At 45.7% G+C, this 122,565-nt stretch overlaps 1 protein-coding gene and 1 pseudogene across 1 annotated transcript; one reads left to right on the plus strand and one right to left on the minus strand.

Moving 5' to 3' along the window:
• Window positions 1–33,850: 33,850 nt before the first annotated feature.
• On the minus strand, window positions 33,851–36,803 carry LOC125388728 (smad nuclear-interacting protein 1-like; annotated as a pseudogene).
• Window positions 36,804–57,556: 20,753 nt separating this feature from the next.
• On the plus strand, window positions 57,557–121,511 carry Drd2 (dopamine receptor D2). The gene is made up of 8 exons (XM_085688717.2): window positions 57,557–57,623; window positions 108,683–108,998; window positions 113,155–113,264; window positions 114,175–114,311; window positions 115,456–115,646; window positions 116,585–116,671; window positions 118,142–118,472; window positions 120,232–121,511. The coding sequence occupies exons 2-8, from the start codon at window positions 108,714–108,716 to the stop codon at window positions 120,423–120,425; spliced, it is 1,335 nt and encodes a 444-aa protein (XP_085544843.2). The 5' UTR covers window positions 57,557–57,623; window positions 108,683–108,713; the 3' UTR covers window positions 120,426–121,511.
• Window positions 121,512–122,565: the final 1,054 nt, after the last annotated feature.

The raw sequence follows: 122,565 nt of genomic DNA on the forward strand, positions 1-122,565 counted from the left end.
GGGTCTTACTAACCTGCCAGGTGCTGTCCCATCCAGGCAAACTGATGACCGAGAGCAACCGTCACACAGAAAGAGAGAGCCTGGGTAGTTGGGAGGATGCTGCAGTGTTTTCTGAAATGACAAAAATGTTCTACACTGATGTCCTATGTGGCAGCCATAGCCATGTGTCACAATTGAAGTACAATATGGAAAGGGCCTTGAATTTCCCATTTTATCGTCTCTCAATGACTTTAAATGTGAAAAGCCACACTCTCTAGTAATGGCTATCATGGGGTTGGTGTCAATCTCTGTCTTATGGGGTGGGTGGGAGGTCATGAGCTTGGGGCAGGATGGGAAAGGGGTAACTGAGGTAACACCTTCAGGTCTCAGTTATCTGGAAAGGACACTTTATACATTTTTTTTTCCTCATAGCGAGACCCTGGAGTGCCCCCGAGTTGTGGTCTCTTGGAGTCTTGGTCTGTTTTACTCACTGTTGTATTTCTGTGAAGGGACACCATGATCACAAAACTCTTGTAAAGGAAAGCATTTAATTGGGGCTGGCCAACAGGTTTAGAGGTTTAGTTCCTTGTCATCACAGAGGGAAGCATGGTGGCCTGCAGACAGACGTGGTGCTGGAGAAGGCAGCAGGAAAAGCAAGAGACTGGGCCTGGCTTGAGCATTTGAAACCTCAAAGCCCATCCCCAGTGTCACACTTCCTTCAACAAAGCCACTCTTCTTAATCCCTGTCAATTAGCACCATCCCCTAGTGACCAAGCATTTAAATGGCCCATGGGGGCCATTCCCAACTCAACCCCCCCCACAGGGACTAACACAAAAGGTTCTTTATCTGTGCACCCATCCCCAGCACCAAGGACAGGAGGCTACAGCTGAACCCCATTTCACATAGAGAAAAGCAATTTTGACCAAGGCTGATATTAAAAAGAGAGATAGCCATTATTTTCACTGCCACATTCTGCTTAATTCTTAATCCCACAGGAAATTCTCCAGGAGTCAGACCCACTGCAGGAACAGAGGGAAAAGCTGGGATTGGAACTCAGAGCTGCTGGTGACAAAGCTCCCAACTCTCAGCTCTGAAAAGTCACCTCTCTGACCAGGAATGGAGTGTCCCCTGAGTCAGAATCTGTTATGAACTTTCTAAGTGTATTGAGAAAATAATTTAATTTCTCAAAGCCTTCCCTTGTCAAAGGAAGGCATTGAGCAGCCTCTGAGATGTCCATGTTTCCCCTGACTTTCGAAAAGCATGTGGTTAAGGCATTTAAAATCCTCCCTAGACACCAGTGAAAGCCACGTAGGAAGTGGGGTGCTCTCTCTGCAGCCAGCTTTTCTTTGACTTAATAACCCTTGCCTTTAGTCTGTTTTATTTATTAATATTATCATTACTACCCTAACGACTTTTGTTTTCTGCTGTGTTGCCCAGGGTCACCCTCCAGGGAAAGCACTATCAGTGACAGCCCATTCTGAGGAAGCGCAGAGAGACAGTCATACAGCCCAGCCTGAAACAGCGAGCTCTTGAGGCTCACCTCCCCACCTTCTTTCCCCACCCATCCCGCCCTCACTTTATCATTCCCAGACTCCTCCCCTTCTCCCATTTCTGTATTAGTTGCTTTGCTCCTTGCAGTGGTAACATACCCAACAAAATCAACCTAAAGAAGGAAGGGTTTGCTTGGCTTCGGGACCAAAGATACAGTCCCTTGTGATGGAGAACAGACACCATGGTGGCAGGAGCAGGAGGTCACATAACACCCATAGCTGGGAAGCAGAGAGAAATGAATGCTGGTGCTCAGCTCACTTTCTCCTTTCATTTGTTCCAGGACCCTAGCCCATGGAATGGGCTCCCCACCATAATCCACTCTAGACATGCCTGGAGGCTTGTCTCCTAGAAGATTCTAGATGCTGTCTGTGGGGGCCAGCCATGATAAGCTAAGTATAGACAGGTCACCCAAAGGAAGCTCTTTACTTCCAACCATTATTACCTGCCAGAGTAGAACTCGGCCCTCGATAAATTTAATCAGGGCCCAAGTCTCAGTAGTTTACCCTGAAGCAATACCTGGTAGCAGGAAAGAACCACAAACTGAGATTATCCAACCACTGCCCAAGAGCAGACCATCCAAAGGAAATGCCTAACATTCCAACCACTGTAGATAGAATCACCTGACAGCACACCTCACCAGGACCCTAGACAAATGTCAGCCAATCAGGGGTCCTGAACCTCAGAGACCCCTCACCCCTACCTTTACTATTATAAAAACCCGATTCTAATTGAGCACAGGGCTCTCTGGTTATTCCAATACGTTGGACATGCGGAGAGACCGAGTTTGCAAACTTGATTATAATAAAGGCTCTTTGCTTTTACATACGGGACTCAGTTTCCTTGTTGGCTTGCAGGGATTGCACGGATTTGGCCATAACACTATCAAGTTGACAATCAGTACTGATCATCATATCCTCTTTCCTTCCCTTTTTTTCTCTAACACCTCTTCCACCCCTCCCCCACCTAGTACTTTCCCCTTACTCAAATCCTGGAATCCCTGGTGACCAGGTTTTATGTTCTTGCCAAGACACAGAATGGGTAACCCTGGGGTTAGGGGTAGGGCAGAGGTGTGAACAAGGACAAGAGGTTCTGCTTCTGTAAATTTCTCCAACTACATGGAGTCCCCCACAGAGGAATTGACCTCTGAGCACCAAAGGGAAGATAAATCCCTTCCAGCCTAACGAGCAAACTTCCTACTCAAAGCGGTCCACAAAAGCATATGCAGTGGCAGTTGGGAGCTGGCTTCCAAGTGAGGGAAGTGACTCCCATTCCTCAAGCTCTGGGTAATGCACCTACTGTCAAGCAAGCTTAGGGAGAGACCCGTCTGTCAGCCAGAAGCAGATGAGGGGGATCCAAGTCTGTGGGCAGCTTGTAGCTTTAGTAGGGGATCCTGGAATCTTCCACCCACAATTCCCTGCTTCCTTTGTCTGGTACCTTTCTGTTAGATCTCAGTGGGCTAGTTGCTCTTTGGGCTGGAGACATGCGTGTTTGTATCTTATGAGTGCTTCTGCTTTAATTATTCATGCCAAGATATTAAGAGTGCACGGCATCTTTAGGGGTTGCCCCCTGCATGTCAATCATGTTTGCAGGTTCTTTCCAAGCTCTGTTCTACAAAGAACCCCCTTTTAGAGTTCAGACTTGAATTCAGTTACCTTTGGGAGGGATGGTCCCCTTCCTACCCTCTTTGAACTTGGTCAGAAGTAATTGAGAGGCAGAAGAGGACAATGACCCAGAAATATTTTCTTTAAGTTTGCAAGGCCATTGCTGAAACCAAGCCTCCATCTGTGTTCCTGGTTGTCTCTCCATCAAAGCTCATATTTTCCTCTGTGACGTGAGAATGGAATACCTCCCTCACTGCGGCTCTCATGGCTAAATAAAATGAGACTCTCCTTGGTCTCAGAGTTCGGTGAGCCTGGAAACCAGAGGATGGATCTAATGACCTTGTCAAGTTTGTGTGTTTCTTGGGCATCTGTAACACTAGGGAAACCTGAGTCCAGCAGCAACCACATGCTCGGAGAGGGTCGGTGAGCTTTAATAGCTTATTACTTGTGCACTGACAAGTGACAAGGCCCCCAAGCAATTCTGAGGCCATCAAGTTAAGATGCCAGTCATGGGTATCTCTTTAGCACCCGAAGCCCTGTATCAGGCATCACATAGCAGTTTTCAGCTGCTCCCTGCTGACTCGGTTGTCACAGGGGTATGGTGTGGACAGGCTGAGGCTGGGAGCTGGGAGGAGGAGAGCAAAGGCAAAGAAAGCATTGTTGCATTTGAGTGATGTCCACACTCAGCCAGGAACAAAGGCGCTTGTTATGCAATACACAATAGGAAGGCCAACCCAGGGCAGCAGCCCCAGATCCTGTCACTGTGCAGTGAGGCTTTTGCCAGATGGTGATAAAACCAAGCAAAGTTTGGTTTCCAGACTTGGGTGATGGGAGGAAAGTAGAAGAGGCCAAGGTAGCAGAGGCTGGCCAGCCTTCTCAGAGAGGGACTTTATTCTAGCTTCTTTTCTGTTGCCGTGACAAAATGCCACAACCAAAAGCAGATTTGGGGAAGAAATATTTGGCTTGCAGTTCCAAATTTATTTGCCTATATTGCAGGGAAGACAAGGCAGGAACTTGAAATATCACATCCTTGGTTAAGAGCAAGAGAGAATGTATGAATGTCTCCTTGCTCACTTTCTGCTCTTCTACAGTTATTCTGTTCTATACAACTCAGAAATCCGTACCCACCCAAGGAATGGGGCTACCTACAATGTACTGGGTTCTCCCACATCAATCAACAATCAAGAAAATCCCCTAAAGACCAACCTTCTTTAGATAATTCTGCATGGAGGCTCTATTCTCAGGTAATTGTTAATTTATAGTTAAAGCCAACCAGCACAAGTTGTTTTCAAAGTCTATGCCTTAGGGTTGTTGTGGTAAGTGATAAGAGTTGGGGGACAATAGATAGGTGGTATGGTCACAGTGCTATAAAAAAGGCAAATGGCAGGGTGCTGCTGAGGTCAAAGAATCAGGTAAATCTCCAGGATTGAGGCTGCTTTGGATAACTCCAGTTGACAGTTGATACCTTGGGCCCTAACCTTAACCTTTCTGGGAAGTATCTCTTCCCTTTCTCCCCATCACTTCTGAAGTATTGATGGGACCGAAGGATAATGGAGGGTAGGGTGACCACAGCTACTTATTCATAATAAAGGCAGAATGCAGTTTCCATGGGGTTGGGATGTTCTTCATGGAGGACAGACTCTATCCTGTAGTTCTATGAGCAGTGATTCACTCAAGAAGAAACTGCTTTCCTTCCAGCGGGGAATTCTCAAGAAAACCCAGGGAAGGTTTCTTGCCTGTGAGGGCTATTGAATATGTAAGACAGAAAGTTAAATGGTTTGATTCGTTAGAAAGAAATGGGAGGATATTTGGAGGCTTCCCCTCCATCTGAGATGTGATGGTGGCTAACCTTGTAGGTGATGGGTTGGGGAAGGACTGCTTTGATTTCTGGGCTCCCCAGTCTGGAGGCACACGGACGTATCTCCTGCCACCTAACCCATCCAACCAGACAGAATGCAGAGCACAAATGAACCATGGAACTCCCCAGAATGGATCATTCACTCTAGACAGGCCCAGAACTAAGTTACGGAAACAGATGGGCTACCACTTTCTGCTTTTCATGAACAACACTGGGGTTTCATGTTGCCTCTCTATCCACTTTGTCCCTGTACCAAAGGCCAGCCTTTTCTCACTCCAGTCTTGACGTCTCTTCCCTCATCTTTCTTATTCCTTCTCTCCTCCTCCTCCTCTCTCTCCAGCTGCTGTCTCCTCTTCAGCTCTTTATCTCCCCTCCCTACAGAGTAATTAAAATCTGACTCTGAGCCAGATACCTAAGTTGGTCCCTAAGTCCTGATGTCTTCATCGGCACAGTGCACACACAGACCATTTGCTTGAATGAACCAGGGCCAATTATTACCATGACACTGTGGGTGATAGGTTCTTCCCTTGGCTTCCGGCCATTTGAGTTGTTTAAAGGCTGCATTCCTCAGCTGCATGCTGAGATAATAAAACAGGAGTCTCCTGGCCTGTGGGACAGAAGGCAGAAGAGAGGGTTTCCCTCTTTCATCTCCAAGAACTAAGAAGACATGATACTGATGGCAACAGTGGCACGGTTGAGCCTCTGTAATGAGAATGGCCTGCACAAGAAGATGTGGTAATGGCTGCTGTCATCATTACTGAGCATCTGCTGTATGGACTCAGATACTAATCACATGGGTTTTTGCCTCTGAACGCTGACAGTAGGTATCTAGATAGATCACCATTTGCTCTCCCAATTCTTTTACAAACAATGAAAGAGAGTGAAGATGTGCCTTGCCCCACAGATAGTGGAAAAGCCAGATTCTCAAGTCCACAATTTCTGACCCAAGTCTTTCTAGTAATTTAGCTACCTGGTGTTCTCCTGCTGACCCCTCTAAGACTTGGATTCTCAATGAACAAACCCCATTGCCATCACCAGAGCCAAACTCTGTCTCCAGTGTCAACTCTGTTTAGTGGTTGACTCTTCCCCTCAGCTTGCTTCCCTGGTTTGACTCGGGGGTCATTTCTTGCTTTAGTCACTGACTTCAGGATCAGTGGTTCTGGTTACTCTTGGATGCCCTTCCTCCTTAAGCTGGGTTGTAGGAATGAACTTAGAAGGTAAAGTTGCTTCACTACTAGTAGGGTCCTCACAGGAGAATGTCCTGCTTCAACATTGCATTAGTCCTTTATGATGCTGTCATATGCTATATCATTATCGAAGCTGTGCCACGGTTTTTATAATACAGGTTGAGATTCGGCGTGGGGCAGTGGCTAAGAGTATGCATGCAATAATGCAGATGTCACTCACTGCACTGGAGCACAGTCCCCCACAGATGAACCACCATTTAGCCAGCTACCCTCAGGGGATGGGCAGCCAGGTGACTTCCAGATTGTTTGTGCTGCCACACAAATGACAATGAGACAAGTGAGAATGCGCTTACACAGTGGTGTTTTCATTTCATGGTTTGGAATAGTCTCTAAAGAAGTCAACATGTACGGTGTGCCCCCCCCACCTCTCTTTCTCTCTGTGCCCACCCGTGTGTGTTAAATGTCACTGCTGATGAGCTGGCTGCTTGTTCATCTGAAGCTCTTTGCCTTTTTACGGGCGGGGAATGATCTAGCCACAGAGTTTCTAGGAACGAAACCACACCGTGGAAGAGCATTGTTTTTTTCTTTGCTGGAAAAGAGCACATGGCATTGGTCTTTTTTCCAAACACTTGCAGTTTTTACTGTCTGGAAACAAGGGCATCAATCACTCAGATTTTCTGCTCTTGTTCCATTCCATATCTGTCTATCTACCCAGGCTCCAGCCGTCCATTAGCCAACCATATTAGCTTCCTAAGGCTGCTGTGACAAAGGACCCAGGACTCTGAACTTACTTGGCTCTGGAGGTTAGAAACTACAAATCACCATGGAGAGGGACAGATCAATTTGGGGACTTCCTGTGGTACATGGCTATCTTCTTTCTTTTCCTCAGCTTTCTTACTAAACACATTCTCATCTCCAAATTTCCTCTCCATACAAAGACATCAGTCATACTGAGCATCAGCCCAACCTCATGGCCTTGCTTTAACTTCATGACCTCCATACAGACTATCTTCAATCACTCTGAGATCCTGGATGTGAACACATGAACTTGGATGGGGGAGAATATTTAACCCTGTGTGTTGAAGAAACCATTTGTCCTCTTGAGACTCTCACACCCCGGTAGTCATCACAGAAGATCTTTGTAACCCTTCCCCCCATATGGGCATTTCTTCTCACCAGCAGTTACCCTTTTTAAAATTGTTGTATAATTTGTATGCATGTACAATATACCACATGATGTTTCAGTATGCATATACTTTTTGGTTAAATCAAGGTAAGTATATCTATCTTATCAATCTTTTAACTACTTTCATAGTAAAAACATTCAAATCGTGTGTTTTACTTTATAAAAAGAGCATATAATATTATTGCTATCAGCAGTCACTGACCACAAACTGAAACCTCCCAAATGGTGAATTAAAATAAAACCTTCCTTTCTTTCATTACAATTGCAGAAATATGGCTGATTCATCCTACAATCAATGAGATTTTGGCATCAGAAGGAAAATCTATAAGTATATAGCTCCAGAATGCATCACGAGACATGTTCTGATCTGCATCACAAAGTGAATTGTTAGGTATGAGATATAGTGTTTGTTGTCATCTACAGTCCCCTGTTCATTGAGAATCCATCTCATCCAAATCCAAGTGGCTGTCATCATGGGAACAGACAGCAAACAAGGAGGAGTGGGTGATGGTGGGCTTACAGACCCCTTTTGGCAATGCAGCCATCTTCACACTTTTAACTCTGTTAATCCATGAGCGTGGATTCATTCAGTTGTCTACTGTCTTCTTCAGTTTCTCTGTTCTATTCAGTGTTTCAGAGCTTTGGTTGTAGGAATAATTCACCTCTTTGACTGGGTTTTATTTCTATTTTTTTTTTTAAAGCTAGTGTGAATGAGATCCTTCTCCCCCCCCCCCCCCACCATGATCACATCCTTAGTATGTAAGTTGGTAGAAAGTAGAAAGACACTGGGCAGTGGTGTCCCACACATTTAATCTTAGCATTCAGGAGGCAGAATTAGGTGGATCTCTGTGAGTTCGAGGTCAGCCTGGTCTACAAAGAGAGTTCCAGGACAGGCTCCAAAGCTACATAGAGAAACCCTGTCTCGAAAAATCAAAAAGTTGAAAGACTACATTTTTGTTTGTTTATTTTTTGGACAAGGACTTACTCTGAAGCATAATTAATAAAAATTCAGAGAGAGAAACTGGGGTTCAACCTGACAGTCAGAAAAGCAAAATAGCCAGCTGCTGGCTCTTACCTTGACCTCAGTCTGAAAGTGGTGATCCTGACTCCAGAAATCTCAGAATGAGACTGTCTGAGAGCTGTCTCCTCCCACTTTATAATTCTCACTAGTTCTGGGATTAAAGGCGTGTACCACTGAGATTAGAGACATGCACCACCCGGTTTCTATGGCAACTAGTGCGGCCAATGGGATTAAAGATGTGTGTTACCACTGCCTGGTCTGTAAGGCTGATCAGTGGGGCTGTTTTACTCTCCGATCTTCAGGCAAGCTTTATTTATTAAAATACAAATAAAATACCACTATATTACTCTACAGCCCAGTCTGGCCTGGCAGTCACTCTGTGTGTGTGCTAGTCTGGTCTCAAACCTCACTACAACCGTTCTGTTTTAGACTCTTGAGTGCTTCAATTACACATATACGTACCTGACTTGAAAAACACTTGGTTAATAATGTATGCTGATTTTACATGCTCTTACTTTAATATCTGTTAAACACTTAGTTTAACAGCTTGTAAGGGTTCCTGGTAGAGTTTTTAGGATCTTTAAGGTATAGGATCATATTGCTTGTCAATAAGCATAAGTTGATTTCTTCTTTTCCCATTTGCATCCCCTTCTTTTTTCTTTTGCTTTAGAGCTCTCAGATTTTAAGCATTACATAGAAGTACATAGAGAGTTGGTCCCTTTGTCTCACTCCTGATTTTAAATGGAATGCTTTCAGGTTTTCTCCATTTCATAAGATGCTGGCTATGGATTTATCATACAGCCTTTATTATGTTGGGGCACGCTCCTTCTGTTTCTACTTTCTTTGGGGCTTTTCTAGCAAAATGTATTGAATTATGCCAAACGTATTTCCTGCATGATCCCTTTTATTTGAGAAGTCATGTGATTTCTATCCTCAAGTCTGTGTGCTATATTACATTTATTGATCTGTGATATTGAACTGTTCTTATACCCATGGAATGAAAACACCTTGATCAGAGGAAGTAGCCTTCTTAATGTGTTGCTGAGCTCAGTTTGCTAGTATTATATTGATAATTACTGTATTTATGTTCATCAGAGAAGCTGGCCCATTAGTCTTCTGGTTTTGTTGTGCCCTTACCCAGTTTGGGTACCAAAATATTATTTTATTTAAATAATGAATTTGACAGTTTATTTTTTTATGAAATCATCTGGAACTTGTATTTGTTCTTTAGTCTGGTAGAATTCTGCAGTGACTGTTTCTAGTCTTGGGCTATTGGGAGATTCTTTGCTCATTATAGATCTCTTTACGATGCTTAAATTCTCTTGATCTAATTTTGGTCGGTAAAATCTGTCTGTCTGTCTATCTATCTATCTATCTATCTATCTATCTATCTATCTATCTATCATTTCTATCCTTTCAGAAATATATTTTCAAAGTATTCTCCATTTGAGTCTCTGGATTTTTGGCATCTGTTTTAATGCTCACTTTTATTCTCATTTTATTGATATTACTCTTTCCTCACTTTCTTTAAGTTTATTTGGCTGAGGGTTTGCCAAACTTTTCAAAGAACCAACTTTTCTCTTTTGATTTTGTCATTACTATGACAAATATCTTACAAGAAGCAATTTAGTGGCATAAAGATTTATTTTGGTTCACACTTTAAAAGCACCTAGACCACCATGTTGGGAAAGGCTTGGTGGTGAAATGTCTGGGTCTTTGGCAGAATGAGCATGAGGTTGCTTGCTCACATCTAGGCAGATTAAGAAGCGGTTATCTTGGGATATACCTGGAGTTAGTTATGACTCTCTGGCTCTATTCCAGTGGCCGTCACTTGCCAGGTAGGCACCAGGTTTAAAAGATTTCATAACCTTCCTGAACAGTGTCATCAGCTTGGGACCTGGAGTCCAACCCCATGAACTTGTGGGAGACATTTTACTTTTAAGCTGTAACACGTTGATGTCTCGATTCTTTGACCTGTTCTTCGAAGCATCGCTCCATTAATTTCTGTCCTGATTTGCAGTATTTCTCTCCATCTATTGATTTGGGTTTTACTTGTTCTTTTCCCTTCCTGCCTTTCCTCTCCCCCTTACTCTCTCTCGTTCTTCAGTATTAGAACACAATAAGAGATTTCATATGTGCTAGCAAGTGCTCTGCCATTGAGCCATGTGTTTATATCCTCAGCCCTCCTAAAATTCTTTTCTGAATTTTGACTTGAGGTCTCACTAGGTTACTGTGGATGGCCTTGGCCTTACTCTGTAGTGCAAGCGTGACTTGAGCTTGCAATCTTCCAGCCTCAACCTCCCAAGTTGCCAGTGAGAGGTGTGTCTTGTAAACAATAAATAGTTGGGTCTTACTTTTTTTAAACTTTTTTATTGATTTTTATTGAGCCATACATTTTTCTCTGCTCCCCTCCCTTCCTCTCCCCTTCCCTTCCTTTTCCATGCTCCCAATTTACTCAGGAGATCTTGTCTTTTTCTACTTCCCATGTCGATTAGAGCCATGTGTGTCTCTCTTAGGGGCCTCATTATTGTCTAGGTTTTCTGGGATTGTGAATTGTAGGCTGGTTTTCTTTGCTTTATGTCTAAAAGCCACTTATGAGTGAGTACATATATGTTACCTCGCTCAATATTATGTTTTCTAGATCCATCCATTTGTCTTCAAATTTCATGATGTCATTTTTTTCTGCTGTGTAGTACTCCATTGTGCAAATGTATGACATTTTTCTTATCCATTCTTCAGTCGAGGGGCATTTAGGTTGTTTCCAGGTTCTGGCTATGACAAACAATGCTGCTATGAGCATAGTAGAGCACATGTTCATGTGTTAGGACTGAGCATCCTGAGCAAGGTATCCATACAAAGAGAATGGGTTCCAAAAAGCCGATACAAGCACCCGGGATAAATTCTGGTGCCACTGTCTGACCCCTCAGTCTGACCCAGCCATACAACTGTCACCCACATTCACAGGGTCTAGTTTGGTCCTATGCTTGTTCCTTCACTGTCTGGCTGGAGTTGGTGAGCTCCCATTAGCTCAGGTAAGCTGTTCCAGTGGGTATCCCCATCATGGTCTTAACCTCTTTGCTCATATTCTCACTTCTCCCACTCTTTAACTGGATTTTGGGAGTTGAGCCCAGTGCTCCACTGCGGGTTTCTGCCTCTGTTTTTATCAGTTGTTGGATGAAGGTTTGGCCTTTTATTACACCAATCAGGTGCCTTAGGCAGACAAGGTAAAACAAGTACATCCCGTCTTTACACGGTTAAAGTAATGTTCCACAACAAGCCAGTGTTCTGGCAAAGTGTCTCCTGAGTACACTGAAGAGTGGAAGAAGAAAACATCACTGAGCTCGATCTGTAAAAGAGAACCCGATTTATGCAGCATCAAACACACTGTTGGCGAGCCGAGCGGTAAGTTAAGGAACACACTGAAACTTCAGCGCTTTCAGTTCCGCCGGCAATCAAATTCGTGACAGATGGGTGGTTCCAAAGGTCTGGCCACCCACTGACTTCAGGTCAGGACGACCAGATACCACAGCTATTTTCAGGTGTTGAGGTCAATGGCTTGCCACAGAGAATAGGGCTACCAACCACCTTGTTCTTCGAGCTGACCCTTGGGTCAGCTTTCCTTCTTGGTATGTCCACCATGAGTTCCAGACTACTTCCCATACTTGTGTCTACCCTAGACCTGTGATTGGCTGACTTCAAGAATTCTTGATATGTGAGTATTACTTTTTTTTTCAAGGTTTAAGTGTAGCTCAGTCTTAAATACTAGGAGTCTTCTCAAGAGGCTTTCTGAGTGAAATCCCCCTATATATGGTGATTGATAGAAGGAGCCTCTTCTGGACTGCTGGCCCATTATGCTGGAGGGCTTCTTTCATGGGCAGGAGTCCTGGGTCCTTTTTATTAAATCTGCATAGCTTACCTCTTGGATGAAGCTTCTGTCCTGTCTTTCCCCACTCATTCTCATGCCTGCAGAGCCATGGCTGAAGCCATATTAACCTTGCTCATTTTTCCCATTCTGGGCTTCTGTCTCTCTACAGTTCCTACCTTTCCCACCACCCCTTTGATTATTTCTAGTGATCTCATCATTTTCTCTTTGGAGTAGAATTTATCATTTATTATGCTCACTCCTCTAATCTACTGTGCCACATGGAGGCAGCATCTTATGCCGTGGAATCCCAGAAGTCTTTAGCAAAACAAGACTTTAGCAAAACTCTTCAATGTCCATCATAGTGGGAGACAGCTGTATTCCTAGATGCTGACAGTTTTTGATGCTATTATGAAATACATAATTCATAAATTTCATTTTCTATTAGTGGCTTGTATGCAAAAATAGCATTTTCTTGCAAAATACCATTTTTTGTATGCAGCCAGCTTACTAATCTTTTATTAATGATAATAGTTTAAATGTAAACTCTTTCATAATTTCTAGGTGTGTAATAATTTTGTCAGTGAACAGTGACTGTTTTATTTCTTCATTTGTAATCTTTGTACTTTTAGTTTATTTTTCTTGCCTTAATGAACCGGACAAGATCTATAATCCAATGCTGAGCTTCAGCCATTAGTATTAAACATCAGTTTCTGTTTTCTAACATTCCCTACAGTGTTAGGAAAGCACTCTTTCTTTGTTTTTTTTTCAGGTAAATGACTCTTTAAAATCATCACTAAATATTGCATTTTGTTAAGAGATAATTTCCCACTTTGTGATAATGTGTTTTTCTCTCCATCACTTTCCCCCATGACTTTTCTTTTTAAATTTTTTTTAGTTCAGATATAATTACATCATTTCCCCCTTTCTTTGTTTCCCTCCTACCTCTTCCATGTTCCCCCTAATTCTCTCCCAAATTTGTGATCTCTTTATCTTTTTTTAAAAAATAGATTTCTTTCTTTCATAATATATCCCAATCATGATTTCCCCTCCACCTATGCCTTCCAATTCCTCCCCTCCCCTCCCACCTAGATACATTCCCTTTCTATCTCTCCTTAGAAAACAAACAAGGATAAAAATGAATAAATAATAAAGCAAAATAAAGCAAAAAACTAGCACATTGGAATTTGACAAAATGAACAGAAGGAAAATAGCCCAAGACACACAAGGTTTAGAGACCCACTGTTCACACACTCAGGGATCCCATATAAACACTGACCTGGAAACCACAAAATACATGGCGAGAACATGTTGGCAGACTCTGCGGGTCCTGGGCATGCTGCCTCAGTCTCTCTGAGTTGATACGAGCTTGGATCATGTTGACTTAGAGGGCCTTGCTTTCTTGGTGTCCTTCATCGTTTCTAACTCTTCTGCTCTTTCTACCTCCTCTTCCATGGGGTTGTCTGAGCCCTGTGGTGGGAGGAATTTGATGGAGACCTTATGCAGAGTATGAGAAACCTTGGAACACTCAGTTCTGAGTAAGCTACTTTGATTTTTAAAAACAATTCTGAATCCATCTTTCATTTCTGTGTTATCTTTATAGGGAGCTCGTTTGCACAAATGGATGACAGAAGGCTAGTTATGATAGTTAGTACTCTCCCACTACCACGTGGGTTCTGGGAACCAAACCCAGGTCATCAGGTTTGGCTGCAGGTTCCTTCTCCTTCTTAGTCATCTCACCAGACCCTAATGCTATTTCTAAAATACTGTTTGAAATTTTTGAATCTCTGCTAATGATCATGAATACGTATGAATATGATATGAATCGTGATTACACATAATTTTCCCTTTAAAAACCATTTCTGTTAATGTTCTGTTTAACTTGGGAATTCTTCTCCCTCTCTCTTTCTGCCTCGGGATTGTTTGTATAAAGATTTATAACCCCCCCCCAATAAATTGCTGGTGAACTTACAGTGTGGTCTAGTTTCATGTCAACTTGACAGGAGCTGGAGTCCTTTTAGAAGAGAGAACCTTGATTAAAAAAAAAAAGTCCCCATCAGATTGGCCTGTGGTACTTTTTCTTGACTGATGATTGATGTAGGAGGGCCCAACTCACTGTTGTTGTCCCTGGGCTGGTGGTCCTAGGTAGTATAAGAAATCAGACCCAGCAGCTGTGAGAAACAAGTCAGTAAGCAGATAGATCTTCCAGGGCCTCTGCATCAGTTTCTGCCTCCAAGTTCTGCCTAGGATTCCTGCCCTGTCCTCCCTGGATAATCAACTACAAGCGATAAGAGGAAATAAACCCTTCCCTCGATAAGTTGTTTGTGGTCATTCTTTTTTAAGACACCACACTAGAAATCCCAATTAAGACAGCAACTAATTAAACAATCTGGATTTGGAATTTTGAGTTTTTTTTAAATGCGAAGTTAGTTTACTTAATGCTTAGGGGGAAATTACTCAGCTTTTCTCTGTCACTTATTTAACTCTAGCGATAAGAATGCCCATCGCTTTCTCTTTTTACTGTTAGAGAAGATGCCTTTTATAATATGAACCTTTTTATAAGTACATGGGAGTACTTACATTTCAGGCAGATTTTTAAAAGGCAAATTCTTGTCAGAGGAATTTGTGGTCGAGAAGATGAACACTTTCAGTTGTTTTGATATCACAATCATATTCTTTCTTCAAGAACCAGCCTCGGGGGCTGAGGAGATTGTTCAGTGACTACGATCATTAGGTGCTCTTGCAGAGGGCTTGAGATCGAGTCCCAGCACCTTCACAGCTGCTCACAACTTTCTATAACTCTACTTCCAGGGGGTTAGACACCCTCTTCTTATTTCCTTGGGCTCCCAGGCACACATGTGGTACACAGACATACATGTATGCAGGCAAATCATGCATACATGTAAGCTATTAAACTTTAAAAAGATTTATTTAAAAACAGCATTGAAAAAATTAATATCCTATGTCTTAGTTATCGTATGTGACAGGTTACCTCAAAACTTTGTATCTTACCCTGGTTGCAGGACATAGAGAAATCAGGCTGGAACTGGGCTGGGAGCTTCCTTCCTGCTGTCTAGACCTCACAGTACCAGAAGGTTCTATACAGGTTCCTTATGAACTTTTATTCAATTGTGTGCAGCAATATTGACCAGACAGGCAGAGTGTGCCCAATGATGCAATAGTGATAGTATATTATGGGGTAGCCAATCACTTTTGATTGGATTTGAGGGCTAATTCACAGGAAAGAATTCACGTCTGGTTCTGTAAACCCAGTCAAAAGACCATGGCTAGAGAGATCATAGGCCCTAGTGTGGATACTACCGTTGTTTCCTAAATAGACACATGATATGCCTACCACGTTGCCTTCTAATTAACTATGCTTAGGATCATAGACTAGCACTCCTGTCTGCATTGGTCAGAAAAGCTTCTTTTTGCAGTGGGCAAAAATACATGCAGAGACTCATAACTAGTTAAAACATGTAGGAGAATGACTGTCAAATTCTCAGCCATAGTAGTTCATCTATATCACTCCCTCCAAGACTCAGGGAACTTCAGAAGGCCAGGCAGAAGGAACATAAGAGCCAGAGGAGGGGTAGGAAGTGTAGAATGCTGTGCTCTGAGCATGGCATGTCTGTTACACTCTTGAATTCCTAGAAGCTGTGATTAATCTGCACAAAGCCGCACATGATGGGGCCCAAAAGTAGCCTGTCACAGTGTGGGTCGGGATTCATGGTGCCCAGCCCTTCCTGAGAATTCAATTGCAGCTAGTGTTTGGTGGAGGAGAGACATTTTCTTGTTGCATAGTCACTAATAAGGTACCTATGCTCCTGCAAACAAACCCTTACCCTTGCTCGTGAGAACAGCCTTCATAAAATCCATCTGATCATTAGAAAGTCATGAAAGTGGACGAGGGTGAGTGAGAGATCAGTAAGGGTGTGAGGGGGACAAGAGAGAATAACAGAGGGTGGATGTGACTGAAATATACCATGTGCATGAATAAAAATGTCATAACAAAGCCCTCTATTGCGCATGATTTATATGTGCAATAAATCATTTCTAAAAACATATATCCTAATAAACATTTACTATCACAGTCAGGAAATTGGGGAAAACTTGACTGGCAGGTTCTTTCTAAGTGTATCATAGGGTTGGCTTCTGGGCTATAGCCATTTGAAACCTTGGCAGGGGCAGGAGAACTCACTTCCACTGTAGCTCACTAGTGTGGCTGGCCAGGGCATGCTGTCAGTTGGTAGACAGCCTCAGTATCTCCCCTGGGTGGATTTTCAATGAGCCGCTTGAACAGCATCATAGTACAGTAATCATGTCCCCCCCCCCCCAAGATAAATTGAGAGGAAGAGGAGAAGGGGAGGGGGAAGGATGATGTGAAGGACAGAGAGAACGGGTGGAGGGATCATTATTCTGATTTACTGCCTGGTTTATACTGAAGGGAAGGATGACTGGACTTCACTCTTTGTAGGAACAAGAATGCAACTGCTGCAGAAGTACCTTCTGCTCCTTCAGCCAATAGTCTCTGAAGCACGAGCCCACAGTGCTGCGGGAGTGCCTTCCGCTCAGTCAGCCAATAGCCGCTGAAATACCCAGCCCACTGAGGCGTGGTATATTTCTCTTTAAAAGAAGAGTGGCAAGCCTCGGCTCGGCCTCCTGGTTCCGGCTTCTGCTCCAGTGACTAGGCTCCTTTCCTGACTGTTTATGTGTATGTAAGTTTACCCCCCAAAATAAATAACCCTTTAAAACATAACTGGTGTGGGATTGATTCGCCATTATTTGGCGCCCAGCGTTTGGTTTAAGAACCACCCCCCACCCCCCACCCTCCGGCTCAGCTGCTGGCCTCTGGCTTGGCTGCCTGCCGCCAGCTCAGCTTGGCCAGCTCGGCTTGGCAAGAGCCCTCCCTCAGCCATAACCTCCATGCCTCCCAGGATACACAGGTTCGGACAGTCTCTTTCAGCCTACTTTGCTCTGTTCTGCACGGATTTTTAAATTTTTCCTTGCAACGTGAGTCAAAGAGCTCACAGTGCAAACTCCCTTTGAAGTTCCAGCAAGCTGTTTGAAACCCCCACCATCCGCCATAACTGATTGGGAGCGCTGCAAGCAGCTTGACCATTAATCCCAGCACAGGGACACGGGGCCTAAAGAACTAGGCCTCCTTAGCAACAGCGCAGTGGCTGTGTCAGACCCTCTGCATGGGGGGGGGGGGGGTAAGCCAGGCTGCCTTGTTAATTGGCCACTAGAAGCTCTCTGACCTTTTGTGCTCTGTGCCTGGCCTCTGGATTTTCTCTCTGTGTACATCTGACCTCTCAATTGACTCATTTTCCCCAGTTTTTGAACAAATAACAGAGCATATTTTAAAACAGAATTTGTCATGAGGTCTACAGTGGTTCCAGTCACGACTCGGAGACATCCCCATCTGGTGGCTGAAAGGTAAAATGGCAGGTTTCTTTTTTAATGGGACTCTAGCTGCAGCTTTTGCTGCCACTTTGGTAGAAATCACAAGTGGCCTATATGCCCATGGAGGTACCTCGATTTACTGGTTATTAGGTTTTAGTTTCCTTCTTAATGTTATTTCATTGTGGAAATATGTGGCATTAATTGATAGGATTAATACTATGATAGGCAAAATTGATTCCTTATCTAAGGGCACTAAGAAATTACCTGAAAGGATCCAAGCTGTTGAATTTGACTTTGAAAAGTTATCACAGAGTTTTGATAAGGTAACAGACAGAATATACCTCCAGGATGGCAATTTACATGATATCCAGGGGCAGTTCAAGGAGGAGATACTATCTTTAAAAGGAACCATTAAGACCTTGGAGTCACAAGTGCAGAATGGGACCAAAAAATTGATAACTTAGTGAAATCACTAGAAACACATGCAGGTCAGGAGATTCAGGATTTAAGAGAGGTGATGATACAAAGATTTTAAATGATTGAAAAAATTATTGGAACTGATGATCCGGGTGAGAAGACACAAGGGCAGGATATAATGCCACCACCACCTGTTAGAACTGGCTTACCCAGGGTTTTAGCAACATACCCTGTAATTTATTCTGACAAAGCATCAACTTCTAAAGGCTCAAAGGGAGCCAAAGAATCTAGATGGACACCAGTAGGTATGAATGACCTAAAGGAAATTAAACAAGCCGTTGTTAATTATGGCTTGCACTCTACATTTGTTAAGGAAATGATAAGGACTTGGGCTTCTAATGTCAGGGCTATCTCCCACGATTTCTCAGTTAGCTTCAGTGGTCCTCGAAGATGGACCTTCCTTGATGTTTGGAGTTTATTTCAAGGAAGAATCCAAACATATGGAACAGCAAGGAAGAGCAAAAGGTGTAGAGGTTTCACAGGATCAAATTCTTGGTGTAGGAGCTTACGCTGATCCACAGGTCCAAGCTCTTTATGATGATGAAGTATTGTCTCTATGCCACAAGGCAGCTTTAAATGCCTGGGGTAGATTACCAGAGCTAGGAAGAAAGGTAGAGTCATATACTAGGGTTAGGCAGGGACAGGAAGAACCCTATACTGACTTTTTGCAAAGATTAATTAAGGCTCTGAACACAGGAATAACAGACCCAGAAGCTAGACGACTAATTCTTGAATCACTGGCTTTTGAAAATGCAAACTTAGACTGCAAAAAGTTAATTGGGCCTTTAAGGTCTAGATCAGCACCTATGGATGAATGGATCCAGCATACCATGAATTTTCAGACCTTTAATTACGATGACGAATCTTGGGTAGGAGAAGCGATTTCTAAAGTGATGAGGGGACATCAATCTGCCAAATGTTTTAATTGTGGTAAATTTGGACATCTAAAAAGGGATTGCAGGCAAGGTATTTCTAGGAATAACACTTCATCTGGGAATGGCAGGAATAGGAAACCTCGGCCTTCAGGTATATGTAGGAAGTGTGGTAAAGGAAGACATTGGACGAATGAATGCAGATCAACAACAGACAGACAAAGCAACCTGATACCATCAGGAAACTCCCTGAGGGGCCTCTCGCAGGCCCCCAAGCCAAAAGTGGCCCAGTCATTCCCAGTAACCATGGAGGACATGTCACACCAGGAAAATTAAAAACTCTAGAAGTTTCTGTACAAGATCATAAGGTTCTAAATGATGCAAATTTGGAGGATAAGTCAGAAATTCAATTAGGAAATAAGAAATGTGTATTTTGGCAAACTTCTATAAATGATCAGAGACCAAAGCTGAGAGTACGTATAAATGGAATTGTGATTGTTGGCTTGATAGACATAGGAGCAGATGTGAGTATCATCACTCCAGAATCTTGGCATCCAAATTGGCCTCTTCAAGAGGCAGATGTTCAATTACTAGTAATTGGAACCATATCTCGAGTTAAACAAAGCACGAGATGGGTTCACTGTATTGGGCCAGAGGGTCAAAGAGGAAAGTTAAGGCCATATATAGCTGATATTGCAATAAATTTATGGGGCTGTGACCTGCTACAACAATGGAATATCCAGATTAACATTCCTGCAGTCTCAGGAAGTCATGATTCTGGGAAGGATGTAATAAAGTACTATGCACAAAGGTCACCAGCCATTCAGGCTGTACAAGAACATAAAACAACTAACAAACCTTTAGAGGCACCTACAGCCCTACCTTTAAAGTGGCTAACTGAAAAGCCAATATGGGTTAAACAATGGCCTTTAGCTGAAGATAAATTGCAGGCTTTAGAACAATTGGTACAGGAGCAATTAGATGCTCGACATATTGAGGAGTCCACTAGCCCTTGGAATTCTCCTGTGTTTGTTGTAAAAAAGAAATCTGGCAAATAGAGAATGGTGACAGATCTAAGGGCTGTCAACAAGGTAATTCAACCTATGGGCCCTCTACAGTCTGGACTTCCTCTGCCTTCTCTGTTACCCAAAGGATGGCCTCTTATAGTTATTGACTTGAAGGATTGCTTCTTTACCATACCATTACAAGAAAAGGATAGAGAAAAATTTGCCTTCACAGTGCCTACTTATAATAACTCCCAGCCTACTAGTAGATACCAGTGAACTGTCCTCCCACAGGGAATGCTCAATAGCCCCAGCCTGTGTCAATACTTTGTAAGTCAGCCATTGGAAATAATACGTAAGCAATTCCCTAAATCTATAATATACCATTACATGGATGACATTTTGCTATCTGATTCAAACATAGATACTTTAGAAAGAATGTTTGAGGAAGTAAAGATAATTTTGCCTAAATGGGGATTACAAATTGCTCCTGAAAAGATTCAAAGAGGAGATTCTGTTAATTACCTAGGTTACAGAATAGGTTTACAGAAAATTAGGACACCAAAGGAACAAATTAGGAGAGACCGGTTACGACTCTTAATGATTTTCAGAGATTGTTAGGAGACATTTCCAGTCTATGACAAGCTGTTGGGATAACACCTGATCTAATAATTCATTTAAACAAAACCTTAGATGGTGACAAAGATTTGAATAGTCCCAGAGAATTAACAGCTGAAGCAGAAAAGTAACTGACCATGGTTGAGGAAAAATTACAGGAGTCACATGTAGATAGGGTGGATCCAAATCTTAGTTGTATTCTAGTCATATTGCCTTCCAGAATTTCTCCTACGGGAATTTTAATGCAGAGGGAAGATACTATTTTAGAATGGATCTTTTAACCACACAAACCAAGTAAAAAATTGAAAACTTATGTAGAAAAGGTCTCTGAATTAATTATAAAAGGTAAACTGAGACTTTGTCAACTAGCAGGTATAGATCCAGCAGAAATTATAGTGCCTTTCACTACTGATGAAATAAAAAAGTTATGGGAAGACAATGAACCATGGCAAAGGGCTTGTGTTAATTTTTTGGGAGAAATTAATAGCAACTATCCAAAAAGCGGTAGACTTAACCTTATAAAGAGAACTTCTTGGATTCTTCCTCGAATTGTATGTGATGCTCCAATAACTGGAGCCCAGACATTTTATACTGATGCTAATAAATCAGGGAAGGCTGGTTACAAATCAGAAGAATTGAGTAAGGTGGAACAAAGCCCTTATACTTCTGTCCAGAAGGCAGAATTATATGCCATTCTTATGGTGCTAAGGGATTTTAAAGAACCTCTTAATATTGTTACAGATTCACAATATGCAGAAAGAGTTATCTTGCATATTGAAACTGCTGAATTTATACCAGATGATACAGAGTTGACTTCATTGTTTATCCAGGTACAAGACATAATTAGGAATAGGCTTTGCCCGATGTACAAACACACATCCGGTCCCATACGGGTCTGCCAGGTCCTCTAGCACAAGGTAATGCAGAAATTGATCAATTATTGATTGGAAGCATGTTGCAGGCCTCAGAATTTCATAAAAAACATCACGTCAATAGCAAAGGTTTAAAGAAAGAGTTTTCCATTACCTGGCAACAAGCTAAGGAGATTGTAAAGAGATGCCCTACTTGCTCTTTATATAACCAAACACCACTACCTGCAGGGACTAACCCGAAGGGTACTCAAAGGAATGAAATCTGGCAGATGGATGTCTTCCACTTTGCAGAATTTGGAAAATCAAAATATGTACATCATACCATTAACACTTATTCAGGCTTTCAGTGGGCAACTGCTTTAAGTTCAGAAAAAGCTGACTCAGTAATCACACATTTATTAGAAGTTATGGCCATTATGGGTATACCTGCACAAATAAAAACAGATAATGATCCAGCTTATGTCTCTAGGAAAATGAAATGGTTTTTTGCTTATTATAATATTAAGCATGTTACAGGTATACCATACAATCCTACAGGTCAAGCAGTAATAGAGAGATCAAATCGAACTGTAAAGGATATGTTAAATAAACAGAAAGGGGTGGAAAATGTCCCCAGAAATAGATTACATAATGCCTTATTAACCTTGAATTTTCTTAACGCTAATGAGAAGGGAACAACAGCTGCAGAAAGACATTGGATAATGGAAAAGTCTGCTGAACTAAATCAACCGGTTTATATCAAGGATGTGCTGATCTCTCAATGGAAACCAGGAGATGTGCTACGTTGGGGAAGGGGTTTTGCTCTTGTTTCCACAGGAGAAGAAAAATTGTGGATACCATCAAAATTAATAAAGATTAGATTTGAAGAGAAGAAACCTCTTGGAAAGGAGAAATGACAGCATCTACAATGATGATAACCATACAGGTGGTAAGAAAAACATAAAATGGGGGCAGGGTTCTGTTCTTATCTCCACAGGAAAACACTCGTCTTTGAAAAATTCAAAGGACACTGGATGTTTGAATACTGACAGATGGAAAAATAACTACCCAATATGGATTATCAAGAAAACTGAATAGGTTCTGTTAGTATGAAGCTCTGGAATATACTAAATCACATTTCTGAATTTATAGAGCTGGTTTTGGAGTTGGACTCTTGGCTCGGTCCCTCTCTAATTCCAAGCCTGTTGTTAGGAGAAAAACCCAGAGTTTCTGGAGTTTCTGTCTTATGTCAAGAGCCATGATATGAGACAGAAAGAAATATGAGTTTAGAAAACATCTTTGCTTTTCTTCATATCTATCATACTTTTCATTGAATATGTCTATCATACCTTCCATTGAATATATGTTTGTATATGTCTATATAATTAATGTTTAAGTTTTCCACAATGAACAATGAGTTTTTTCTGTACTGACATTTGAAGTTTCCAGGAAGAAGATGGGACTCCCATAACAACAACTCCACTCGGTTGATATGACATCATGATACTGATAGTGCTACTACAAGTTCTGTTTCGGGTATCAGCTGCACAGATGATTCCAACTTGGTTAGCTAAAATGGTGCACATCTTGTACAACATTCTGGCCAGACCTCCACAAAATACTCAGAGACTGTTTGCAATTTTAAAAGACGTTGATCTTGAAATTTAACCATCATTTTACTTTCACAGGATCCTCCAGAAAGAACCTCACCCACATGACAGCTGGAAGTAATTCTAGAGGACGATGTCCCCTCTCTCAGCAAAGTTTGTCCTCAGGTTTAGGAACAATATTTAGGGATTGATTATAATTAGTATATGGTTGAAAGTTGGGAAAGGAATTTTGTAAGCTCAGGGATCTTTTTGAAATAAAAAAAGGAGGGAAAATTTGATAGATAATAATGGTATTTGTGAGTTATTGTTTATAGATAATTACATCGGCATAGATTTTTGTATATGGATACAAAGTTAAATTATATTGAATATTGTATGTATGCGCGCTTCTACCTGTTTAAAACATTTTTTATGTATTGATATATATTGTATTGATATATGTATACCATATTGCAGTGTACATTTCTACCTCTGATTAAGATACTCATATATTGTTTATGTATTGATATTTATTGTTTACATTTGTAGGTCATTGTCCTCATTTATTGCACAGTTGTTTATTCTCTTAGTCTTTAAGTTAGATACATGTTAAGAATTGTAGATCAATAGTCATCTATGTCTGTCATATTTATGGTTAGACTAATCAGGTTCTTTAGATACATAGAGATTATATATAAATAGTCTTCAACCTCTTCGAAGAGCTGTAGAAAATGGCATTTAATTTAATCTTAGAGTTCTGTGTAGTGAGACACAATCACTCCTGGCAACACCGACCTATTCCCGAGAGACTGCTGAGCACCAAAGACACTCCACTTGGAGCTTGTCTTCTTGATAAAACTGGCCCCTGGGCAAGGAACTGCCCATACCTCAACTACTGACAAATACACGGTATCCGGAAATGGATAAGCAGAACTGTCAAATCTTACCAAGACAGGGTAAGACAATTTTGAAAAATCTCTTGCCTGTTAAAATCCGGAAATGGATAAAATCAGGAAATGGATAAACAGAACTGTTAAATCTTGCCAAGACAGGGTAAGATGGTTTTGAAAAATCTCTTGCCTGTTAAAAATAATCTGTCAGTTATTCTAGGCCTTAGTCAAAGTTGATTGCTTCAATGCTGCAAACAGGTCTTCGGTGATTGCCCAGGTAGCCAGTTGTCTCTGTGATTTGTTGCATGTTTTGGAAGTTCTTTGATTGTACTTACTAATTACTCAGGTAACATTATTTCCCTTCTCGGATCTTCTATGGGTTTGAAGACTAGATAAATGTAGCTACTTTCCTTTCATGACTTGGCCAAGTTATTTATTATACAAGACTTTAGCTAGTTAGAATAGGATATTTGTACTTATTGTATATAATTTTGTAGGTTTGTACTTACTGTATATAATTTTGTAGTAGGCTTAGAACTCTCTTACTTAAACACAAGGGGGAGGTGCTGCGGGAGTACCTTCCACTGCTTCAGCCAATAGTCGCTGAAGCATGAGCCCACAGTGCTGCGGGAGTGCCTTCCGCTCGGTCAGCCAATAGCCGCTGAAATACCAGCCCACTGGGGCGTGGTATATTTCTCTTTAAAAGAAGAGTGGCAAGCCTCAGCTCGGCCTCTTGGTTCCGGCACTTGGTTCCGGCTCCTGCTCCAGCGACTAGGCTCCTTTCCTGACTGTTTATGTGTATGTAAGTTTACCCCCCAAAATAAATACCCCTTTAAAACATAACTGGTGTGAGATTGATTTGCCATTATGCAACTGTGAAGAGATTTAAAAACTGTCAGAGCCTCTCTCGGAGTCCAGTTTTAGTAGGCCAATCTCCTCGGTGTCAGCCCTTAAGAATACGTGCCGAAAGAGAAGTCCTCAGGCCACTGAAGTCACAGGGGTAAATGGGCTCAGCTGGTAGGATCATGATGCTGGGACTCAAGCTGCCAGGCACCTGCTGCCCTTAGTGTCCAGTGTTCAGTGCCCTGGCTACTATCCAAGCCAAAGACTTATGTCTTAATTATGAAAATGGACAGATTATGCCATCAAGGGCTCTGGTATGCTAATTGCTAACCAAGAAACCAGTGTCACTGAAGTCAAGATAAATGAATCTCAAGGTCACCAACACTGACTGTAACTACTTCAATGAACATCTAACTTCCACAGATCACCCAGCAAGGAAGAGAGGGCCTTGTCATTGTGAAGGATTCATTGAGACCCTGTCCCAGATTTCTTTTCCAATGGATACTGGGGCTGGAAGAATTATTGCCAAATTCATCCTCCCATCCACAAATTCTGCAGCTACTCAATCAGCTTTAAAAGCTCAGGTTCTGGAAGTGATCAAATGAACCGCTACAGGCGTTGACAGTGAGAAGGCAGGGATTTCAGCCAGAGGCTTTGGATGTGGCATTTGCATTTGGAAGACAAACTTGGTCCAGGTTTTTACTAGGACCTCTTCTCCCTCTGTGTTTTGCATGTGACATCTGATTGCCTCCACTGAACAGGAGGTTTCTGACCTTCCAGACTCCTGGAGGCACAAGAGCCACTACTTCCACAGTCTCGCTCTTTGTCCTCACATAGCCCTATCTTGCAGGTCCTGGGCTCAATCTCACTCTCTTTATGTGGGCATTTTCCCTTTAATCATAAATTGCTTGGTCTCACCTACAGCTTTTTCCCTCAGTTTCACTTTAAGAAATAGCCATAGGTAATCAATTTCTGCAATAATTCCATAAATATTTTTGTGAATTGAGATGAACACATCTGTAGTAAAATGATGAGATTGTTCTGCCGCCTAGAACTTCAGCCAAGACACAAACCGAAGCATAAGAGAAGCACCAATGAAGCCTGTGTTCTAGCTAGAGATGCCAAGGAGCAGAGCCAGCACAGAGCCTGTCACTGCAGTTTGCAAGTCACAGGTTGCAGGATTGACCTGCCGCCTTCAACCTGCCTTCTAGTTTGATCTCTGTCCCTCTACTCTTATTTATGTAAGGTGAGGATGGGAATTGGTGTGATGAGATGGCTACCAGATGGTTATCACTGCAGTATCTTGTCCTTTGTCTCCCCTGGGAGACATACAGGACCGGAGATCAGATGTGGTGTAGAGATTTCTGCAAAAGAAGTGCAGATGTATCTCATGTCAGCAGAGGAGGAGGAAGGTGTGGAGGTTATTGAGACATGAGCAAATGTCTATTCACCTTAGATAGAGTATCAAAGGCCAAAGCAACCACCGGTAGTGTATTTGGGTCACCTACAGGAGTTTGGGTAAGGAGTTACGTCTAAGAATGTGGATGGCTCAAAAGCAGTTTCATCATCCATAAGCCCACCTCAGCATGGGCAATGAATCACAAAAGCTGCATTTTTGGAACTCCCTACACAACTTGCAGGCAGCTCAGCCTAAATCTCCTCTTCCTCACCATTGCTGCTGCTTATATAACCTTAGGGAGGGACCGTGTGACTCCCGTAACTTTCAGGAGCTCTCTGAGCCTGGTGAGTTTTACTTTCTGAATCTTCTGAGCCTCCCCAAACACTCGAGGAAGGACTGCTTCATTTTGAGGCAATAGCTTCATAACCAGGACCTATGAAAGAAGAACCGGAGGTGCTTCCATCCTTTCCTCTTTGATCTTTGAAGGGCAGAGAGGAAGACAAATGTTTTCTGAGTATTGACTTAAAGGGGTGTGGGATTAGAAGGGATGAGAGCTGGGAGCTGTCAGACTGACTGCTAGAGAAAGTTATGAGATCTCCCCTCTGAGATGCTGACGGAGACTTTCCCTTTATCTGAGTGAGTCCTTACATGAAAGGAAAGTCTGGTTGATTTGAATGTGGCTCCAACAAAGAGCCCTACAGACCACATGGGGACTGCCAGACCAGCATCATCATTGTCCCACGGAACCAGACCTAATTGATCAGGATTGGAAAAGCCCCCCCCATGACTTCTGCTCCCCTCTGGGTTGTAGGACCTGTCTTCTCCCTATCCCTTTTTCTGCTCCCGAGTCTCGAACAGCTAAACACAAGAAAAGGAGGAGAAGGAAAGTGGAAGCAGATACTACACAGCTCTCCCACCCCAGGGATCCCAGAGCTTCCTGGGCCTTGAGATGGCGGGGGAAAGAAGAGTTTCGAAACAAACACAAATTTTGAGTTTGGAACTAACTAGACTGAATTTTTGATAACCAAAAGTGACAGGAACATTCATTTTTCCTCAAAATATCACTAAGTGATGGGGAAAAGGGATTCAACAGAACATAGCAGAAAGCAAAGCTTGGAAAACACGCTTTTATGTTTATATCCTACTGTCCTGAGCCTCCTCTACGAACCACTGCACATTACCCTAGTCAGGGGTTCCCTAGACAGAGCCCATGGAAAGAAATGATTCTCGAATTTTCACATGCATCAAGGCTCTGGGGAAATGTGTAACCTCACACACTGTCAGAGCAAAAGCAAGTCCGTGCGAGGCCTTGCAAGCGGCCAGTTTGGACATGCATCGTATGCCTTGGCAGGTAGGGACCTTTGGCTTAGCATTCTTGTCCTGAGGAATTTATTTACTAGGTACTCTGCAGATGCTGATGGAGTACTGCTTATGTCTTGGCATTGTTTCCAAGTTGACCAAGGCAGACATTATCTCTTTGCCGGTGGTCCTTACTAATCAGCGAAAGGGAGAAGGGCGGGAGACTACTACACCCGCCTTCTGCTCTAAGAGAGTGAAGAACGCATGGTGGGAAGACTTTATAAGAAGTGAGAAGAAGAAGGTTCTAGAGCACAGAGGCAGAGAATGTGGTGTGTCTGAGAGGCCCTACGAGGTTCGGTTGGGATCCAGAGATCATGGAGAGTGGGAGGGAAGCAAAGGAATAAAGAGGGGAGAGCAGAGAGGGAGGCAAAGACTCAAGGGGATAATTCAGAATGTACAAAGAGGTCCACTGAGCCATCATTTACTGTTATGACGTCTGAAGTCTGATGACAATTTAGATGTCAGACGACAGATTATCACCCACAACACCAGCAAAGTAGAACACTGCGTGACTGTGACAATGAGACGCGTGATTTAAGGGCATGGAAAGGTGTTCCGTGCCCATTGTCAAATAAAGGTCAGCATATGAAGTTATGTGCATAGTATGATCTAAGTTTTATTTTAGAGATTTTTCAAATATCCCAGGGAATTATATACCAGTCAGTTAACTGTGGTATCCCAGGTTGCTGGGACTGCAGCGGGCTGAATTTTGTTCCTTATTTTTTATGCCGCTATAGTTTCTCTTATGCTTCATTTGCACGCAAGTTATGAAGAAGTGGTCAAAGTTCCCAGATAAAAGCCCGTTGAAATGTAGGTTTAAAGTCTTAGTGATAGGCAAATCCTAATCTCTCTGTGATACAAGAATAAAATTACTCAAAATTGTGAAGAGCAAATTGGTGTAAATCCAATCGACATAGAATATCAAGCAACATTACAGGCTTCAATAAACTCCGAATGGTCACACAGACTGTGTTCGCTCCCTTCACAAACACACCTGATGCTATTGCCTACCACATGCACCCGTGGCTGGGACTTCGGCAGCCCCGTTTCCCATAGAGCCCTCTTCTGATGGTTCCACTAGCTTCAGTGGTTCTCTTGTTTCATCTCAGACTCTTCTTGATTCGTCTGATTTGCACACAGATTAAACTGACAGTTACACTAAGTCCCATTCAAGGTTTTAAGAATTGCAATGGACTTGCAGCCGTGTAAGAAACGAGTCTCTGGTCTTAGTGGTATGACTCAATTTGGGAGTTGTGTATCCGTGTCTACTGTTATGAATGTATGTCCCTGTCCTACAAGAACTTGTACATAGAGAACCGTTTCTGTTCCTGTGTTGCTGTTGGTCCCTTGGCCATCAATTTCCTTTCTGAGCAAGTTTTGGCTTATCAATATTTAAATGTGTACCTTTACCATCTTACAGAACAAATCTCACATCTTACAAAATGACACTACATCTCAGGTCCAGCTCATGTTTCATCCATGCGAGGCTTCCTCAGTTCTGTAGTTTGCATGTATCTTAGCCCAATTTGCTCCAAGGAAAACTGTAGACTTTGCCACAGGAAGCTTAAAGTATGATGAGATCAGTACTTTTTCCTGGAGTGATCTTAGAAAATTGTCATATCTTTTCAGAACATCACTTTCCGTCCCCTGAGACTGGATCACAAGCTATAGGGTACAGAATATCCCAAGTTCTTGGTCGCTAACCATCACATGCATTTAATAAGCACTTATGAAGCACCAACTCTGCATTGTGCTAGATATTGTGCTAGACATGAAACAAATACTGGTTTTACTTTAGTACTTAATTATCAATAACTCTGTGCCAAGGAATTTAGGAAGTAGCATTGACTAGTGATTCTAATGTTTCACCTAAGAGAATCTTGTTAACTTTTTGCTTGTCAATATTATCAAATATTTATCAAATTCTTATGAGAAGCCCGGTGAGGATAAAATGATCAACAAAGATCTTCCATCACACAACTGCACAGGTCAAAAACAAAAACGAAGATTTTAAGTGATGGGATTTGTGTCTTTGAGGGGGCAATTATTTCCTTTTAATGGTTGAAAAGTTTCCCTCCCACCCATCTTTTTTTCTCTGCTATGTTCTACTTGTTCTTTATCAAACTTAGGTCTCTAACCTCTGGATTTGGGTTTGTGTATTCCCCTGCATACCCTTTCCACTCCTGTGTAGCTTAGTATGTTGGCTACTCACATGTTCGAAGCCCCGCCAGACTGTCAAGGTGTCTACCAGTGTTTATATTTGTTCCCCTAGGCAGAGTATGGAGCAGGTGCCCAGTAAATGTTATTTGGATAAATCCTTGGAGGATCAGGTCCAGAAAACTGGGGAACACAGTCAGACTGCAGGAAGGTGAGTCCAGAAGACAGTAAGAAAAGGTGTATCTCACCCGAGAGTAGACAGTAAGGTGGCAGCAGGTAAAAAGACAACGAAGGGGGCAGGGCGTGGGGTAGAATTAGATTTGTTTTGTAAGAAGGGAGAGATACACATGTTTGAATATTGATGGGAAGGTCTGGAAGGAGGATTAAGATCCAGAAGACTCCATTAGTTACTGATGCAATGATATTATGTAATAAACTATTTCCAATCTCAGTGGTTTATAGTAACAATAAACATTTATTGAGCTCATGTGTCTGCATGCTAGCTATGTGGTTCTGTATTACTTTGCAGGTCTATGTGTCTGAGTCTGCTCCATTCTCCTCAAACTCCAAAGCTACCCAGACATATTCTCCTCCTGTGCTGGTAAAGGTTGAAGAAGGAGAACCAGAAATATCTGAAGTCTTCCAAGTCCCTGGCTCAGAACTGGCACATCTTCATCACTGCCCACACTTGGCTATCTAAAACAAATCACATGGAAATCTTAGTCTTGATCACCATAAAACAGGGGAAAGTGCTCTGCCTGCAGTGAGCCATAGCAAAGAGGGAGAGGAAGAAAGTATTGTGGGTTAGTGATAGTTTGGAATGGCAAGAGAATAAAGTGTTGGCAGAAAAGTAACTCAAACGATAAACCATAAGGTAGGCGGTGAAGGAGGAAAGAGAGGTCTATGTAGAGGACACAGGGAGCAAGAGGTGATGTTAAGCATAAAGATGGGAGAGGGCACAAGTGGCTGAGCAGGAATAGTAAAGCAAGAGACTGAAGGACCTGTTGTGACTCTGTCCAGATTCAGGCAATGGTTAGAGAGCAGATAGGAGGCGAAAGAAGTGGAGGCCAAGGAGAACACAACTGGGGGAGTCCTAGAAGCTAGATAGGCGGTCCATGCAATGGATGGACACGCAATGAAATGACAGTTGGACAAGGGGCTGCATCAAGGAAACCTAGAGGTAGGATTGGAGTACCCTGTGAAGAACACATGTTACCAGGGGCTCTGGGGAAGCCAGGACTTGGGGAAGGATGCTATCCTAACCTAGGGGTGGAGGGGAAATATCTGCACATAACATTGGAGAGGGTAGAGAATGCCACCTTCTGCTCCTAGTGGAGATCTCTAGGTTGAGGAAGGGAGATGAGATACTACCATGAAGCCTGAGTGAGAAGCAACAACCCCCAGGGAGAGCAGAGCTACAGTTAAGGTGAAAAGTCTGCATGGTTCAAGAGTCTTCTCAAAAGGCAACATTTGTTTACCAGAGAGTTGGTTCTCAAGCAAACTTTGGAATTTTGTATTGTGATGGAACAAGTCCAAGGCAGTGGGAGAAAAAAGGTCAGTCACGGGGCAAGGCAGTAAGGGTGGGAGGTGTGGAGGCATGGCCCCATCAATGTGAAGAAGATCCCAGGCCTTCAGGAGCGAAGGAATCCAAGACCAAAAGAACACATGGACAATGAATTTAGTAATTCCCAAGATTCTCACCACATAAAGGAAGCAACAGAAACCCTTGAAGGTATCTTCAAGAAAACAACCCTAATTTATACACACACACACACACACACACACACACACACACACACACACACACACAGAGAGAGAGAGAGAGAGAGAGAGAGAGAGAGAGAGAGAAACTTTATATAAGTGAACAAACTAAGTAGACAATAGATCATTCTCTGTATTGATAAGACTGCAGCTCTCATCTTTTGATTCAGGCAGAGGGGAGGTCAGCACCCCAAGGTCTAAAGTCATGGAGATCAGCTCTGTTATTTCCAAAGCTCAGCAATTACCTGCCCAGAAACCCCAGAACCTTTGCTTATGAGTTTTCATTTCTCATTAACCTTCATAGGGCTTGCCCTGATAATTAAATCACACATATTATGTACCAGTTCATCTTCACCAATTAAGATGATAATTAGCTTTCACGTTCTGCCAGGTATTTACCAAACACACTATGAAAAGGCGCTTAATGAAACAATCACCACGTGTAATCGCATTAACAAGGGAGGGAACCCGTGGGGAGGATTTGAAACGTCTAAGAGTAGAGAGGGGGAATAATAGGACTTCTAGGTAAACACAGACCCTGGAAGAGCAGCCACAAGTCCAATGGCGTTTGAAGGAGAGCATGGGTCATCTGGGAAGAGTGGGTGCTCTTTACCTTTGCGGATCATAGGAAGAGGAAGCTCGTATCTACGACAGTATAGCTTGCAGGCTTTGATATTGATAGAACAATAGCTAACGACACTCGCCAAAGGCCTGCTTTGTGTAAGGTAGTGTGCCCGGTGCTTTATATGTCTTGTCAGCTCTTTATATGGAAGTCTTATGACGTTGGTGTTACAGCTGGAGTCCTAAATGTCCCCCACAGGTACTATTTTCAGGGCTCTGGAACACTTAGGAGGGAGACAGAAGTAGGTCACTGGGAGATGCCCTTTAAAGGATAAAGTCCAGCCCCTGGTTCCAGCTGTTCTCTGCCTCCTGGATCAGCACACGTGAGAGGCCTCCATCAGATGCCCTGGCCAGTGTGTCTTCCTCGACACTACAGACTGATGTTTCTCTAACACTGTGCAATTCTCTAAAATCTTTCCTGCTTTCTCAAGACGTTTGTTTCACATATTTTGCTCATGATGAAGGGAAACTATACTGTAGCATGATTTCTAATTGGTGTTAGCAATAAAAACCGAGTCAGATATAAGGGTAAAGGCTGAAAGATCAGAGAAGCAGAGCAACCAGTCACTAGTTCTTACCTTCACTGAATCCTGAAACTGAAAGCCCTGCACTCCTGTCTCCTCCTGCTTTTTATTCCTCTCTCCACCCAACCATATCCCTTCCTGTCTTCACCTTCCTAGTGCTGGGACTAAAGGTGTGTGACTCCCAAAGACTGGGATTAAAGATGTGAGCCACCACCACCTGACTGTCTTTCTTTGAGACTGGGTCAATCTAGTGTAGCCCAGGGTGGCCATGAACTCACAGAGATCTGTCTACCTCTGCCTCCCAAGTGCTAGGATTAAAGGTGTGTGCCACCACTGCCTGACCTTTGTGGCTAGCTAGTGACTTCGCTCCATACTCTGATCTTCAGCTGAGCTTTATTTGTTAGATTACAAACAAAATATCACCACAAGCGACTATGCAGAGCTGCGATTTCCAAATGACTGTGTCCCAAAGAGGCTAAGTAACTTGCCTAATGTCCCATGGTTGGAAACAGCAAAGCTGAGGATTGAATACTGACTGAGAAGAGGCTAGCTCTTCCTCACGGCAGGAGACTGCTTCCTCAGGGAAGCAGTTTCTGAGGACAGTGGCATGCAGTACTGCCATGTGACTTCCACAACTGCTTAGCCCATGGGTGGTAAATGCAGGGCACATATGTAGCCCGCCCGCCGCTCTCTGGAGCTCGCTTACAACCAGATACATCTAACGTATCACCCACTTTCTGCCACTGAGTCCAGATGTGGCTTACCGCTTCTTGACCTATCATTTCAGGCAGCTAATCACGACTGATATTCACGATGAAATTTCTTTGCTATCACTGACTTAGAGGCCCCACAAAAAGGGTCTGAAAGCACAGAGTCCTGAGTTTGCACAAGTTTAGGATCTTGCTCCTTCCTCTTCAAGTGATTCCCAAAGATGTTTCACTATCAGTGAACTGTTAAGGAACGTGGGGACTCGATGGGATAAAAATCTGCCAATGTTCTTTTTTTTTTTTTTTTAACTCTTTACTCTGTCTCTTTTGGGGGACCTGCCACCTAATTCCCCAAATAAATCACATGGAGGCATATTCTTATTTATGAATGCCAGGCCTTATCTAAGCTTATTTCTAGCCAGCTTTATTTAATTTTTAATTTTTATTTATTTATTTATTAAGAGGAAAGACAAGGTGAGAGGGGGTGCTGGAGAGTCAACCCCATGGCTTCCAGCAGGAACAGTTTCTAATGGCGTGTATGGTGGGTACTTCTCAGTTCCAGGCTGTCAGATACCATTCCCTCCTCCTCTTCCTCCTCATCTCCCTTCCTGTCTAGTTCAGAGGTGACTGAAGACTCATGGAGCAAGACATATTCTCTGCAATTGAACACAAATTTAGGACATCTTTTTCTTTCAGTTCATAGTATCTCTGTGGCTCAATATGCTTGTTGTTCAAGAAGGTTCCATTGCCTGAACCAAGTCAATGATATAGGGCATCACCCTCCGACCAATTGTGTGGTCAGCACACGTGTACTCCACAAGCCAGTACTGGAAGACGGCATGCTGCTTTGAACAAGAGGGATGGTTGGTGGGAATGGTGGAGTTGGGGCGATCTCAACCCAGAAGGTAAGCACTCTGCCTATGGAAAGTACATGACCGAAAGTACCTCATCATCCTCGTGTTTGGGGGGATTTGGGCTTCTGAGGTCTCGCTGTACTTAATAATCACACCCCAAAAGGTATTGGTGTCCTCAAGAAGTGCCCCCAGAAAATTCAAAGCTTGGTTTCTCTTTAACAGGTACCTCTTTACTTTTGTTACCAGCAGGGCGAGCCTCCTGAGCCTCACCACCAGCACCTTTGACCTATAGGCCCTGCTCCCGGCGCCTGGCATTATGAAGTCCCTCTCTTCTTCCTGAGCCTGCAGATCTGGCTGTCTTGATCCTGACCCTGACCACTGAACGGCCTCTCGTCAGAGCTCCTCCTTTGGTAGGAATGGCCCCGGTGCCGGTCTTGCTCACTGTTTCTACAAGCTCGCCTTTGTTCTTGTTCTGATGGCTCCTTGTGATGGCAATCCTCTCGACCTCCCCGAGGATGGTCCTCAAGTTCCTGCTTTTCACTTTGACCATGGAGTAGTGGTGACTCCGCTTCTCCTAGTCCGTGGAGACTTGCTTCTTCTCCCTGATGAGTTGCTTTTCTTATTGGCTAGGAACTGGCTTGCTCCCAGGGCTTGACTCCTGCAATGACTGGTGCAGCCAGGCTCAGCTGTGGGAGGGGCTCACTAGCAGCTGGGGTGTTGGGGTGTTGGGCAGGGGCTCATCCCCTCCTGCTTCACCACCAGGATCGCCAGAGGGTCCTCTGACTGGTGTCACTGCGGCCACTTAGCTCCCTCTCACTCTTTGTTTCATTCTGCGACCTGGCTGAGAGTCACTTGCAGGATCCACTGAGTCACTTCCAGCTTTCCTTAAATTAACCCATTTATCTTTTACCTCTGGACTTTTTCTCTATTTCTGTAAACCTTTCTTCTTACTCCATGGCTCGCTGTGTAGCTGGGTGACTGGCCCCTGGAGTTCTCCTCCTTCTTTCCTTGTTCCTTCTCCTTTCTAATGGTCTCCTTCTATTTATTCTCTGTGTCTGCCAGCCCCGTCCTGTTTCTCTCTCCTGCTTTGCTATTGGCCTTTCAGCTCTTCATTAAGCCAATCAGGTGTTTTAGACAGGCAAAGTAACACATCTTCACAGAGTTAAACAGTTGCAACGTAAAAGAATGCAACACACCTTTGCGTCATTAAGCGAATGTCCACAGTACAAAGAAATGTAACACATCTGAAAATAATTTTCTACAACAACCAGAGAGCCTGAAAAGTCATTTCCAGTGTGAGTGCTAGCTTCTCTCATGGAGATGTCATTAAGTTCAGACTTGGCTCAAGGCCAAGTGTAGATTTCTCAAGGTAGAAGTGTAGAAACACTTCTGTAGGAGAAAGACCTTCAGGAATGTTCTAGTCACCCGGATTCCAGGGGAGCTATGACAGTTGAAGGCCCGGGGCCAGACACTGGTGGCAGCTAGATGTGTACCAAAGAGCAGTCTGGCAACGGTGAGGAGAGAGGCCCCATGGAATAAAACAGTAACTCTATTCTAGAGGATGATGCTGAGAATTCTGAGGCTAGGCCCCACCTGGGCACAGAAACTAAACCTTGAGTGACCTAGGCAGGAGCCCCAGGAGCCCTGGGATAGAGACTGTGTACTAGACAAACAGAGTGGGCCTTGCTTGGCCTTTTCATTAGTTTTCATTTCATTATTTTTCCATTTGGGCTGTGTTTGATTTTCCCTCAGTTTTCTACAGTTGTAAAATATCAACTTCTTTATTGATCTAGGGGGAGAGAAGAGCTGCTCACAACAAGAAAGGAAGGCGAGGAGTTGTGAGCAGCGTGGGGGGCCCTGGCCATCTGGAGAAGAAGCAGGAATCCGGAAGACCCAGAGGGACACCTGGGGGTGGGGAAGGATGCTCAGGGCAGCAGCCACCCTCTCACTGACTTAGGTCTCTTTGTATATGAATACTTATATAATTAAATATATAATTAAACAAACCATTGAAAATCTCCCTTGAGCTTTAGTGGTTTCCTGTTTCATTTACCTTACTGCGGTCTTGGCTTCAAATTGACAGAATTGGGATTGTCTCAGAAAGAGCCCCCAGTTGGCAGTGCTAACAAGTCAAGGATCTTACCTCTGCACCAGAGGAGGGCTTGGGTGCTGGGGAGAAGGAAGGAAGCCGCTGTTCAGAAGTAGGGGTCAGCCTAGGGTTGAAGGGTTGTTAGGCCTTTTTGAGAAAAGGACTGAAGTCTTCTTTGGTCCTATCGAGTAAGTGTGCATGTGTATGGGATAAGGGAGGGAAGGCTGAGAGGAAGAACACAGCACTTAGTGATTAGAGATCTCAACCACAAGGCCAGGCCTCAAGGATTCCAGGGAGGTTTTCCAACCTGGCCTCACAAGGAGCCTCAACCAAACCTACTTGGCTCTAGATCTTTACTAAAGTCCTCTCTCCACTACACATCTGCTTTTTGGTGTTTTTCTATGTCCCAGACGTGGAATAATTCTCTTGCTCCACTCTCGTCTCCCCCTCGTTCATAATTTTAGATTTCTCTGCAATGTCACTTACTCATCCTTGCTCATGGTCCTTGACTCATCCCGACTGCCTTCCACACTCATTTCTGCTCCCGACCCAGCAACATGATTCTCTCTATAGAACCTCATACTTCCAGCTTCTGATAGAGAACACCTAACAGTCCTTTGATCCTGATTGTCTCCAATAAGAAAAACATTTACACCAGACCATCTCATATACTAACTGCCTGATAATGAGACAAGGAGTTTCTCGCTGAACTCAGCATGCCTGCCCAACTGTCCATCTAGAATGGAGGCTCCAGGGGAGTGATTCATCAGAACAGTTACCCCATCCTAAATCAATCCGAGATGGTTCTGAAACTGATGGGGTAGAAGCTGAACATAATTCAAGGGTCCAGTACCCCTCCTGTGGTGGTGGAATAAGAATGGTCCCCACAGGCTCATATATTTGAATGCTTAGTCATCAGAGAGTGGTGTTTAGAAGGATTAGGAGGTGTAGTTTTATTGGAGTAGGTGTGGCCTTGTTGGAGGAAGTATGCCACTGGGGAGGGGCTTTGAGGTTTTAAAAGCCTGAGCCAGGCACAGTGTCTCTCTCCCTCCTGCCTGGATCCAGATGTAGACCGCTCAGCTCCCCTTTTCAGCCCTATGTCTGCCTGTGTGCCACCATGCTTCTTTCCATGCTGATAAGGGACTAAACCTCTGAACGTATTAAATTAAATGCTTTCCTTTATAAGAGTTGCCATGGTCATGGTCTCTTCATAGCAACAGAACATTGACTAAGACACCTTCCTACATGAAAAAGAAAGAAGCAGGCAGTGTCAGGCTGTCTCAGTCATCTTGGTCATCTGAAGCCAACTCCAGTCTTCAACTGTAGCTGGCTGTTCAGTGCAGATGCTGGATGATGCTGGATATCCTCTTCCCTTTCATAGTGTATGGAGAGATTTTCCAGAGCACACGAAGCTGAATAATACCCCAGGGCCATTTCTTAGACTCTCTCCCAGCTGTGCACCTGAATTATGTCTTACGTCTGTCCACGTTGACAAGGTTTAATCTGAGCAGCACTCAGGGCAAACCTCCATGCCTTCATGCCTTGAGGGCCCTCTGATTTGTACAAAGGCCCCGTGGACTGAGAGGGTAGGTGAGTGGTTACTGCAGTGTGACACAGTTGGGCTCAGGACACTGATGTAGCTGAATGAAGTAACCTGGGAGGAGTCTCCTGGCATAAATCAAAGGGTTCAAGTGCCCTTGGCTGCACATTAACTTAGGATGCTGCTGGACCTAAAGAGTGACTTTGGATAAAGGCAGCCTGGCCCATGGGGTTCCTTCCCAGGATTCCTTTCCAGAGAACCTGGTGTTGGTATACAAGTCAGAGTCCTTGCTTATGGACCCTGGGGTTTGATGCCAGCTAGCTTCAACAGGTGAAACACTTGACTGAAAAGGTACAATGACTCTCAGAACAGAGACCTTGGCATGAAGCTGATCAGGCACCAAAGCTGCTGTCAGAGAAGAGGACACATATGTCTTTTTTCAGGGGCAGTCTAAGATGCCACTATATCTTGCAGGGTACCCCAATCATGCTGTACTGTACTCCTAATGTTCTTCATTGTTGGGTCACTGGCTCCAGGGGAAAAGTAGAAATATAAGCATCCATTTGTTCATCTGTAGTGTGAATTCTAATTGGTCTTAATAATAACACCTCAGAGTCAGATATCGGGGTAAATGCTGAAAGACCAAGAAGTAAAGGAGCTGGCCACTAGAGAGACCTGTTACCTCCACTGAATCCTCAGACCAAAATGGGCAAGATCCTGTTTCCATGAATCCTCAGACTGAATGCGCTGAACTCCTGTCTCCTCCTGCTTTATATTCCTCTCTCCACCCAGCCATATCACTCCCGTCTCCACCTCCCTAGTGCTGGGATTAAAGGCCTGTGACCCCAAGTGCTGGGATCAAAGGTGTGAGCTCTGATTCTCTTTTAGACTGGTTCAATCTCGTGTAGCCCAGGGTGGCCTTGAACTCTCAGAGATCCATCAGCTTCTGTCTCCTGCATGCTGGTGTTAAGGTGTGTGCCACCACTGCCTGGCCTCTATGGCTAACTAGTGTGGTTAGTTCTGCACTCTGATCTTCAGGCAAGCTTTATTTGTTAAAACACAAACAAAATATCACCACATTTATCCCAGGCCACGTGGTACTGCCAAGGTGAGGGAGAGAAGGAGAGACTCTACCTTAGCATGTACTGGAGGGTTGGGCAGCGAGACCCACCAAAGGTAATCATAATGGAGCAGGATGGTGGTGCATGTTTTTAACCCAAGCACTTGGGAGGCAGAGGTGGATCTCTGAGTTCTAGGCCAGTCAGGTCTTCAGAGGAGTTCCAGGCCAGCCAGGGATACACAGAGAAATCTGTCTCAAAAATCAAATCGAACTAAAACAAAGCAAAACAAAAAAAAAGTGATCATAATGAAGATTTTTTTTTTTATTTTTGCTTTTGAAGACAGGGTTTCTCTGTGACTTTGGGACTGTACTGAAACTAGTTCTTATAGACTGGGCTGGCCTTGAATTCACAGAGATCTGCCTAGTTCTGTCTCCTGGATGCTGGGATTAAAGGCGTGTACCACTAGCACCCAGCAATTCTTACCAAACATGAAGCAAAATTAGCCAAAATAAACAAATAAATTTTAAAAAATCTACTTCCATCTTCAAACTGTCTGAGTGAGTGGACCTCCGTTGTACACTTTTCAGCACACCAATATGTCTAGCCTTGTTTGGTTGTGTGAGATCTTGACCTTGGTTCTCATACTTATGCCTAAGCTCCCTGACTTCTTGATCGAAAGAAACCCCTGTCTTTGTACCTTGATTTTCACTCCGAGCTTTCTGTTCTACCTTTCAGACCCCCAACAGGAATCAGATGGCAAACTCAAATGGGATCATCTGAGAAGACTTTAGTAAGAAAGATTACTATAAATGTGTAAGCAGCATGTAGAAGAATCAGAAGGTATAATGTAGCTTTGTGGGGCTAGTGGCAATGGGACTCCATTGTAATTTGAAGGGGCCAACGAGATTGACAGGAAGCAGTTACTGCCAGGGAAGAAGAGAGGGTGGGAGGAGAGATGGGAACATGAGAGCCATGAAAATCCCACCATAGAGGAGTGAGCCTAGCTAGCTCCCAGGAATGATTGACCCTCTTCTCTTGGTCCCCTTCCAATATCCCAGGCAGAGTCCTAGAAGGCGGAGAGCAGCATCCTTGATGCAACCCACGCTGGGCATGAGGTGAAGAAGAGAGATGAGACTTGGAAGGGCAGATGAGAGACCTCCAGGTTACAGGATTTTCTTCCTTGCAGCCCCTTCCAATCCAGAATTAGATGACACTTCAACCTGTTACCCACATTTCCTAGTTTGAGTTTTACTGATTTATGTCATGGTTGGTAGAGATCTGGAAAGAGGAAAAAAGTTTCTGTGGTAATAAAGGTCACCTGATGTCAAGCAAGCAGAACATAGGGGTAAGGGTTTGTGATGGATGGGTAGCTGGCTAGTCTGACAGAGAGATTGTGCTTGGAGAACTGAGCAAAAGGCATCAAGACGGGTGTGAGCAGAGGCACAGGGCGGTCCAGCTTGGAGGGATTCAGATGGTCTGTCTAGTGAGTGAGCCACAGCCGTGTGGACTTTTGGGCAGGATTCACAGACTTCAGCAGATAAATTCAGCTCAATATAACTAAGTATTTTCTTCCGAAGCTCCATACTAGACAGCGAGAAACTAAAGATGGAGAAGAAAGTCCTTTCCAGAGCCAGGTATGGAGGTGCACACCTGTAATGCTTACACTTGGGAGACAGAGGCAGTCAGGTATGGAGGTGCACACCTGTAATGCTTATATTTAGGAGACAGAGGCAGCCAGGTGTGGAGGTGCACACCTGTAATGCTTATATTTAGGAGACAGAGGCAGCCAGGCATGAAGGTGCACACCTGTAATGCTTACACTTGGGAGACAGGGGCAGGGGGATTATGAGTTCTAAGTGAGCCTGGGATACACAGTGAGGCATCCTTTCTAATTAGAAAGAAAAAACTCCACCTTTTAAAATAAGTTTCAGTATAATGTGAAGTATGATGATTACATAGAGGGATTTTTAGGACCCCCACACTCTGATCTGGAACTTGCTAGAGAGAAAGATTTCCAGAATTCTTTCGTAGGGTGAGAGTCAGGTCAAGGATGGAGAGACAGGCAAAGACTGAATGGAAGGGCTGCAGGATGGTCAGGCATTGCTGTGGAGGAGAAAGGAGGGGTAAAAAGTGGAGAGAGATGTGGCTGATGATGAGTGTGAGGCACTCACTGGCAGCTTGGATACCTTACCCAGAAGCAAACAAGGAGGCGCACACATCACAGTGTGGCTGACAGGTGGGTCTTGTGCATCTGCACAGTCCTCTCTAGGGGTTGGGGAAATTGGATCTAAGAGGCTATTGAGGGTACAATTGGAATAGTACAGGCTGGTGAAAATGAGGGTCTGAGCTAGGCAAGAGCATCTATTAGAACTGGTCCTAAAGGGCTCCACAGAATCCCTACAGAGTCCCTCACAGAGCCCCACAGGGCTCCACAGGGCCCCACAGAAGCGCATGAAGCTCATCAGAGTCCCACAGATCCCCACAGAGCCCCATGGGTAGCAGGGGCTCAGAATTCATGGCTGTAGTTCCCACCACACTTAACATGAAACTGAGAGCCCCTTAGCAGGACCCATGCATTGGGTCTGTTGCTCTTCACTGCTATCTGTCTGGGCAGCAACTGGTCCTAAACTACTCAAGAGCCATAGATTTCAGCAAATAATTCTGTGTTGGGGCAACTAAAGATTTTTGGAGTGCTCAGGAAACCCAGAGAGTTCTTAGACTTCCAGTCGATGTGGCCAAGGAAAGCGGGATGCTTAGTGGAAAGTAAAGGCTTGTAGAACTCGGCAAGGAGCTGTGGACAATGGGGAAGGATGGTTATCTCTGTACTTGGGGAGCCTTACCTGTCCCCCATGAGAATGCCATACCCATGAAAGTAGGTTTACTCTCTACAGTTCCTACTAAGTCACCTGCCTGAGAGGGTGGATGGAAATGGCAAACCTCCTTAGAGACACTTTTGCAGACGAGACGCTCTTTCCACTGCACGGACACACACAATCCCCACCAGGACTTTCCAAACTAAAATAACTGCACTCATCTCAGAGTAAAGGAAGCTGACATTCCGTCAGGTAATGTGTTCCACCTCCCAAAGCCGGGCAATGCCCATGAGACCGACAAGAAAAGCTTAGATTCCTGTTGCAGAAAATGCCAGGTCTCCAGCTCCAAGAGAGACTGAAATACGAACAGGGAGCTTTGACTACTAGACGTCTATGCTCTTCCCTTTTAGCCCAAATAGTCCAGGAGCTGGACTGGTGCTGGGATGATGGTTAGGGTGGCTTCTTCCCATCCTAACTTCTCCTGTGACAAGTGGTAGGAATATGAGACCAAAGACTGGGATGGGCGAGATGAGGAAAAACCTTCTGGAAATGCAAAGCAACTGTGTGTTGTGTCTTGAGAGACCGACAGGTATTGGATGCATAGATATGGGGTCATCATGCTTGGCATGTGATTTAAAACCTAGCAAACACACCTTCATGGAGGAGATCCTTTCTGGTTCACAGTTTAAGAGGATACAATTCACCATGCCAGGGAAGGTGTGGTGGTGGGAGGCTGTGGAGTTTGATCACATCTGGGCAAGTCAGGAAGCAGAGAAGAGAGGAATGTTCAAGTGACTTTTCTTCTTTTCCGTTTCAGTCTGAGACTCCAGCCCACTGGATAGTGCTGCCAATGGTCCTGCAGGTATTCCTCCCTCAATAAATCCTCTCTGGAGATGACTGCACAAACACACTCAAAGATGTGCCTCATTAATGTCCTAGGTGTTTCTTAATCTAATCACATTGACAATGAAGATGGACCGTCATGCAGGGTGACATGGCCCTGGAGCCTGTGTCCAGAAAACAACAGTCCATTCCATCACACCAAGGAGATGCTTCTGCTGGACATAGGCAGAGAATGGGATTCCTGCAAATCCCACCCCCAGTTCATTCTCTGCATGAAAGGACCTGACGCCTACAGTGGTTACCTTCTCTTCTCTCATAGTTCCTGCCCAGTCTGTAGAGGAAGGGGCCAGAAGGCATTGGCCATTCCCCATGCTTCTCTGAGGACTTGCCTTGAAGAACCTCCCGCCAAGAGTTCCCACTGTGGAACTCCATAGCAAATGCACCTGACGTTGAATCTGTGAGGATGCAGGTAGCAAGCCTGGGAGTCTCTGTGGTGTCTGGGGGGAGCATCTAGTCTTTCCCAGTGGCTCCCTTTTCCCTGGTCGACCCTTCTCCTCCAATAATTTGATTTCTGTAACTATAATAACAGTCTTCCATCTGACTAGCTTACCCACTATTTATGCCTAATTACCATATGGCACAATAAAGAGTAGATATAGCACTCAATGTGCCAAGTTTGCTTGAATTTCTGCTTCATTGTAATAGTAGATGAGATGCATGTACCTTGGGAATTTAACCTCTTTGGTCCTTGGCTCCTGCACGTGTAAAATAGGGCAATAGATTAATGTATCTTCCCCTATCCCTGGCTGGAGCTTAGAACCACTGGATGGCTTTGTGAAAACAGGGAACCCTGACTTCTGCCTTCTAAACTTTGATCTAGTAGATTTGGAGTTGGGACCCTAATTAGGTATATTTTTCTTAGCTTTCCAGGTTCTGTTGTTGCCTTCAACTCTGTTACTGGCCTTCGAGGAATTCTAGCATGGGTCCTCCCGGCTTGCTTTCCCAAATATCATTCTCTCGTTCACGGATTCATTCCCTCAGAGGGAAAATGGCTTGTGAGTAGCTGGAGTTAGGCAATGAGAGATGAGGTGAGCTTTTAATTCACTTTAGTAAGATTAGAATTTATCTCAGTGACAGCAGCAATGACTCTGAAGGGTTTTAACTAGGTGATTCGATCAGATTTATGTGTTAGAACTGGTGTTCTTATCCAGTGTGGAAGATGGCGGGAGGCAGAAGTAGTCAGAAGGCTTTGTGATGATCTCAGTACAGGAGGGTGTAGGACTGGAAGAGAGAGGGGGCATCAGGAGTGGGGAGACTGGGTGATTTGTGTTCTATTAGTAAAGTAGAATGGGCAGGACTCTGGAACCCCTATACTTTGGATTTGATGGGAGGGGGTGTTGTTTGGTTCTGCAGTATTTTTTGTCCCATCCCTATGTTGAGAATTCATGGCATAGAGCTCTTGATAGAAGGCAGAGCCCTTCCCACTGAAAGATGCTCACGACCCAGCTCGGCCAGTGACTGGCAGCTCCTTTCTACACTGCCACTGGGGAGTTCATGAACCGAAGAAGTGCAGACAGTGGAGCATCAATTGCAGATGTAGCACAAGCAGAGACAACTTTTAGTGTACAAGGAGAACAGCATCGCAGAGCGCCAGGAGGATGCCAGCCTCCAGTGCCAGCAGTCTCGGATGTGCCATCTGGTGTCTTCATTTAGCTACAATAGCTGCCTTCTTGCTGAGCACTGTTCAGACTTGATTTTGCTGGAAAACCTAAGTGTCTAAGCATTTTGTTACTGTCTGCTTTTACAAACCAGGTTCTCTAATCTCCCCTGTGACTTGGCAAGCTACTATAATATTTTCAATGAAATTCATTTCTGTTCAAATTGCCAGAGCTGTTTCCCACACCTGTGGTCCCTCATTCCATCCCAGCTGTGCTGGAGGCCCTGTGAAGTTGGAAGCTGTGTTCCTCGGAAAAGGCCATGCACATCCGGGGGCAGAATCCCTTTGGCTGCTAGCTAGTTTATAGACTAAAACCAACCCTGTTCCTAGTCTTCCCATCCTTAATAAATCACGCTGGGATGGAGCTTTTCTCATAGCAGAGAGCTATCTCAGAGCCGAACGACACCATCCAGAACCCCAGTGGTTAATGGAGCCTTGTACTCACAAATTGTTGCAAAAACTGTCCTGTTCTTGCCTAGTCTTATCTTCTGGAAGAGAAAACCTTTTATAATCTACATGACATCAACCCAAGTTCACTGTTGACATCATGAGGCCACTGGAAGTAATGAGAGCACAGATTCTAAAGGGCTGTGAACTCTAGGGGTGGGGAGGGTGGCGAACTCCAGGGCTTTGCCCTGCAGTACAGCCCTCTTGCATCTATTTATCAAGGTGTTTAATTACACACGTGTGTGTGTGTGTGTGTGTGTGTGTGTGTGTGTGTGTGTATTATCACCTGGAGTGACCACTGGAACAAACTGTGTGTATTTTAATCACAGCAGTTGGGAGGAAGCAGCAAGTAGATCTCTGCGAATTTGTGGCTAACCTGGCCTACATAGTAAATCTCCAACTATTTAGAGCTACACAGTGAAACCTTGCCTTAAAAAAAAAAAGATGGTAAAACGGCTTTGTGGCACAGAGGTTCTTGTGCTCCTAGATAAGCCCTAGGGGAGCCATTCTGGGTCCTCTCCCACATCCTCATGATGAGCTTATTTTTCTGTTAATCTCTAGAACCCGCCTTATAGATGGCGTCATATGTTTTTTACCAAAAGTTTTGATGTAGTCATGTCTTAAACTTTGTTGTACACACAGGATTGGATTTTTTTCCCACCAAGAATTTTTTCACCAAACTGTGCTGTTCTTAAATACGCCTAAAATAAACTACGTGGGACCAGATTTGGAAGTTTGGGCCGCCACTGGCTACTGAGTCATGTTGACTTACACAGATTATTGTCCTACACGGATTGTTACTCTGCTGGCCGTGGTAGTCACAGGGACCACCACAATTAGCAGCCACTAGTCAGTGCGGCTTAGCTCTCAGAGGAAGAAAATCTTTCTTTAAATAGAAACAGAGGGTAGGAATCCGGTCCTCTCACCCGAGGACCATGATTGTACGTGAGGGAAATAGCAGGGCTCTTCTCGTTCCTCTGAGGCAGAGCATTTCATACAACTATTAAGATGTTTGCTAAGACACAGCGGAGCAAAATGTTCAGAGAGTAACAGCTCTGTAACTTTGTACAAGTGACTGTAAAATCTAACATTGGTTTCCTGAACAAGGAACCGTAGATGTTGATTGTTGGAAGCACATAGGAGGTAAAGTAAAAGGATAAAACCCCTGTCTATTATTTTGTAGGCAGGACTACACTAATGTATTACTTGGACGTTCGCAGGAGAATTATAAAGAATGGTCTCTGCTGGACAAAGTTTGGCAGGTCTCGGCAGGGCAGACCGAGTGGGCTTCAAGGTTACGCCAGCCTTCCTGTAGTCACTGAGCCAGGCACAGCTTGGGGTCACAAGGTGACCAGAATTCAGAGCCCTCTGGCCCTGCAGCCTTTTCAGCTGCCTGGGATCCTGCTGAGCGTGGCCTGAGCCCCATCTGATGTGCAACACCTGAGTTCCAAGCAGTGGCAGGCAGGGCTCCACTGCCTCATGGATGCCACGGCTGCCCAGCACCTAACACTTGGGTTTCCCTCATAGCAGAAATGGCTCAATATAGATTTATCAATGGACACTTCATGGGGGAAAATTGAAATTGGTCCAACTTCTAGTAAATAAATAACTGCAAGTAGGACATATAGAATCATCAGTTGGTCCTTGGAATTCCACTATTTTTGTAATTCATAAATGGGATAAAAATACACTTTAGCTGTTACATGACGCAGCTCTGTGAGCCTTTGAAGGTATGCGTGAGCCCCTTGTGTGCATGTGCTAGGCAGCCTTTAAAAGCTGGACACGCCATCTTCAGTTCTCTCTCTTGCACACTGACCAGATCTGTACACATCCCCGACCCCAATAAACTCCTAAGTGGGTTTGTTGTGTGTTCCATGTTTCCTTCTCACTCGTGTCAGGTAATTTCAGCCAGTCCCAGAAATGATTACTGGAATATAAAAAGAGGTTTCAAAAATGGCCCTTATATTTAGTAAAACTAGTATTGCAGCAAAAAAAAAAGTATTAGGAGAAATTAGTCAAGAGATAGGCAAATTGAAAACCACAGTTTTACAAAATAGATCAACTATAGATTATTTGTTACTCAAGCATAATCTTGGTTGTCAAAAACTTACTGGTGTGTGTTGCTAATGTGCCATAATGTGTCTCATACTAGGGATGGTCAAATTAATGTTCTGTGTAAAGAGATAAACAAAATCTCTCAAATGACCTTTGAATAGCCATTATGGTGTAGATGGCTTTCCCCTTTCTTTGTCCTCAGTTAGCTCTTCTTATAGTTCTCTTATGCTTGCCTATGTTAGACTAGCCATGCAGGCATGCTGGGGACCAGCCTTGACAAAAATGCTTCTTGCCAGGGTAGAGGCATAGAGATTTACAAAATATATTAGCAAAGGATAAGAAGATGCAAATGAAAATAATAAAATGGAGACACAGAGAATAGTATTAAGAGGAAATTCTGGTGAGTAACTGAAATTCGTTTACTTTCTAACTGCTTTAAATACCCCTGGCCCCAAAAGGTAGGACTAAAATAAAAAACTGCATTAACATGATACAAGGAAATGAACAGACCAGTTGAAGGTCGCGGGCTACACCCACAGTTAAACATTCTGTTGCTAGAACAAAACAAACCACACTCAAGCCTTAGACTAAAACTATCTGTAGGGAAACCACTCCCTGGGTGGAATCCAAAGTGTCTCCTTAAGGGAACTGGAACTTAGCTGGATTCTTAGACTTTTGTTTGAGGTAGGAACGAGTCTACTTCTCTACTCTGGGAGTATAAAGTCTGGATATTAGCCACACCTGTTGATAATAACCTTTCGAGAACAGAACTCTCTAGGTGGGACCTTTGTTTGAGGTAGAAGCACAATAACCTCGAAGGAACTAGAGGCAAGTGCCAACTCTCTGACCTTTGGTCAACGTGGAAATAGCCTCATATTTTCTGGCCTCCACACAGGGAATGCATTCAATCTTGGTCTCTATTACAGCTACAATTTTCTCTTTCAAAACATAGGAGGAGATGTGAGAGGCACAGAGGTTCTTGTGTTCCCAGATAAACACTAGGGAAACCAGAGATGTTAAACACAGAGGATCATCTCTTTAAAGGGAGAAATGTTTCCTCTCAGAAAACTGGGTGTGGGCATGATTGACAGCCTGGTGAGTTTTGTGTGATCTGTGTGGCCATGACCACCCTGGACCCTCTTCCAGACCTTTATCATGAACTTGTTTATTTCAGGTAGGCTGCAGAACCCATCTTTATGGAAGATGTCATATGCACTTTACAAAGACTTTTGATGTAGTCTTGTCTTAAGCTTGGCTGTGCACGTGGGATTGAGTTGCTTTTTTTTTTTTTTAATCACCAGGATACTTTCCACCAAGTTGTGCTGTGCTTAAATATGTCTAAAACAAATGCCTTGGGGTCAGACTTAAAGTTTGAACCAACACTGGCTACGGAGTCATGTTGAACTGAACTATCTTCTTGTCTCCCACGGATTGCCACTCTGCTGGCTGTGGTGGTCACAGAGACCCACACATGTCTAAGTCAGTAAAGAGTTTGCTACGTAAGCATGAGGGCCCGCGTTCTATTTCCAGAACCTATATATAGAAACCAGATGCACTGGCGTGTACTTATAATGCCAAAGCTAAGGAGCAGAGACAAGGCAGATTCCTGCCACTTGCTGGCCAACTGAGCTTGAGAAACCAGTGAGTTACAGTAAAATTGAGCTTTAATCAACCAATTTATTGATTTTAAAAGGGAGGAAGCTTCTGAGAATGTCCTCTGAACTTCATATTCATATATACATAAACATGCATATGTACCTACCTACCTACCTACCTACCCCTCCACGGGATTATTACTTTTTTACTGCTCTGAGGAGACACCATGGCCGAATCAACTTATTGAAAAAAGAGTTTACTGGGGGCTTGCAATTTCACAAGTTTAGTTCATGACCATAATGGTAGGTGGCATGGCAGTAGTCATTCGTGGTGCTGGAGGAGTAACTGAGAGCTTACTCTGATTCTCAAACTGGAGACGGATGAGAGAGAGAGAGAAAGAGAGAGAGAGAGAGAGAGAGAGAGAGAGAGAGAGAGAGAGAACATAGTGAAGTAAGGAGGCCATTTGTTTATTTCCCAGCTGCCCAGACTCTCAAAATAACCACAAAGAAACTGTATTAACTAAATATTAATTAAATCACTGCTTGGCCGATTACTTAGGCATATTGCTAGCTACATCTTACATCTTATATCTTACATCTGGAGTTAACCCATCTTCATCATTTTATATTTTATCATGAGGCTTGTGGCTGACCGGCAAGATTTCAATGTGTCTGCCTCTGGTGGTAGCTCCATGGCTTCTCCTTGACTCTGCCCTTATTTCTCCCAGCATTCAGTTTGGTTTTCCCCACCTAGCTTTGTTCTACCATATCAGGCCAAGCCAGTTTCTTTATTAACCAATGATATTCACAGCATAGAGAGGGGAATTCTACATCAAACATAGGTCATATGAAACATCTGCCCTAACCCCCCAGTGATACACCTCTTCCAATAGGGCTATACACCCCAATCCTTCCCATACAGTTCCACCATCTCAAAACAAATATTAAAACACATGAGCCTATAGGAACCATTCACAGCACCACATGATAAAAAGTAGCTTCCTACATATTCGTTGTTGCATGACTATGCATTTACTAACACATTGCTATGTAAGTGTACAGATCAGTGACCTTAAGTTTGTGCATACTCTTGTGAGTCCATCACCACCAGTCACCTCTGAAACTATTTCATTTTCTAAAACTGAACCCTGAGCCTTTAAAATAGTTTCCCCATTCATCTCTGTCCCCAGTCCACTATCTGTGTGAATTAGATTCTTTGGGTGTCTTGTATAAGTGAGATCAGGCAGTGACTGTCCTTTTGTGAGTGACTTTAGGTGCCTTTAGTTAGATCAGGTAGTGTCTTTCCTTTTGTGGGTGACTTATTTTATTTACTATAACGTCTTCAGAATTCGTTCACGTGGTATCATTTGTGTGTAACTCCTCCTTTTAAAGGCTGAATAATATTCATGTATGTACATATTATGGTTTATTCAGTCATGTTGATATCACCTCCATGTGTTGGCCATTAATGTTACAGAGGATGTAGTTCAATTTATAGAGCGATCACTTGCCTACCATGCATAAAGCCCTGGGTTCAAACTCCAGCACTATATAAACCATGCATGGAAGCAGACATTTTATAATATCAGGACTTAGGAGGTAGAGTCAAGAGGATTAGTAGTTAAAGTTCAAGGCCAATCCAGGTATTTGGAACTCCCCACCAAAAATAAATAAACAAATAAATAAAGACAAAGTAAAAGTCATCTGTTAAAAGTATGATTTCTGTGAGCATGGGTGCCTTTCCACAAGACAAGGAAACAACTGTATGGGTGGCAACACTCTAATTTATCTGTTTCATAATGGGGAAGAGTTGTACAATTGAATTTCTTAAAGTGGGTCGCACCTGTGTTTTTATTGTTTATTGTTAGAAGGATGTAAGAACCATCAAAAAGTCCATTTCTCACTGAGGTGTAAAGCCCCATTACAGTCTGCTGTTAAGGAAATTGGTCTGTTAGGGTGAATTTCACGCACAGCTGTCAAAACTCCCCAGTAACTGCTCCCCTGTGCCGTGACAAACAAAGCCCTGAACCTCTGTCCTTCTGGAAGAGCCTATCGCATCAGAGTGAGGAGTCTAACCCCTCCATCACTCCCTTCACTTGAGTTTTCCATCTCGGGTTGTGGCTCTCAGCAACTTTAGTTTAGTTTAGGAACACGGCACCTCTCTCGGGGTTTCTGCATCGTGACAGACACCATCAGGCACACAAGGCCAAGTTCATTGCTCTGCTTCATCCTCTGACCCAGCCGATTGCCTTTCATGCCTTCTTAGCCTTCCCAGGAAGCAGTCCCATGCCAGAGGCTGAATCTGCCAGCACCTTGATCTTGGACTTGACAGAAATTTCAGTCGATAAAGTGATTGCAACACAGACATAAGAACCTTAGCCTAGATCCCCTAGGATACTCAAAAGCATAAGTCAATAGCTCAGGCATTGGGAAGGCAGAGACAGGTGGATCACTGGCTGGTCAATTTAGCCATATTGATGAGCTTCAATACAATGAGAGATCCTGTCTTGAAAGCTAAGGAGGAGAAAGGTTGATGAAGACGTCTTATGTTGACTTCTGGTGTTCACAAAGCACACATATGCACGGGCCCATAGAAATGTGTGCATCTACCCCCACACCCACTCCCACAGCAAAAGTAGAGGTAAATTGAAGATTTAGGAGGCATGTGAGGTAGAACATCTTAGCCCCTGAGCTCTGCAGCACACAAGAAGTTAAGAAAAAACACTATTGTACCCCTTTTCCAGGAAGCATATGAGGAGAAGGGGTATATAGTTCACACCTGACCTACTTGGATTGGAGCCAGTTCAGTCTGGTGGTCGGGGAGGCAATGAATGGCCTTCAGAGGCACCCCCCCTGCACGGGAAGCTGGGAGTCTCTGGTGCACAGCCACTGTTTGGCCACAGATGTTCCCTGCCATCAATCACCCAGAGCATCTGCTTGCTGCACTGCTTGTTTAAAAAGCAAGGCGTTTGCTAATTGAAAACTAAAAGATCCATCCGTCTCACTCACAGGCAGCATGAAATCACTCAGCCATACAGAATGTGGGTAAAACAGGCAGAGTAGAGGTGTGGTGTCTTTGGATGGAGGCCTCTTCACCGACGTCATCTGGCTCCTGCTTCTGTCTCCTCAGCCAGCAAAACTAACCTCCCCACTTAAGAGCAGCCAGAATGTTTATTATGTTGAGAACTCACCTATTAGCCTCAGGACATACCAGGTTAAAGATGTGAACACTGAGACCCAGAGAGGTTAGACAATTTCGACGGGACACTGAACTAGGTGAAACTTCATACAGGTGTGTGGAGGCCTGAAAAATGTGAGCCTATTTCCACGTTGACCAAAGGTCAGAGATGGTGCGGGAGAATTGTCTGTATTCTGTCAATCATGTATTTTAATAAAACGCTGATTGGCCAGGCAGGAAGTATAGGTGGGTCAACCAGACAGGAAGTAGAGGCGGTTGGAACTTACCTCTAGTTCCTTCAAGGTTATTGTGCTTCTACGTCAAAAAAAGGTCCCACCTAGGTTTACACCAGAGAGTTCTGTTCTCATCAGGTTATGGCTTCTCAACAGGTGTGGCTAATATCCAGCCCATGTATTTCAGGAATAAAGAAGAAGACAGGTTCCTACCTCAAATAAAAGTTTAAGTATCCAACTAAGGTCCAGTTCCCTTAAGGAGATAACTTTGGATTCCACCCAGGGAGTGGTTTCCCTACAGAAAGTTTTAGTCTAGGGTTTGAGTGTGCTTTGTTTTGTTCTAGCAACAGAATGTTTAACTGTGGGTGTAGCCCGCGACCTTCAACTGGTCTGTTCATTCCTTTGTATCATGTTAATGCAGTTTTCTTGTCTTAGACCTACCTTTTGAGGTCAGAGGTATTAAAACAGTTGGAAATTAAACATGGGCGAATTTCAGTACTCACTGGAATTCCCTCCTGATGCTATTCTATGTTTTTCCATCTTATTATTTTCATTTGCGTTTTCCTATTCTTTGCTAATATTTTGTAAATCCCCATGCCTCTACCCTGGCAAGAGGTATTTTATTCGAGGCTGGTCCCTGACACAGGTGAGTTGAGAAGCACCAAGTCCCGCTTTAAGTAGATTGTAAGAACATGCCAAGGGCTCAAAGGGAAACAATGGGATTCAACCATACCTTTTTGAATGTCTGAATGCCTTAAAAGGAAATGTGAAACATGCTGATGTTTCTGGTGGTCCTAACTGTAATGGTCTGTCCTGTCCCTTTAAGAGAAAAGTCATGCCCACTCCCTCCCCTGTTCACCGAAGCAAACTGATCTTCAGCTTCCAGCCTGAGTTCCTTCTCTCTCTGTCTCTCTCTCTCTCTCTCTCTGTCTCTCTCTCTCTCTCTCTCCCTCAGGCAGCTTATGTCTCTCCCTTCTCTCCACTTCTCCCCTCCTCCCCTCTCTCTCTTCCTCTCTACTCTTCCCCCTTCTCCCATTCCCTTCCATAGTCCACTAAATAAATATCCAACTTCACTCTGCATGGCGTGTCTATCTCTCTCAGTCTCTCACCTGCCATGTGGCTTCCTGCCTGGGACCTGGCTGCCTCCATAACCTGCTGTAGTCTCGGGACCCACTGCCTGCTGCCTGCCACTGCTCAGGGACCTGTGGCATGGTCTCATGGCCTGCTGCCCACTGCCACCACTGGGGGACCTGCAACATTTTATTTAAACCATTGCATTGGTGCTGTCGTATTTGGTAGGCCCTCCCACCCCTCACTCAGGGTTGGGATCTGAAACCGGATATATTTTTCTACAACAACCACATGTTCCATCTGCCTGAGCACTGACGTCTATGCACACCAGCAACTTTGGTGATGCATTTCCCCCTTCCAGCCCCCAACCACAGCCTTAATGACTACGGTTGAGCCCCTTTGCTGTTTTCCATAGCTAAAAACGTGACCGGCTGACCCAGGGTCAGTCCTCCTGCCCTAGCACTGCACATGCTGTATGGTGCATTTGATTGGGAGCCCAGAGTCCCTCGGATTTTTCTTTCAAGGTTTTTCTTTTCTTTTGGACCACTCATCAGTGGTCCCCACCATGAGAAATCACTCGGAGTGGCCTCTAACCTCTCTGGCTTCCAAGCACCCAGACTGGAGTTGGCCAGGCTTTAACACCCCATCTGTAGAGAGAGGATGCTCTTCTACAAGCCCTGCAGTGTTTGCCGCTATTTTATACCCCGCCTATAGAGGGGGAGACATCCCCCTATGAGCCTTGTAGTGTTGCCGTTTCTGTGGGTTTTCACGTTTTCCGCTATGGTGTAATCCCTCACTCTGCCGGAGTCTCACCAGCTCTACTGGGTCCACTTTTTCTCAAACTGTCTCTGCCACCATTACTGCTGTCAACAAGATTGGTCTGATTCATGAGGCAGCTGTCTTAAACTCTAGCTTTTGTTCTCTGCCATGGTTTGCGGTGTGGCAGCTCGGCAACAGGGCGGATCATGCCTCTAAGTCTCTATTGTTATTATGTTTAAAACTCCCGTGGCTTAGAAAATGTGGTTTTTCCATACAACATGTGACTGCCACCATTTTGACTGAGATCAGGTGACCTTACTGCAATCTTAACTGAGGTCAGGTGACTTTACTGTCATATTAACTGAGAACCAGGTCAGGTGACCAAGTCTCGCCATCTTTACTGAAGTATACCCTACCTGGTCCCCCAGTTTATGTATGTTTTTGTCTTTAAATTCCTCTTGCTGACTCTGTTACATATATGTTTTGTACAGTGGCATGACTTTGGTAGGACCCACCAAGAACATCCACTTTACCCACTCTGTGTTCACTCTGTGTATGTGTGTTTATACATGTAACTTAAATGCACCTATGTTTACTGTTAAATTTTATAGTTGTCTTTCATTGCATCTCATTTCAGACTACAAAAACAATAAGTCTCAAAAACTGGTATGTACTTTTAAGTCTCTTACAAATATACTTTATATTTAATCCAACTTTGCTTTACCTGTTAAGTTGAAAGCCAGGACAGTCAACCTTAGACCCAGCTCTCCCGGCAGATTCTATACTGTAGTTGTACCTGATAAACAGCCCTCAACAGATCAGAAATCTGGGGAAAATGGCATTTTAATATTTACTTATTAAAAGACATTTTATAACAAAAAGAGACAGGTTGGTTCCTAGCAGCAGCACTCTATTTCCTCCAAAGAAGACAGAAGACAAATGGGCACAAAACAACATCCATCTGCACTTCATTCAACTGCCAAGAGCTGACCACTAGGGAAACTGCTTTCATCTAAACTGAACATCTCCAGATGTGGACTGAATCGCTGGAATCAACAACCTAGCTGCTCAGGTCAAGGTAGGCTTGTCTTCCTACAGATTTCTTAGCCCACAGGATCTTCTGGAGCCTGGCAGGCCCTGTGCTAAACAACAAAAGGCAAACATGACCCTTAGTGACCATGAAGAACCCTGAGACATAGCACTAGGAAATTCTCTGTCGTTTTTTAATCAATAGCTCAAGGAAAACTTTATCCTTCTCAAAGATCTCTAATGCAACTTGACAGCTGAGAGGTTTTGTCATTGAGAAGGACAACCTCACCAAACAAATTTCAACAAAATACAAATACACATTATTAAGGTGTATGCCTACAAGTTATAAAGGAGTGAGGACAAATACATACTATGAAATTTCTCTCTCACGCTGCCTTCCATAGTCTTAAAAATTCTTTTCATTGTGCAAAAACATCTGTCACGATCATTCTGCTGCTGTCTAAAACTTCTGTTTTCACAAACACCAAGAATTCTTGTGAGTTCTAGGGGGCCAAATTAAAGGATTCACCCTAAACAGGTCAGATATAGCCCTCTCAATTCCCTGGTTCTAAATTTTTTCCCCCTAAACTTAACTTTGTTCTCTGTTCTGACAATACCTTAAATAGGTATAAGAGACACCAGACATTTTCATACCACAAATACCGGACAGGAACAAAGAAACCAGCTACCCCAGCATGTGACCAGCACCCAGCTTTCTCAGGTTTCTCCCCCAAGATGACACCCACAAATAAGCAAGAAGCAGTCTTGAGAATCCGCTGCCCCAGTTCCTTTAACCTGTTGTGCCTAACCTCCCACCTTCTTCTTATAAAAGAAGAGATGGGAATGTAAGGGTCTGTCCTGTCCCTTTAAGAGACAAGTCACTCCCACTCCCTCCCCATTAACTGAGGCAAGCTGATCTTCAGCTTTCAGCCTGAGTCCTTCTCTCTCTCTCTCTCTCTCTCTCTCTCTCTCTCTCTCTCTCTCTCTCTCCTTCTTCCCACTTCTCCCCTTCCCCCTGTCTCTTTGTCTCTCTCTCTGTGTGACTCTCTGCTCTTCTCCCTTCTCCTCTTCCCTTCCATAACCCACTAAAAAATATCTAACTTCACTCTGTATGGCATGCCTATCCGTCTAGGTCTCTCACCTGCCATGAGGCTTCCTGCCTGGGATCTGGCTGCCTTCGTGGCCTACTGTGGTCTCAGTACCTACTGCTGCTCAGGGACCTGTGAAGTGGTCTCATGGCCCACTGCCCACTGCTACCACTCGGGGACCTGCAGCATTTTACCTAAACCATTATACTAACACTTCCCTACCAAGCTTAAAGAAGATCAGGGAACAGACTAGATCCATAGCATAATGAACAGGGGCAGGGGAGAGGACATCATGTTCACTCATAGTTTCCTCTCCTCTGTCTTCATAGATAGCCATATATAGCAGACAGGGGCATGTACAGGCAACATTGCATTTACTCACGGTTTCCCCTGCTTGAAATGCCTCCATACAAGGTTACATCTAAGGAAAATGTGCCATGTCTCAGGAGGTAGAGACTGTTCCTCTGCTCAGTCCTGGTGGGGTTTGGAAGGGCACACCTCCTCTCTGGGCTACGTTCTCCCCTTCCAAACCCAAACAGGGACAAGTTGCATACCAAGGTCTTTTTCCAATCCCAGTTTTCTGAATCGTGTGGGTTAATGGAAGAAATCTCTTCTTTGTAGCTAAGTGTAGGGCCAACTTTCCGCTACATGCAGACAGTCCTCTGTGCTGTTGTTGGAATTCTGCACCACCTTCTCCTTGGGGACTTGCAACGGCCCTTGAATTCTCAGTTTCTGTTGAGTTCTCCCTGTTGGTGTTCCACTGCACCTGTTTAGGCCCAAGTATTTTCATGGAAGTCTCTACTCTAGTGGATTGATCCCACGTGAGAATAGGAACCTGGCTTTGTTCTTCTTTGTGACTTCTAAATCTGACACAGAGGTCAATGGAAGCAAGACAGACAGCACCAGCTGCATGAAAAAGATGCAAAAGAGAGAGGAAGGAAAGGGCAGTAGGTTCCCTGGGTGGGAAATGACCCTGGGAAGGGCTGAAGAAGACTGTGTATCTTCCCAGTCCTCTTTCTGCTGTCCTGGATATGCACCTCAGTGCAGAGACAAGGATGAGCTGGAACGCCCAGGGACTTCTTTCTTTATAGTTTCTGTCTTAAATCAGCTCTGCCTAGGTCTTCATCTGGGAAAACATAGCAACAGGACTAACCGTTGTGATTTTTCAGACCTGAGGTCTGTACACAGACCCTGGACGACCTTCCAGAATCTATTTCTTCTTCAAAGACTTGATGTACCACCGGTAGTGCCTAGCCCAGCTCTTGACCCCGACTCCATAAAGGAGGAGTAGGGGGCAACTGGTTGGTGTTGCGAATGCTGTGCCAGAATAGGTTTAGATGGCTAGGGTGTTACTTGATGAGTGGGAGACACTGGTGGGCAGTCCAGAGCTCAGGCTGTCCTCTACCCAAAGCCATGGATGAAGACGCTGTCTCGGCGCTCTTCAGTTCCTTCCCCAGGCCCGACATTGTAGAGAATGCACTCGGGCCCTGGGTGGGTGAGGCCTGTCTCATGGGCGGGGCTCCAGGATCCTCGTGGCCAGGGCGGCCCCGCCCCCCTCCTCCCGCGCTCTCGGGCGCTCTGGCTCCGTGGAGCTGTCCAGTCTCAGTGCCGGAGCTGGTCGCCTCTCGCGCACAGTGCCACCAGCCCGCCTCCGCTCCTGGTTCCCCGCGCTGCGCTCCCACCCTCCCGCCCTGCCCCACCCTGCCCCGCCGCGGCCCGTCCACTGCTCCCCGCGGGCCCGAGCCGGCCGAGCGGCTGCCCGCCGGGGATCTGAACGGCGCGGCGGGGCCGGGAGCTGAGGGACCCGCGGAGGGGACCGGCGGCCCCAAACGGCTGCCGGAGGGGCGGCCGTGCGTGGATGCGGCGGGAGCTGGAAGCCTCGAGCAGCCGGTGCCGTCTCTGCCCCCGGGCGCCCTATGGCTTGAAGGTAAGCACCTGAAGGATGGAGCGACAAACCGCCCATAGCCTCTGCAAGGGATGTAGGGAGAGGAGAGGGAGCGACTAGAGCTGAGCGGCAGGTTACAGAAGTTTGTCAGACCACTCTAGCGCCGCTTGTCCCGGAGCACCCTTTCTTCTGAGTCTCCGTCGGACAGATTGCTCCCCGGGCGTTGGGACCTCGGCGGACGCCACCCCTTTCTCCTTCCTCCTTGGCGTCCTTTGCGCTACCTGGATGGGAGTCCTTATCCAGTAGCCGCGGCTTCGGAGGGTGGCTGACCCCCCAAGGATTTTGGTAGGGCACTGTCCTCTGTAGGACCCCAGGCCCCGCATCAGAGTTTCCTAAAACCCTAAAGGAAGAAGGGCTTTGGACATCTCTGTTATTGGTGCAACCTGAGACTTTTGAAAGGGCAAAAGCCAAGGATGTTGGAAAAGCAGTCTTCCAGACCTACGCTTTCCGCTGACCTTGGTGCTGAATCTCTGTTCTCTGTGCACTTCTCTGTTACCCACTCCGGAAGAAAGCCCGGGATTTCAGACCCCTTTCCCTCGGGAGTGCAGGTGACAGTGGGGGCGGGGGACAGTGGCAGAGGGTGACTCCAGCTCTAGAATGGATCAAGAGCCCCGCTAGGTCCCTATGCGGAGATGAGGAGCTTCTTCTCTAAGTATCAAGCAGAACACTTCCCCATCCGTTTTGGCAGCGGGCAGCCTGTGAGGTTCCTCTTGAGGAGCAGAGGTAAGAGAGCGCGTTGCCATCTACACAACAGGCTTTGCCATGGACACAAGGCACAGCACTGCAGCTCCCTGAGGATAGGCCCTTGTTCTCAGTCACAGGAAAGCTGCCTGAGCGACTCATCGTTTCCTAACCGGGTGTCCTGCTACTTTCTGTTCTGGGGGCTCCTGAGGTTGGATGAGGTGCTAGCCAGTTTGTGGACTCCCTCTCTAGATCCTTCTGCACATACAAGCCATTTACAGCTTCTGATCAGGCTACAGACCTTTTAGGCTAATCCTTGCTCCTCTCCTGGGGAACTAGATGTTCAGCGTTGCCCCCCACCTCTGCTTCAGATGCAAATACTGTGATTATACCTGATTCATCCTGCTGCATTAGGGCCACTTGAGCAAGCTTTCTTTTCATCTTTCCCATGTGCCGCTGTTTGTTGAGGGTGTCCAGAGAGCGGCCTAAGTGAATTCAACCGACTTCAAGAGAATCAGGAAGCTGATTTGCTGGGTCTCAGCTTTGGGCTTTGCTGTTTCATATTCACAAATGCACTACAAATTTGTTTTCTGGGGGCTTTGATATTATCTCTAAGCTCAGATGTGGAACAGGGAAGAGATTTGAGAGGTTAAGAGCCAGAAATACATGGGGACCTCCCAGATGTGATCTTCCTGCTTGTTAATGGAGCCAGGGATTAATCCCAGGGTCCTATGTACACTAAGCAATGGTCCTAGTGTTGAGCTACATCCCTAGCATTTCTTAGTTTTGGTCACCTAAAGAATGATCTGATTCCATCAACTGTCCTTGCCTGAAACACAAAGATTCTGATCTGCTGTAGAGGTCTTAGGTAGCATTTCTCTGAGGGATTGCAAAGAAGAACTTTGCATCTGAATCATCTAGTAAGATGATTAAAAAATGCATGTTTTTGCTTTTTTTCCAAATAAGATCCTGAATTAAAACCTAAAGCCAAGGCCTTTATGAAGTTATGTTTTAACAGGGATCTGGGTGATATGTGTGTGTGTGTGTGTGTGTGTGTGTGTGTGTGCGTGTGTGTGTGTGCATGTGAATGTTCGGGGTAATCACCTCTCATGAAAGCTCAGACTTCTAAAAGAGTCTGTGTGGACATTTTTAATAAATACAAATTATCCATGAAAAAATTATCTCTCATTTACCCCACTCTCTCCTAAAGTTCATGTCAAATTCTTCAAACATGGGCCTGAGGGTGGAAAAACCACCTACTTAATTCAGTCTCTTTGCTGGCAGCAAAGGTGCAATCCAATTTCCTATTCTCCAGGCTTTGATTTTTCTCAAATGATTTTTTTTCCTTCCTAAGAGTCACCAATGTAGGTGCAGATGGCCCCATGTAAATATTATCTTTCTCTGGAGGCCAATCTAAGGAGTGCCTCCTGCCTTTTCCCTCTTGTGAGTGATGGTCTTTCCTGCTAGCACAACTGCTCTTGAAATGCCAAGACATGATCAGTTCTGCCCAGCAGCACGTCACTTCTCAAGGCTGGTAGCCACTCACGCTCTCTTGGCAGTGACTCCTTCACGCCACTGATTTGAGTCTTTGTTCCATATGCTGGAAGGTTTGTGGGGATGAATCAGCCATCAGTCTTCTACCTTCCCAACTGGATTATTTCTGTTTATAACATGCAAATGTAATCTTGAGAATAATTTAGAGAAGCCTCAACGCGAGAGAAACTCATTGGCTTCTCTTCTGATACCAGGGAAAGTGGAGGGGAGCTCAGAGTCTCATTAAAAAGACTGCTTTAAATATTCCCAGGATCAATCTGCTGGGGCCAAATGGGTCTCGTGGCACTGTTCTCCGAGAAACAAGGACAAAGGGGGAAAAGACACATGGACTTTGCTGGAGAGAGCTGTCTCCATCTCCCCTATTCCTGAAAGCTGCACTATGATATTAAGAAGTGTGACTATGAAAATCACATGGTGTGTGTGTGTGTGTGTGTGTGTGTGTGTGTGTGTGTGTGTGAAAGCATTCATGTACGCATGAGTGCATGGGATGAGTATGACATATGATCAGGCATCCTTGAGCCAAGCCCCCCATCTGGAGACTCATCCTTTCTGATCTTCTGTTCCCTCTTTTCTTTGGGGTCAACAGCTACAAAACTAGAGCAAAGAAGGTGTTTTTTCACCTTCACAGGTTTTGAAGAATCCAAGCTGAGATTCTTTTGAAGCCACATTGACAGAAGCTCCCAGAATTCGGTTGCTATCAGCCATTCACTCTTTCCCAAGGTTTTAGGTCTTGGAGAAAACTCTGAATATGGCCCAGTCATTCATATTTCTCTCAGATACCATTTATAGAACTTTAGAGCCTTAGATTCTTTGAGCTCCTTGGAGGCCATCCTGAATGATCTTGTAGCCAAAGAGGGCAACTGTCCCCCAGTACTGAACTTCCCTCCTATTACTCTCTCCCAAAAGAGTGGTGTCAAGTTTTTAGTTCCTGGACTCTCTGATTTGACTTATTGACCAAACATTTCAATCTTACTGGGTGCTGTAGCAAGGACCCTCTGGGTACATAGGAAATGTACGAAAGCCACAGACACTAGAAAAGAAATAACTTGGCTTAGCTCCTCATCAGAAACTCTCCTCTGCATCTCTGAGTGTTGCCACTTACTTAACTGCTAAGTAAGTGTATCATGTTCCCTCCTTTTTATCCACAAAAGGTATGTTATGGCCCTGGGAGGATGCATGGTTTGTCTTTGGGCATATGCATCCCTCCAGATTTCCATGATAATTTATAGAGAGACTGGGGTTGTCGAAGTTGTTTACTCACCAAGTCTGGGTTGTAGATTGGTGCTATCACTGTACTTTTTAATACCTCGAAGAGTGCTGGAGTCCAGTGCGAATATTCCCTGCCTTTCACCTCTCCCCATCATCACAGGTGTAATAGATTTTTTTTTCTTATTTAAAAGACACAATAGAGACATATTATCTAAATGCATAGGCTTGGAAAAAAGCTTGTCAGTATGTGAGAATGGAGGAGAAATAAAACTATAAGACTCAGACACTCAGTTTGCAGAGAAGTCCAGAGAAAGGAGAGAAACTTGCCTGTTGGATAACAGGTTTGGCTTCATTTTGTCCCTTTCATCTTAATCTGACAAATGGGTTAAATCGACACCCATGACAGACATGCTGCTCCTGGGAAAAATGTTTCATTATTTTCCTAGGAGACACAGAAATGGCCTTCTTCAGAGGAGCCAAGGCTCTTGTTGGCTCCAGTGTACAGGGAGGAGTCAGAGATGAGTCACTAAGGGCATAGGGACTCCCCGAACTCCCCGAGGTAGAAGAGACTGTATTGCTGCAGTGCCCAAAACTCAGAGACCTGGAGGTTGATTGGAGCATTTTGGAGACTATGGAGCAGTGTGTGTGTGTGTGTGTGTGTGTGTGTGTGTGTGTGTGTGTGTGTGTGAAGAGGGAGCAGAGGAGAACTGCTTATGGGGGTTCTCAGAATAGGCTGGTGTACACTGAATACAGGCATTGGTTTCATGCTATATGGGCAATTTTGCTGTAACCTTAGGGCATCTTCAAAGGACTTCCACTTTTCCAAGGAGGTGAGGAGGGAAGTCTGCTGTCTGCCCAGGTAAGAAGAGAAGGGAGGACCTCTGACTTCCCCGGAGCCCTGGAATGCTGTCAGCTTGTTCCCACGGAGAGGTTTTCGCCTCCAGTGGCTCAAGGCGCTGCCTATCAGCACAGAGCTGCAGCTGTGAGCAGCTGTGAGCCCAGGAACTCTCCACTGTAGATGTCTGGAGGACAAAATGAGTCCTGGGGTCCCGTCTATTCATCCCCGAGCTCCTTCAGAATGTGCCTGCCCCGCTTGTTCCCGCCTCCACCTTGTTGTTATTATTTGGGCCTAAAGTGGCCCAGCAGGGGAAAGGCATTAGAAATGAAATTATTTCTGTTGAATACTGTATAATTGCCTCAGTTCCTTCCTGCTACCCCAGGCAGCAGCATCACGAGCAGTTCCCTGGGAACCCTTGGTCTGGGAAAGAGCCTCCTCACTCACAAGTTTCCTTCGAATGGTTGCTTATGACAAGTGGGCCTGCTCACCAGCAACCCTCCCTTCATTTCTGGCCTCATCGTCACAGCATCCAAAACTTAGCCCTCGCTTGCCGAGGGCAGGGCATTGTGCTCAAGACTGGACAGGTGTCTTCCATTTCAACTCACCATCTCGTAACAGCTCTAGGAATGGTTCCTTGTTATCCCTCTTCGGTAGAGAAATATGCATGGCCTTAGAGAAATAAGTGGCTCGAACAAGGTCACCCAGCACAGGTGTGGGGTAGAGATTTAAAGCCAGGCGGTGTGATGGTTAAATAACAGACCTTGCTGACTTACGTAAGTGGCATAAATAATGAGAAAGAGAGAATGGGGATGGGGATAAGTCCTCTATTTCTTTCATGTATGGGGAGGTGGGGAGAGGGAAGAGAAATGTGTGTTTGTTCATGTGCTCTTGCACGCATGTGCAGAGACTGGAGGAGGATGTAGGTGCTCTACTTAATCACCTTCTGCCTCAAAACAGGGTCTCTCACAGAAACTGGAGCTTGCCTTTTTCAGCTAGACTGGCTGGTTCCTCCTCCATCCCTCCTGTGCCAGGGTTATTGGTGTGCATGGATATAACTGGATTTTATGTGGGCCCTGGAGATGTAAACCCAGGTCCTGATGCTTGCACCGCAAATGCTCTTAACTACTGAGCCATCTCTTCAGTCTGGATAAGTCTTCTTTAATAAATGAAATGCTCATAGATTTTGGAAATGTTACCAGAGAAGGAGAAGATGCACAGAATTACCCTGTGGTGTTCTTAAATTTGGGACCAGCTGAGAAGTATTGCTTCATCCTGGCTCTGAGCTCCTTTGGATGCAATGCACCAGGAACATACCTCAGCGAGCAACAAAATCCTAGGTGCAGGAGGCAGGGACAGAATGGAGGCAGAACTGTCTTCCAAGCCTTTCACATCGGAGGGGGGAGCAAGGGATGAGGAGTGGATAGGACATCTCTCAAGCTGAACTGAAGCTTAGTGATGTGGCCTTCTTTTCCACATCTGAGTGACTCAGTCTGTCTAAGGAATGAAAAACAAATGTCTGTCGATATTCATATCTGCTTGTTGATTTCTTATAATAGACACCTGGACTGAATAGTCACCAGTCTCCCAGACTCAGCCTCTTGTCTAAATAGATGGGAATGGATGCTCCAACCGCTAGAAGGAAACTCCTGGGAGCCTTTCAGGACCAGATGATTGCTGCTTTTCTGGTTGGGAGAGACCGGAGAGGTCTGGATTATCGTTGATGAGAGCATCTAACCTGCTCACGAGTCTCGCCAGGTCCAAAATAAGGGAGCCAATATGCTTCCTAACACATTCAAATTGCCCCCAGAATTCAGAAGCACCCTATTAAACTGAGAGAAAAATGATATTTACCTAGAAAAATGCTAGGTTTCTGGCTTTTGAATCGCATCTCATAGTTTATGGATGATGTGTACCAGCAAGCTCCTGATTTAACCCCTTAAAACAGCTTAGGGTAGTAGGTAAGCCTGTGGACTCTGACCTCAGAGGCGTCGAGTGAAGTTTAAAATTGACACTTTTTTGCTGTGTGATTGGAGGCAGACTGATTAATATCTATTATCCTGGGTTTCTACATGGGTGGGTGACAATGCTAATACTGCTTGGTGATAATGACCAAAGGTAACAGACAGAACGAGGCATTTAAAATGCTTTTATTTATTTATTCTTTTGAATTTTTGAAAATCAAACATTGGCATTGCTAAACCCTGTTTAGCAATCTCTGGGTGCTCACTGTGGGGACTGATACTGCTAGCTACCTTCCCCCCAATTCACAAGCTGATTTTACATCTCTGAAGTGACATTCCTAAAACTTTCATAAAGCGCAAGCTTGCACTTCGTTCTTATGTTCTGCCTTTATCATTACCAAAATTATTTGGCCGGCACTTGGGACCCATCCCAAGAACGAGGGTTTTGAGTTACTTGTTACCCCTGGGAGTTGGGCGCTGCCGAGCTCCCATACCACCCAACACAAGCCAGGAGGAGGTGTCAATCTTTCTTGTGATGGCTTTACATTACCTCACCACCCCCCAAGCACCCAAGTCCTTCATCTCCCAATAGCACCCCAAGTCCTTCACCTGCTACCTTGTGATTGATCCTTCCTGACTGGCCGAGATGTGTGGTGCAGCAAGCAGTCTGAAAAAGGTCATTTTACTTTAAGATAAGAGAGAAGGACTGAAGAGATGCTCAGTGGGTGAGTGCTCGCTGAGCAAGCAGGAGGATCTGAGTTTGAATTCTAAAACTCATTAAAAAAAACTGGAAATGGTCAGGTGCTTTTCTGATTCCATCAGCATGGAGTGGGCACAGACAGGAGATGACTCAGATTTTCCGGATTCCAGCCTGAATTCGGTAAGAAATTCCATCTCCAGGGAATAAGGCAGAGCACAGCAGAGCAAGACCCTCTCCCCACCATATCTTCTCTGGCCTCTGTACCTGCACACATGAATATACATACCAGCAATATACAAAACACACACACACACACACACACACACACACACACACACACACACACACACAGAGCCCCAACAGCAACAAAAACAGTCTCACCCCTTCCCAATAGAAACCCAACCCATACACTTTGCATCTTCTGGTGATGTTAGTAACAGAAAAAATGCCACTCATGTATTGGATGAAGTACAGTAATGCCTGAGAATGAAGTGTCATTTAATCTCCTCTGGTGATGATGCCTTCCAATCCGGAAAGCGACTTATCCTCTTGGGCCTTTTCATACGTCAACGAATCTTTCTGTGGGAAGGACTCTTGTATGTGATGTAGTTATGGGCCATTTACATGTGCTTGCTTCTCAGGGATGGGAAGAGATTTTTGTTCCCTAGATTCTGAGCATCTTCAGATCTTTCATTTCATTTACAGCAGGTCCAACAAAAGAAGTATTGATAAGCAGAAAATAGCATTCAGGGCCTAAGAAAATGATACAAGAAACTCCAAGAAGGATCCAAGCTTTGATACACAGATTTTCTTTAGTGATGTATTTAGCCAAATGCCTGATATGACTCTGGGTAGGGGATGATAACACGTCTCTGGTCAGTGTTCTCTAGGTGGATGGGAAAACTGGTAATGTCAGTGAACCAACCGAGGCCTCCAGTCATCCTGGCAGCTTCCTTAGGTACAATCCATGGTAACAATGTTTTGTGTGGCCCTCGGACTTTCCACCTCCTGGCGTTCATGTTCTTGTGTGATCATTACCTCCATGAGCAGGGAACACCTGTGAGCCAATAGGATAAGGCCCAATGGAGAGAATGTGATTTCTAAAGATAAATTCAAAAAGGTTCCCAGCTTCTACCTGGTTCTTTATTGGATTGCTTTTCTGGGGAGAACTAGAAATTGTCAAAAGGGTACTCAAGGAACCCTCTGGAAAGATCTATCTAGATGGCAAGGCACTAAAGTTTCAGCCATGAGGTGCACTGTCTTAGAAGCAAGTCTTCCCTCTCCAAATGGGCCTTCAAGTGACAATAGCAAATGTCATCACCAGAACCTTTGGAAAGACTGAGTCAGAGCCTCCTACTGAATAGTCTATATTCTTGACCTACCGTAGCACAATTAATAAAAACCAAGAGGTGGAAATTGGGGTTCAACCTGAAGGTGAGAAAAACAAAACAGCCAGCCACTGGCTTTTACCTCTACCTCAGGCCAAAATGGCGTTCCTGCTTCCAGGAATCTCAGAATGAGATTGTATGTGAGAGCTGTCTCCTCCTGTTTTATATTTCTCTCTAGTGATGGGATTAAAGGCAAGCACTACTACTGCCTGGTTTCTATGACAAACTGGTGTGTGTCACCATTGCCTGGTCTGTAAGGCTGACCAGTGCAGCTGTTTTAACTCTCTGAACTTCAGGCAACTTTTATTTATTAAAAGACAAATGAAATATCACTGCATTATTTGGAATCTACAAGGCAATGTATTTATTATTCTAACCTGCTAAGCTCTGGGATAATTGGTTATGCAACAACAAATAACAGATACACAGTGAGAAATTATTCTCTATGGCTATGCCAATTTGTCTTCTGAAATGGCATGGGGTCTATCACTGCCTGCTGCATAAAAATGGCCTGACCTTTATAAGCTTCCCCAGTGGCCCCTCTGCTTGTGTTAGTCTAAAGATTGGAAGCTTGCATTTTGCACACCATGGCCACAAATTCCCTCCACTATCATCTCTTCAGACTTACTTTGGTTTTCATGTTCTCTCTTCCTGAATTCCTTTTCTCTGGGTATTCTCTGCTATGGTAGCCATGTGACGTGAATTTTTTTTTTATTCTCTCATCTAACTAGCATTATTGAATACCTTCTGTATTGCAAATACATCCACAAACATAACAAAGATCTCTGCCTTCCTGGAATTTATAATCTATTGGAAGGAGACAAATGGTAAACTATAAAAAGGGCGAATTACTGAGTATGTCAGATGGTAACACATACCAGGGAGCCGTGGAATCAGATGAGGATTACAGTGATCTGGAGGGCAGAGGTGCAGAGCCAGAGATAGCTTTGTAGTAATAAATAAGATGTGCAGGATGGATGAACTCTGTGGAGAGAAAGACACTTGAGGGAAGGGGTTAGAGGATGTGGAAGTGAGCCGTTCAGACGTCAAGGGAAAGGCAGACATTCCAAACAGTGGAATCATCCAGTCTGTTGCTCACTTTCAAGCATTTAAAATAATTGTCTTATTCCCCATGAAATAATCGTGATGAGACTCTGGATTTTGGAATCCTCTTTTAATTTTCAGAACCCACCAGGCAGTAATAAACTCTTTCATCTGGGAAGCACTTTCGTGTGTACTGTCCCCGCAGCTCCTCACAGCAACCCATCGAGATAGTCGTTACGACCTGTTGTGCAGACTGGCTCAGAGAGGTGAGGCGAAATTCACTCAGGGTCACTAGGCACTGCCTCATGACGTCTTATATTCTTGTGTTTTCAGTGCTGAGACAGAACCAGACCCCCAGGATGCTCAACCAAAGCTCTGCCGCCTAGCTACAACCCCAGCCCTCACAGTCCTGGCTATGTATTGTATTGACACTTTGTTTTTCTACAGTCGTGTTTGTGTGTATGTGTGTGTGTGTGTGTGTGTGTGTGTGTGTGTGTGTGTGTGTTGTACGCACGTGAGTGCATATGTGTGTGTCAGGACTCTCACTCCTCTGTGCACATGTGGAGATCAGTGGGTCAGTGGTCAATGTCTCCTGTCTTACTCTATTGTTCTTCACCTCATTTCTCTGAGATGAGGTGTCCCTAGAACTCACTGTTTCAGTTTTACTGGCTAAACAGACAGCTCTGGGGGTGTCCACCTGTCTCGCCCACCCACTCCAACACTGGGGTTACAGATGCTCACTGTCATGTCTGGCTTTCATGTGGATGCTGGACATCTGAACTCAGGTTCTCATGCTTGCGGAGCAAGCGGTTTCCCCGGATCCTTCCACTGCCGTCATAATGTTCATGTTTTAATTACACATTTCTTATCTCCTCCCCCCCCACTAGACTATGAGGGTTTTGAAGTGGAGAATCTGTCTCATGCATCATTGGAAATGGCTATACCTGAAAGTGATGCTAAGCACTTGGTAGACACTTAAATTGTGGAGTGGGTGAGCGATGGGTCAGTGAGTGATGCTCCTTCCTGACAGATACGCACTCTTGCTCACTTGAAGCTCAACAAGAGTCTGACAATGTATGCAGTGTTCTCCATGTTAGTGGGTCAACAAGATGCTTCACACTTCCTCACCTTCAACCAATGCTAGCTAGCTGCCATAGCTGTGTAGCAGTTTGGCTGAAAAATTTTCATAGTTGTTATAGACTGTGAAAAGGGAAGATACCACATCATGAAGACGTATGCCAAGATAAAGGTACCGAGAAACAAGGAAACATAGACAGACGTATTGGTGCAGGTCAGTTGGGAATCCCAGACACTCAGGGTTGAGGTGTGCTTGGAGTTTTGTTTGTAGTGCTCTTGGAAGAGCCTGTGTTTTGGAGCTGGGACTTATAGTTTGGCAAGGTGAGTTAGTTCTCAGTTTGCAAGAATATCATTTAATCCAAGACTCTTCAGAAACACTAAATCTTGTACTTCGGTTTCCCAAAAGTATTTCTTAAAATGGTAGGTCATGATGGGGAGATGGCTCAAGCAGTCAAGTGCTTGCCATTCATGCAGAAGGACCTCAGTTAGGATTCCCAGCACCTTTGGGGGAAAAAACAGGCATGGTGGGGTACGTCTAATTACAATCCCAGAGTTGGACAGCCACAGAGACAGTGATCCATAGAGCTAGCAGCTAATCTAGTTGAGTCAGCAAACTTCAGGTTCAGTGAGAGACTAACTCAAAAGAGTAAGATAGAGAGTTGATATAAAAAGACATCTGATGTCAGCCTCTGGCCTCTACACATGCACAGGCATACATATGCACACACAGAGATGTACACACACACACACACACACACACACACACACACACACAAGTAGGATAGGACATCTAAATGTCTATCAGTATTACAAAGCATTACAAATTAATTCAAAATACGGACTTTGAAGCCAGAGTGATAGGGTCTCCTCTCAGATCATTTTTCTTTCTTTCTCAGTCATTAGTGAGTTGTGTGATGTTGCTCAAGCTACCGTCACCTTCTTGAGACTCAGACTTTTCTGTTTTCTTATAAAATGATGGTGGCACTTACTTGCTGGTTTTTTTTTGTGCCAAGTCACTAAACTGTGTATATCAAGTGTGTGGCTTGGCACATGACGTACGGCATTTCCTGGAGTCTAAAGAAATGATTCTCATTAAGAGGACTTGCTGCTCTGGCAGAGAAAACCAGGTTTGGCCCCAGCACTCCCACTAGGCAGTTTACTACCAGCCACAGCTCTGCTTCCAGGGATCACTGCTTCCAGAAATCAGACATCCTCTTCTGGCCTCTTTACATACCTGTACTGTGCTCACATGGTACACATGAACTTAGGCAGGCACACACATATAAACACATAAAACAAGCAAATACGCTATTTAAATAACATTTACAGGTATTAGTCTTATAATTATCGGGATACATGGGGATGCCTGCAGGACCCTTCCTTCTTAATGTGTGCTCTGCATTTTCTCTTCTCTTCTGGGGAGAAGGAAAACATCGTTGCAGATAAGGCAACTAGACAAGAAGGACTTGACTTTTTTTGAAGAACCCAGTGTTACCCAGCAAGGGAAACAGGGCTGGATTACACTCTCTTCTGCTCCAGGCCTTCCTTCCACCCTCTGTGCAGTTGTGCTCTGAATAGAGTGTGGAATATTTCAGAAACTCAGCGGATAAAGAGTAGAGTTTGAGTTGGAGATGGTACAAAGTGTGGCCAGAGGCATCAGCAGGGGCCACACTGTGAACCTCCAGGTCTCATGAAGGAACCAAGAAACTATTTATTTATTTATTATGGATTCAATATTCTATCTGCGTGTATGTCTGCCGGCCAGAAGAGGGCACCAGATCTCATTATAGATGGTTGTGAGCCACCATGTGGTTGCTGGGAGTTGAACTCAGGACCTTTGGAAGAGCAGGCAATGCTCTTACCTCTGAGCCATCTCTCCAGCACCCCAAGAAACCATTTTGAAGGGTGGGTTTTGAGCAGAAGAATAACTCCATTGATGCAAAAATGCATTTTAAAATGCAGGGGCTCCTATGTGGGAGAACTAATTACAGAGGAGGGTGTGCTGGAAGAGGCACAGTAAAAGGTTTGCCATTGTCCAGGACAGCAGTGGGGGGACCTGGACAAAGGTGAGCAGTGGAGCTTGGAAGACATCAGAGCTGGTGACTGGTGGGATGTAGAGGTTGAGATGAAGAGAGAAGCCAAGGATGGTTATAGGAAAACAAGGCGTGGTGTGTTAGGGATGTTTGTAAAAGTGTCTAAATTGTGGGCCAGAAATCTGAATTAGTAAGAGGCTGGGGATACAGGAGGAAGCAGAATCAAGCAATTGATGGTTGTGATGTTGCCAGGGAACTGGAACAAGCTGGATTCATTGAGTGATTGTATTTGGATGCAGAAGCAGTTGTGGACACAGCATAGGGACACCAAATGGATGATACAGGGTCCAAGATGTAGTCCTGGGAAACACTGCTTGAATTGGAAGGTCTGAAGGCCACAGAGCTGAAAGCTAATTCCTTCCACTTCAATGGAAGGGCTTGGAGTTGAATGAAAACTGTAAGCTAGGTGCCAAAGGCTTCAGTAAAGCAGGGGAAGAGACAAAGAATTCATAGACAACCAAGACTAAGAGAGATGGGGATGCTGTGATGGGCGGTATGGGCCTCTGAAGACCAGGATCTTTATAAGAGAGCAGCGGAGAAGTAACGAGGCACAGGAATTAGAGAGAGTTCAGAGGAAGTGATGCTCTGAGATGAGGCTGGGCGAGGTGGGTCTGCTTTGAAAGATGGTCCATACCTCTGCCTTGTATCTTGCCTTACCATTCTTTTCTGCTTCCTCACTTTGAAGGGTTCATGGCCTCAAGTGTCAGGACTGTAGAGCTAGCGGTATTCCCATTACCTCACAAAAAAGCATATGATAGACAGTTTGGTGTTCTGTATATCAAATGACATGAAAAAGTCCATTAGCAATACTGGTATGTAATTTGGTTGCTCAACCACCAGCATAGTATGCATGAGGACCTGCCATCAAGTGTGGTGGTACATGTCTGTAATCCCAACTCATGGGAAGTAGAGGCAGAAGAATTAGGGGTTCAAGATCATCTTCAGCTACATATCAATCTCAAGGATGGTCTGGTTATATGACACCTGTCACAAAACACAAACCAACAAATAAACAGACAAAATCCCCACAAATAATTAGATGTTGTGTTGTTGTTATTTAAAATAATAGACCAAGTATTGTGATGACGTGTGTCACTAGTCAGATCTTACAGACTGGGCAATGAGGAGCGTATAGAAGAAAGATCAATTCCTAGGCTCTGCACCTAGCCATGCTCAGAGGTTAGTAGAACGTCGGTAGGTATTGGATGCAGGAGCAAAAGAAATTTTCTCGAAGACAGAGTGGGCCCTGGGAGGGATGCGTAGTTGGTGCTTGACTGTCTGGGTTCTATCCACAATATTACAAAAGATTAAAAGTCACCTGGGGCAGGGTGGTTGGACATCCGACTGGGGCACTAAAGGCCTAAGACATCAAGAGACTCTCCAGAGGGAGAAGGAATCTGGGAAGTCTCCTGGCAAGTTCACAGCCGTGGGCTCAAATGTTGTAGAATTGGGAAAACTTGAGGGATATAGAAGGTTGATATCATCATCATAATAAAGTATTTCAAACTGGGAGGTTTAAAATAAGAGACTTGATTGTCTAGAAGCCCAGCACCAGCCCTCAGGCAAGGCTGCACATCCTCTGAAGTCTCTAGCAGAAGAGCTTCTTTCGAATCTTCCAGCTTCTTGAGGTTCCTAGCATTTCTTGGCTTGTGGGGACACTACTCCGGCAGTGTCTGCCTCCACCTCTAGACTGAAGTCTCTACGTCTTTGCTTCCCCTCTCCTCTGGGAGTAGCAGTCATTGCTTTTGGTCCCACTCCGAGTCAACACGATTCTATCTCTACTAGCCACATCTCCAAATGAGGTAACATTCTGAAGTTCTGTGTGGCCATGAATTTGGGGTGACACCTTCAACCTAGTGCAGAGAACTTCCTGCCTCCCACTTTCCTGGTCCCTGTAAGCATCTTTTGCTTCCTCCAGGGCAGGACCACTTCCCTCCCAGTCACCTGCTTGGGAACAGCTGCTCATGGCCCTAACTGAAGTCTCACCTCCCAAGCTGGAAGGCAAATAAGGACAAGAAAGAAAGCAATTAGTTCAACTGGGACCAGGGCTTAAAGGGATTCACTGACCTGCTGGCATGGTGACTAGTGTGGATGGGCAAGATGGGAGGGTTTGGAAGAAGGCAGGTCGAGGAAGAGAGTCCTTTGAATGTTCCATGGGCACCAGAGGCTCAGGCACTCAGTAATCCTAAGGGCTGGGTGCAAATGTTGGATTACTTAAAGTTTCGGAGATTTGGCATTGTTCCTTCAACATTCATTCTACAAGCATTTGCTTAATGCTGTCTGTGAACTAAGCTCTATCTAACATACTTATTTGACAGGTAACCATGCTGAGGCTCTGACAGGTCATGGCTATTGTCTAAGACCAAAACCTAGCCTTTCTAAGTCTCGGTGTATGTCACACACAGTCGAGTTCTTCTCTCACAGACCAGTCTATCGAGGGCGCCTGTGGACATCCCCGCATATGAACAGGGCTTGACTAAACCGTGCTTCTTTCCATAAGCCTTTTTGCTGTTGCTTGCTGCTGTGTCAGAATTGGAGATGGCAGAGAGGACAAGGGAGCTTCTAGATTCTTGTCATCAAGTTCAGCTTCACCAGGAGTGATGAAGGGAAGGTATAGGATGTAAACTCCTACAGAGAAGAGAAAAGACTTCACAGACAGACTAGTGGGACTTTAAGGAGTTGTATTAAGTGTACCTAGTCGGCCAGTGTGCCAGGACCTGGCGGGGGGGTATTACTGGTGCCAAGGAGGTTTCTTTTGTTGGACCATTTGAATGCCACTTGATGGCAGTAGGTACAAGAAAGGAAGTGTAGGGGTAGGGTGGAGTTCCATAGACCTTACTCTATAGTCCCAGTTTTAGGACTTGAACTCTTAAAGGCTCCAACCCAGATGTGGTTTGAAACCTACACTGGCATCCTGAATTCCTAGGAAGATGCTCCTCATTCCCCGTTGCCTCCAGCTTCTCTGGTTTTCATCTCCTCTGCATCCCCGAGCAGCTGGCTACCTGCCCTCTGTTACATCTCTCTTTACCCAGTCTCCATGGTAATGTCACAGCCACTAAGCCTATGGTCCTGGTGGAGGAGAGAGGAGAAAAGGGCAGAGGCAGGAGGGCATGTGGCCAACAGTGCCCGTGTGCTGTCTCTGCACAATGCAACTGGAATGGACTGTGAGGCGGTGGAGAGGGGCAAGGCTGAGGGCCCTTCTCAGTGCCTCTGAGAATGCACGCATCCGCCCAGACAAATGAACAAACAAGCAAACAGACAACCAGGTGGCTTGAACAGCAAGGGGAATATCTGGACCCAGGAGGCTTTTAGAGCAGTGTGTGTGAGAGGGGGCTTCTTTCAAGGGGTGCAACCCAGGTTCTGTGTGGTCCCAGAAAGCCCACGGTGTCACTTCGTTTTCTTGTTGCTAGCATCAAATACATGCCACGAGGAAACCAAAGGGAAAGAGGGCTTGTTTTGGCTCATACAGTCCACCACGGTGGGAAAGGAGAGGCAGAGAAGGCGTGTCCTGAGCCTCCTCACCTCCTCAGATCTCGGCAGGACAGGGAGCAGAGAGATGACCGCCCATATCCAGCTGGCATTTTGCTTTTTCTCTTTGAACTCAGTCCAGGACTCCAGTCCATGGGAGGTTGCTGTCCAATCTAGGGCAGGTCTTAACGCTCGATTCCCCCTTTTGTGCTCTTTGGGAAGGCCTGTCGGGTGGGCCCAAAGGTGTGCTCAGTAATGCCCTAGGTGTTTCTTAATCCAAGCAGGTAGCGCGCGCGCGCACACACACACACACACACACACACACACACACACACACACACACACACACACACACACCTGTGGTGGTCCCCAGGTTCTTCTTTAGATTCCATTCTGCCTGCGGACAGCAGCTCCCAAGCTCTGCAGGGCTACAGGAAAGCTTCAGAGGCCTCACTGAATCGCTTCTTTGGCCCTAGAAACACTGTGACCAGGTGAACTGTAACAATGATAGAAATGAGCCACTTGTCTGGCCCGTCAATTTGATAGTGTCTCTAATGCCAGCCTCCAAGTTTCTGCCCTCCAGACAGAGTCTCTGGAAAATCTAACAGGATGGAAAACAAAAGTGACCAGCAGAGCTGGAGCCCAGGGCATGTCTTCCAGACCCGTGGCTCTGCTTTTTGCCTCTCGTCGGCAGGCTCTGCCTGTGTGCGCCCAACTCGTGGGACTCCCAGCCGCCTCTGAGGTCTACAGTCTTCTGGGCCTAGTTCCACTTCTTCACCGTAATTGGCAGCCTATGCGCATTAAAGGTTCCTCTCCCTGCTTCCTTATTTCTAGACCCAAGAGTGGGACTGGGGGAGGTCCTCTCCAGCATCCACAGATTGCCGCTCCCAGCAATTGTTCTTGCGCGGCTTCCTTCCTCCAAAGCTGCACTAGAGGGTCCCGAACCTTGCTCACGTGTGGACACGACTGTCATCTTGAGAACTAGATACTTCTTCTCCACACAGATATTCTAGTCACAGCATTTTGGGTGTTGGTAGCCAACATTTAAAAATATAGCCGGGCATGGTGGTACATCCCTTTAATCTTAGCTCTTGGTAGAGGCAGGTGAATCTCTGTTAGTTCAAGGCCAGCCTGGTTTACATGCTGAGTTCCGGCTTAGCTGGGTTGCACAGTGAGACCTTGTCTAAAAATAAAAAATAAAAATTATTTAGAGTATTGGGCAGGTAGAGACAGGCAATCTGGTTTTTACTGGCCGTGAATTTCTTTGGCCTACACACACACACACACACACACACACACACACACACACGGAAATGAGCTAATTGATAGTAGTACAGGTTTTTATTTTGGAAAAATCCTGCAGTGGGGAGATCTCTAGCAAAACTAACAAACAAAAAACAAGAGTGTGCTGGCTGTGCTAATAGGCCAGGTGATTGGAGGACAAAGAAGGGAAGGAGAGGGGTTATCCAGTCTGTCTGGACACTCACCTTCCTGGACCTGGAGGGAGTGGGGAGGAACTTGAACTTCCCACAGGGCAGGAAACCCTGACTGCTCTTAGGGATGGAGAGGGAGGAGGAGAGGGAGTGGGGGGAGTGGGAGGGTGTTGGGAGGGGGGCGGAAATGGAAACTTTTATAATTTAATAAACTTTGAAAATAAATAAATAAATAAATGTAATTTAAAAAAAATTTCTCCTTTGGCCTGTGGTTGACAGTTACTAAAGGTAATTAGTGAGTAGATAATTTTAAAATGTCAAGTGATTGTAAACAGGGTTGTAGTCTCCATTACTGGGTGTCAATAGGGTGGAAAAGACAAAATTCTAGATCAACAAGTTACTTTAATTATAAACCCAGTTACTCTAATTTCTGTGGTTGTTGTTTAACCAAAACAGGGGAACTTTATAAAATGGTGTTGTCTTGGCTAAACACAGACACATATACACACACGGAAGGAGGGAGGGAGGGAAGAGGAGGGAGGGAGAGAAAGAGGGAGAGGGAGAGAGACCTCCTTTATCCATGCATGCTTTTTTTAATTGCTGTGAAAGCCATCACTAAGAACTAGAATTATTGTTTCCATTCTTAGACAAGGACATTGAGACTCAAGTGACTTTAAGTGACTGCACCCTAGACACACTGGTGATGAGGACTGAAGCTGGTAGGGAGCCTGGACTTCAGCCCGGAGCCACGGGAAACTGTCTTGTGCCTCTCTGTTCATTCCCACATTTCCCACAGTCTATGTACGAGGTAATATCACGAACTGTCCTTCACTTCCTGATGCCCATTGGTGTCCCAGCACGGGAGGTTAGTGACGGCCTCTTAGGATCATTTGGAGAATGCCTCTATGAGAGAAGAAATGCTACACTCCAAAACTTAAAGCACACATAATTTAGGCTTATTTTTTTAAATGTGTAAGTACAGCCCACAGCACCATGTACAAGAAGAGTGTGCAGTCTTCATGTGAGTTCACACACTCTCTCATACACACCAAACACACTTAAATTGCATTTTCTTTAACAGCACATATCATTTTAATTAAATTAAAGCTTTAATTTCGGCTGATGCTTTGGGAGGAAGCAGGAGGTAAGCTCAACAGTACGTGACTGACCCCTGTGGCCTGTCCATCAGAAACTACCAAGAAACTTCCTCCTGCAGAAGCAGTTAGCCGCAACTTCTCTCTCCTGCACTTTGCTGATGAAACATCTGTGTAGGTGCAGATCTGGCTTCCCACCTCACCCGCATGGGCCAAAGAATACAAAATCCAAGGAGAAGGGACTCAAGGAGGAAGGGACTTCAGAAAGCATTTATAAAAGCTGACTCTGCGTACTTCAGGGATGTGTGTGCGCTGTGTATGAATGCCAGGTTAGACACCGTTTCATCCGCTGATTCATGACCCAGGTAGTTGGTTTTCTAATTTCAGGTCTTGTCTGTGTCACCACTTAGCTGGGAGCCTTCAGGGAGCTCAGCTAATTATTATTATTATTATTATTATTATTATTATTATTTATTATTATCTTAATGTCTAGCCTCCCTCCGTACTGCCTTGTAGAGCTCAAATTTTTGGTAAACAACCCCAGTCAGGCTGGGTCCTGACCTGCCAGATCCCACCCACTGTGGGGCAGCCCTTGGAGTCAGAGGCTCTGCTTCCGAGGCTGGAGGTAACTAGCCTTGTCTCTAATGAGCGAAACCAAGGTGACAGAGCCTATGGCTGGTTAGAACTGCTGCCTGCAGAGGGACTTGGGTCAGCATTAAGCTAGTGGCCTGGAGAGCAGCCTCATGCAGCCCATAATTTCCAAATTAGATGCTTCCAAGGCCTGGATTAGTTTGTGGTACAGACAAAGCTCAGAGGCAGCTCTAGCAGAAGCTGGCAAAGGCAGACACAGAAATCTGACAGGGGAACTGATTTTATTCATAGTCAAGCAGGCCCAACACTAGCCCATTTCATTTAGCCATTTAGATGCAAATAGAGCTTTAGTTCCCAGAAAGCCCCTGGATGTTTTGGTCTTGCTTCTGGGAGTGATGTTGTGTGATATGGTGTGTGTGTGTGTGTGTGTGTGTGTGTGTGTGTGTGTGCGTGTGTGTGTCTGGCTTAAGAGCCTCATTCTGACTTCCTAGAGTATCTGACAGTAGGAGGAGGTATTTGTCAGGGAAACCAAGCTGACTTAGGGCTTATTTTACTGCTGCAAGATCTCACTTGGGGGAAGAGCTGCAGACAATGAGGTTTCACCCCAGAGTTCACTACCTAGGCACAGACAGGACTGCGCAGGCCAGGAAGAACACAGGTTGTGTGTGTGCATGTGCACACACGTGTAGGTGTGATTTGTGCATGTGTATGCATATGTGTGAGTGTGTCTGCATGTGTGTGTTCACGTGTGTGTATGGATACTGTTCACTTCGCTTGAGACAGAGTCCCCTAGGGCCTGAACTTCACCAAAGCAGGTTGGCTCAGCTGAGTCCAGATCCCCGGGGGACTCTCCTATCCCTTCCTCCAATGCTGGGATTGCAAGCATGTGCTTCTACATGGGCTCTAGAGTTTGAAATCAGGCCCCCATGTCTTTAAAGCAAGCACTTTATTGACTGAGCTATCTCCTCAGTCTGGGCATTGTTTTTTTCTCCATCTTTAAAAAACTGATTTCATTTTTAAAACTTGTACATAGATGTCTATCTGGTGGAACATATTCATGAGGGCAGGTGGCCATAGAGGCCAGAAGAGGGCATCAGAGCCTCTGGAGCTGGAGCTATGGGCAGCTGTGAACAGCCTGACAGGGACGCTGAGAACTGAACTTGATTCTCTGCAAGAGAAGTGTGAACTTGAGTTCTGAATCTCCCAGACTCCTACGCCTGCTGGCCACCATTCCACTTTCTTCTCTGTCAATCTGACCACTGTAGATACTTTGTAGTAGTGTAATTGATAGTAATCTTTTTTTTCTTAGCATAATGTCCTCAAGATTCATCAATGTTGCAGCATGTGATAGGATTTCCCTTAGAAGAGCAATTACTATTTTAAAAATTACACTAGTCTTTTTAGACTAGTGTACAAAACAATTAGCTTCATCGCAGCATCTTTATGTTCCATTGAACTTTATTCTCAACTGTTCACTTCCCCCACTCTTCACCCTCCTCTTTCCCTCCCATACAATTATTTTTTTATTGAAAGTGATAATTGCACATATTTAGGACTGCAGGATAAGGCTTTGACACGAGTTTTATTGTAGAATGAGCAAAGCACGCAAATTAATGTCTGTCATTTTCTATCACTTCTTTGTATTGAGAACAATTCAAACTACTCTTTCAGATATGTGCAAATCCTCAGTCTGTTCCTATTAGTGGCAATCACCTTGCTACGACGTAGTGGACAGTTAGAGCATAGTCTTCCCACTAGCTGAGACTTAGCGCCCTTTGACTAGCATGGATTTCCCAGCCCACTCTCTCTTCTTTATAACCTGGTAACTACTATTCAGACTCCCTACTTTTGACAGTGATGTTTTTCAGATTGTGGGCAGAAGTGAGATCACGTAATGTGTGTCTTTCTATGACTCGGGTATTATATAATATAATGCTCTCCACATTCCTACTGTTTCAAGTCAGAGGAGTTCAGTCTTTTTAAGGGCTGAGTAATATTCCACTGTATATGCGTACCACATACTTTACAAGTCCATTCAACTGTGCTTTGGTAGTTAGTTTTCAGATCTTGGTTATAAATAATTCTGTAGTAAACATGGGGTGTCTTTTCCACATATGGATATTAATTACTTTGTATATTTACCAGAAGCAATATTGTTATATCATGTGGCAATTATGCTTTTGGTTTTTATTTTTTTAATTTATTTATTTAGTCAGTGTGTGTGTGTGTGTGTGTGTGTGTGTGTGTGTGCACGCGCGCGTGTGTGTGTGTTCCATGATGTACATGTGGAGGTCACAGAACAACTTGCAGGACTCCCCTTCTACCATGTGAGTCCAGGGACAGAATGGGCTGTCAGACTTGGCAGCAAATGCCTTCACTTCCTAATCCATCTTGCTGGCCCTACTTTAATTTTATAGGAGCATCTTTGTCCCTTTTTTCTAAAATGGCTCTTCTGTTGTCTTTCACCATGGTGATGATAGCCATCCTAATAGTGGGAGATACCATCTTGGGATTTTAAATTGTTCTTCCTCATGATTTATTTTTGTTTGTTTTAGTTTTTGAGATCTACTTTGTAGATCAACCTTGTCTGGAGCCAACTGCCCAGGCTCTTTGAACTCATGTCAATCCACTTGCCTTAGTTTCTCCCTAAGGGCTAAGATTGCAACCGTAAGCCACCACACCTCGTTCAAACTTTTTTCATTTATTTATCTGACTTTTATATGTCTTCTTTTGAGAAATCTTTACTCAGGCTATCTATCTATCTGTTTATAAGTCTGTGTGTATATGTATCATATATGTGCAGATACCTGTGGAGGCCAGGAGAGGGCATCAGGTCCCCTAGTCTGGAATCCCTGGTAGTTGTGAGTTGCCCAGTGTGGGTGCTAGGAATTGAACTCCAGTCCTCTACAAGCACAGTAAGCACTCTTGACCTCTGAGCTCCAACTTCACCAGGTTTTAATGCTTCCTTGTTTCACCGTTACTTAAGAGTGTGAATTTCTTGTGGGTGTGGGGTGTGAACTCCTTGGCTGATGAAGGGCTTGCCGATGCTCTCTCTCTCTCCATTCTCCGAGACATTTCCTTTACTCTTCAGAAGCTCTTGGCCCCGTGTGAGTCTGTTTGCCTGGGTTTACTTTTGTTGCCTGTCTGTGTTTTGGGGGTCATATGAAAGCTAGGTATGGCTGCCCAGTTCATATCTTGTAGTAGTAGTTGTTTTCTTTCAGTGTTACAGTTATAGATTTTAGTGTTACATTTTCAATCTGTTTCAAATGAATTTGTAGTAAGGGGTGTTATAAATGTCCTAACTTATTATTTTGCTTGTGCATAGCCAGCTCTCTCCAAAAGCACTTATTAAAGAAACCATCCTGTCTGTGTTGTGTGCTCATGACCCACTTGTTGAAAATCAACCAATAATAGATGCACAGGTTTAACTCTGCTCTCCCTATCCCACCAGGCCTTCTTTCTTTTTAATGATTGTGTAATATTCTACCTTATGGATAGCCCATATTTTCTTTATCGTCTCTCCAATGGGCTGCTGCTGCTTCTGCTGCTGTGAAGGATGCTTGGAATAAAAGTGGGTGTGCTTTTCTTTCAGTTCTTTTGGATCTCTCGCCAGAAATGGATTAATGGATTGCTAGAGCTGTGGACCATCCCAGGCATGTGTGCGTGTGTGTGTGTGTGTGTGTGTGTGTAAGAACCTCTTGCTGTTCATGGCTGCAGTCACACCTTTTTATGGTTGTATTAAAAGGGTTCTGATTGCTCTACATCTTTTTCCATACTTGTTCTTCCCTTTTTTCCCATAATGGCCACACTAACAGCGCGAGATTATATTTACATTGTTCTGTTCTGATCAGTGAGGCGGAATATCGTCTCATCCGTCCATCCTTTCTGGTGGAGTTGAACAAGAAGCCTCAAAATAATAATAAAAGAGATAAATAGCATGGAGTTGCCGAGACCTTTGTCCTGGCAAGGAGAGCCCTGAACCTTCTGGGTCGTCTGAATAGTGAGGGGGGTTCTGATTTTCCCCTTTAGCCACGGCAAGGTACAGGCAGTGGCGTGACCCATGCCACCTCAAGCAACAGAGGGACCAAGGGTGGGCCACAAGGAAAGATGGGGTTCGAGTGGACTGAGTCCCTTCATGACTCTAAGTTTTCATTTCCTCTTTTGTGAAACAGATTCACTGAGGAGCGATTTAACAGCCCACCCTCCAGGAAAAAGTGACACTATCATGTGTGGCTCGTGGCAGTTTCCTTGTACAAATATCCCAAGTGCAGCTGCTAGCAAACTGCGGCAAACCGCCAGCAAGACACCCGAGCACCCAGCTTGGGAGAGCATGCGGTGTTAGCACACCACACCAGTGCATGAGAAACACGCCTTTCTTGATACTTGGGATGAGCGAGGCTAGTCCTCCTCCCCTACCAAGGGACTTTGTGTGACCCCCACACTCAGAAAGGTCACTCAACTCCATGTTTATTCAACAAATATATGCTGACCTTCTGTGATGTACTAAGCTGTGTTCTAGTAGCAGGGCATAAAGATGGGTGGAATGGGGAGTCAGCTTTGCCGGTCACATGACTCAGTCTTGCCCCAGGGACCTCAGCCTGGTCAGACGACCTGCAGGTGCTGTCATCTCATAAATGTGTGGAGTTAATTACCTCCACCCTTGTTTCTCCCCTGGGCTGTGATCTTCTTGAAAACCGGGATGCTGTCTTGTTTATTTTTATATTCACACTTAACAGTATTCAGTAGCTATCCCTGAAGAGGCAAAACCCACAAATCTGAAGCAGGATAATAGAATAAAATAAGTAATCATAGATACAGTATTTCTTAGTGGGTGCAAACCCCCACGGCTCCAGAGAATTTGTAGTTAAAGGAACGGGCACTCCTGCAATACTTAAGGTATGCCAGATATTGACGTAATCACACAACACACATTGGTCCGTACTGCAGGTATGCTTTACAGCGACTCAATCTTTATATTGCTCATTTGGTGTCTCTATTGTCCTCATATCTTACTGGTACACAAACAAAATGAACAGCGGCAGCTAAGTAGATCCCTCTCCATTCTCGGTTGTTGTCATTGCACGTGGAGAGCCGAGAAGCAAGCCTGATGTTCATTGTCCCATTAACTAAGAGAGTAGCTGGAATCGTTTGATATAACTGGGGCTTTGGGAGAGGGAGGGGAGCAAAATGACTAATCTTAACTGTACAGAGCCAACGTGGTGACCCAGACCTTCTAATTCCTGATCAAATGACCAGCATAACAGTGCGTTATGCAGTAGTCTAGACAGTAAGAGCTGGGTCTGAAAGGGGAAGTGCTGATGTTAGGGAGTCAGGGAAGCTTGCAGAAGGTATGTGGGTGTTTGTAACCTGGGGTGCAAAAAGCTGACTTGTTCAGTGGGGGCCATCTCCCATCCTCCAGTTTGGGCACGCAATATGCATGCGTGTGTGTATGTGCACACACATGCACACTCACACAGAGGTACCTGTCGTAGTGTGAGTGTGCTCACAAACACACGCATACATGCACATACACAGGTACCTGAGGCTGTGTGAGTGTGATTGCAAACACACAGACACACACATGTGGGTACCTGTGTCCCCCACACACACGTGGGTATATGTGGCCTCATGCATGCACACACACACACACACACACACACACACACACACACAGGTGGTATTTGTGCCCTCCTCCACAAACACACACATATACGCACACTTTGGTACCTGTGGACACACACACACACTTGGGTACCTGTGCCCCACTCTACGTACATGCATACACACACACTTGGGTACTTGTGGCTGTGTGAATGTGCATGTACACACACACAGGTACTTTTGTCCCCTCATACACACACACTTAGGTACCTGTGGTCGCAGCACATACACACACAGACACAGACATACATACACACACACACACACACACACACACACACACACACAGTACCTGTGGCCCTGCTTCTATTCCCCATCGTGAAGAGTGAAGGAAATGCCTAAGGCAAATTCACCCCATCTAATAGGAGCCACAGGGGAACAGCTGGGTAGCTGTTGTCTTTCCTACTGTTTATTTTCTAATTACAGGTACCGAAAGAAATCTCCTGTCCCCAGGTTGTGAAGGCAGTACTGGCCTTTCTCATAGTGAGGTTGTGCTGCCCGAGACTGGAGGGTGTCTATATTCCACACACATGGGCAGGTCATCCTGCAGCCTCGCTTCCCCCGTCAGGGTGCTGATGGGAGTCCAGTGTGCTAGGCTGCAGGGTCCAAGGGAGAGAAGACGGAAGCGGCAGCAGTTTTTCTGCTGTCTAATCCAGCCAGCTGCCTCCTTCACAGGTGTTTATCTTTGGAGTCACGTAAACTGTTAAAGCAAGACTTCTTGAAAGGTTAAAAACCTTTTTCTCAAACATGTACGTGCCAAAGATTTGCATAATTCATTAGCTGGGGAACTAGTGAGATGGCAAAGTTGGCTTTAGAAAGGACACAAAAGCCTGTGCTGAGAGAACTCCCAGCAGTCCAGAGGCCGAGGCAGAGGCTTGCAGGGAGTTCAAGGCCAACCTGCATTACATAGTGAGTATGAGGTTTTTCTGTCTTATAAAGCAAGACCTTGTCTCAGAAAAATCAAAAACTGTCATGGATGGGGACGAGCTTCTCAGGCCCCAACCCTAGCTGAGAAACCAACAGCTCCTGGGGGAGGGGACTTTATTATTTTTTGTCTTCAGTAGTGGAGCCACAGGGAAGTTGCCTTATACTCTGGTAAATAATTGCATGCTTACTCACATGTAAGCCTCTCTAACTAGATCAGTGAGCCATACACATGAAACAAACACACGATGATAGGAGGGGGTCTTCTTGGGGGAGAAGAAAAGGTTCAGAGGAAGCGAGGGCAGTAAGAGGGGGAATGGAGGGCATAGCTGGCATGAGATTGCTAGAAAACCCAGTGTTCTATAGATTATAGGACTCAATATGATCCAAAAGCGTGGCGTTATCTTCATCTTTTATAACTTAGAAATCTTTCGTGTATTTTCAGGTTTTATTCTTGCTAGCATCTACTATATTGAGAAAACCTTGTGGGCAGCAAACCCTAAACACACAAAATGCAGATCCCTGGGTTAACATACCTCAAATACCCTTTGATAATATGACCCTTAACAGCTCTAAGAAATTTAACTGGTCTTGTGTTCTGGGGGATTTTACATGTTGCTGGATATGTCTGTCTCAGCTATGAATTCTGAAGCCAGAGAAATAAGTAAAGGCTAGTTTGGGGGGGGGGGGGAGACTTCTGGACTCACTGGAAGAAGATCTAAGATAAAGCTCATTGACTCCATGGTCACATGCTCTTCAATGGTCTAGAGACCCACAGTGATGTCTTGAACCATTGAGAATTAGTGTCATTCAGAGTCACTACCCAATATATTTCAAAGACTTTGCAATATTCAGTTATCCTTCTAAAGTCCAGAGGTCCCTTTGGAGAAGGATGGCAAAAAGATCACCCTGTGACTTTTGACAATGACGCTGAGACCTCACTCAACCCGACCCAGTCTCCCTAGGAACTAAGGGAAGACCATGACTCTGCTTTGGTGATTCAAAGCAGCCATCTGTTCATTTGATCTAGACCTCCTTCCTCTGCCTGTAGAGATTAAGTGGGGATGCAATTGACTGTTCTCACAATTTCTCTTTTAAGAATCTCAAGACCAGCAGCCAGTGCCAGAGCTCTCAGATTGTCCAGGTTACAAGGCTCTGTTCTTTCCATCCTGGAGACAAGGCAGGATCTAGGGAAAGAGCTACAGACTGCTGAGAAGCTCTGGTCTTGCCTCTTCTACTAACTAGTTGAAAGATTCTGGGCAAACAAATATGCCTCTTCCACAACAGTTTCTCCAACATGTTTTTAGAGGACTGGCCAGAGGGCTGCTGTGAGGACTTTGGAGAGTATAATGTCTTTAACTGTGGCTACTGTTTGGCTTTGGATAGAGAGAGCAAGCTGGATTTGCCCCATGGAAGAGCTTTGGGCCACAGGATACTATCAGTCAGTTACAGCCATTTCCAAATTAAGGGGATTTTCAATACAAGCACACATTTCTGTGTTCTTAAGAAATACAGAAAACTCTGGCATAGTCTCACACATCAATAGTAGATCAAGAGACTAATTATGTCAATGACCCACCCCTTTCACACTATTCATTCATGCGGATTGAATTCATTGAGAGGACCCCAGGAACAGGTCCACGCAAGTAAAAGGAGATGGATGAGTTCAGTATAGCCAGTTGCCAGGGCTGCTCCAGTCTGATTAGTAGCTTTGGAAGCAATTAGCTCTACCCTGATGGACAGGAGCCTTGACTTGCAAAAACCACCCTCACATTCCTCCTTGATCTTCCAGCCATCTTGCTTTCACTTCTGAGTGATGTTTATCTTCTCAGATAGTTTCTCTGCCTTGAGTTGTGGATAACATACCTGTCTTTGAGTCGATTCACTTGCCCAGATATGAAGGCCATCTCTAACCTCTCCTCCACTCTCACCCCAGATACGAAGGCTGTCTCTAACCTCTCCTCCACTCTCACCCCAGATTAAAATCTTGGCCTCACCTCCTAATCGTTGTCCCATTGGAGACATCATCTTGGTGGAGACCTCTCTGTCACGACTGCCACTTGTTACTTATCACTGTGTATGTTTGTTTTATGCTGCAGTAATCAAAAACCACACATAAACAGACTACACCAAGGAAGGATGTGTTTTGGCTTATAGTTTGGGAAGTGTCTGTCTATCGTGGCAGAGGAAAACAGTTCATATTATCCTGGTCAAGAAGTAGAGAAAAGGAGCGTGGGAAAGGGTTAGGGCAAGACATAGCTCCCAGGGCACCGTTGCCCCAGGTGCCCACTTCTGTTTTCTGTGACCTATCTCCTACCTTCTAGCAGCTCCATGTAATGGCATCAAATTATGACTCGGTCCAATAATTAATTCTTGATTAGGTCAGAGCCTCATCATCTAATTGTTCCTGGAAATGCCATCACAGATACTGACTGAGATGAGTACCTCGGTGTTTGTCAGGCCGGTCAAGTCCATGATAGTATTAACCACCACCCTCTGCTCTCACAGGCTGAAAGATCACTGCTCATGTATACTCAAATGCTTGATATTTCTAAATGACGGAATGGCAAGATCTTCCTCCTTAACCAGCCTAAGTTCCCAAGGTGTGCCATGCCCTGCTCTGCCAGGGATCTAGGGTGTTCCTTTGCACGCCATCTCTTCTGAGCCCTGTCGTGAGGACACGGGAAGAGGCCACATGGAGCCCAGCAGTCAGGAAAGATAGACAGGAGTTAGACAGCTGTGAGTGGTGACCAATGGAGAGATGGTGACATTCAAGTTGAGGGATGGGGCCGATGTCGTAATATGTGGAGGCAGAAAAGGCACAAGACAGACCAGTCCCAGAGAGAGCCTAGCCTTTTCAAAAGAGAAGAACCAAAGGCTCAGTTTAGGAAGGCAGACATGACAATACAAACCTAAAGCTATGGCTTTTGCTAGTGAATAGGAGAGGGTGGAGAGATTTCCAAACCAGTGTTCTCCCAATCCCCCACTCAGGCTCAAGGCCTGTGAGCACAGCTTCATAGACATTGGCTACTCTTGACTTTAATCAATCAAAGGAGCCAGGGAAAGCCATACTTAATGATGTTTTTTGTCATATCTGGAACACCCCACATGCAATAATGGGACTGAGGAAGGACAGAGCAGGAAGCTGGGCCCTTGAGGGAGGATGGTTAAGAATACCAGGCCTCAACTTCCTACTCTATTGTGCTGGTTCTGGGGACAAGAGATGTTGAGGACTACTCTAGAAGGAACACCAAGACTCCATCACCAAGAAGCCACCTGGTGCACTAGGAAACATCGTGGCAGTGGTGTCTGTTCTCACAGGAGTGGGGAGCAGCTCAAAGGAAGTCTGAAGCCTTTCTATTCCTAGAATCACCAGGGTGGACCTGGCGACTCACAGCTCATCTGAGCTGCAGTATGCAGCCATGAACTGCTTGCTTCCAGGACTGGACTGTACCAGGCTGAGGCTAGACTCTCTTTCTCATGGCTCCAGGATGGCTTCTAAGCTTGGACACTCTACTTGTCTAAGGACTACAGATCTCATAATGATTGGAAGAGTGTAAGACTTACTTCCCATCTGGGAATTTGTGATTCCTATTGATTCACTATTGGCTCCTCATATGCTTCCATTTTACACTGATGATGACTTTCTAATTGACAGATATTCATTGCTTCACATTCACTGCTGCCAGGCCCGCCCAGAGGTTTTGGACAATCCTTCAGCACAGATAGGCTGGGGACCCTATTTCAGTAGATTAACTGGGAGGATGTAGCCTCTGGCACAGCCATAAGTATTTAACCTGAGGACCAGAGGAACAAGGTGACTTGCTTGAGGCAACACAGTTGAAAAGGAGGACAGATTTGGGGCCAGATTCAGAGGTTGGCTTTAAGCCTGGAGCTTTTTCTTCAGATCCACTCCCCTCCCTGTTTTGTATTGTGCATCTCTTTTGTCTCAAGGTGTCCAGCTGCATCCAAGATGCTCTCTGAGTCCATGTGGCTTTGTTTGTATTCAAGGTAAGTGTGTTTGCTGGCTGGATGCTTCACATCTTCTCTGAATGTGGACCAAGATTTCCTTCTCTTTTTCTCAAAGGGTCAAACACGAGTTTTGAATAGGACCAAACTTTTTCCTCTCTGACTCTCAAAGCCAATTCCGTCCTTGTCCATCCAATGTTTTGAACAATAGATGTGCAAAGAACTGCCTAGCCAATAGGAAACCTGAGGGCAGGCTGCAAAATGGTTCCAGAAGGGGTGAGGAGAGCCCGGGTGGTGCCTAGAGCTGCTCCAATGGAGACAGGTAGGGACACCACAGAGCAGAGAGTGACGGCTCAGCTCCGTCCCTCTCCTCAGCCCACTCCTTTCTCAGGCTAGGCCCAGAGTACATGTGGGCTCCTCTCTGTGAATGCTGGAGCACTGAGATGAGACAGGTGGAGCCTTCAAGGGGTAGAAAATGTTACAAGATCCATTCCCCAGAGCCAGAGAACTCTGGCACAGTTCTGTATGTCCTCAGAGTTTTCTGAGCTGCCTTCTTGGCTAGGTGCTAATCCTTCTTAAGCATCAAAGCTACAGACAGCTCTGCTTGACAGGTAGAACCAGGTCTCAAGTATGCCCTTTCAACGGCATCCTCCAGCGTTATAGATGTGGGACAGCACTGTACTGCACCTCTGTGGATGTAGACGAGCTTGTGCCTGCGTTATGATGCATGGTAGTGGCCATGTTTCATCAAAACTGTTTTAAATGCTGTTACTCAGAATGTTCTATTTCCAGATGGTGACTAAGAATATAATGATGATGATGATGATGATGATAAATAATAAACCATGCCAGGTACCACAACAGTTACATAACCATGCTGCTTTATGGGGTTTGTTTTTATTTAGTATTATTTTTAATGCCGTGAACTGGTTGTCTCTATTGTTTTGTTCAGATGACTGCAGAACCTGAAAAAGCTGTTGCTGCTATTGATGCAGAGCATACAGCTATTGGACTTTTCATACATATTTTTGAACTCTTATATAACAAATAAGTATAATTTTTATAATACATACATTTTATGTATCATATAAATATAATTCACATGTACTTAAAAATATAATTTGTATATACTATATAAATGTAAGATATACAATATATAATGTAGTTGAATTTTTTGAACACGAACTGTGCTGTCAGCTTTGTAAAAAATAGCCTACCAGTTTACTGTGTTGAGTTGGCATTTGCAGAAATTACCAGCCATATTGGTCTATGTCTTAGTTACTTTTCTATTGCTGTGATAATGATGCCATGACCAAGGCAGCTTATAGAAGAAAGGTTTGTTGGAGGCTTACAGTTTCAAATGGTGACCATGATGGTGGGAAGCACAGCATCAGGGAGACAGGCACGGTGCTGGAGCAGTAGCTGAGAGCTCACATCCTGATCGGAAGCACAAGGCAGAGAGAGTTAACTGGGAATAGCATGAGTGTTTGAAACCTCAAAGCCAGCCTCCAGCAACACACCTCCTCTAGGAAGGCCATACTTCCTAGTCCTTTCCCTACAGTTCCATCAACTGGGGACTGAGTCCATGAATTTATGGGAGCCATTCTCATTCAAACCACTAATGTCCTGAAACATTGAATTTATTTTTCCCATTTATACAGTGGTAATGCAGTATATTAAATATGTAAGGTCTTATTTTATGAGTGTGACTATAGAAAATAATAAAGTATTCTCCAATTTAAAAAATAGATTACATTTAAAAAGTCACAGATAGGTCGGTAGCAGCTAGTTAGGAATTTTGTCCCACGAGCCCATCTGCATGTGTAGCAGCCAAGCAGACCAGAAACTGTGATGGCTCCCTGAACACACAGTGTGTTACTGTGCTTGACACAGACACCTGCATCCTGCATGGTGACATCACGAAACCACCCTCCAGTTTCTGCCTATCTGTATAGGCCGAGACTAGTGGGACCTGGCTCTGAAGCTGGTGAGAGATCACAGGCTAGAGACCATGGATTAGCCATGTGATCAACCGTTTCTCCAAGAAACGATCTGTGGAAGCAGACAGCATCCTGTCCCAAGAGAGACAGCAGCACGCCCACAGGCATCAACATTGGAAACACTGCAGGATTCTTCGTCTTGTTTCCAGAAGTACCCGTGCCGATCAATACTGGAAAACCCAGCCATTGGACTAACTTAAGAGCACAGGTTGGCGGCCACATGATGACAACACCCCATATGTCCCATCTTACTTTCATAGTGCTGGGTGGCCTTGTTCCCAGAGGAGAGCAGGGCTTCTCTGGTTGATAATTCAGGCTTCCAGAACTCCACGTTAATCACAAGCTATACCATGATATTGGCCTCCCTTGGACCGCCTGCTTCATCCTCAGCACAAGTGTTGGTAACATTTCCCACTTGTGCTTCTTTCAGGGCTGGAGAAAGAGGTGTGTAAAGTGGGCACCACGGCGCCCCCTACCCGACGAACCGTCTTGCACTATTATGATCACTGTTACTGCTGCCCGAATGTAAACAAGAATCCATTTTCTTCAGCATGGGCCCCACATAGGTCTCTGAGTGCAGGTGGAAGGGACCCATCTTCTTAGTAGAAATGACATAACAATCACTCCAATGACAAGGACCTGGTAATTAGAGGCTGGATCCAGCCCCACTCAAAGAGCAGCTCCATGGGCTGTCTCACATCCAGCAGCAGAGATCTGGAAGGGGTGGGGGGACAGCTGGAGCTGAAGACCAAGTGGGGGCCTGGACCAGAAAAAGGACATTGGTAAAAAGCTGATACAGTGCCCAGAAAAATCTGTGCTTTCGTTAATAACATTGAGCAACAACTTCCTTATTGTATTACACAACGGTAGTGGGGAAGGCTGGGTAAAGGGTGTGTGTAAACTCTCTGAACTACTTTTGCAACACTAAGTCTAAAGTTACCTCAGGTAAAGCACAGGTATCAAGCTGGGCATGGTGGTACATGCCTGCAATCCTGTCACTCAAGAGGCAATGAAAGGAGGACCCAAGTTCAAGGGCATCTGTAACTGCTTAGAGAGTTTGAGGCCAGCCTGAGTATGTGAGATCCTCTCCCAAACAAACAAACGAAGGAACAAAGAAATACAAACCTGCAGGTGCTGCAGAATGGGTAGGCGAGATGCAACTCTGATGCTCAGGTACCCATGTAAAGGGGCAACTTCACAGCTTATTGGTTGTCCAGGAACTACATTCTCTCCACCTCCCACCTAGAGGCAAGGCGATGTCTTTTTGTCAAGCCTTCTTAGCCTTCTCTAACCCGGGACAATTGCCCTCCGTTTCATTATCTTTTGTGACCCTGTTGCAAGGGCTGTGGTGAGACACTATCGAAGATGTGACACCTACTTTGAACATCTGTGCTGGAGCAGGCAGTGCACAGCTTGGCAGGCTTCCTTTCATACACTTTGCTTTTTTATATTTCTGCTGCTGGAAATACTGCTTCTGCCAGGGATCTGCCCTACAGAGCGATAGATCCTACGCAGCTACAAAAGTGGCAGCAAGTTAATCTGTTTAGCTTGCTACATTAGCCATGCCACCTTCCCCTTGTAAGAGGCGTGTGCTTTTTCCTCTTCACCCTGGCCAGCTTGTGCTCTCAGTCACTCTAACTAAACAGATTCCCTAAGGACAAGGGGCCTGGCCTGTCTTGTTTAGTCCTGTATTCAAGGCTCTTAATCAAGAATGTAGATACAGGTTCAGTAAGATGTACTGGATCAATGAAGTCATCATAATCAACATAACTTGCCTACACAAGTCCTCTGGATCCATTACTTTTCTAATTACTCTTACAAAGCATCCCACAGAAGCAACTTAGGGAAGGAATGGTTTACCCTGCCTCAGTTTAAAGATGCAGACCATTGGGGCAGGGAAGCCATAGCTGCTGGAGCTGGAGGCTGCTGGATACATTGGAACTTAAGAGAGTCATGAATTCTGGCCTTTACCTTCCTGTCTAGCCCAGGACCCCAGTCCAGGGGATACTGTTGCCCAACATTTAGGGTTGGTCTTCTTACATCAATTAACCCGGTCTAGAAACTTCCTCAAAATGACAGCAATCTGTCTCTGAAGTGCTTTTAGAACTTGTCAAATTGATGATATTTTATTAATCATCGCTCTTTTTTATTCAGTATGGTTGATGGGCTCACTGGAAAGGGCCTTTAGAGAAGAGAGTTACTAACCAATAATAGGTTAATCATTGCATTTTACCTGAGAGCACCTATGCATGTTCATACTCCCAATTATTTGGGTACATCTTAGGTCCTGCCTTTATGCCTGAGTCCATTATATGAAGTTTAACTCAAATTATTGAAGCAGTATATCTATGTTTTACAAATTCCAGTATTTTTAAAGGAAAACAAATATTTAAATTTACTAAAACGTAAATATAGATTTTAAACATTTTTGGTTATAAATCCTTTATAACTAGTCAGAATTTATTTTTTTGGCTCCAGCCCCTGTTCTTTCATTGTTGTTATTATTTTCTTCTCTTCTTGTAGTTTTAATTAAGAAATCTTATGTTCAATTTGTCTTTGTCAGAAAATTTCTACCATGCATTCAATTTCATTTTCATGGGTCAATAACCCAAGCTGATGCCTGTATATCATGGCATATGAAAGAGTAAACTGAATTAATGACATTATCAGAAACAACCTTTTGGCCTGAGGAGGACTCGCCACTATTTTTGGATTGATGGAGACTGACCAGGTAGTCAGCTGCCTTGATTTTCTCATCTCTCATGACAGCCATCCATCTCTCCTTTATAACTACATGGACTGATTCTGTGTCATGGACCATTCAAGGTTGCTACTCCCTGGGAGCTTATGGCAAGTGGCTGGCTCATTGTAAGCCCATTGTAAACTCTCCCAGTGCTGAGGTGGGGAGAGCCCTGGATCCTCCCAAGGGCTGAGCACAACAGGCAGGGCTCTGCACCTTCCCTGGGATTGTTCATGTTGGGGGCAGAGCATTGCATCCTCCCAGCAGAAGCGTACCTGCTGTGGGAATCCATCTGTTTCCTTTCCTGAAGCAAAGATTGGCACGTGATGACTAGTCCATCGCACCAAGAACTCAGAGGTCAGTGGAAACTTTCTCACTCATATGGTCTTTCATCAGCCACTGCCTAGCTCCCACTCTGCACCAGTAAACTCCAGATGCTCACGTGACTAAGAAGGAATACAACATAGACCTTGCTCTTTATGAGCCTAGGAGCCAGGGGAGGCAGATTTGTGGATTTTGATCCACCGGTACCAAAAGCAAGTCCTATGAGGCTCTCTGAAGGGGGGTAGGTAAATAATTCTTCCTGGGAGAGATTGCAGCAAGCTTCCTGGAGAAGGCCATCTCTTTTGAGCAATACATCTGGAGAGAGAAAGGAATTGGGCATCATTCTCTCAAATAAACCAACTGTACTAGCAAACATGCTAATAAGGTTGCGACCTGACAGGCAGGTACCAGCAGCGGAGTGTATGTTACATGTTATATTAGCAGCCTCCTAGAGAGGAATGGGATCCTTGGATCCTGTGGCATTCAGAAAACCTTGGCATATGTGTTAGAATTACAGAGGAAGAAAGGGGGATGAGGTAGCAGACCGCAGCCATCCCTCAGAGGTTTTAGCACTACACAGAGTAAAGACCGTAGCAATGATGCTAATAAAACAGACATAGAAAATTAAAGACAGGCAGTGGCCTGCCTTAGGTCACCAGTAGCCTTGCCTATATGACCAGTGCACAAGGCAGATGCCAACTTGCTGTTTGTTACATGCCAAGAAGATGGAATGTTTTGTCTCAATCTGCAGGGTGTACTCCAGTTCCTGGAGAGATAACCACTTTCTTGGCTGCTGCTGTAATTAGATGATCAGTAACAGAAAAAAATCTAAAGCAAACAAAACCTTTTCTTTTTCCTACGACAAGGCTCCTCTGTTTAACAGTTATGATTGTCCCACTTTGTAGACCAGGATGGCCTTGAACTCACAGAAATCCACCTTTCTCTGTTTCCCGAGTGCTGGGATTAAAGGTGTGCACCACCACCGTCTGGCTTCAAATACAATTTTTGAGGAGGGAGATATTAAGATGGTGATGTCATTTCTACTATTATTAGGGAGAGAAAAAGGCCCAAAGGAAATAGTCCTGAGACCTGGTTTCTGTCTCCATGGAGGGCTAGAGAGATACACAGAATCGCATCACTGTGCCCAACAGGCACCAGTGTTGCCTCTAGCCTACCTGATCCATTCTTCCGCTGCTCGCCTGTGCTGTAGGGTGGCCAGGGAAAAGGGTACCAGAGTCTCACTCACACACAGCCTTTGTTGCTTAGCAGCATAACAGCTCAGTTGCTCCAAAACCATAAAACCAGGAGACACAAACTTAAATGCTTTCTGGAACCTGATAGTAAATATGGATGGGATGAAACCAATTGGTTGTAGGGTTATCAAGACTGATAGGGTCTGTGGCAAACCCAGGAGTTTGTAGCCCCAGCCAGCCAAGACTGGGTGTCATGACAGGTTTGAGGTCTAACATCTCCCAAGATGAGGCAGCTGAGAAGCAAAACATGGGGGATGTAAGGCAGAGATGGCGACTCCCCCTTTCTCACCTCCTCGGAACACTATCCTAGCCCAGGCACAGCCCTTCCTCGGCCTTCTTCAGGCCTGTGTGTCTTGTGCAAAGCTGGCTGCCTCTGCCTGGCTCCAGCGTGCTGCTGCCACACAAGAAGGCTGATGCAGAGCCAGGTGTGGCTCATTACGCCCATAACCCCAACACTGAGGAGGTGGAAGCAGGAGCATGAGGAGTTAGTTCAGCATCATAGGCCACTCAAAGCCAACTCCAGGCTACGTAAGACCATGTCCAAAAAGAACTCAAATAGATAAGCTGAGCCAATATTCAAAAGGCTTAGCGTTCTTTAGATGAGAAAAGCCAGAGATGCTAGAGATTTCTATTTTAATATAAAATTTCCAAATGTTAAATGATGGCAACAAATTCCATGTCCCCCACAAATGTTGTGTGAGCCCAACACAGTGTATCTGCAAAGCTAAATGCGACCCATAGGCTATCAGGTTGCACACGTGAGCAGAAGAGGATTAGCTACTACCGCTGGGTTGGTGGAGACCAGCCAGGGAGTCGGTAGCCTTGATTGCTGCAGACTGCTATAACTGGCCTCCACCTTCTCCCACATGCAAACGTGGACTGATGTCTGTTGTGGATGGGTCAAGATTGCTATTGCCCAAGAGCTGATGACCAGTGCATGACTCGGTTTCTCAGATCTACAAAGGCCGAACTTTCTTGGGTACTGACTTCATGTGTGAGGGACTGTGCACGACTTACATGTGAAGCTAGGGTGCATGAACTCGGCAGCAAGCACTGACGCCTGCAAGGAGGGGAGTGCCCCCCCCCCTTCATGCCACAGCCATCAAAGCTCTCGTCAAGCCTGTGCCTCAGGGAGCTGTCACAGCCTCATTACTGCTAATTCATCTTCACTTAGTGCATCAAAAGACTGATTTATAAAATTGGGTGGGTGCATAGGAAGTTTGATTAGCAACATTATGTTGTTTGCCACGGAGGGAGCAGGGAACTTAGTTCATCAGAGTCCCAGGAGCTCCGGAGAAGATCCAAGTGTTTGTTCTGTCTCTGAAGTTCTCAGCGTCACAGAGCAGAGTAACAGCTCCCCAGGGGATACTTTCTCTATTTCTCCCTTACCCCATAAGTGGGTCTGTGAGGTTCGCTGCTGATCGTTGATCAAAATAAAGCAGGATTCAGAGGCTGTGGGTAGGTGAGTGGTAAACGGCTTGCCTATAATGAACAGGGCTTGTCTTAACTCTTAACACTAAAGAAAAATCAAAGCAGCACACATTACTTGATATGTGGCTGCTGAGCTGGGCATGGTAGTTCATGCCTGCAATCTCAGCAATCAGGAGGGTGAGGCAGGAGAATTACTGTTGCTTGGCTCTAGCCTGAAAACCTGATCATCTTGCCTGTACCTGACAAATACAAGGATTTTATGTGCCACCACACTAGGCTTATACAATGTTGTGGCTAGATTCCAGGGCTTTATGAATGATAGGCAAGCGCGCTATCAGTGGAGCATCCCTAGCCACCACCCTCTCCTAGTGATAATGTATGCACCATCAATCCGTAGACGGCCAAAGAAAGGCCTAAACTGGGATGGCAAGAGAGCAGAACTTTTCCTGTAAGGCTTTCAAACCTCATTTAGAAATGTATCATTTTATTTGACTCCTCTACTCTCTAAAATTAGGAACAAGAGCACTCGTTATTAGATCCTTATTGAGTATTAATTATTTAACCGAGAATTAGGAACACGGCTCATCAAGAGAACCCAATCAGATGGTTGCATGTCAGATGAGCTAATTCATTGTTGATGACGCCCTTCTAGATCACAGAGTCTCAGGGTCCTGATGGAGTTCTCTGCTTGTCCACTTCTGCCTTCAGGGGAAGGGCAGGACTCAGATCTTTGATTCCGTCTAATTCACTAGAAAGGCTACAAGCTCGGTGTGACTGACTTCTATGAGAGTCAGAGGGAAGGGTCAATGTTGTTGCACAATGCAAGACACATATCAAGAAGACTTTAAGGGTAACTATGAAGTGCCTCAACATCTCAGGCTTTCAGATCATGGCTGCTGGTGGGAATTTTGTGACCCTGTGTCTGAAGTCTCTAGGTCTGAGGAAGCTTGGCAGCTATGGAGAAACCACAGAGCTCTCACAGCCTCTTATCCCAGTTGGTTTGTTTTTGTTGGGACCTTTACATGGCTCAGGTTTATCTATGCCATTGGCTATCTACCTATCACAGCTTTCTTTACGTCAGCTTCCAGTTACTACAGCGGGTGGAGTCACAGTTCCTATGTTAGTTTCATAGCACTTCCAATGAGGGAGGAGTTACTGCCCGATTTTCCAGAAAAGAAAACTGAGGTACAAAGCCTGGGCATGGTGGCACACACCTTTAATCCCAGTACTCAAGGAAACCGAGGCAGGTGGATCTCTGTGAGTTTGAGGTCAGACTAGTCTACAGAGGGAGCTCCAGTGCAGTCAGAGCTACACAGTGAGATCCTGTCTCAAAACAACAAACACACCAAAAACCCAAAAGAGCAAAATCAAACAAAAATCTGAGGAACACAGTGTTTGAAGTGTGTAAGCTGAACTTAGGAGCAAGCGAGTCTCTGTGGTAAAAATGTGCAAACACAGACAGCATCAGCTCCTGTCCATGACACCGCATTGTGGTTCTCATGGTGTAGAAAAGCCTGAGGGATTGTAGATGGAGGGAGGAGGAAGCTCTGTGCATGTCCCCAGCCTGTAGTTGGGACAGGGCCGCTGCCTCCATGTTTCCTTCTGCAAAATACACACCTTATTTTCCTCTGAGGATCTAAAAGCCCACGAGAACAATCGGTCCATAGCCACAGTACAGGGGCCATGACCCAGGGAAGGAGAAGCCCTAATGGGCAGCAGAAAGTCAGACTGACTGGGCCTGAGGGAAGACCTTTGAGGCTGCTCTGGAGCCAAGAGAGAATGAGGGTCACCCACATTTTTCCCATACATATAGGTTCTATCCGGAATCCCGTGAGCTCAGTACTCCCCAGAGTTCACTTTTTAGAGCAAGCTGGTACCCCAGGTACTCCAAGAATGTTATAGTTTGGGGAAATATTCAGAAACTTGAATGTGGTATGATAAGGAGATGATAAAGAGGTTACGAGGAAAACATTTTGTTAGAGAAAATTTCAAACGTCTACAGAAATAGGAGGCGCGGCAGCAGAAACGCAAGGTCGCCGTCACCCACTTTCAACCACAACTTAAGGTCGCTTTTATTCTCACTTTCAAGATCATTTTCAAATAGGTCTCAGATGGCACGCGACCTCATCTATAGACATTTCGTTCTGCGTCACGGGAACACAAGAACTCACTGAAATTTTAGAACTGAACGTGAGTGTAGCCGGGCATGGTGGTACCTGCCTGCCATCTCAGCCCTTGGGAGGTGGAGACAGAAAGGTCAAGAGTTCAAGGTTATCCTTAGCTATTTAGTAACCTTGAGATCAGCCTGGGTTATCTGAGACCTTCTTAAAGGAAAAACATCAAATCAGAATGTCCTTGTCACAGCTATTCACAGTCCTCACATCAAAACTCTCCCGCTAAGATTCTCAGTTGTCTCAGAAATGTCATGGACTTTGAGCAGCCGGTTTCAATTCAGAATCCAAATAAATACTTTCACACATTGTGATTGGTTAAATGAGCATCGGAGTGGCACTTGTCCTAGAGGCCTCTCTGGCTCTTGTTTCTTTGTCTGTTGGTTTAGTTGGAATTTGTTTTTGAAGAAAGCAGGGCATTTGGCCTGTAGCAAGTTGTGCTACCGGAGTTTTATATTCCGTTGTGAAGTTTGCCGTCTATTGGTCTTCACGGTCCTGAAACTAAATTGCTCTTTATTTGGGAGTCATAAAGTTCAGTCTTGCCTGGCCTATCCACTCTACCGCAGGAAGGCAGGAAGGCAGGAAGGATGCTTTCTTCTTCTTTGCCTGGGACAGAAATGGTCCTTGCCTTTGCTTGCTGCATCCTAGGAAGGAGAAGTTGGGGACAGTTGCTTGCTGAATGTCCCCAGCACTAAGAGCACAAGCCTTCTATCAGCCCAGCCCATGAAGTCCGTGGCCTTTTTTCTTTTTATGAACAAGACTGCCTTCTCATAAAGCAGAACAATTTTCTTCCAAATAGCCAGGATTGTTTTTCCTCTTTCTAGAGCAATAAGGTTCAGGGTTTGTTTCCCTCTTGACTTTCAAGAGTGTGTTTTCTCAATTCTTTCCTGAAATTAAAGTAAAGGTCAAGGAGGCTGGTCTGAAACTCGGCTCCCTCCCTCCCCAGCTCCTGCAGAAGGGGAGCTGGTCATGCTGCGTTCTGGGCTCAGATGTCCAGACCAGCCCCTTTGGGATGATCAAACTCACCTCCTCGGGCCTTTTCTTGTGGTGGGGGGGTATGAGGAGGGAGAGAGAGAGAGAGAGAGAGAGAGAGAGAGAGAGAGAGAGAGAGAGAGGAAGGCAGAGAGAGAAAGAAAGAGAGAGAGAGAGAGAGAGAGAGAGAGAGAGAGAGAGAGAGAGAGAATAGAACAGTTCCCAGAAGCTTCCTCTTCGCATCCATGTTCCCGTTCTCAAGGAGGGGGCTCTGGGCTTCATCCCATCCACCTGCATCCCACTTGTCAATTTTCTGCTGCACGTGAGCTGCCCTGGAGATCTGCCCCTTCCCTCGCACTGTGAAGATTTTTAATCAAAAGGCGGCGCATGCTGAATGGTACCTCACTTAGCACCGCTGGAGCTCTTCTCCCCACCCCTCCCCACACTGAGTCACTCAGCTAACAGTTAATTAATGTGTGACACTTTGACAGTTTGTGCGGAGACATTTTTACGGAGCCATCAAAATGCACAAGGATGAGCCTGGGAGCCATGCATGCCTGCTTGTCTCTGGCGAGTCTCCAGATGCTTCAATGTAGAGTCTCCTAGCTCCAATGTAGACCTTGAAGGCCTGCAAGTCAGGCAGGGGACAAAACTGACATCAGTCCTCTGCTGCCTGGACCTCCCAGGGGAGATCCATATGGCCAGGGATGCCTGGACATCCCATGTGACACCTGGTCCCCATGAGAAGGAGGGGCGCAGGGAGGTATGCCTGGGATGATGGTCCCAGGGGTGATGACACTCCAGTCACATTTATCCTGGGACAGAAATGACCCTAGTTCACATTCTGTTCCCTTCTCTTCCAGAAGATTCTCAGTCAGAGGTCCCTCTGTAGCTGAGTGAAGAATTGTGTGTGCTCCAACCTACCTGAGGGGACCTCAGACTCCTCTCCATCCCCATACATAAGCTGGCTCTTTGCAAATCTTTAGCATCCTACTTGACTCCATTATAAGGTGACAACTTGTACACTACAACTTCACTTTTTCAGTGGGTCACTAATCAAGAGGCTAGGAAACCTTGGGTCTCCTGGCCTCCAGTAACCCAGAGTTCAGCTGGGGGCTCCCTTTCCACAGAATGCAAGTTACCTGGGATCCAGCTCTACCTCCTGCTTATCTGCAACCTCATGTATGCATACACTTGGCCCTCCCACATCCTGTAACCCTGGGTGCTAAGTGTACACTTCTTAGAAATCCTAGAAGGACTCTAATAGCTAAGCCTCTGTCACTGGGTGTGCAGAAAGCCAGGTGAGCTCTCAGAAGAGAAGCGTTGTCCCCCTGGAGAAGGATCCAGGGGAAGAAACTATTACAAGGTGAGTAAGACCCCAAGCCCAGTGTCTGCTGGGTGTAGACCCTTGCATGAGATACTACTAGTTCTATAGCTGTCTCTTCATTTGTGAGTCATCTCTTGTTGCCAGACTCTGTGCCGGGAGGTGAGCACCTGGAAGGAACGAGGTAGAAGCCATCCTTCTAACAAGTTGCTTACTTTTGATAAGATGCACTGATACCAAGCAATTGACACACAATGGCCTTGCATCTGCAGTGTTTCTAGAAGCACTGTGCTGTGCTGAGAGGTATCAACAGAAGCTTCCCTGGAGAAAGGCTGGGAAGGCAGGCCTGAGGGTGGGGCTAGACTTTGAATGTGGTAGGATCCTGGGCCCAAGTCTGGGCTGGGCCTGCAGAGGAAGTGGAACACTGAAACCCAGGGAGGTAGCAAGCAGCATCCTGTGCTGGAGGTTTGTAGATTTGGTGACAGCAAATCCATAGAGAGAGTCCATTTTTCCTATAAAGCAGGAGGCTGGAGGCTGCCAGGGAAGGTTTAATTCCAGCAAGTGGGGTGAAGTTGGGGGCTTCAAGTTGATAGCTAAACTACCACCCTCAGGCTGGGTCACTGAAGGCCCTTAACATAGGCTGTACCTTCTGGCTCCGACAAGGAAGGGGCAGATACAACCAGAAAGTGAGAGTACCATAGATTTTTTTTTTTCTTGGCTTTCCCACACTTTCTAAGGAAGCCTTAACAGTGTTCTGCAAGGAGACAAGCTTTGCTGCTGTATTGTGGAACTTGAGGTTGGTTGACCCATGTCAGACGTGGAGGGTGTCAGAAGTGGGGGTACATAAAAAAGTGATATCAGCCTGTGCTCTTCCCTATTTCCTCTATAGAAACCCGTCACCCCCAGTGGTGGGCCAGGTCATTAGAGGGAAGGCCCTCTTCTAGTCTAGGTCTCTAAATAGTACAGACTTGTGCCCCACAGTGGTTCTGAGGCTGAGGAGGGTGCTGTTCTGGAGCCTGAGAGTAACACCTATGACTGTCAAAAACATAGGAGATAATCAGCTTAAGAGGAAGGGTTTGCAGTGTTTCTCAACTTGTGGGTCCCAACCCCTTTGGGGCTAGCATATCAGATAGCCTGCTTATCAGATATTTACATTGCAATTCATAACAGCAGCAAAATTACAGTTATGAAGTCACAACAGAATAATTTTATGGTTGGGGTTCACCACAACATGAGGTACTGTATTAAAGGACTGCGGCATTAGGAAGGTTAAGAGTCATTGGTTTAGAGAGCAAGATGGTAGTCCTTTGATTCTATGGTTGGTATGGAGGTAGCACATCATGCCAGGAGCCTATGATGGAGAAAACTGCTCTCCTCACAGTGGTTGGGAGGCAAAGAGAGGAAAAGGATGGGTAAGAGCTCACCCATCTGAGGGCTCACCCCAGTGCTCTAAAACCCGCCATCATGCCCCTCCTCTTATTATTGCCACCACCGCCCAATAATGCCAACCCGGGGAGTGAGTCATTGGTGCGGGAGAATTGTCTGTATTCTGTCAATCATGTTTTAAATAAATGCTGATTGGCTAGGCAGGAGGTGTAGGTGGGAAAACCAGACAGGAAGTGGAAATGATGCAAGGAGAGCAGGAGAATTCTGGGGAGGAGGAAGTTGGTTCCTCCCACTCCTGCCCAGATCACCAAAGCAGCAGGATGTGAGCTGCCCCACTGAAAAAGGTATTGAGCCACATGGCTAAAATAGATCAGAAAAATGGGTTAATCAAGAGGTGAGAGTTAGCTAATAAGTAGCCTGACCTAATGGGCCAATCAGCTTTATAACTTATAGAGATCTCTTGTGTGACTTTTTCTCTGGGACTAAACAGCTGGGGGGCCAGGCAGGACAGAAACACAGACAAGCAGGCCCCTTTCATGTTACAAGTCATAAGTCAGCGCATGGGCCTTGGGGGATAACCAAACCCCAAAGCCTCTTTCTCTACAAATTCTTCACTCACATTTAACCTGCTCAGACCTGAGACAGACCCGCCTCTCAGTGTACCTGGGCTTAGAGTGTCCAGAAAGAGTGTTCTCAGGAGTTCAAGAGTTGAGTGAGGAGGGGATGAACCCAGAGCTGACAGCGTACACCATGCTTCATGTCTACCACCACCCCTTGTCGTGGCCAGTTTCATCCCTCTTCTTTGCCATTTCCACAGACACCACCACCCCCGACCCTCAGCTAAGGATTTAGGAAACCCTGACATTCGGAAAACGCTAATATCTCTGTCTACCACTCCAGGCCCTTGGAGTCTAGGTCTAGGAGTCCTCTGGGAGGATGCCTGGTAATAGATCCCTGGTAGGTGTTCTACCTAGGACTCCTAGTGTGACATCTGTCCATCCCCCACCCAGGCTGAAGCTGGTCAAGAAAATATAAGGAGCATCTCCTCCCCTCCCGCTCCCTGTCCCACTCTGCCTTCCTGGAGCCTCTGGAGATTTGGATAAACAGCCACTCTTGAACCACAGCCTGACCCCCCCAACCCCCACTTAGAGGAGGGAGGTGGTGGCTTGGGTTGCCAGGGCCCCTGGAGAGGAGCACCCTACCTCCTCACTCCCAATCCCCAGCCAGCACATCGCTCCACCAAACTGCTTTTGACATGGAAATGAGAACTGCTCCCCCTTTACTTTTTCATTGAAATGCTTAAAGTCTCAGAAAAGAAGAAGAAGAAAAAATTGATGTGTTTAAGACAGCAGTGTCTCACCCGCCATCGAGCCTGATAAGGGATTGTTAAATTTTAATTAGACAATTAGATTCCTTCAAGTGCCAAACTTCAGAGGAGGCAGCACAGAGAAGCGGAGGGGAGAGCACAGGAAACAGGCTGCTTGGGTTCATGAAGCAGCTCTTCCCCCTCCCCCACCTGCCAGCTCTGCGCTCCCTGGAACAGAAATGAGAAGACACAGAGGCCGGAAGGGGGAGTGAAAGGGTGACACCACCTTCCTGGACCAACCAGCTTTCCTTTGGTGACCCAGGGTGTCCCAACAGGTGGAACTCTTTGGCCTTTTACCCTAGCTCTCTGGGGGCTAAACTTGATCAACCCCGCTCAAATTCTGTCCCTGAGAAAATACCTCGTTTGGGAGTCATCCTTCAACTACAGCACCTCAAAAGCAGTCTTCTTTCTCCCAACCTGCCTGTGAAGAGCCAGCCACTTCTGTTGACAGACTGGGAGCCTGCCTGTCTCTGGGGTGTGACTGGAAGAAGTGGGGATGCTCTATACCATAACCTCTCCTCCCTTCCCTGCCCCATGCTGTGTCCTGTCTGTCTTTGGCTCAGCAGAGGGTGGTCTCTGCAGGGTGTCAGTCTAGGTTTTTTGGGATCCAGCTCAGCACTAGGAGTCTCTCAGCTTCTCCATGGGAAAGCTGGGTTATTTCCAAATAAGGGAACACACAGGAAGCAGGCCTTCATGAGGCCCATGGGTCAAATGGCAGAAGCTGCCGAGCTTGGATTCCCTGACTCTATTTTCTTGGCTTGCTATTTCCACACACCCTGGCTCACTGCAGACACCTGCTGTAAGCTTTGAAAGAGGCCCCTGCTAACTAATGCAGGCTGGAGCTGGGTTCGGTGTTTGAGGGACACTTGTGTGTGGGGGGGGGGGCACTGAGCACCAGAATAGATGGTTCTGGAAGATCTTTTAGATGACCTTTGCCTTTCTAAGCAAGGGCAGAAACAGTGAATACTGGGAACAGATGAGGGGCAGATGGTTTCTGTCACTTCAGTGGCCTGGGGCTTGTAGGCCACCTACATTAAAGGTTTTCCTATAATCCAATCTGTCATGGGATCATCTGAGAAAGCAAGCCTCGGAGGTTCCACAGGACCCATGGCACCATGTCTCCTGGTGAGGTGGTGGGGAACAGCTGTCACCACCCTTTTGATGATCAGGTAGATATAGTGGGTACTTTGGGAGACTGACCCAGACACTCCTTGAACAAGGCTAGCATCGCAGGGTTGGATCACTCGGCTGTTTCCCAGGAGGCACAGTCCTGTGTCTACACCCCTTAGGCTGAGATGTGGCCATGACACGTTTGCATTTGTTGGTCAGTGAAGTGTGAATAGCAAGCCTTTGTACTTTTGCAGGAGGTAGGAGCCACCTATGAGTAAATAGGGGATGCACTTGGGGGGCCGGTGAGCAATTCCTTTGCGTTTTTAAAGCCCCAACCAAAATCTTCTGGCATGTGACCATATTTACCTGAAAATTCTTATGACCAGAAGAACAGCTAATTCAGGGCAATTCTCAGGGGGAAAAAAAAGGAAAAGAACAAACATTTTAGTCTTTCCTAGCCAATCCAGTGTCCTGGCTGCTATGTGGCCTCTCATGTTCTGCATACAAGTCTCAGAGCAAATGCTAACCACATCTGGCTTCGGAGCAGATGCTGACTCCTTCTGCCCAAACAGCCCAGAATACCTGGAGGAACCCCAAGATGTCTCAATATGAATATTCTCATTGTCCACCCCACAGAGATAATCTCTGGCAAGGATGAAAAAGCCAGAGGCTCAGAGGTCAAGGACATGGGGGAGAAAAGAGGGTAGGGTCCTCTAGGTGTTTTGTGTCTCTTGACATTTGGGGCGGGGGGTCCAACAACCTGTGCAATCCAAAGGCTAAAGGAAAAAAGAAAGGAGATGGATGAACACAGGGATCTGATTCTGCCAGGTTTTCTCAGGCTTTCTGAAGGAGTCAGAGACGTACTCTGCCTAATCCGTTCTAAAATGCAATGCCCTCCCCCACTTCTATTTCAGTGTCTACAGAGTCAGAATGCTTTTTGTAACTGACAGCATCTTAGGTCTGTGCTGGAGTTTAGCACTATTCTTTTGCTTTCTTGGCGTTGCCTAAATCAATACTGAAGGTTACATTCCACTCTGAGGGCCCAAGAAAGCTAGTTCACCTTACAGCAATGGACTTGAGTAGGCAGCCTGGGGAAGAAGAATCCTCCAGGTTAGCTGCCACCTCACTTGTGTGTTTTTCCTGCAGCCAGGGCCCAGGCACAAGCTTTACCCCATCTTGGAACATTTTTCCCTTCACACAGCATCCCCGGGTGATCTTTCTTCTGTTCATGCAGCCCTGGTAACTCTTTGGGTGTCCAGGGTTTCTCTTCCTATAGGACACAACGTCAGATTGGAGAAGGACCTATCTTAGGGGCCTCATTTTAAGTTAATTTCTCATTTAAAGGTCTTACCTCCAATTACTTTCTGAAATATTGTGGATAGGGCTTTAGCATATGAATTTTTCAAGGCCCATGTGAACACAATACAGTCCATTATTGGAGTCAACATTCAATGCTCTTAGGGCTGCATTACTTTTGGGCATTTGTGAATCTAGTGATCTCTGCTAGTAAGTACATTTCAGGGCCAGATGGGTTTTCTTCCCAGGTCTACTAGTGGAACCTTCGATTCAGTTCAGCAAACATTTGTTCAATACTCACTGCCTGCAGACCACAGAGTAAGGAGTCAGGAAAGAACAGAGCTGTGTGCTTATGTATTTACTCCATGAAAATGAAGCAGCGCTGTACCTCGGTGAGAAAGCAGACACACAAGTAGGGGTATTCCAGGGCAGAACCTGGGATGGGCGAGCAGGAGCCCTGAGGAGGGTGGAGACAGTCCAGGCTAATTCCAGGAATGGAGAATTCTGAGTCAGTCTTTGAAGCATGTGTATGCTTAGACTTGAGTTTTCTGGATATTTCCCTCATTTATGAAGTAGGGGTTTATTAAGTAGGGGTAATATTGGAAGCTCGTGGACAGATGTTCAAAGGTTGAGACAGTGTACCTAAAAATCACTAGACAGACTCGCAACCCCATAAGTAGACAGCTCCATCGTCTTAGCTCACCATTGTGCTGAAGAACCACACATCTGATCTCATGAGAATGGGCCAAGGGAGGAGATACAGGGAACTGAGAACCACAGCAGGTACCACTGGCCAGGCCAGAAGATGAACTAAAGGCAATGAGAAAGGGAACAGAGAGATCTGGGATAGAGGCAGGCCTAGTAGTCATTATGGTGACTGAGAAAGTTGAGGCAGGAGAATCACCAGTTAAAGGTCTTCCTGGTGATGGAGTGCTAGCCCGAGTGCTTCAGTAAGGCTGTCTCAAAATAAAAAGAGAAAGAGGACTGAAAGGTGCCTCAGAGGAGCTGCTTAGCAGGCACTAAGTCCTTAGTCCAATCTCCCAGTGCAGGGAAAGAAAGCCAACAGAATAGGAGTGAAGAGGTCCTCTAGACTTCAACGCATTCCACGGCGCTTCATGTGTAGCAGGTTCAATAGATGCTGATTGAATAAATTAAAGTCACAAGCAGCCGGGCTGCCTGATCAATATGTGCATACAGGTCTCCCGCTGTGTGCTCCAAGTGGGAAGAGGAACTCATTGGCTTTGCTGAATGCAGCATCAATAAGACATGATGCTTCACTGCCTGCGAACTAGGAAACCTGCAGCAGGATTGCGCTCCATGTCGCACCACACTGAATTAGACATTTCCATTTCCCCGGGGATCTCAGAACGGTGGTGCTGAGTAGTAGATCAGCCATCTGTTTTTTTTTTTCTTTTTTCCATTTTCATCCTAAATGGCATTGACTGGTGGCTTTCACTGCACATCTGGGTGGGGGAGCACCTGGAGGTCATAGTGCTTTGTGTGGAAGCCTCAGAATGTCAAAACGTTTCACCGAACCCCATGAAATCGGAACACTTTTGTTGCCATTGTTAAGACTCTATTATGTGTTGTAGTTGGTATAGTTTACTCTTTAGTCTTTTACTCGTTGTCCTTTGGGGGCCCTTCCACCTACCTCCCAAATAAATTATACGGAGTCTTATTCTTTCTTATGAATGCCCAGCCTTAGCTTGCCTTGTTTTTTTTTCTTTTTCTTCTTTTTTTGGTTGTTGTTTTTATTTGTTTTGTTTTTGTTTTTTTAATCAGCTTTTCTTATACTATCCCATCTATCTTCTGCCTCTGGGTTTTACCTTTCTATATACCTTTCTTTACATCTTACTCCGTGGCTTGTTGTATAGCTGGGTGGCTGGTCCTGGAGTTCTCCTCTTCTACCTTGCTACTTACTCTCTCTTTCCAGATCTCTCTCTCCTGCCTCGCTATTGGCCACTCAGCTCTTTATTAGACTAATCAGGTGTTTAAGACAGGCAAGGTAACACAGCTTTACATAGTTAAACGAATGCAACATAAAAGAATGCAACACGTCTTTGCATCATTAAACAAATGTTCCTCAGCATAAACTAATGGAACACATTGTCAACTAATATTCCACGACAATGTGTGCATTGTCTCAATGACGGTCATAGCCCAAGTCAAGCCTGATGCCTACTGAGTCTATTCCTGAGCTACATTTTCTCTGTGAGTGCATCTCTGCCTGCCCTAGGGAAGTTCCCATGGATGTTTCTTTCCCTTCTTAGCCTCATTCCCGCTTCTGTCCCCTTCGACTCCACCACCAGGTTCCTTGGCACCAACTGTCTATCCCGACTCCCACTGCTGCCATTCAGTGACCGCTACCTCTTTCCGGAATTAAAGTTACCTCATTTCATTCTGCGCTCTCTTACACCCTAAGCAGTCACTGAACTTTTGGTTTTTTTCGAGACAGGGTTTCTCTGTAGCTTTGGAGCCTGTCCTGGAACTAACTCTTGTAGACCAGGCTGGCCTCAAACTCACAGAGATCTGTCTGCCTCTGCCTCCCAAGTGCTGGGATTAAAGGCGTGTGCCACCACCGCCCGGCCAGAACCCATCATTCTTTACTCCTAAGTTTCCACGGACTCCCAAGCTGACAAAACCCATTTGGTCTAGGAATGTCCCTCTATTTTAATTTTCCTCAATCTCATTGCCATGCCCTACATTTTAGCTGAACAAAATCGTTTTCTATTGGGACTGTGCTATGTTCTTCCCAGGTGAAAAACCTTCCAACATTTAGTTGCTTAGCAGTCTCCTCCTACTTCATCTCAGGCCTACCACAAGATGCATTCTGTGGAATTTCATCATTTCTTGCTTGAATACCTGCACTGGCTTCTTCCTGGTATCCTACCTCCTCTGTGGACCTCTCCCCACTATGTTCCATGCTCAGATTTATCACACTCTGCAAGGTAGACCTGAACAGGCAGTTTCTGCCCTTAGATCAAATCTTAATGACTTTTCAGGCCCTCTGTGATCTCACCAATACAGCTGCTCTGATTCAGCTCATGCCAAGACCCTCTAAGCTTCTGTCCCCTCAAATCTCGTTTAAGCCCTCTAATATGACACCTGACCTTTCTGTCTGGACTCTTCCCACAATCTCCAGCTTTCTACATGTCTAGTTTCTACATATCCTTCGGGTCTCAGTTGAATGTCACTTTCATCAGAAAGTCTTGCTTGAGTACGTAAACTAGATGTGTATCTCAAAGATCTCTCCACTTCTTAGTCCCCCTTACACACACCACAAATTGCTGGATTAATTGGCTATTATTTTCTTTCTTTCTTTATACGTTGAACCCACAGCATTGTATATACTAGGCAAACTCTCTACCATTGAAATGTACTAAAACACCTTTTTTTCGTTCTTTGAGTTTTTGAGAGATAGAGTTTCACTAAGTTGTCAGACTGACTTTGAACTCACTCTGTAGCCCAGGCTAGCCTTGTATTCTCTATCTCCCTACATTAGTTTCGGGAGCAACTGGAATTTCAGGTCTATGCCACTGAGCACAGGTCTATTCTACTTCTTTTAGAATGTAAGATACAAAACCATGTATTTTTTGATTGCCTGCATTTTCTAGTCATATATAGAATGATGATTAATAAGTGTTAATAGCAACAAGAATTAATGAGTACCTGTTCCTGTTTCTACCATCAGATGCTGGAACTCCCAACTAGTTTACTGTGCACATGAGTAGGTTGAACAAGTGAAAGAATGGACAAGTAGCTTGTTTGAAGTTTATTTGTTTTATTATAAAAAATGTATGTTTTTCATTTATTATACCATCTGCTAGAAGAACAGAAGCAGGCCCTCAACATTAAAAGATCCCAGGTTGGAGAAGTCTCTACTCTACTAGTGCTTGGGTTTTCTTCAGGGAACCCCACGCTGAGAGGAAGCATGCCTAGAAAAGCCCTCCCTTTCACTCTCTGTGTTCATCTCTCCCGAGCAGAACCTTGCCACCCAGTGGCCCCGCTGCCCCGATGGATCCACTGAACCTGTCCTGGTACGAGGATGATCTGGAGAGGCAGAACTGGAGCCGGCCCTTCAATGGGTCAGAAGGAAAGGCGGACAGGCCCCACTACAACTACTATGCCATGCTGCTCACCCTCCTCATCTTTGTCATCGTCTTTGGCAATGTGTTGGTGTGCATGGCTGTATCCCGAGAGAAGGCTTTGCAGACCACCACCAACTACCTGATAGTCAGCCTTGCTGTGGCCGATCTCCTGGTAGCCACACTGGTCATGCCCTGGGTCGTCTACTTGGAGGTAGGTCTGGGTCGGGTCTCTGCCTTCCTCTAGGACAACCTAGTCCCAGAGGCTGGATCCTTAAACTCCTGTGGTACCTGCCACGTACCCCAGGCAGCCTTTCCCTCACTTCTGGACTCATCTTTTCTCTTTAGGGGCTAGACAGTCAGAATAATTATGACCGTCAGTCACAGTGTACTTTCTAAGCATATGGCGCCATGGATAGCTATTTTATATACAGAATCTTCCTATACGATCCTCAAAGCAGCCCTGGGGGGGAGCTGGCACTGTGACCATCTTGCAGATGGCCAGCTGGTCAGAGAAGATAAATGTCTTCTCTACTCACACAGCTGAAAGGTCCACGCTAGAATCCTGCATTGCCCTGGAATTGCTTCAGTAGGTTGTACTAGAAGTGAGACTAACTGAGGAGAATCCCTAAAGAGGGGACATTGTGCTCTGAGGCCTGAAACTCTTCCTTGTTCTCTCCACATTGCAGACACTAAGGCTGCTGTTCTGTGTGACCTTTATCTCCCTTTTTCAGTTTATTCTGGTGCCTCGATCCTGGTAGAGCTGACCATAGGCAGGCCATGCTACAATCCCTTTCCTCAGGGAGAATAGTGCAGCCTCCCAGGACAGAGCCCAGCTGTCCCTCAAGCTGGAGGGCAGACAGCTCCCTGCTGAGGGCCCTGCGGCTCACACATTGTGGACACTGATGGAGAAACAAAGAACAGACAGTTCTATGCTTAGTTCCTGGAACAGGAACCACAGGCATTGAGGAAAAGCGGTTGTCTGGTCCATCTTGACCTAAGTCTCCCAGTGAAGTGAACAGTTAGTTGCTGGTGGAGAACTTCCAAAGTGGCTCCCTTATCCCTGAGGGCACTCTCCAGGCCTAGCAAGCAGATATGGGGGACTGGGGAATATGGGCCCAAATGTTTTCTCTGCCTGGAAGCCTGGGGTGGCCTGTCCAGGGTAGGAGGCAGTCTTGAGTCTGGGTACGTGGGACAAAGCCTAGGAATTGAATATTGTTGTCATTTGTTTCTGTTGCTAGAAAATACTTTGACAAAAAGCAACTTAGGGCAGACAGAATTTATTCTGGCTCATAATTCAAGTTACAGACCGTTGCTGGGACAAGTCAAGGCAGGCACTTGAAGCAACTGGTGCATCTCATTCACAGGCAAGAGCAGATAGAAATACATGTGTAAATGCTCAGCTTGCTCTCTCTACTCTTTTCTTTCTTTTTTTTTTTTAGACAGGGTTTCTCTGTGTAGCTTTGGTGCCTATCCTGGGACTCATTCTGTAGACCAGGCTGGCCTCGAACTCACAGAGATCCGCCTGCCTCTGCCTCCCGAGTGCTGGAATTGAAGGCATCTGCCATCATTGCCTGGCTGCTCTCTCTACTCTTATACAGGTCAGGGCTCTGCCTATGAAATAGAGCTACCCACATCCATGGTGGGTCATGCTACCTCAATTAACCCATCCCAAACCAAAGAGTTTCAGGCCAGACCTGTTCTCAGTGAGACTCTCTTTTCAGATGAGCGTAGGTTGCAGCAGGTTGAGAACCGGAACTAACCACCACAGGCTCAGACTACTGCTCCTCCATGACCCTTTTGTCTGTGAGGGTCCTGAACTCTGTCCATCCCGAACCCTGTGCAAAACTTCGCCTGAAGAACTTCCCAATTCTCAGGCTTGATCTGTCCCTGTTCCCTTAAAAGGGGGGAGGTGGGAGTCCTATACCTCAAGCAATCACAGAACAGCAACGGAGGAGATAGGAGCACAACTAACCTTCCTATGCCTTGACCCCTTGCTTGTAAGTTAGAAATAGCAACAGTCCCTACCTTGTAGGATTGTTTGAAATTCATGTGAGTCCCGATATACAAAGTGCTTGGAATAGTCCATGGATCATACTACATAACAAGGTAGATGAAGGTGAAATGATGACAGATACTTCGAATCCCTCAACTTCCCTTTGCTCTTCCCACTTCCCCCCTTTCACCCCTCTTCATGCACAGGCAAAGAGTCACCCTCTTTCCAGAGGGAACCAAGTTCCACTCAGAGCTCTGTCCGTGGGTTCTGTTGACTTTCAGCCACCATGTGGGACAGGGACAAATCTCTGCACCAAATGCATTGGGATCTCTGGGAACCTCAGTCTCACAAGATGATGCCTCATGCATAGTTTTCACCATTGTTTTAGAGGCACTTCAAGGGTCTAGGTGCAGAAAGGCTTTCTTGGCTCCACCTCTTTCCACTTAGATAATTGAAGGGGAGAGATTTCTGAGGGAGGGCAGGGAGAGAGATCCTGCCTCTCTGGGGATGTGAGATTCGAGGTCTCACATCCTTCACAGAGAGAGTTGCTGTGAACCTTTCCTAGAAGAGATGAGATTGCAAAGAGGTTTCAGAGTCACTGGATCACATATTCAACACTGATTAAGCATTTTGTCCTCCTCTCCCCACTGAACCTGGGACCTGAGGAATTTCCACACCAAGGATGAAAAAAATTGATCAGGGTTTAGACAATACAGTCTGCTTGAGACAGCACGGACAGGTCTCAATAGGAGGTTGGGACATGCATCCAGGCAGAAAGTACCAAGAAGGTTTGTAGCAAGGAGGAATCACTGCTCCTAACTGCTCACCAGAGTAGCTGCTCCAGGGACCATAGAAACAGCATCTTCCTTCTCCACCCAGGCTCCAAGCAAGCTGAAGAGGAGCAGGTCTGAGAGATCTTGAAAGCAGGCACGGTCTGGACCATTTCCCTCTCTATCCAGCAGTCTAGGCCAGAGTATATCACACACCAAGATTCTAAGTAGATGTTTGTAGACAGGATGAATGGCAGGTAGAAGAGGGGCAGGACAGATGGGAAAGAGGTCCTTGACATCTCAGACCTGGGTCCTCAGGGCCATGGAAGTAGCTTCTAGATACCAGTCTCAGGAGGGGCTCCAAAGCTGGTGTGAACCAGACGGCCTAGTGTCCTGCCCAGCGGTCCTCTGAACATGAATTCTGTATATCTATGCTTTACAGCTGGATACTCATCAGCGATGGCTCCCACAGTGCAGGAAAAGATTCATGTGAACCTCCGGAAGGTGTACACAGAAAAACTGCTGCCTCATCCATGGGAGGTGGTGGCACCCCCAGTGGAGCTTCCCTGGGAATGTTTGATTTTATGTCTGGGAAACAGAAAGGACAGTGTTAGGGAAGAGCAATATGACAATTATTGTGGGGCTCTGCTGAGTTAGAGAGCACACAGTGGGTGCTCCCCTGCTCCAGGACATGGATGGGGCTTTCTCACCCTTCTCTCCTGTGAGAGCCCGAAGGTTTCCTCTATGGTTGGGGTACTCCAGACTTGCAGAGTTAGCTAGTCCTGGGCGCGATGACTTCACCCTAGATCTGTGAGATGTGCTGCCAAAAATCAGAGAGTAGAGTGGCTACAGTCTGTGTTGAGAGTAGATGCTAAATGGGCAAAGCCAGAATTTTAGAACGGAATCAGCCAGGTGCTTTCCAGATTAGAGTTCAAAATTGCAGCCCTCAGATGAGGTGAGTCATCTTTCTTCTGACACAAAGTTCTTGGTATACAAAGGAGCTTCACATCTCTGAAAGGAGAGAGGTCAGGGATATAGGTCTCAGGTTCTCGTAAGCACCACTTGCTCCTCACTGCTACTCAGCTGATGACCTGTAAGGATTCTGTGATGCATGGATAGGGACTGTCAACCTAATGGGACCTAGACCACATAGAAGACAAACCTCTGGTATGTCTGTGAGGGATTTCCCAGCCTTCAGTTACCTGAAGGGGAAAGACCCAGTCTAAATGTGGGCAATGCTGTCCCTTGGTGCGGACTACGTGGACTGGATACAACTAGACATACCAGATGAACACTAGCATTCACCTTTCTTTGCTTCCTGACCTTTGACTCAACATGACCAGATGCCTCAATCTTCGACCACCCACCCTGCCTTTTCCACCACGCTAGGCAGTATTCCAGAACTGCGAGCCGAAATAAACCCTTTATTATATTGCTTTTGCCAGGTATTTTGGTACAATAAGGAGAAATGTCGCTGATACAGCTACTAGGGTTGTTCTCTTGTAGAGTGAGAGAGATTGTCGCCCAACCTTTCCCAGTAATGAAGCACTGGTAAATACTCTCCACACCCCTGCTTCCCGACCATGACACTGCTTTGTCTCTAGGTGGTGGGCGAGTGGAAGTTCAGCAGGATTCACTGTGACATCTTCGTCACTCTGGATGTCATGATGTGCACGGCCAGCATCCTGAACCTGTGTGCCATCAGCATCGACAGGTAAGGACAACCAGGTGGGGTGAGGTCATCCTGGTCACTCACCTTTCTGCTGAGTGCCTCACCTCTCCTCGTGGTCATGCTCTGTCTGTGTTGCTATAACGACTGGCTGCGTGTATGTGAGTTCGTGCGTGTGTGTGTGTGTGTGTGTGTGTGTGTGTGTGTGTGTGTGTTTGGCTAGGTTAGTGTAGACTCCCCATGGACTATCAAGATTGTAACTTGTATGAAAGAATTAGTTCTGACTGGAGCTCATGGGAAGATTTTAGAAATTATTTGAACTCCATAATCCATTTTCTGGACATGAAAATGCCAACTATCCCTTTGGCCATGGTGTTGAGTTTGAATTTTGTGTCCAGCACAAGCCATCTAGTCAAGAGGGTCCAAGCCATGCCCACTTGACTAAACTGTGTCCTTAGAGCCTTTACTCATGTATGCAGACACGTCATGAGGGTTTCCAGAGGCCCTGCCCTTCCCCCTCACAGGATTGTTGGAAGACCAGATTAGGTAGAGTTCAGTAGAGGACAATGCGGGAGGATTAAAAATGGCTGCCACCATTATCCCTTACTGCTAAATGGGGCTAAGGGCTTGCTCTGAGGGACAGAGCTACCAGTTGTCAACAAATTCTCCCACCTTCTGAAGTCCAGTACAGTTAAGTATATTTTCAAATGTGTAAAGATCCATCAGGAAGTCTACAGCCCGGGTGGGGAGATTAATTAGTGTAATGGCCCAGGAGTCCACATAGCTGAAGCTCAGTAAGAGCTTGATTGTGTGTTTGAAGGCGGGGACGGGGCAGGGCTGAGTGAGTGAATTCCTCAGACATCAGAGAACCGAGCAGAAGGGGCATCTGTGGTGTATCTCACAGAGGGAGGAGTCTTCCGGCCAGCAACCCAGACTTAGGACTCGCGCTTTGCAGGTACACAGCTGTGGCCATGCCCATGCTGTACAACACGCGCTATAGCTCCAAGCGCCGGGTCACTGTCATGATCGCCATTGTCTGGGTCCTGTCGTTCACCATCTCCTGCCCGCTGCTCTTCGGACTCAACAACACAGGCAAGTCTGGCCTTGGCCTGGGGCTCAGAGAGTTGCGTCTCTCTGCTCTATTCAGGACACTGAGTGGCTGAGTCTTCGATACAGAAACGGGTGGAAGTCCAATGGTAGCCCCTTCTTATCCCCAAGGAGGCTGAATACATCCCCCAGATCCTGCCTAACTCAGAGTTGTTCCAGATTGGGCAGGAGAGGAAGCAATGACTCCAAGCACATTGGGACTGTCTGAGGGATGGGAAAAATGGGTGAGGAGGGAGTCTTACCACTTTCAGCTTTATTTAATATGTTGAAGTAAGTCAGATAGTCTTACACATGTGTGTGTGCTCACGTATGTTTAGCAGGGAGCTTACTCCATCCATATCTGATAGTGGTATTTGGGGAATGACATTGAAACCCAGTGGGTTAGCTGCATGAAGGTCCCATGCTACCTGGAGCAAAAAAACTACAAACAAGTAGGAAGTAAGCCCACCCCAGTGCCCTTCCTGTGTGAGGCAGAGTCAGGAGCACCGCAGACAAAGGAGGAACAGAAAACTTGCAGTATGGGGATGCTTCTCAGCAGAGAGAGAAGAGTTACACAGGCAACTCTGTGGTTCATAGGCTACAGTGAAGCTCCAGAAGTGAGTAGTTGAGAATACAGGCGCCACAGGAATCCCCAGAAATGTGGAAAAGGCTAGTTATACTTAATTAATAATGGGCTTGATAATAACACATGTTTGGTCAACCTGGAAGGGACTGTGGTTGCATATTAAACACTAAAACATGGCCAAACTAGTTCAGTAAGTAGGTAAAATTATCCTATTACCAAAATTATGGAGCGCTAGGGCCTCTCTTTTCCCCATTATATAGGAAAGGCTATATAATTTCTTTTGAAAATGTTTCCTTGTGTCATCTCGTCTGAATCATGGCTCTCCTATGTGCTCAGAAAGGACAAAAGTAACAAGCAAGTAATTAGAGAAGAGGAATGAAAAACTTGGAAGCATTTATACCCTGTATTTTAAACTGAACATTTATTTGCATTTACCATTTCTAGGCAAAAGCCAGTATCTAGCCTGTAAAATTGCTTCTGGTTCCCAGCAAGGGGGATGACTGTCCTCTGGTGGCACTGTGGTCTGGCGAGCCTGCTGACGTATGGGTTTCTCCTTCCTTCTAGACCAGAATGAGTGTATCATCGCCAACCCTGCCTTCGTGGTCTACTCCTCCATCGTCTCGTTCTACGTGCCCTTCATCGTCACCCTGCTGGTCTACATAAAAATCTACATTGTCCTCCGCAAGCGCCGCAAGAGGGTCAACACCAAGCGCAGCAGCCGAGCCTTCAGAGCCAACCTGAAGACCCCACTCAAGGTTCTCAGCCTCAGCCCCGACGAGGGTCCCTACCTAACCGCTATCAAGAGGGTTCATACCACACTTGGGTGGGGACCTGAGACGTCACAGCAAGGTGGAAGTCTAGGCTGGAGGAGCTTCCTGGGGCTGGGTGATGGTGTGGACCTCAGTTGAGTGGCAGCATCTTTAGAAAGGGAAGACGTGGGTCCGTGATGGAAGCTAACTAGAGTGGTCTATATGAAGACCTTTATGGCTGCACAGAGCAGTTCTTGCTTGGTCTGGTCCTTAGTTTCTCTCTTCCTCCTCATGTAGTTTTACCTTTCTCTCTCTAACCTTTTCCCTTCCTCCATCTTCTCCGTATTACTCTTTTGACCTGCTATGCTCTGCCCTTCCCTCCACGTACACCCCTGCCTCCCCTTTCCTACTTCTCTCTGCTGCCCCGCTATCCGTCCCTTGCCCTTTTATCAGACAATCTCCCTCTTCCACTCAACACTACAGTGAAGGCAGAGTGTGGGCATGGAAAGGACAAGAACTCACCGGTTAGAGACATCGGGTCCAAACCCTGGTGCCATCGCTTTGTTGACGTGTGTCCTAGGGCATGTTGCTTAGCTTCTGTGAGCCTCGGTTTCCTCGTCTGTTAAACGGGAGTCATGTGCACTTCACAGGGTGCTCCTGAAGATTTGATGTGAGAAGGGATGTGAGCATGTACCTGGCATGATCCCGAGTGGGTCCTCCAGGAAGAACGAGGTCCTTTTGCCCCTCACCTTGCCCACCTCTTCTCACCATAGTGCCAGCCTTCATTCTCGCCCCACTTGTCTTCTTTGCCCGCATTCCTCTAATTACTGAGCCTCTGCTCAGAGTCTGAGTTCTCCATGGACTCCCTTGTCATGGGTTCCTGTCCTCTTACCGCCTCTGCTCCCCACTGTCTTGTGTGACCCATGTGCTGGCTCACTCCACAGGGCAACTGTACTCACCCTGAGGACATGAAACTCTGCACCGTTATCATGAAGTCTAATGGGAGTTTCCCAGTGAACAGGCGGAGAATGGTAAGTGTTCAGGTCAGGGACTCAGTGCCATCCTTCTGCCCCCACAATCCCAGATCCTGGGACCTTGTTAGCTATTTTAAGGAGAAAATGCCTCCTGGCACCCCTATTTTGCATCATCTGAGAGCACATTCATCTTGCATACTTCCAAGCATGGGTACAGTGAGATACCTCAATTCTGCAAGGCACAGACACACAAGCTTGTTGGGAGACATGACCCGCCCATGTAACCTACCAAAAGAGACAATAGGGGCTATTTCCACTGCTCAAGCACCTGCCATGCTTTCTGTCATCCCATCAAATCCTCACGTGACCCTGGGAAGTAAATCTTATTGGTCCACAGCTCACAGAAGAGGAAGCCAAGGCTCATGGAGTACAGGTAGCTCACCCAAGTCTGAACAGTTGGTGTTGGGCATGTTCTGGAGATCTATGTGACTTCTGAATCCACACTGTTTCATTCAGCATGTGCCACCTTTTAGATAGGCAACTCTGGGGCTGGCAGCTGGCAACTGGCAGTGGGGTAGGGGAGGAGCAGAACAACGGAAGTGGAAAAGAAGCAGATCCCATAAGTAGAGCCTATACGTGAAGATACATAGCGTACCTGAGCCCTTCATAGTATTAGCTAGCACCAGAGTTCAAAAAGCAGGCCTTTCATCCCCTTGCTGTGCAGGAAACCCATGGCGGACTATATCTAAAGTCCAGCAATCTGTCTCTTAGTTAGCAGGGTCCCCACAATGGGCCTGCCTCCCAGGGATAAGACTGTAACGAACCATTTGCGAAGCAGACACTAAAACAGATCTCAGGTTATAGTCAAGGCAGCAGTCCATTTCGCCATCTGAGCACCTAAGCTGTGTTTCAGAGGCTGGTCTGAGACCACCAAGGCCCAGGACAAGGGAGTCTAATGAAGAACTTGGAAGCCATGTGTACGTCTGTGCTGGACCTTCCAGGTCAGCTCAGCAGAGACAACATGGAGCTTCCAGCTCAGCCCTTGGTTTCTGGATCAGGCTAGTCAGCCCACATGCCTGTGCTGGTGTCTGTACTCCAGCCTGGTAGGGCGGATGGGGAATATGATTTCCATGTAGTCAGAACTGAGTTCTTGAAGGTGAGTCAAGACTGACTCAAGTCAGTCAGGGAGGGGCTTATCTTAACATCTGGATTGGTGTCTGGCCCTTAGTTAGAACCAGAAAGTATCACTCAGGTTAAAAATAAGAGACGTCCCTGGGTAATAGCACCCAAGTGTTTCTAGGGTATTGAGGCTTCACAAGGATTACTCCTCCTAGAAAGTGGGCCAGGGTTGACTGCCATAAGTTTGAGTGCTGTATTCAGATGGCCCCTGCCTCCCAGTGATGGCCTTCTCTGTTTTCCTTGCAGAGTCACCCCGTTGTTTACAGGAGTGTGCAGAAGGGTAGGAAAGCCAGGGCTTGGTGACTTCTCCCCAGGGATTTCATCCTAAACTCTCTGCCTCCACCACAGGATGCCGCCCGCCGAGCTCAGGAGCTGGAGATGGAGATGCTGTCGAGCACCAGTCCACCAGAGAGGACCCGGTATAGCCCCATCCCGCCCAGTCACCACCAGCTAACTCTCCCTGATCCATCCCACCACGGCCTCCATAGCAACCCTGACAGTCCTGCCAAGCCAGAGAAGAATGGGCATGCCAGGATTGTCAACCCCAGGATTGCCAAGATCTTTGAGATCCAGACCATGCCCAATGGCAAAACCCGGACCTCCCTTAAGTCAATGAGCCGCAGGAAGCTCTCCCAGCAGAAGGAGAAGAAAGCCACTCAGATGCTTGCCATTGTACTTGGTGAGTCAGATCAGGCTGACAGCGACAGCCCTGCTATACCCTGCCTCGGTAGGGGAAAGGGTAATCCCTGCAAGTCCCAGACTCTGTCTTGATGACCATGGCTGGAGGGGCTGGCTTGGGTACTTCCTTAGGAACAGGTCACACTCGTTACATTCAGTCAATATTTAGTAGAACCTTCTTACTGTGCCCACTGTACAGAAGGGCAAACCAGGACTTTGAGTAGTTACACGAATTGACCCTGGTCAACTCGGGCAGTTTGACCACAGTATCTGAGCTTCACTGATCTATAGGAAGGCACCATAGCCTATGTACCAGACTGCGTGTCACCATCTACTCCTTCTAGTACCCCAGTCTGTGGAGTAAGTGACCTCTCAGGGTTGTTACCACTTAAGGATAGCACAGGGCTGGGAAAGCATCACTTATGTGAGTGATTGTGTGTTTTGTTACTATTGCTATTGGTGAAGAATTTGGAAATAGGTATTTTCACTCAGCCATGTCCCTGTGGGATAAAACAGTGAAAAATAAGATGGGCTTTTGAGAGGTGTCTCTAGCGTCTATGGCCTGAAGAGGCGGCTCAGCTGATAAAGGCGTTTGCCACCACCAAGTCTCACAACCCAAGTTCAACCCTTCAGTTCCATATAGTGGACTGAGAGAATCAGTGTCCCCAAGTTGCCCTCTGATCTCATGTGGAGCATGGATGCTCATACACACACACACACACACACACACACACAGAATGCAATTAATTTTTCTCAACTTCTAGAAAATTGTTTATGACAGACAAAACCTAGGAAGCAGACTGATGCAGACACTTGGGAGGGGAAGGCAGGATGTGAATTTGCCGTCTCTGTGACACTGGGACCCCATCTGATGGTCAGGAGACCCTGACAAATGAGTGGGCAGCTTCTGATGCCCTCCTGCTCAGAGACAGAGGCCCCAGACAGGCAAGGGATGGGTTTGGAGCAAGGCTCTATATGATAATCCTCCAGTTCTACTCTAAGGTCTATGCTCTGTCCCTAAAACATCCTCTTGCACCTGTGCATTGAGTTTCCAATGGGAATAAGTGGCCCTGAGGCCTGCCTGTGTAAGAAGGCAGGGTCTTCTGGTGGGACCAACAAAGGGTGTGTCTACCAACACTGAGCAAACTCGGGAAAGGCTGGAACTAGAGCCTTGCTATTTGAGGGACCTAGACAGATGGGAAATAACACAAGTGACACTCAGTAAAAAGAGTTACTTGTGTTACTAAGAGTAAAGTGGCCTCAGAGTCAATGTGGAGGCATTATGAAAACTAGGCAAAATGGATATTTAACTCGCCCTTTCCCTAAATTGTACAACCCACCCTGCTGACAGCAAATTCTCTCCAGTGTCACCAGTTGAGGATAACATTGCTTCTAATGGTAACTGGGACGTAGTCTGTGTGTCCATTTGCAGAGACGGATGAGGGCCAGAAGGCTAACATTTCCCTTGTAAGTCACTTCCTTCCCTATCAGATAGATGTCATGTCTATTCAGCAGATGAAAAAAAAATAAGGCCAAGGAAGGCGTGGGGACCATTTCCTACAGACAGGTGTCAAAAGCAGGATGCTTAGATCTGAGGCGGGAGCCCCTTTGGCTGTGATCCTGTGGCTACAGCATGCAGTTAACTGTCCCAGTGCCCCCAGGGAAGCCGGAGGGAGAGCAGACAGTTGTACAGGGAGCAGGGCCCACTCAGGACAGCCTCTCCTTGGCCTGGGGCGAGCCTGACCCTGCCCTCTCCCCAGGTGTCTTCATCATCTGCTGGCTGCCCTTCTTCATCACGCACATCCTGAACATACACTGTGACTGCAACATCCCGCCAGTCCTCTACAGCGCCTTCACATGGCTGGGCTATGTCAACAGTGCCGTGAACCCCATCATCTACACCACCTTCAACATCGAGTTCCGCAAGGCCTTCATGAAGATCCTGCACTGTTGAGTCTGCCCCTTGCCTGCACATCGGCTGCTTCCCACCTCCCTGACTCGGCAGGCCAGACCTCATCCCTGCAAGCTGTGGGCAGAAAGGCCCGGATGGACTTGGCCTTCTCTTGACCCTGCAGGCCCTGCAGTGTTAGCTTGGCTTGGTGCCCCTCTCTGCCCACACATCCTCATCCTGCCACGGAGACTGGTAGCTTTCCAGCTCTGGGGTTGGATTCGTGGCTCAGGGTAGCTCACAGAGTGCCCCGCTCACATCCAGACCCTGTCTCCTTGGCACCAAAGATGCAGCGGCCTTCCTTGACCTTTCTCGGGGGCATCAGGGTTGCTGAGGCCGGAATCTAGCATGGTGGTCAAGCACTCCCTGATAGTCGGCTTGACCTAGTGCTTGCTTGCCTGTGTTGGATCAGGCGGTGGGAGGGAAGGACATTTCAGACTTCACGGGGGCTACACAGGAAAGCAGGGAACATGCCAAGGCTCCCAGGCAACATTAATGTTGGGAGACACACATAAACACCAGATAGCTTCACGGACCCCAGAGAAATTGAGGCGGAAAATCTGTTTTTCACCCCAACTCCAACGTTTCACAGCAGTGGGTATCACACTGTGCCCTATTCTGTTACAGCACCCCATATGGTTTCTATGCCCTTTGAGGGGAACAACCCTCATCCTCAAGGACTCATTGAGGAACCATAAGGAGAAAAATACCCGATCTCGTCTATCCTCTAACCCGCCCTGCTACTCTCTGCCAAGTTTTTGGACAAATCCACTCCTCACAGCAAATGCTGGCCATCCTGGGAAGTCAGGCCTCGGACCCGTGTTGGAGCTCAAGTTGGAGGTGATAACTTGGGGCTCTTTGGGGGAGTGGGTAGCCTCCTACCGCGTCCCGGCTGACGTCTTCTCTTCCCAATCTCTCCTCCTTTCCAGTGCCTCTGCCTTAGAGGAGATTGTGAGTAGGAGGCCACTGGCACTATTGGGCCGGGTGTAGTCCAGCCCTGAAAGGGGAGGGGAAGCTGCAGCTTGGAGGGCCCTGGGCTCCAACTCTGTAACATCACTATCCATGCACCAAACCAATAAAACTTTGACAAGAGTCATTCCCACGGGCCCTTGAGTGGCCTGGACCACCACCAACACTATCTTCAACATTTAGATATAGCATAAAGGGGACAACAATTAGAGGGAATCTAGCTACATCCAGCGAACTAGATCCCTGTACCTCTGAAGGACCAATGTTAGTCACCGGTAACAGAGGTAGCTCCATGGTAAAGGTGTCTCCTGAGGTGTTGGCTTTGCTTGAATCTGTCTGTTCTTCATCCAGTCTCTAGCACAGGCACTGTGAGGCAGGGCATGTCCGAAGGCAGCGGCCTGGACAGATGTCCCTCTTCTCACTTCAGGCTTGTTCTTAGCTCCAAACTTGCAGGGTCTGCAGGTTTGCACTGTCCCGACCACAGAAACTTGGCATCTTAAAAGAGAGCTAGAAATCAATCCAGTGAGAGAGGAATGTTCTTGGCACCTTAAAAATTAGGAATAATGACAAACAAGGTAGTGGCACCCACGGGCTCAGGCTCTAGGGAGCTGTCAGGGCATAATTTGCATGCTAAATATAATATTTTTAGCACCAAAGTTTGGAGCACTTAACTTGCCCTGAGCATTTAATTATGGACTTGGATCTTCTTGCTGAACTTGAATGTAGTGCTAAGCCTTGGGAAAGGCTCTTGTCCCCAGGAGCACCCTAGTACCAGAAGGTGAGCTAAGTAGGTCCCCAAGGGGTAGCTCAGTGCCACCAAAAAGTTGGTGGTCATCTCCTGGAAGTGGATCAAACCCCCATTGGGTCCAGAAACCCTAGGAAACTGGCTGTTGCTGGTACCCACCTAATAACCAACCCCCCAAGCACACACACAATGCTGTCAGCCGAAGGATGGATGATCTTGACCTGACTGAGAGTTTTAAAGTTTGTTTCATCATTAGAAGTCTTACGAGGACATTCAAGTTTACCAGCTGTGAGAACTGGAGGAGAAGAGAGAGAGAGAGAGAGAGAGAGAGAGAGAGAGAGAGAGAGAGAAGAGAAAGAGAAAGGGAGGCCCTGAAAGTGGGGTGGGGAGGCAAGCCCCAGAGCAATCAGAGAAGAACCCTGTCAGAGAGAA

This window comes from Myodes glareolus, chromosome 4 (assembly GCF_982192425.1).
Source record: "Myodes glareolus chromosome 4, mMyoGla1.1, whole genome shotgun sequence".
Taxonomy (NCBI): Eukaryota; Metazoa; Chordata; class Mammalia; order Rodentia; family Cricetidae; genus Myodes; species Myodes glareolus.

Bases quoted from the DNA above. Each gene is read 5' to 3' on its own strand.
- Drd2 (XM_085688717.2), top strand. From the start codon at position 108,714: ATGGATCCACTGAACCTGTCCTGGTACGAGGATGATCTGGAGAGGCAG. The intron at 115,647-116,584 runs GTTCTCAGCCTC...CTCACTCCACAG, and splicing joins ACCTGAAGACCCCACTCAAG to GGCAACTGTACTCACCCTGA. The intron at 116,672-118,141 runs GTAAGTGTTCAG...CCTCCACCACAG, and splicing joins CAGTGAACAGGCGGAGAATG to GATGCCGCCCGCCGAGCTCA.